This window comes from Rattus norvegicus, chromosome X (assembly GCF_036323735.1).
Source record: "Rattus norvegicus strain BN/NHsdMcwi chromosome X, GRCr8, whole genome shotgun sequence".
Classification (NCBI taxonomy): domain Eukaryota; kingdom Metazoa; phylum Chordata; class Mammalia; order Rodentia; family Muridae; genus Rattus; species Rattus norvegicus.
In genome coordinates this window covers 14,709,793-14,853,971 of record NC_086039.1, presented here as the reverse complement: position 1 = coordinate 14,853,971, position 144,179 = coordinate 14,709,793, and the positions used below count along the sequence as shown (strand labels likewise).

Sequence of the window (144,179 nt, the reverse complement as noted above, 5' to 3'; positions counted from 1 at the left end):
TTCCCACTCTCTCCCTACTTATTCAATATAGTTCTTGAAGTTCTAGCCAGAGCAATCAGACAACAAAAGGAGGTCAAGGGGATACAGATCAGAAAAGAAGAAGTCAAAATATCACTATTTGCAGATGATATGATAGTATATTTAAGTGATCCCAAAAGTTCCACCAGAGAACTACTAAAGCTGATAAACAACTTCAGCAAAGTGGCTGGGTATAAAATTAACTCAAATAAATCAGTAGCCTTCCTCTACACAAAAGAGAAACAAGCCGAGAAAGAAATTAGGGAAACGACACCCTTCATAATAGAGCCAAATAATATAAAGTACCTCGGTGTGACTTTAACCAAGCAAGTAAAAGATCTGTACAGTAAGAACTTCAAGACTCTGAAGAAAGAAATTGAAGAAGATCTCAGAAGATGGAAAGATCTCCCATGCTCATGGATTGGCAGGATTAATATAGTAAAAATGGCCATTTTACCAAAAGCGATCTACAGATTCAATGCAATCCCCATCAAAATACCAATCCAATTCTTCAAAGAGCTAGACAGAACAATTTGCAAATTCATCTGGAATAACAAAAAACCCAGGATATCTAAAACTATCCTCAACAATAAAAGGACTTCAGGGGGAATCACTATCCCTGAACTCAAGCAGTATTACAGAGCAATAGTGATAAAAACTGCGTGGTATTGGTACAGAGACAGACAGATAGACCAATGGAACAGAATTGAAGACCCAGAAATGAACCCACACACCTATGGGCACTTGATTTTTGACAAAGGAGCCAAAACCATCCAGTGGAAAAAAGATAGCATTTTCAGCAAATGGTGCTGGTTCAACTGGAGGTCAACATGTAGAAGAATGCAGATCGATCCATGCTTATCACCCTGTACAAAGCTTAAGTCCAAGTGGATCAAGGACCTCCACATCAAACCAGATACACTCAAACTAATAGAAGAAAAACTTGGGAAGCATCTGGAACACATGGGCACTGGAAAAAATTTCCTAAACAAAACACCAATGGCTTATGCGCTAAGATCAAGAATCGACAAATGGGATCTCATAAAACTGCAAAGCTTCTGTAAGGCAAAGGACACTGTGGTTAGGACAAAACGGCAACCAACAGATTGGGAAAAGATCTTTACCAATCCTACAACAGATAGAGGCCTTATATCCAAAATATACAAAGAACTCAAGAAGTTAGACCGCAGGGAGACAAATAACCCTATTAAAAATGGGGTTCAGAGCTAAACAAAGAACTCACAGCTGAAGAATGCCGAATGGCTGAGAAACACCTAAAGAAATGTTCAACATCTTTAGTCATAAGGGAAATGCAAATCAAAACAACCCTGAGATTTTACCTCACACCAGTGAGAATGGCTAAGATCAAAAACTCAGGTAACAGCAGATGCTGGCGAGGATGCGGAGAAAGAGGAACACTCCTCCATTGTTGGTGGGATTGCAGACTGGTACAACCATTCTGGAAATCAGTCTGGAGGTTCCTCAGAAAACTGGACATTGAACTGCCTGAGGATCCAGCTATACCTCTCTTGGGCATATACCCAAAAGATGCCCCAACATATAAAAAAGACACGTGCTCCACTATGTTCATAGCAGCCTTATTTAGAATAGTCAGAAGCTGGAAAGAACCCAGATGCCCTTCAACAGAGGAATGGATACAGAAAATGTGGTACATCTACACAATGGAATATTACTCAGCTATCAAAAACAACGACTTTATGAAATTCGTAGGCAAATGGTTGGAACTGGAAAATATCATCCTAAGTGAGGTAACCCAATCACAGAAAAACACACATGGTATGCACTCATTGATAAGTGGCTATTAGCCCAAACACTTGAATTACCCTAGATGCCTAGAAGAAATGAAACTCAAGATGGATGATCAAAATGTGAATGCTTCACTCCTTCTTTAGAAGGGGAATAAGAATACCTGTGGCAGGGAATAGAGAGGCAAAGATTAAAACAGACACAGAAGGAACACCCATTCAGAGCCTGCCCCACATGTGGCCCATGCATATACAGCCATCCAATTAGACAAGATGGATGAAGCAAAGAAGTGCAGGCCGACAGGAGCCGGATGTAGATCGCTCCTGAGAGACACAGCCAGAATACAGCAAATACAGAGGCGAATGCCAGCAGCAAACCACTGAACTCAGAATAGGTCCCCTGTTGAAGGAATCAGAGAAAGAACTGGAAGAGCTTGAAGGGGCTCGAGACCCCAAAAGTACAACAATGTCAAGCAACCAGAGCTTCCAGGGACTAAGCCACTACCTAAAGACTATACATGGACTGACCCTGGACTCTGACCTCATAGGTAGCAATGAATATTCTAGTAAGATCACCAGTGGAAGGGGAAGCCCTTGGTCCTGCTAAGACTGAACTCCCAGTGAACTAGATTGTTGGGGGGAGGGCGGCAATGGGGGGAGGATGGGGAGGGGAACACCCATAAAGAAGAGGAGGGGGAGGGATTAGGGGAACGTTTGCCCGGAAACCAGGAAAGGGAATAACACTCGAAATGTATATAAGAAATACTCAAGTTAATAAAAAAAAATGTGGAAAGGTTTAGACGGCTACCTACAAACAGAACCTGTTGTCACACTTTCATAAAAATTAATTACATATTTAATGCAAAGCATAAAACCATAATCACCCTATGGGGAGCCAGGGAGCCTTGAATGAGTCTATAAGGTGTGGATGAAGTTCTGGGTGAGTACGTGTTATTGACAAGGACCAATATACCTTGGATCTATGGAAATTGGGAAAACATCCCTTCCCATGACTCTCAGAGGCAAAGCAAGCCTTCTTCTCATCCAAACACAGGTGTTTACAAATGACTGACTAGTGCATTTCAACCTAAGACTCCTTTCCTATAAAGATCTCTGCAAGACTAGCTAGCCCCTTCTTGTACTGTATATAATAAATGGGTTGTTACACAGTTAGTGCTGATCCATTAGAGCAAGCACAGCACCTTCTGTATGTGGATCTGTCCTTTCTTCATTGCTTCATCTTCCTAGTCAAATTTCCAGGACCAAGCCATGCTGAAGGTGGCAAAATTCTGGAAAATAAAAAGAAACAGGACCACATGTCACACAAGGATTTCTTAGGTACACCAATAAGGAAATGAAAAGACAAGCTATAGGCTGGAATAAAGTCTTTGAAAATCATGTATCTGATAAATGATCTGTGTCTTGAATGTATTTTCTTTTTTTTAAAGATTCATTTATTATATGTACACTGTAGCTGTCAGACACACCAGAAGAAGGTATTAGATCTCATTACAGATGGTTGTGAGCCACCATGAGGTTTTTGGGATTTGAACTCAGGACCTCTGGAAGAGCAGTCAGTGCTCTTAACCACTGAGCCATCTCTCAAGCCCTTGAATGCATTTTCAAAGCTCAAAGAAATCAATCCTAGTAACTGAGGAAATAGTTGAACAGATATTTCTCTAAAGAATATACACACAACCGATGCTAAATAAGTACATACAGCCATGTTTGTTAACATTGGCCATTAGGAAAATGGAAACTCAAATCGTAATTATATAACAGTTAACTCAGTAAATCATAACTACCTTATGTAGTTATGACCATGATGAAAATTAAAATGATTTACCATATAATGCCGATTACCATACCATTTGATATGCTTATATACTGTAGATAGAATTGTCTATCAGCAAGTAAAGTGGTGACCAGAATGAAGAATATTTATACATTGGAAAATACAATGTGATGAAAAACCAATGCACAAAGGAACCTGGGTGACTATCGCAATACCAATTGAAAGACAGCAGCCAAAGGAAAATATATATTGCATGATTCCATTTATATAAAACAATAGGAAGTACGAATGCTTTCATAGCGATGAAAATCAGATTAAATGTTGCCTAGGTGCGGTGTTAGTGACAAAGACTGATAAAAGATAATGAGATTTGGGAGTAGACATTACAGATGTCTACTGTCATGATCATATTTGTGATGGTTTTAGTGCATATACACATCATCACTTCCCAACACTTTAGGTAGGGGTATTTAGTGAATGTCAAACATGTGTATTCTACTCAAGAGAGATGAAACCATCTCTTCTCTAAAAATGTTAAAGGGTTCACAACAGCATTTTTCATCATAGCCAAAAAGTTGAAATAACTTGTGTCCGTCCACTGAAAAGTAAATGAATCAAGGGTGGAATGTCCATAGGATATTTTTCCAGCCATTCAAAGAAGTGAAATACTGCTTCATGCTATTAGGATGAACGAAGCACCAGGCTAAGTAAAAGACACAGGATTCAGAAAGAGTCTACTTGTGTTAAAAAACATTTTTAAACTCAGAAAGTAGTCATGATTGCCCACAGCCTGGAATAGATGGTAGTGAATACTGGAGAGAAATAGAGGCTTCCTGCTGAAGGCTGTGGTGTTTCCTCGTGCGATGATAAACGTGGTCTAAAGTTGGTTGTTGCTCTCAGACTCTGAGAACCTACTAGAATAACGAATTATACTCTTTACATGGTTCAATATACAATGCTATAAAGCAAAGCTGTTGTAAAATTCTGTGCCAACTAGTGTTTGTTAATCATTTTTTTGAAAATAGTTTTGTCACTGAATTCTTTCTTCTGAGTCTTCCCCTGAAGCTGATTGGTTTTTAGAAAGTAAATGAAAAGTCTTGTGCAAAATGAGTAAGAATTCTATCTCCGTTGCACTGTCAAAGTTTCTCCAGTTTAATGCAGCACTGGGGGATGGGTGCAGAATTCTTTACATTTTGCACACACCTGCTGACTCTTTGTGATCATTTAAAATTGTTTCTACAAGCAGCTGCATGCTTTTCCTGGCTGCATGGTTGCCAACTCAAGCCAGTGAAGGAATGGGACACTTTTCTTTCAAATCTTCTCATCAGTATAAAATACACTGTCTGCATAGGGTTTGTATTGCTATAAAGAGACACTATGACCAAGACAACTCTTATCATGGAAAATATTTAATTGGGGCCGGCTTACAGTGCAGAGGTTTCGTCCACTATCATCATGGCGGGAAGAAGCATGATACCATGCAGGCAGACACGGTGCTGGAGAAGGAGCTCAGAGTTCTATATATTGATCCACAGGCAGCAGGAGACTGTGACATACTGTCAAGCTTCTGAGACTTTAAAGCTCACCCCTATGACACGCCTCATCCAACAAAGCCACATCTCATCCAACAAAGCCACAAGTCTTAATAGTGCCACTCCCTTTGAGCCTACGGAGGCCATCTTATTCAAAGCACAGACATATAGGAATTATTGTTTATAAATTATATAAACATGTTTTGACAAAATTTCACAAACAACGCCACTTACAAATTTTGATGAAGGCCAAGAATAGAATAATTACTCATTCCTAGAAACTCAAAACAAAATGCTTTTTTTCTATTGTTGCTAAAACTACTTAATATAGTATTTAGCTCCTTACCCATTAGTGGTGTTCAGTTAACAGGGTTAAGTATATTCATACGGTTGTCAAACAGAATGCTGCAACCTTTTCATCTTGGGGACCTGAAACTTTGTCCCTATTAGCCAAGTCCCTATGTTCCCCTTTCTGGAGTCCCTGTAAAGGATCATTTCACTCGCTCTTTCTAGGAATTTGATTAGAGATCTTATGTAAGTAAAATCATGTGCCTTGTGGACTTATTTCACTAGGTCTAATTCTCTCCAGGAGGTTTATTTGTGTCTGTGTCATCATAGACACCAGGTTTCCTTGTGTTAAATCCCACTGATAATCCGCACTGTGTTTTCACTTTGATACATTTTGTTTGTTCAAGCACATTCTACCTGCTGACTGGCGAAGAAGGCGACTATGAACATAAGCATGCATTCTATCATGAACAAGAGCAGAATTTGTTGGTCCTAATGTCTGCAAGGGTTTTCAAGGTATTTGTAAATATCGCTTAATCTTCACATCAAGGATATGAATTAGGGAGTGTTTTTCTTTCCATTTTACAAATTAATAAGCCAAGAAACAGGCCACTTTCCACAAGGTTGCACCAGTGGAGCTGATCTCACCGAGTCAGTAGGAGCAGCAATGGACTCTTAACCAGCATGCCTGCTGCCTCATTTATATTTGCTAAAAAGGGTCTCCTATGTGGCATTGCTCATGCGTGCACTTAGAAATGCTTAGGCTACCCCATTACAGTTCCCTTTAATTAAAAACATGAATATTTCCTCTTAAAACCCCCAAATCCCACTCAATTTTGACTCATTTACAAACTGCAAAGCCATAAAGCATGTTTATTAAACACTCAAGCTTCGAAATTCCTTCTCTTTTTCTGGATAAGCATTTCAGATACACTGTACCTTGGAAAGAAGAAATCAAAATTAACTTCATGTGCTCCATTCTATAAAAAGTTATTAGCAATTAGTACAGACTTAAGGGGGAGGGGAGTAATTAGCCTTCTTGCTCTGAAAATTAATGGGTCTTTTTCATTATACCCCTAAGGAGTATTTTACCCAATAACATTCCATTTCAGATTAATGGAAAACGAAAAGTACATCATTTGAGAATGCTGCTTACATAAGGATTACAAATCGCAAATCTCGCCAAGATTAACAGAGAAGGAAGATCAAGCCCAATAACACACCATTAATAATTTTAGACAGGATGAAGACAATGAAATCAGCGTGTCAATCATTTCATCAGAATCAAGAAACCATAATGAGTTTTGAAAGCATGGCCAGGCTTGTGTAAAGTGAGAGTTGATGTAGTTCTTTATAGATGAAGTTAAGCTTTTACCAATGAGTTGTGACCAAATAAATGGATCGTATTCCTTAAATTCCTGTTTCAAAATGCCAAAAAAAAAATCCGGACGCAAAAACTTTTTTTTTTATTTTCTAAGGAAAATTAGCTTTATTTTTCCTGAACAAAAGGCAAGAAAACATTCAAAGCACAAGTTACATGGCAACCACTCCAAAGAAACCGCTAGGGGGCAGAAACAAACCTGCCTACCAGGTTACTGGGAAAATCCATTCATAATTAGTGGCTTCAGACTGACTTCTGTGATTGTCGCCACAGAATTCAAATAGACATTGTATCTTATAATTCAAATAGACTTTGTATCTTATTTCCTCCGGAGGGAAAAAAAAAAGGATCCAGCTTTGGGGTAGGGGTGGAGAGAGGTCAGTAAGTAAAATGCGTAGTGGACGAGCATGAATTCAAATCCCCAGACCCGCGTAAACTGGGCATTAAAGAACACACCTACAATTCTACTACTGCTTCAGTGAGCTATGGGGCAGAGACAGGAAAGTCCCCAGAAGTTTGCAGGCCAGCTACCCTGGTGTCTGCAGGGACAAACAACATGTGAGCCTGTCTCAAACAAGATGAATAGTGACTGTTGCTAATGGAGTCCTGTGACCACACATGCACTCTGACACTTGCATATCTATACTCACACATACGAACAAGCATGCACACACACACACACACACACACACACACACACACACACACACACACACACAATGAAAAAACCCAGGAGTCAAGTTATAATTGATCAATTTCTAGTATCTGATAGTATGCTTAAGTAACCATTGGCAGGAGATATTCACCCAAGAGCCTCAGCAGTTGTAATGTGAAGACATGGATAATCCTGGCTTACCTTCCGTTCCTCCCACCTCCAATTTTATACTCTTCATCCTGATTGTAATGCTACCATCTTATCAAAGACAGTCATTGTTGGCTTACTCTTTTAGCTCCCTGTGTCACTGAGAGACTTTGGATCTGATTGCAGAAGTAATATGCAAGTGAACCTTACTTTCTAAGGGAGCCCATTGACACATTCCACCTCTATCATGGTCATTCCTTGACAAGTATAGAGTCCAGCTCTCCTACTCTAGGGCATACTAACATTCAGCTAAGAAAGGTTACAAAAGATCAAGTCTTTGAATTATTTGTCTTAGCTAACTAAGAATGACTACGATTTAAAAAAAAAATGACGATGAATGCTGGTGTAGATGTTGAGAAAGGGGAACACTATTCACTGATAGTGGAAGTATAAGTTGATACAGCCACCGTGAAAATCAGTGTGAAAGTCCCTCAAGGAAATAAAATAGAAACAGTTCGCCATATGATCTATACCACTCCTGGATAGATTTCCAAAGGGCTTCCGTACATCAGCACAGAGATATCTGCTCATATTGCTGCTCTGTTCACTCTAGTCAGCAAACACAAGTAGCTGAGATGTCTACCAGCCGAGGAATAAACAATAAAAATAGGATACATTTACACAACCAGAATATTTTTTCTGCTGGAAAGATAAATGGAATCATGTAATTCACAAGTTAACAGATAAAACTAGGAAATATTATACTGAGTGAGGTTACCCAGGCATAGAAAAGCAGACATTTCAGGCCCTCACTCATATGTAGAGGTTACATTTGAAACTTTAGATATATATGTTTATATAGGAGTACACGTAGGAGTCAGGAAACTAGTAAGGGGACAGGGTAGGGATTTAAATGGAAGGGGGATAGAACACAGGTAGTGTAGGGGGAAAAGGGGGAATAATAAACCCAGAAGGGTTAAATGTGACAGGGGATAGGAAGGCAGAGTAAAGGAGAGAGTAAAAGGAGGGATAACTAATACTACAAACCTTTTAAATGCTGTATGGAAACCTACTGTAGAGACGTGTGTGTGTGTGTGTGTGTGTGTGTGTGTGTGTGTGTGTGTATGTATGTGTGTGCATGTGTGTGTGTATGTATGTGTGTGCATGTGTGTGTACATACATACACATATAAACATTTGCATACATATATTTATATATTTCTACATAGAAATATACATATGTGTACATATACATATTTACATATATGTATATATACTTATAAACATATTTCTAAACGTTTATATGAAAGTATTTCATAATAAGGGAGGGGGACAGTTCCTCTTCTAGACTTTATTGTCTATTAAATAAAAATCCCAGTACTAGGAATAGGTTACCTCTTTTAGCGTTGATGGTTAGTGGGTCTGGGGGACCCAGAGATATCACAGGCTGTTATTTCCAGTGCTCTTGGCTATTCTCCTCCATAACTTGACAGTACAACTCTGTTGCTGAAGATATCACATACTTGAGTCATGGGCATGGAGAAATTAAGCTGGTACAGGTCTGAAAGCGTGCTTCAGTAAGCTAGCTGAGACGGAGCTGGGAGAGTCTATGCACACTACTGGGAAGAAGAGTAACCGACATCTCTGCCATCTGTAAATCCATTGAGTGATGGCAATGACAGACCTGACAAAACTTGCCCATTGGTGCGATAGTTGGACAAATGTTATGAACATGTTGAAGCACCTTCTGATTGGACTTAAGGTCTGTTCCACAGGATGGAAGTCATGTTTAGTAGGGTCAAATTCTGTGGCCTGCTAGACCATAGGCCCTAGAGAAGAACTTACTCCTATTATTCTGCCCAATGAACATAGTGATAAATTGCACCATGAGTTCTTATTTTTACACCCATAGATCAGTGCATCTCTCTTCCCTCAACAGAGATGCTTCTTTTTGCAGAAAATGGTGATTAATAAAGTGACCCACATCTGATCAAGGTGCAAAAGGGACTGCGGTGTACCTAGTTCCAGATGGGATATCCATATCATGTCCTCTCCTGTCAAAGCTCATCATAAAGAAGGTGGGGCAGAGAGAGTAGAAGAGCCAAAGGTTGTGGCCATCTTCTGTGAAACAGTACTTACTGGGCACAACAGAGCCATTGAACACATGGATTCACAGCAGCAGTGACTACAACATGGGCGGGGGAAGGCTCACAAAATTCCATTTCTAGGTAGCTGATTGGCAATTGAAGGCTGCTGGGAAAAAAATTCTACAGGGATGAAGCCCCTGAGAAGCTACCTATGCTCCAGTAGGTGGTCTTATGCCTGTGCCCATAGAAACAACACTAAGTGGATTCTGTGGGGATCTAGAAAAGCACAAGAAGTTGGAAGGGAAAAGTGGTTGAGAGAATAAGAGGGAAATTTCAGGGAAAGCAATGGGTGGTAGATTTGATCAAAACACATCTTACGGATCTATGATATTCACAAATGATAAAAACATAAAAATTTAAAAAGATAAGACTCAATGACAAGAATAAGACATAAATTAGTAGCAATTTCTGAAATTTTATTCTAAATACACCTATGACAATGTACAACAATGTGTTTTTTACAAAGTATTATGAACACAAGCCATATTATGCAATATCCCACCTCTTCTGTATGTCATTATTGTGTGTGTTGTGCATGTGTGTGCACTTGCACATGTACACATGTGTTCTGAGGAACAAAATTAATGGTTTTTCATTCAACAAACTAAATACTTTTTATATATTTAAAAACATGTGTACTCCATTTTTATGGAGCACCCAATCAGTGTCAAGTCAGATTCACCATGGAGAAAGACTATAAAATGTATTAGGATTTTTCTCATGGCTGTGAGAAAATATCTTACAAAAGCAGTTTAAGAAGGGAAAGAGATTATTTTGGCTCTCAGCTTAAGGATTCATTGCATCATGGGATAGAGGTCATGGTGATAGGAGAGTGAGTCAACAGTTGGTCACATGATGGCCACAATCAGGAAGTAGACAAGAGCAGGATTTCTCAATGCTCTTTAGGAAGGTTTGAAAAGGACTTCAGATGGCTGATTAAGAACATTTAGAAGTCCTACTTATGTCACACTGGTGTAAATAGGTTAGTAAATAGCACTGGGAGACTTCCCTTGACCGTAGATGAGATGCCAGTACAGCTAGAACAGGATCCCCTACCTTGAAAGCCGAATAACACAGTGTAGGGACAAAGCATGGTCCTCAAAGATGTTAAGGGAAGCTTTAAGGATCAGCCAAATGGTGAGTAAGGGAAAGGTCCCCTGTACTCTGTTGGAACTGAGGGAACCAAGATTTCAAGGAGAGACAGGACTCACCTGATCTGGCGGGCCAAATGTGTCACAGGTAGAGAACTCAATAGGGAAGGGGACCGGGCACACAGGCTGAGATGTAAGCAACATAGCATCATCTACTATAGTCGCTTCACATTAGAAAATACACACAGAGCTTCTGGGATGATGGCTCGAAGCAGTGCTGCTCACCTCCTGACTTTGGATCCTGTATGAAGGCAAGTGGAAAGTTCTGTGTAGAAAACGGATTGTCTTCATCAAGAAGAGGTGAGCATGTTTTCTTGGAAAAGTACTGAGAAGAAATAGCCCTCAATTTCAAAGAGAAATCAAAGCACTCTTTCAGAGAAATTAAGACAATGGATATATCTGTTATTTTCCCCCTTTGAAACAGTCTTCGTTATTAAGTTTTTATTTCATTTTCAGGAAGTACAAGTTTTCTGACCTTTCTTTCTTGCCAAATCTCCAAGATACTGTTATTTTCAGCCTAACTCTCAGACTTCAAAGAATAAAACACTACCTCAAGTGAGACCTGACTCATGAGAATCTATAAACTTGATATTTTATCGTAGCTTTTCTCCTTCACTGAGGCTCTGAGAAACCTATGTCCAGACTCCTCAGAAATATGAGCACATTAGCCAAGCGGATGATAAACTGTAATATCAATGTGAGGCGATAAAGCAGAAGAAAATGCGATTGAATTCCTCCCTTATTTAAAATCCTTCGGTCTTACAATTCAATAAAAGAAGGGCTAGCAAGTTAATGGAAAAATGGGCAAAAGGGCACAAGAGGCATTTTTAAGTGAAAGAATTGCATATGGGTATCAGCACATGAAAAATGCTCTCTCCCATTCTTATGCCTCACTAACATTTAAGGAAATGCATATAAAGCAGATGAATGGCTGCTTTTCCCATCTGAAAATGTTTGCGATCATCCACTGTTGGTGTAGGCATAGGGATTCTTGTCCAATGTTAATGGGAGTGTAAATTGGTGTGTCCCTCTGGGAAGGACAATTCAGCATTGCCTTTTACACTGCAGATGTCGGAATTATTTGACCTAGCCATTCTACTTCCAGAAATTTCTCCCACAGATAATCTTGCACAAGCATCTTATGTGTGTCTGAGGATATCTGGGACTGTAGTTTCTGGTGTGGATTTTCCCGTTCTCTTATTTGGAAAACGAAAACTGCCCCCTGGGGTTAGAGATGAGTAGCAAGAGTCATTGGGGGAGCTACATACACTTAACACTGCAAAGTCAGGAGCAGAATCATGTAAATGGTCAGGTGCTGCCATGATCTTTTCCACAATGCACAACCTTAGAGAGCCCTATATACCTTTCCTTAGACACGTGGGGCTTCTCTTTGAAAAAAATCTATGCAAAAAGCTGTTTCGTGAAAACCTGAGTAAATTAATTTAACTGGGGAATATTGTATTGCACTGTAACCCAACCCCAAATACCCCCAAACGTTTTGCAAATAGAATAATAAATCAATTGAACTGTGAAAGCAAGTTCATATAAGTAATAAAAATCAATTTGCAAGTGTGTACAAAAAATAAAGCTCATTGTTGTTGCCCCAAGGAGCAGAGAGTTAGTAGCTCCTTAAAAGGTGAATTCTGCTTCTTGAGTATTTCTTCACCTTTATATGGGCTCTTGCCTACCTTGCCCTGAAACAATACTTAAAAACAAATGTTCGGCCTGAAAGAACATTGTGGGGCGGGGGGAGTAAAGTTTAACATGTGTGCGTTGGATTGTATGAAAATAAAGCATGTTATACAGACTACAGATGTTATGCTGCCGTTCCTTGGATCTTGCTTGGCCTGCATATGAGAAGCAAAATGGTTACTTTCATCTAGGCTTAGTGCACACCTCAAATTAGTTCTGCATCCTAACGTTTGAATAGACATCATTATTTGAGTAAATTAGCACATACATCTTGCTCTGAAAGCTCAGTGTCAATGCATATTTAGCATATTTTGCAGAGAAAAAGCCATCAGAGCCAATTTTTAAAGGAGTCCTTCCCCCAAATGGCAAGCCTTTTCAAAAACAGCTATAGCGAAGATTAGTAATTAACTGGAAAACTAATATGGCAAGTTACATTGCAACATAGTACAATCTCCTTTTTTAAGAGAACAGGTACACATAATAAACACATGTTTCTGGGGGAAATTCTGAAAAGGCACACAAGAAGCTATAACGATATCTTTGTGGGGAGAGCGAATCGGGGAAGCGGGAGATACAGATATTACTTAACTTTCCACTAGGTAGAAGCAAAATTTTTTATTGCCACAAAACAAGTCATTAGAGACATGGCTCAGTGGTTAAGATCATTTGATGCTCTTCCAGAGGTCTGGGGTTCAGTTCCCAACACCCACATCTGATGATTCATAACTGCCTGTAACTCCAGCCTAAAGGGACCTAATACTGTCTTGTGTCCCTGGGTACCTGCATGTACATGATGCAGATAAATTCACACAGATGCACACACATACATATAAATGAAAAATAATAAATATTTTTAAATGACACAAACAGGCAAAGTCAAGAATTCTTCAGTGGTTAGTGATATTGTAAAGTTCAGACAGAGAGAGAGGTTAGAAACTATAATTCTTGGCTGGTGTGTGGAGCACCCCAAGGTCTGTTTACCTACGTAGGTCCTATACAGGCCCCTCTGTGCTGAATTACAAATCTTGTCTTTGTTTTGATTCCTGGGATGAAACACCATAACCAAAAAGCAAGTTGTGGAGGAAAGAATTTATTTGGATTACATGTCCATATTATTGTTCATCATCGAAGGAAGTCAGGACAGGAACTCAGTCAGGGCAGGAACTTAGAGGTAGGAGCTGATGTAGAGGCCATGGAGGGGTGCTGCTTACTGGCTTGCTATCTAGATCTTGCTCAGCCCGTTTTTTTTTAGAAGCCAGGACCACCAGGCCAGGGATGTTACTACTTGGGATCAACTGGGCCCTCCTATATCAATCACTAACTAAGAAAGTGCTCTTCATTTTCTCAGTAGATGTTCCTTCCTTTCAGATAGCTCTAGTCTGTGTCAAGTTGGCATAAAACTATCCAGCACGCACTCTAATGCAAACTCGTATTTCCCAAAATGTACTATGCATCACTGAGCCTCTTTGCCTTTGGGCTCTTTCCTCTCTCTGCAATTACCTTTCCAAATTCATCTCTCAAGACTTCCTCTCAACCTTTAATATCAAGCCTGTGTGCACCCTCCTATCATCAACTATCTTTAGTGGCCTCTTCAAATTTCTGGTTCTTCCCCAGAAAGATCTGCCCGGATGTGATTTCTCAGAAATAGACTGCATAGGGCTCAAAAGGCTCCTCGTGAGTCATGCCTGGAGGCTTGGGTTACCAATTTCTTCTCTGAGAATGGAGTACCCTAATGTAGGGTATGGGACTCATGAACACTTGTCCCTATCTAGTTACAAGACTTAGTCACAAACGCCATGGTGCCTTTCTGAGATTTTTCCCTATCAAAGCTAAACAGCTCTTTCTGGACTGGTTCCCTTAAAGATCTTACAACACAATGCTGGAGCTTAGCTCTCATTGGCTTAGACTATGTTAGGACTTGAGAAGACAAAGCTCTGGCTTTTTGAGGATCCTCTATTTTACTTTAATTTACCACAACATGTTTTTTGCTGAGGTCTGGTTCCTACCGCATAATTAGTTTTACATCACAAGAAAACTCTTCCTTGAAATACAAGTACATTCATAATGTTTCGATTTTATTTTTTTTTCGAATGAAGGGAGGAAAGTCATCTATAGAATAAAGTTCCCATAAGATATTTAGAGTTTGTTTCTTCCTTTATATCCTCACACCCAGGGCTAAATGTCCACAATGAGAGCTATAAGGGACATTCATTACAAAAGCAGGCAAGAGCAGCCTATGGTATTCTGAAAAATTCAAACAACACAAGGCCAAAAGGACTACAAAAATTAAAACAAAATATCAATAATTGGAAGCGATAAAGGGAACCAAGGTCACAGAGCAAACATCCAGAAATTGAACCATGTACATGTTCCTACTTGATGAAAATGGCTGTTCATGATAAAATGTCATTCTAATCAGTAGGCTTAGGATTTTAGATTACTAGGGTATGACGTGAACTACTGTGTAGTTCACTCCATACTTCACCCTGCATAGCTATACACTAGTACAAGCCCTAAGTTCAGCAGAGAGTTAAATTTAAAAAATGGCAAAAAATAAAAAAGGAAATTACAAGAACCTTCCAGGAAACATGGGTGCCATGGTATGGATGGTATTTGAGTGTCTCACAAGTCTTCTTCTAGTAAGATTTAATCATCATTGTAAGATATTAAGAGCATGAGAACTTATTCTGATCATGCTAAATAGATATAGGGCATTTAGAATGTGATTATGACTAGATAAGTTCAGTAAGGGGAACTTCCTATGGCTGAATCCTGCTGACTTTACAAGAGGAAGCAAGGCAAGAAAGACATGCATGCACACACTATTGCTATTTGATACTCTGTACTCCTCAAGACCCTGTCAGCAAGAAAACCACCCCCTATACAATCCCTCATGCCTGAGTTATAAGTATAAGCCATGAAAAAAACAGTTTTATTATAACTTACCAAGTCTGTAGGATTTTATTATTTGTTATAGAAAATAAATTAACATACTTGGTCAATTGGTAAGAAGGATAAAAAGATGATTCATAAGAAAACTTTTATAAATAACTTATAAAGCATAGAAGAAATATACCTAATCTCAATTATAATTCTACAGGTACAAATACAAATTATGAGATAGTATGTCTTGCATCTTGAATTTGACCAAAATCCAAACATGCAGGAGCATATGTCTAAGGCTCTCTATTGCTGTGAAGAGACACCATGATCACAGCAACGCTTATGAGGAAAGACATTTAATTGGGATTGGCTTAGAGTTTCAGAGGTTTCAGCCACTATTATTATGGTGGGAAGCAGGGTACCATACAAGCAGACATGCTGCTGGAAAAGGAGCCGAGAGAACAACTTCTGGATTTGAAGACAACAGGAAGAGGATGTGAGACAATGGGCCTTGATTGATCTTCTGAAATCTCAGAGCTCTCCCCTGGTGGCACATTTCCTTCAACAAGGCCATATCTCCTAGTAGTGCCACTCCCTATGAGCCTTTGGGGCCCATTTTTATTCAAACCACCACATTCCACTCTCTGCCGCACCCATAGGCTTGTAGCTATGTCATGGTGCAGAAATGCATTTAGTCCAACTTCAAATGTCCCCATGGGTAGTCTATCACAATCTCCAACATGTTTAAAAGTTCAAGGTCCCAAGTCTCTTTTGAGACTTGTGACAGTCACATAAATATAACCATAATAGAATCAATTTTTAAAAAGAAAAGCAGATCACATACTTCCAATAGGCAATAGCAAAAGGTATATATTATCAGTCCAAAACACAGGGAAGAAAACACAATAAGGAACTACTGGACCAAAAGCAAATCCCAAACCAGCAAGACAAACTCCAAACTCTACATCTCCATGTGTGATGTCAAAGGGCTCTTCAGATCATATTATCTCATCAAAGCAATAAACCTTTCAAACAGAAGTTGGTTTTGCTGTGATAGACTCAACCATGCTTTCCTTTCACTTTGACTTAGGAAAGCAATTGAATGATTTAAGCAGGGCTTAATGGACCATACTGGTAAGAGTATATGGAAGACGATGGGGATTTAAAAGATGGCAGCCTAGCTCGAGAGGTTTCTGAGGAGAAGAATATCAATCTGTAATCTAGAGTCTGTCAGAGGCATGAGGTGCCTGTCGAGGAGAATTGCTAACAGGGAATGGAACCAGACCAAGAGAAAGAAGGGTATTGTAGTCAACACAGCCGATAAAAGTCAGAGAGCTAAAGAGCCCTTTGACATCACACATGGAGATGCAGAGTTTGGAGTTTGCCTTGCATTTCTTGGCTTCATCAATATTATCTAGTTTTGGTGAAGGCCACAATTCTTAATAGTGCTCTCCTTCTGAGCCTATCTGGGCCATTTTCATTCAAACCACCATACACATTCTCCTGGTAAGGCTCGGGCAGCAGCTACTGCCGTATTACAGGTAGAAAGGCAAGTGTCCTATTGAGGGCAAATAGACGTTTCTCAGAACTGAAAATAGAAATTTCCCTTTTGAAAAGGAAATTATTATATAGATGTACCTGCTTCTACCATGTGTGACACATGGTTATATTTTTCCTGTGCCATTATCTAAATATCAAAATCAAGCAAACGAATAGGAGACAAAGTAGAGAAATTGCTCAATGGTTAAGAGCAGGCACCGCTCTTGTCAAGGGTTGAACTTGGCTTCCCCAGCACCCTTACCATGTGGCTCGCAAACACATGCAACTGTAGCTTCAGGAGACCTAACACTTTCCTCAGCTCTCACCTGAACACGTGTGTATATACCCACACACATATACACATAATTTAAAAATAAATATTTTTGGAAAAGGAAGCTAGACACAACCTGATTGTTCAGGAAACAGATTCCATAAACTATGCCATGAACATGCAATAGAAGACAATGAGGCTGCTAAAACTGCATGACGATGCTCTGTTGTAACTGCCATATAGTATATAATTCTTTGGTGTGCGAAGCAAAACACTTATGAATAATTTTATCTGCTTCCATTTGCTCAGGGAAACACTGAAACATAGTAAATTATTATGTGTTTTAGTTAAAAGGAGCAAGAAGCGGGAGGGCTCCATCCAGAGTTTAATACTCTTTTCTTACCACTTTATCCCTTCACAGTTGCGAATATGTGTCTTTTGCTAAAAATATAAATAAGAATTTACATAACAAACTTATTGAAATTTTTTATCAAAGATATATTCGGGGATTAAGCAAAGCTTGTACTTAAAAATAATCTAAGTGTGTCACTGTGTTGTGAATTATGCCTTCTTATTAAGATCTACTGTTAGTCTTCATTTCCTATGACAGCTCTACCATATGTCAAACAGCTATGTCATCCTTAATAGGAAAAGTCTGGAGAGTTCAAGTGTTCCTTTGTTAGAGCCACAAATTAGAAAAAAAACCAAGACAATAGGAACGGCATACATTCTCATCAGTTATCCATTGAATATCCATATGTAGAAAAATGTTTGAGTGTTTTGTAAGTAATGAAAATGGGAATCTTGGGGTCAAGAAAATGGCATTTGATGACGAGTAATTAGACCTATCAGTTCCTACTGGGGGGCTTACAGCCAAGATTTCCTCATTAAGATTAAGTTATTAAATATGATTGTTATGGAAAGCTTACCTTGTAATCATGTTCAGCTGTGTGACCCTGAGACTGATTTTAGCCTACAGTGTACCAACCAACGTTTTTTTCTGTGGCTTTCTAGATTGTAGGCATGTCATAATTCAGCTTTCCTCAACAACCCAATTAACGTGTTTTCTCCATCCCCAGCAACAGGGTTCCTCTCTCTCTCTCTCTCTCTCTCTCTCTCTCTCTCTGTGTGTGTGTGTGTGTGTGTGTGTGTGTGTATGTGTCTGTCTCTCTCTCTCTCTGTGTCTGTCTCTCTCTCTGTGTGTGTCTGTCTCTCTCTGTCTGTCTCTGTCTCTCTCTGTCTCTGTCTCTGTCTGTCTGGCTCTGGTTCTGTCTTTCTCTGGCTCTGGCTCTCTCTCTGTCTCTCTTTCTCTCTCATGTGTTATGCAATCATCTAGAAAGATGTGCAGTGGCATTCGCAGCCCATGATTGGCATCAGATTTTCCTCATTATTCTGCCATACAGTCAGCACTGAAATCGATGGTAAACCATGAGCAATCACGTGAAATTGATTGCCATTTGGGTCCTATTGATTAGCCTGCCAAATCTACAACAAGAACAATATCTCTGCTGGATGGCAAAAAGACAACGACTACACATGCTTCAGCCACCATTTAGGGGTGGCTGAAATGTCATCTGTCTACTAATCTAGACCAGAATATATGAAGGAGATGCCCTTATAGAAGCACATGCCAACAGAGGGAAAACAGTCATTCTTTCTCAGTAATGATGACTTGAAATATAACTTCTATTTAGTCATTCACTAAACCTCTTCTTTTAGCCTCAAAATTTGTTTGAGAACTCAATCTAGGACTGCAAAAGATTGACATATCAATTATTTTCTTGCTACAAACACATGGTATACTGGATGACATATATTAACAATCTGTTCTTTGTATAGCGCTGGGGATAAAACCCATGGCCTTGTTTATGCTAGGTAAATGTTCTGCTATTGAGCTACATTCTCAGTCCTGAAAATTATATTTAAATATGCAGTATAGTTCCAAAGAAAACTGTCCCTTCAAATACAGATCAAAAAAGAAATCAAAATCAAGTCCCCTAAATTAAGGATAGGGTTCAGCATTAACATGTAAGTTTTCATAACCAAGCTTAGGTTTTAATGCCCAGACGATGGCAGAAGATATGACCTAGAGTCCATAAAAGCACCAAACTTGAATTTATTAATATGTTCATAGAGCCTAGGGCTCCAGAGGCTTTAGTTACTCAGCAAAAGTAGTCCAGAAAACCTTCACTCATTTGGTCTAAGTATCTATACAGGCGTTTTATTTGTCCACATCAACAGCTTTTTAAATAGATCTCTCTCTCTCTCTCTCTCTCTCTCTCTCTCTGTGTGTGTGTGTGTGTGTGTGTGTGTGTGTGTGTGTTTTGAATCTGCAAACATTCGTGTTAGTGTTTGTTGGAAGCCAGGAGAGAGTGTTGGATCACCTAGAGATGGAACTGGAGTTACAGGTAATCATGAGTTGCTCAGTAGGGAATACTGAGAACACAACTCAGGGCCTCTGAAAGAATAGTTATGCCCCTGGGTCAATTTTTCTAGGTTTCGTGTAAGAAAATGAAGTTCCTAGTTTTGTGCCACAAATGGATGTGGAGTATGAATTGTCTTACTGTCTTTACCTCTGTGTGTGTGTGTGTGTGTGTGTGTGCTTGCGTGCACACGCTTGCATGCACACGCATGTGTGCACGTGCACACACATGAGAGAGACAGACAGACAGACAGACAGACAGACAGAGGGGCAGGGAGAGGCACCATGTAGAGATCTTTCTATACTGAAGGATACATGGGATGTTGCAGTTGTAGTCTGGAAAGTATGGACCTAAACTCCTGATATTCCACAGGGTGGCACATTTACACCTTCTCTACATAAATCAGAGCAGAGCACAGCAGAATTGATGTCACAAAATCTAAGGTTCAATCTTTACAAGGTCTTGAGCCTACTACCGTGTTTCGCAAAATACACAGGAAGAATCCATAAGTACACAGGGAAAGAAATATCACCATTCTGACAGTACCATGTTAAAGAGCCATGTAGATATGCTCCCACCTACAGTGTCAGGGGAGTAAGTGACAGTCCTGTGAGTGAGCCAACCTGGCCACCTAACATAGCAATGCATTTGGATCACTACAGGACCAGCTGGCTTCTTGACCACGACAATGAGAAGGAACTCTGTCAAGTGTTTTCTGACGTTCTGGCCCACATCAGAAGCAATATGTAATAACCCCGCATTTAGGGTGAGTTCATTTTAAGCAAAAGAAAGCTACAACAAGGAGAATGAAAAGGCTGGTTAAAGGGATACTGACTAACATATATTAGAAACATGAGAAAATGATTCTCAATAAAGTAAGAGTCTGTGGATGATATCTATAGAAAGGGCATGGTCATTGGACAGAAACAGAAAGGCATTGCATGATATATGTTAAAAAGAATAAGGTTGGGCTGGAGAGATGGCTCAGCAGTTAAGAGCACCCGACTGCTCTCCCAGAGGTCCTGAGTTCAAATCCCAACAACTACATGGTGGCTCACAACCATCTGTGAAGAGATCCGATGCCCTCTTCTGGTGTGTCTGAAGACAGCTACAGTGTACTTATATATAATAAATGAATAAATCTTTTTTTTAAAAATAAGGTTTTTATGGGATTGTGGAGAATCAGCTACAGGTCCATGCACTGTTGGTAAGAGCTGTAAAGTGTTCTGCTGTCTACAGAGAGCCAGTGGAATGTAACAATGAAAACTCCAAATGTAAGTGCCCTTGACCTTAATCTCACTCGACAACTCCCCTACAGATAAGCCTGAACATACATGAAATGAGACATATACAAGACATTCACTGCAGTAACATCTAGTGAAAGAAAAAGATGGGACAACCTCTGTCTAGTAATAGATTACTGGTTAAATTAACTGGCATATTGATACAATGGAATAAAATAAGGTCATGAGTTTATGTACAAAATGTAGGACACAAATCCCAATTTTATAACATTTGACATTCTCTGAAGAAGAAAAAAGATGAGGATAAGAAAACATTAAAAATCCTTTTACTAGAAAGGCACACCAGAAACTAATAAATAAAATGACAGGTAGAAGCAGAAATACATTGTTTTTATGTTTATGTTACATAAATATGAATGTTTAAAATGATGTATCCAAACCTAAAAGAAAGCATCAAACCTGTAGTGTAGTCATTCTGAAAAGAGGGAACAATTTGAAAACAGAAAACAAAAGGTTTAGCAATTGAAATTAAAAACTCGGTGGCTAGGTTGCATATAGTTGATAATAAACCTGAAAGGAAAATCACTTATAGTTCAGCAAAGAGAAAAGAACACTGGCAAATGTGGCAGAAATCAAGAAATGTAGAGGTAAAAATGAGTTCTAAGGCACATCTAATCAGTCCCAGAAGGAAAGAGTAGATGAAATGGGGTAAAATAATATTTGAAGAAGTGATGGCGGTTTTTTCATAATTGAAGTAAGATGTTAATTAGCTCCAAAAATCCTAAAGAAGAATCAATTTTCATACAGAGGAAGCAAAATGAGAATGCAAGAAAACTTCGTAATACAACTAGCGGAAAAGAACAAAACAGTGAGAGCAGACTCATCAGCGACAATGACACTAGAAGACAATGGAGCATCTTTATCAACTGTCAACTTTAATTCTAGTCTCAACTAGATTCACATTCAAGACTGAGGCAAAATAAATGCTCTTTGGTGTAATTGGGGAGGGAGAATATTGAGTATTCATAGATATTTGCTGAAAAATTGAAAGGATATGCTTTAAAAAGAAGAGTAAATTCAGAATGCAAAAACCAGAAGCGATATGAGTTAATGCATTGCTCAATATGGAGATACAGTTTGAAAAAGTGATCCACTCCAAGAACAATAAAAAATATAATAATTGGATGTTTAATACAGTGGCTAGGTACTTTACTAAGCAAGAACACAGAAGGTCAGAGGACTGCCAAAGTTTTCAAGAGAAAAGGAGAGATTCTACCTTTCATTATCAAATACATGAGCAGTTTTTAAGGATAACTACCAAAAAGGAAGGGGGAAGCAGTGGGGAAGGATCAATTCAAGAGAACAGAAGCCAAGAAAAGGCATGATACAAAGAAAATGCATAGTGATATCTTACAGATGAGAATATTAATAACACACGGTAATAGAGTAATACATGGGATTTAAATCCAAATGGTCCATCATGATTTTTCACTTTATATTTTAAATCCAGAAATCTTCTTAAATGTAGTGACACAGAAGCACTGAAAGTAAGATGAACAGGAATGACCTGCTAGAGAACGGCAAAAAGAAATCAGATACAGCAGTGTTTATGTCAAGTTAAACACACTTGGAGGCAAAAAAAAGGCATTATTTGAGATTAAGTAGTTAAACCCATTCACAAGAAGAAAAAATAACAAATAATAATATAACAACCCATCTTCAAGACACGTAAAGCAAAACCACAGCACTGCACAGGAAAACTAAAAACTGCCATAGTGGCAACGTCAAACACGTCTTACTTATACACATATAGATGAAGGAGGAGGAATTCGATGAGGCTATTGTGATTCAAACATAATAAGCTTTATGTAAAGGGCGTGCACATGCACTCACTCACAATGTGAGATTTTGGCTAGTGGAAGACTGTATATATGATGGTGAGCCAATGAAATTCCACTGTATGGTAACATCCGAGCCATCTTAGCTTATGAATGATCTTTATGCACTGCTGAAACCAGCTAACGAACATCTCTCAAAATGTACCTTTATTGAGAAGCGTCACACGACTGTAATCTAGTCCGTGAATGGAAACGAACAGATATTTTTCTCAAGAACAGCTAAGAATAAAGAAAGGAAAACATTGACCATGTATTCGATTTAAAATATCTCTAAAATAACTAATAATATCTTAGTACTGAGCAAAATAACTGCAGAAATGATGACATTGATTTCTTTCATCTATCACTGGGCTTAATGCTTGTTAGTGTTTGTGTTCCCATGTCACATATGACTATCTGGGAGGACAAAGAAAAAAGTGATGGTTTTTATAAAGATAAAATAAAATATATTGGATGTTAGAAAAGGTTAATTTACCTATTCACTGGAAATACCATCAGCTACAACTTCACTGTGCATGTATCACTATTTTCAATGTTACTGAGCTGTCCACTGGAAATTACTTAATTACCAAGAATATTTATTTCACAAATGTAGAAATAAAATATTCCAGTTTGACATCTATTTGAGATTTTGGTGGCAAGGATGAATTATAGGGTAGTTGACAAAATGGGATTTCTTTAAACTGTCTTCACATTTTATAACTTATTTAAGCATTCTTATTAGCTTCATTGTTTTATAAGAAAATAGGCAAAATAGAAACTCATTCTTTGCTAAGCATTCCTGTGATCTTCTTCCTGTGAACTTGACAGCATACAACAACATTTGTTGCTAAATGATGTCAAACCAATAGTGACTGAGGTACTCCACTGATTTTGTAGAGAGTTTTTTGTTGTTGCTCTTGTTCTTTCTTTAAAAGACAAAAATCAGTCCCAAATTCTATCTTTTTCAAGAGTATGTTTACTGCCTTGCATATATGATGAATTTAAGAGTTAGGCCTCCTCCTTAAAGAGATGCAGCTGTTCCCTTTCCTAAATAGTATTCTGATAGACACCATGGATGAAAGATCTGATGTATCTAGTAGAGTTAAAGACATAAATATAATGCTTACAGTGCCAAATGACACAAGATGTTAGAATTTGTAAACCTTCTACATTATGCTGGATTGAATTATTATGATGATTAAAGATCCATAATTGTACATGAAATCTTATGTAGGCGACTTGGCCAATCTCATATTTATATATTTCAGCTTACTTATTAAACCATCTCGATACATGGATAAATATGTAAATAGGAAAATAGGCAGGTACACAAATAAACAAATAGCTATACAGGCAGAGGCAGAAAATTAATAAAAATTGTTTGACAATGATTTCAGGGTCCAAGTAGATTACTTGAGTTAATACAATGACTGTGCATTGCAGAATCTCAAGGTGGCTTCTGAATCATCAAAACAAAAGATATGATTGGTGGCCTTCAACATCAATTACATTTTAATTTTATTCTCAGTCTTGGGAAAATATTGGCTCTTGCATAGTATGAAATGAGAAGAAAGAGAATAGTACACATCGTCTGATTACTGTGTGCTTTCTCTGACCCAGTTTTTTTGAAGATGTTGCTTTATCAAGGGCTCTGGATAATCTAGTGCAGTAGCTACAATCATCCTGATTTGTTAGAGATGAGCCTGACTCAACACTACTCACTGATTTCTAGGATCTACTGACTCGTGTGTAGTATGATAGCATTTGGATCTGGTTATCTTTTGTGTTCTACCAAAACACATTATTCTTCTACATGTTCTGCAACTACATACTTTGAAGTAATTATTTAATCCACAGGAAGGTGAATTTCTCAAAAGTACCAGGACCCTCATCTACCTTAAAAACAAAATCCATTTATATTTGCATAGTGTAACATTCAGAAGTAGCATTGCTCTCCACTATTTTTTTCTTACTTTCTTTCTTTCTTTTTTTTTTTTTTTCGGAGCTGGGGACCGAACCCAGGGCCTTGTACTTGCTAGGCAAGAGCTCTACCACTGAGCTAAATCCCCAACCCCTGCTCTCCACTATTTTAATGTATGCATAGCCAGTCCTGCCACACTTCATACAACAAAACATCATAAGAAAACACATCTTATGCTCTAATGTATACCAACTGAATCCTACAACTTCACTTACTCATTTGTTCTCTTCTCTTGTAAGCATTTATGAAATTTTTATTTTGTGCCTCCATCACATTAGAAATCAGAAAAGACAGGAAACAAAGATAAAATGTGTAGCATTGGCAAGGTGGTTCAATGGGTACAAGCGTAGGTCATCAAAGCCAATAATGTGACTTTGATCCCCAGGACCAACATGGTGGACAGAGAACTCATCCAAGTTGTCCTGCCCTCCGTACATACATTATAATACCTGTGCATGCATCCCCCCACACACACATACACACATACAAAAGATATATCCATCAGAGAAAACCTTGTAGTCTAACTGGAGAAAAGCAATATATAAATAAAAAAGCATTATGGGAGAGGATATGGAGAACTAGAGACAGAGTAGATGAAATTGTTATAATGTAGCTCATCTTTTGCACAGTAAACACATACACACACACACACACACACACACACACACACACACACGCATGCACGCACACACGCACGCACACAGTCACACCAAAAATAGAAAGACAAAACAACGGGTTCATTCCACAATAATGATTTTAAAATTATATGTAGACAAGTAAAAAAACAGCATGTGATGAACTTCGAAAATCAAAGAAAAGCTAACATGACAATTAAGTGGCATTAGTGAGACGAGACACAACTGAAGACTGGAACTGCTAAAATTCAAGAAGACTGCATTAGCTCGACTAGCAAGATAGCTCGGCTTTCGAAAACAGCAGAAAGAAACTAGATGGAGTCCTTTTTAATGTTCCATACTAACTCGGGCTTCCCTTTTCTGATCCTTAACTGAATAGCCCTCACCTTTCCTGGAAAACCTATGAAGCCAGCAGTGTGGTTTCCATCATTTAAATATCACTTGTACATGAGCAATTTCACATCTATCAAATAAACACAGGATGGATGGCAGCTGACCCTTGGTTGAAGAAAAAGTTTACTGGGACATCATGGACTTGGGGTCTAAATTTTTTTGATGTGTGCTCTGCTCCTATAACTTGGCTCTACCAAAATAAACAATACCATATTTGTGGAGTGACAATTACATATCACTGCTTCATTTTATTTACAATATAGGTGGGGTTTTTGTAAACAAAACATGTGTCTTTTGTTAATGGTGGTTTAGGCAGTGGTGTCGGTTGTTCCAAAGCACTGATGACTTTAATGTTGAGCAGTTAAGTGAGATTGTACATGTCCTGACACTTAGACTCACCATACATCTTTCTACTTTCTATTTCAGCCTGTTGGGGAATATATGTCTGGGTATGGTTTTTTACAGAGAGCAGTCTGACAACCGGATGTATCTTTCTTCATTGTTGGCCTATTTCAAAATATTCCTTTCTACCTTAGATGCATAGGATTGAAATTGGTCAATTAAAAATATCATTAGTTTTAAAAGGAAAAATTTTCTTTCATACATAGTTAAAGGTTAATGATTCTGTAGTAATTACAGAAAATCCAAAAATTCTTAGCTTATGTTTGGAGCAAGATCACGATGGCAACGCCTTTTTAAAGTATTTTCAAATCCCCATCTAACTCCGCTGTAATGTGGGTGGTGGGTCAACCCTCAGCTGCAGGAGCACTGCGTGGGTCTAGGTGTCATACAGACTTCACAGAGGAAGAGTAAAAGACAACTGATCACCCTACAAACCCGAGGACCCAGAACTTGCCAGTAAATACTAACTTCCAAAAGAAGGATATGCCATATTGAATGAGAACCAACTTCAGACTTTCCTACCTGTAGGCAAGTCCAGAAAGGGTCATGAAGACCCTCTAAGAGACCAGAGGAAGGTTCCGAGACCCAGAAATGGATTAAGCACACAAGGGCCAAAAAACTTCAAATTAATCTCTCCCATTCAGAACTGAGAACCACAAAGTCTGTTTGAAATTGAAATACAGAGAGAGGGAGAGGAGCAGAGGGAGAGAGAGAAGTAGTGATAGATGGAAAGGGAGGGAGAAAGACAGAGACAGGCTGTCCACATGTTGGTCAGAGCTTTCAGAAGGACACTAACATCAAAAATGTGCAAGCAGCTTCATGGAGAGAACAGGGCTTGTGGTGATTTGAATATGCTTCACCCATGGGAATGGCACTATTAGGAGGTGTGGTCTTCTTGGAATAGGCGTGGCCTTGTTAGAGGACATGTGCCACTGTGTAAGTGCATTTTGAGCACTCTTAGTGCTCAAGCTCCACCCAGTGTGGAAGAGATCCTCCTCAGGTCTGCCTTCAGAAGACAGTCTCTAGTCTTTCCTGACTGCCTTTGGATAAAGATATAGAACTCTCGGCTCCTTCTCTAGCACCATGACGGCCTGGATGCTGCCATTCTTCCTGCCATGAGGATAATAGACTAAATCTCTGAAACTGTAAGCCAGTCTCAATTAAATGTTTGCCCTTATAAGAGTTAACATAGCCATGGTGAACAGCAATAAAACCCTGATGGGGTTGTTTTTTGTTTGTTCTTGTTTTGTATTTTTACTTTATTAATAACTTCTGTTATTCTCAATATGATTCAGGATGGTTACTCTTCCCTACACCCTTTCTTAATTCCCTTCTACTGTTGTGGCTTTCTCTTCTTGTGAACGAATTCTTCTCAAATTCAAGTCTCTTTGTCTTGTTTTGTGTGCCAAAAGGTTTATCTAGGGCCGACACTTCATGATTACCATGCCCATGTCATTCTTAAAAGATGGCATTTTGCCAGGTAGTGGTGGCTCACGCCTTTAATCCCAGCACTTGGGAGGCAGAGACAGGTAGGTCTCTGAGGTGGAGGCCAGCCTGGTCTATGTAGTGAGTTCCATGACAGAGAGAGTGACACGAGAAACCCTGTCGTGCAAAACCATAAAACAAACAATACAACCCCTCCCCAAAAGGCATTTCAAATCCTTTCTGCACATTGCAACGTTCTCTGAGCTTTAAAAGGTTGGTATAAATGTTTTGTTTAGGGCTGATCCTTCAGACATTCTTTATTTTCAGTATCTTGTACATCCAGGGATCTCTGCATTCACTTCCATTCACTTCCATTCACTTCAAGAGGCTTCTCTGCAAGACAGAGAATGGGCTTTGTCTATGGTAGAAGCACACATATTTAGAAAGCAGTTTGATGTTATATCACTTCAGCTAAGCAGCAGTATTAGCTCTTCCTTCTTCCCTCAAAAGGCCAGGGTTTTAAATATTCCTTAGTAGAACTAGTTACATAATTTACAGAGCACAGTACAAAATGAAAGTCCAGAGCTCCTTGTTCAAAACTCTATTAAGATTTTCATGACTGCATCAACAGAGCATGAAATGCAAACCAGGGAGGACCCCATATGATTGCACAAGCCCTGTGCCCATGAGGCCAAACCTACTTCCTAGTGAAAGCAGACAGGAGCCTTCAAACAGAGAAGCAGGGAAAGAGCTATGTTACCCAATTTGGGCTGAATTTTATATAGGTGAACTATATACTCTCTATTACACATTAGGTATCAGGTGCTAGGTACTAGGAACTATGTACTACATACTGTAGTTCAGGAAGCCTATAAACCAGAGGCACTTATTGTTCAGAATTTTAAAAGCCAAGAAGTCTAAGATCAAGGTGTTATCACAGTTGGGTTCTAAGGAGAAACTCCTTCTAGGTCACGAATAGGGTTGCACTAGTGGTTTTCTTGTACAGGGACACTAATCCCATTAACTTCCTATAGACCCTTCCTTTTACTGCCATAACATTACATTGAGGAGGATTTCAAGACATAAGCTGGGGGAGGGCAGATCACAAACTTTCTGTCCACAGCAGCCCCTCTTGCTTGCTCCTTATCCAAAAGTCCTTATCCTAAAAGTAGAGGAAGATGTATCTCTTTGAAATGTGAACAATAAAATGTTCATGATCCAAACTCTTGCAGAAACATCTGTGAAAAGAGGAAATGAATCAAACAGTGTATCCACAGATAACAAAGGCACCACAGAAAACTAAGACAAATGAAACCTATTATGTAACAATGCAAAAAAATGAGGTTAAAAAGAAACTAAGAAAACCATACCATTATAAGAGTTCTTCAGACTAGGAATGGCAGAGTTTTCAAGTTCTATGGCTAACAAGGAAGTGTGAATGGGGCTTTCAGATCTCAGAAAAGAATTAGAAAATAAAGGGGAAAAAGTTCCAGAAACAAAGACTCAAACACAATAGCACACAGACCCCACATCAAAGCATGGCGAGGAAAATAAAGGGTGTGGGAACAAAATGAAGCCGACAGAAAGAAAATACTTCTGTAAAAAGCAAATTTCAGAATCTCACTTGACAACAAAACCCACTGTTTATTTCTCTGCTTTATTTGTTGAAGTTTGATTAATCTTATCCAAAGAGGTTACAGTTAATTAATTTTTTTAAAATCAAGTTTCAAATAGATAGTCCTGAAACCAATTTTGTACCCATATTCTTCCCAATTCATTTGATAATTTGAAAACATTAACAAAAACATTTTTAATCTGTTTTTCAAAGGGAACATCTGTGCGTTATTGTTCATGACAGTGGCTTTGTTATAGTAAATGAAACATCTGGAGAGACTTGATTACTTGTTGACAGAAACTCCAATGCAAAACATAGGTGAATGATAATTTATTCTCACTGGGCATAAATGAACAAGCTCAGCGAGTGGGGTCAACCTAAGCTAATATGGGGGGGGGCAGTATTGGGTCTTCATTTTTCTGAACTGCTCCTTGTGATGATCCTATATCTATAGACAATGTCGCATCTCATCCAACGTTAAATTGCAAGGAGAAAGATATTCTAGTTTGTGGGGATTGTATATTCAAGTTTGTGCTTAGCAACAACAAAACAAACACCAATAATCCAGATTATTTGACCCCATGTTAATAGCAGTTTTCATTTGTTCTTTTAATGTTGAGCTCTAGTTCACATGATTATTAGTGTTACAGTGACTCCCTGTACGTATGGTTTGGTCTCTGCAGCTTTGATCACCATGATCCAAAGTATTAAGTGGAAAATTACATTTTGAGAGAGAGAATAGATGCTGATTTTATCACCATATATTATAATACTGTTGTAATATTCTTTTAATATGATATATTATAATTCTATTTTATTACTAATTATTAATTGTTCACCATCCCAAATTATGAAATAAATTTTATCATAGCTCTGTATGAATAGAAAAATTCATAGTATATTAAGGTTTGATATAATTTACAGCTTCAGGCATTCATTGAGATTAAAAATGCAATTCTTATGGATAAGAAAGATATTATTAGACAATATTCTTATTTTCCAAAATAAACATTTCTGACACTATAAAGATACATGGATGAACAAGTAGCTTCCATGAACCTGTTGATCATTGAAACTTTATTCTAGCTTAATTAATGTAATTTCATGTGAAGTTGCCTTCTAGAGGATTAATGTAATGAAAATTTTGGAGTTTTGGTTTCTTACAAATCAAAGAAATGTTATAAGAATATGTTTTCATTGTAATTCCAGGTATAGGATATGGGACAGCTTCAGGTCGTCAACAGCAGCTGACTGTGATTTGCCTCATGCTCTAATAGGGGCATGATTTTGCCATCTGTAGATACTTTCTGTAATTGTGTGAGGTTGGGAATTCTGGTGACTTTTCAGAGGGTATATAAATGCTTCGGCCACTGATAGGTGGGGTGGGTTGGTGCTTGGTGGTTGGTTTCTGATGGTTACAATTTGTTAAGTAGAAAAGACCGCTACAGATAAGACCTTCATTGTAAAAGTTAAATCTAAGTGTGATAGACACTGTTAGAGGGACAAAGCCTTTTTCCTCTTCCACAGTAGATGGGAGAGAACAATCTTAGACAGTTGAAATATCAACCTCCTGCCCCTCCTACAGTCCAAGCATGAGTATCTGACTCAATCTTGGACAATGTGGTCTGACAAATGAGAATTTTGAGAAAGTTTCTTTTTTTAAAAAAAAAAGTTTCCTGGATAGAGAAGGTTCCTTTCTTCTGCTGGACATTGGTTGTATTTACATTCCATTCCTGGAATTCTGGAAGCCATTTTGCAAGCATGGTGGGACAAGCCTACTTACCTAGTGAATACTCAACAGAGCAGACAGAGTAAGAGGACTGAGAAAGCCTAATTCCCTCATGCTAGCATGGAGTCACCAAACCGACCCTGAAACCACTGATCTCAGGATCCTTGCTGTATTACATCAGAAGTATCCCTAATGCTGGAGCTGTTTTAGTTAGGAGTTTAGCTAAATGCATACAAAAAAGACTAAAATTAGTACAGCAAGTGAATACTCTCATTTTCAAATATTTCAACAAAACCCAAACTCAATTTGCTGTTATTGTGCCCCCACAAAATGTGTGATCAGCTGTCACTTGGGGGAAGATGCCAATTTTCAAGCCATTGCTTACCTTGTGATATTCTTCCACATCCATAAAATGGGGGTAATTTCTGGCTTTCAACTCATTAAGTATTTATAATGGCTATAAACCTAACTGATCTGTGGTCCCCAAATTAAAAACACTGCAGAATATTTTGATGTCTGTCTGTCTGTCTGTCTGTCTGTCTGTCTGTCTGTCTGCCTATTTGGTGTGTGCCCAAGTGTATGTATGCAACTATATGTATGCAGAAGTCCAGTGACATCAGAAGAAGGCATTAGGGTTTCTATAACTGGAGTTATAGACTGTTGCAATTCATCACATGGGTGCTGAGAACTTTTCCACATGTGCTTTGCATGTTCATGGGCAAAGGTCTAAGTGATAGATAATTCACTGGCAAAGCCCTTGAGAAACTACATAATGTCCTGTTATCATATCAGTAACAACCACTAGTGACTCCTGTACTTTTGTGCTTGTCCCGTGCATTAGACTAAGTTTGATGGTGACATCTCAATAAGATCAGAGGGCCCAAAGCAGAGGTGAACACTCAGCAAAGTTCCACACAATCCAGTGCAGGAGAGCAGATTAATATTTAATGAAGATGTAAATGATGAGACTCAATACAGAGTTGCTTAGTGAAATCTATTCCAGCAAGAGCAAACTGCAGTGGGCCTTAGAAGGCGGGGTTGGGGGAAGCATTTTTCTTATTAGCCATTGTCTTTAGCTTCTCCTCAGCTCTAGCTGAGGCCTGGGCTCAGATTCCCCAAGCAGCTGACAGTTGCAGCAAGAATGAAATCAATCTTGTAATCCTCCCAGCCATTTGATTCCCAATTTCCTTCTTTGTATGCCCTTCTTCACTATTTAGACGGGCTCTCAGAAACAAACTGCATACAGGGTTTCTGACATCAGGCTCACCTATTGCCAACATTCTGTCTGTCCCTCTGTCAGCTGGGTGTCTGCTGCTAGGAGAAAGGCAAGATAACTCCAAGGCAATCCATCACCTCTGCAACTCAGGGAGAGCTTCTGAGCCCACTTGTGTCCAAGGAAGCTGCCAATGCCTCTGTCAGAGCTGGGGGATGGGAACGAAGATGCTGATCCATGAAATCATGCAGGAAAAGGGGAGAAGCTGCTTGAAGCAAAGGACCACAGGGTGTGAGTGAAGAATGATTGCTGTTGGCAGGGACCACTCAGCCCAAAAGGGACCAAATGATACCAGAGGCCTTCTTAATGGTCTGTTTCCTCTTGGGCCTCCACCCAGCAGAAACAATAATAGTGCTGGGGCTGAAAGCAAAAACAATTTCCAATGAAAGGCACTGGCCCCTCCTACCCACCAGGACAGGGCTAGAAAGATGAGAAGCCAATGCCAAGGGCTTCTTTTCTGCTTTCCAAGACTGGTCCTTTCCTAGAGCAGGTTCATTATCAAGCAGAAGGGACAAGGAGGCACTGGATTTCCTACTATAGCAGTCTACCTCTACAGACCTACTCTATACAAACTGGCAGTGTATCCTAATGGGGCCTTAAATCCGTTTCCAAAGCAGGCAAGCCAGGGTATGTGTAGCATGAATTCCCCAGTGAAGCTACTTGAGCCCCACAGAAGTACGGTTTGGCCTCATATGATCACCTACCCTGCCTTCTCCACACACCAGCATTGCCTGTTTTTGCTGCATCAAAGGGGAATACCAAGGATGGCTGCTGCCATTGGAGAGTACATATTGTTGCGGACATATCTATCTCTGCTCCATAATGCTCTTGGTAGACAAGGATGGCAAGACTGCTCAGCCATTCTGTCATCACCTGTCAGAACTGTTGCTGTGTTATCTGCAAGCTCAGCAGTATGTTTGTTTGTTTGTTTTGTTGTTTTGAGACAGGGCTTCTCGATGTAGCCCAGGCTATCCTGGAACTCACTTTGTAGACCAGGCTGGCCTTGAACTCACAGAGATCTGTTTGGCTCTGTCTCCAGAGCACTGATATCAAAGGCATGAGCTATGATGCCCTGCTAAAGATCCCAAATTTTGAGGCACATTGTCTTTGGTAGGGTGAAGACTCTAATTCTACCCCATGTTGAAGGACAGTGGACCACCAGAGGATCCCAATGGAAGCAGGATCACAAGAGCTTTTCATTGAGGTTACTGGCCACAGGGCTAGTGACACAGAGATGGGGGAAGCTTCTGGATTTAGAGACCTGAAGCTTAGAGGATCTTGGGAATGTTCTTTAGAAAAGACACACATTTATAAGTGCAAAGTCAAACATATGTCTTTCAATTGGTGACTATATTAATAAAATAAATATCTAGTAAATGAAACAGTATTGGGCAATTTTACACTTATGTCCACTCCTACATGGATGAACCTTAAAAAATACTTGGCACAGTGAAGGAAACTAGTTACAAAAGACCACATACTACAATGTCATTGATGTGAATGTTTACAATAAGCAAATCCATAGAGACAGAAAGCAAATTAGTGGTTACTAAAGCCTGGGGTTGGGAGCCAGGAATAACTGAAAACAGACACAGGGGAATTTAGTGGGTGGTGGTGGTGGTGATGGAAATATTTTAAAAATGGATGGTGGCAATGGTTGTACAACTCGATAAATTTAGTAAAAACCATTGAACCATATATGCACAATGGGTGAATTTTATGGCACGTAAATTATATTTCAATAAAGCTGTTCAAAAGTATGCACAAAGGACATTGGCAGAGGCCTATGCAAGTGAGAGGCCCTGGAGCCTCGGCTTCATTAACTTTTCAGGAAATCTGTCTCTGTGGAGCAGCTGCCTGAGGCAGCGAGTGGGGAGAGAGATAGCCAGGCCTCTTCCCTCCACTCTCCTGCCACTCTTTTGGTCCGCCCTTCATTGGTCTAACCTGCCAGAGGCCAGGTAAATGGCGTGTTTTGTGATACACAGTGGAGGACATTAAGGACAAGGAACAGATCTGAGAACCAAGAAGCAAGTAACAGTTTTGCCAAACAACTCCCAGGGGGCACCCCCATAGTCATGCGCAGGCGCAGCTCAGAACAATTCTTCCTTTTGATGCTGCAAAACGTTTCGAGAGGGATTCCGGAGAGCAGCCATGTTTCTGAATGAAGGTCCAAGTTGCTGATTATTTCTCTTAAAATGATGTAAAACATCAAAGTTGCCAGTTAGCAGCCGATCATTCCTCACCTGAAGATTCAAAATCATGTGTTCATAAATACATAGTTATTAGAGGATGGGGGACAAGCTCTGGGTGGGCAGAAGAGGGACTGAGAAGGAGAGAACTCACAGGACAGTATTGAATACAATTACTATAGAAGGAAGAAACAGAACCTGAGATGCTTAGATGTGCCCTTCTATGTGCAAGTCAACCCCAGAACTCTGTAATGTTCCTTTAGTTGGACAATTTCAACTTATATAGGCTATTTCTCTTTAGAAATACATCCATACAAGTAAAAATATTAATCCAATTTCTTCTCCTTTTCATGGTAATAGTTGCTTTTCTTTTGCTTTTGACTGGCATACATGTTCCATAAAACAAAATATTTTCATGATGTGTGTTTCTTTTGGGTCACTACCGTTATTAGTTTCATTTCATGATTATTACTGGATTTTGTTATGTAGCAGGAGAATGTGCTAAAATGATCTTCTCTGTGTGCCCAACAGACTAGGTATTGGATATTTATAAACAAACACATATTGAAATCGAGGCAAAAGGGAGATTAAGAAATGTGCTTTGAAATCCTGCAAATACTGAGCCATGAGTGAAAGAGTCGAGCAATGGTCTTGACTGGCACAGTGGTACATGACTGTTGACCTAGCTATTCAAGAGGCTCCCTTAAGGCCAGGAATTTGTTTTTTTGGGGTTTTTTTTGTTTTTTTTTTTTTTTGTTTTTTGGTTCTTTTTTTCGGAGCTGGGGACCGAACCCAGGGCCTTGCGCTTGCTAGGCAAGCGCTCTACCACTGAGCTAAATCCCCAACCCCTTAAGGCCAGGAATTTGAAGGCAGAGTAGGCAGCATAGGTTAGTGTTATCATCCCAGTTGATGCCAACAATGGAATTGAAGTGCAGAAAGTCTCAAGTTCCTACAGCTAGCAGAGTGAAGATGAAGGTCCTGAACCCTGGTGGGAATGTTCCACTCACTGAGCGTGTAGCCTACAGGCAGGCTGGGTCCTCAGCAGCAGCGGGTCCTCTTCAAAGGCCATACTTAGGCTCCTGACAATTGTAGCTGAGACAAAGATCGTTTCCAGCTGTTCTTTCAGCTCTTCACAGTCTCCTTCATCTTAGAAGGAGTCTCCCAGCAGATGGGAACGAGAGGTGCCTCTCTCCCGTGTGTGTGTGTGTGTGTGTGTGTGTGTGTGTGTGTGTGTGTGTGTGTGTGTGTGTGTTTGCTGTGGTCCTTGCACATTTTAAGCAAGGATGTACCATTGAGCTCCATCCAAGAAGAGGCCCTTGTGGTGCTTTTGTGTAGCAGTGTATCACTGTTTTATGTACTTTGGGCTAGCCTCAAACTCACCATTCTTCAGTCTCTTGAGCATTCGGACGGCAGGCACTTTAATAACACATGGCAGGGTTCCGTTCTAAGGGCACCAACCCAGAAGCAATCTGAATTCAGGAGGACTTGGCTGTTTATTAGACACTGAGAAGAGAAGAATAGGAAGACTGATTATTCTTTCAGATAGGATCTTGGGTACTGGAAGTACAGTTCAGCACTGCAGCGTTGTACTTTGTGAGCATCAGTAGACTCAAAGGAGCGAGACAAGTGCTCATTGCTTCTGCCACAGGTAATACTGACCCACAACACTAGATGGCAAAGTGGCGCTAGCTATTGCTGCTGCAAGTGGAAAAGAGCAAAGTGGAAGTTGGTTTTTTTTTTTTAAGTCTCTATTATTCTGATTTTATGGTTTCTTTTTTCCTTTTTAATTTTAAAGTTTATTTTAGGGAAATTGATGTCCACATAAAGTTAATATTTTAGATTTTAAAATCACTGTTTAGAAATGCCCAGGTTCAGGCTCTGTCGAGTAGGTAAATACAGGGCTCACTGCCTAATGGCTGGCTGCTCAAAATATACCTCCTAATTGATCAGATAAAAATGGGAGGATAACAGAAGATGATGGACAACTACGGAATGTGCTTCCAAAAGCTGCGCGTTAACAGAAACGGGGCCTAAATGTGACAAATGTATATGGCGCAGATGTTATCTGTCATGGCCTTTTCTGTTTAAATAAACTTGGGAGCAAAAAAACATATTGGACACACTGGCACTCATTTCATTCATCCAGAAACAAGCGTGTCTTATTTGCTGGAGGCAGCCCAGAGTTTTTTTTAAAGAGTTCTACTGTGGCATTTAAGAAATGCGTGATGTAGGTAGAGGAAAGACTCATGCATCAACGCTATTAACCATTGGTCCTCCTCTTCAGACGTGTGACTAGAACTGCAGGTTCCTGCCTCTCTGGATTCTCCTTCTCTGGGAGCCTTGAGACCACTCAGGGTCGTCCCCAGTGTGGGCAGCACATCAGCATATTAATACAGGACACACACACACACACACACACACACACACACACACACACACACACTGGTGTCAGGGGTTCAGCACTGAACTTTTTTTTACTGGTCTCTGGATTGTCTTGTCAAATCAAATTTAGTCTAGTGTATGTTTTTTATTGGAGGTGCCCAATAACTGCTAGCAAAGAGACTGAATTTGGGTGTGGAGCCACTGAGGAAAATTGGTCTAGAAGTATTCTAGAACTTCCCTCCAAACATGATGAAATCTTACTAGCAGAGGCACAATCAGGGAGGGGAGAGTTGATACTGAGGACACAGCTGTTAATATAGGCACACTAATGAAACATTTAATACTAATAAACCATAAAGAATTTTGTTTAAAAAACAGTCCTTTAACATATACATGGTTTGACCACTTATTAATGACAAAAGCAAACTTTTATATTAATGAGATAGATATGTTTGTTTTTATGCAAAGAATCAAATATTTCAATATTTGAATACCTGGGACATAGATGTTTCAAAGTTGACCAATATTTTGATTTTATAACCATTAGTGCCAAGGACTATATTTCACATACTTATGTAAAGTAAATTATACATAGAATAAATTAGTACAACTCTGTTTGAGGCCATTTCAGAAATCGTTCAAAATTCTGCCAAAAGTCATCATACAATCTTGTGTGAAACTTTAAGTCATCAAGTCAAATAGCAATTTTTACATTCAAACATTCTAACACAATGCAATTTAAAAATATACTCATTTGCTACTTATGTGTAGAGGAATGACAGTAGAAAATATTAAAAATCTGTTTTCTGTAATTAAACCATTATGTTTCCATAATAGAAGAAATTCTTGTATATACATGACAAACACTACAATTCATAACGTAATAGTCTTGAATGTGAGCCGAGGTGTTTCTGACAGTTTTCATTGGCACTGCCAGGCATGCAGGCATGCACAAGGCAAAGTGTGCTTCTGGTGTGTTTAGAACCAAGGCTGCAGTAAAGGTGCATGAGCCAACAAGAGCAGCATTGCTAGGAATACCCCACACTTGTTACACATTTGACTTTGAATTAATTTTTGGTGATCACATGTTCAGAAGCTTTCTAATGTTGCCTTTTTTTCACGATTCCCATATTCAGTTATATGCTCCCATGTAGGGTCATTACCCCCAATTTAAGAAGCTACTATATTTTCATTGATGGTGGGCCCAGTATTTATCATCAACATCCCCAGAAATTTGTTAGGCATTTAAAATTTTCTGGTCCTACCACAAACTGAGGAAAGGTGAAACTTCTAGGCTGGGGCCCTGCCATCTCTGTGTTAGCCAGGCCTCTGTGCATTTCCCAAGTTCAAGGTCAAGAACCAGTGACTGGCTTAGAGTGATGCTGCCTGCCTGGCAGGTGTGACGAACAAGGAGGTATGACAGTTAGACCTGGCAGAGCCTCGTGCTCAGATTGTTTTCTGTTTTATCCTGCAGGCACTCTTAGAGCAACTGAGAGCTTCTAAACAGCAGGGTGACCAGAATAGACCTTTACTCAAAGCCCTCCTTCTTGTGATGGTGTGGAGCAGGAGCTAGAAGGAAACAATTGGCTTCTCTCAGGACTTTCTTCTCTTTTACCTTCATGTTTACTTTCTGCTCACTAGCTCTAGGTCCCTCCCACCATGGCCTCTTGACTGATCATCTCACTCATCTTCCTACTTTACCAGGCTAGCTGACTCAACTCACTGAGTGTCTGAGCAACCATTTTACACAAAACACAAACAGGGTCATCACTAAAGACCCATCAACCCCCACATTCAATTGCTCATGTCCTATTCATCTTCCCAGGAGTCCATGGCACATGTTTTACTCTGACACTAACACATCAACATATGCATTTGTACCTATGGCTAAATGCTTTAAAGAGAGAAATAGACATTATTTGTATTTTCTTAGCACGGACATCAAGCAAAGCAGGGGTAGCAACAGATGTTTAGGGAATGGACTGAATATAGCCCCTTACTACTATGGGAGAAAAATGGATCAGAGACAAGTAGAAGCATTTGTACAGCCAATTGGTACAGGAATGGCAAACGTGTAGATGGTCCCTGGTAAGGCCTTGAAGCACATACAGCCAGCCAGGCAGTGTGAGAAAAAGACTGATTATGAGAAAGAGGAATTAGATTACAAGAAACTAGCAGACAGAATGGGTATTAGAGGTGGGTAGGGGCAGGTATATATTGAGCTTTCTAGAAACATGAGGAAGTTGGAAAAGGAGATAGACTAGTAGCATTTCAGAAAAACACGGTAAAGAGGACACCGTTATTACTTGTCTCTAAAAGCAGTGAAAATATGAATATGTGATTAAAGACATAGAAGGAAATATTAACAGTTTAAGAAGAGTGAAAATAACAAGGAAGAGTCAAGGAAGGGCCTAAGAGTCACAAACAGAGTAACTAAGATCATGCATGTAGAAGAAAAGGCTCATCGAGGAGTAGACTATTTGGCACAAAGATGTCAGTGCATGTGCTGTGTTGGTACTCGCTGAACATGCCAGCACTAAAATTAGAAAGTGGGAAAAAAAAGCAAGCGGTTAAAGCTGAGGGAAAGGGACATAAGTGGTAATAAAGAAACGCAAATGTACTAGATAGATATGTCATGGGTTAAGACCATGTGTTGCTGTTGCAGAAAACTAGGATTCAATTCCCAGTACCCATTGGTGGCTCAGAACCATTCAGAACTTTAATTCCCAGGAATCCAAAGCCCTCTTCTGACTTCCATAGGTACCAGGCACACACGTGGCACATGAACACATATACAGGCAAAACATTTGCACACATAATAAAATAAAGACAAATGGGGGCAGGAAGGATTTGGGTGGCTTCTGGGAGACTGAGGAATGTTTAGAACAACAGTGCATGGATGGGTAGAGAGTCAGAAAGAGTTCCTTGAACAAGCTTTCATGCTCTACCCTGCTAACTCCATTATCTGGACTGTTTTGCCTTCTCTTCTCATTTGTTGAAAGCCTTTTTGTTTTCTTTTCCTTTTTCTTTTTATTGAAAATTGTTTTTTCCTTACATAATATATCCTCATTAGGGTTGCCCCTCCATTTCTAGTCCTCCTAACTCCTCCATACCTCCTCTCCCATCCAGATCCAACCCAGTTCTATTTCTCATTGGAAAAAAAAGAAACACACTTCTTTGCAATAAAAATAAAATAAAACAAAAACTAACACAGGGATTTGACAAAACAAACAGAGAGGAAAGAGTCCAAGATAAGTCTCAAGAAACAGAGACCCACTCATTTACTCATTTAGGAATCCCATTAAAATACTAAAAAGAAAGTCCTAAGATATACACAATCGACCTGTAGAGTAAAATGAGAAAAAACATATATAAGGAACATAAAAATGAGATAAAATTAAAAAGGGAGGAAACTAGCCCTGACACAAGATTATGAGACAAGGAACCCCCAAAGATGTTGTTAAGTTGAATTTCTGTTGACCGTCTACTGCTGGGCATACAGTCTACCCTTAAAAGTAGTTTGTTTCCCCGGTGAGATTCCCTTGGAGGAAACTAGATTTTCATTTGCAAGTGGTTATAAATTGGAGATAGCTTCTAGGTTTACAGATGTAGCCTGTACCACTTCTACTTTTAGTTTTCGGACCCTAAGTAGTGCAGATCTGTGCAGACCATGTGTAAGTTGTCTCAATCTTCCTGAGTATATGTGATCACCGCTCATATTAATTTAAAGGACCTTCTTTTCTTGATGTCCTCCATCCCCTCTAGCTCTTTCTGCTAGTTCTGAGGAGAAGAGTTTGATGGAGACATCCCATTTAGATCAATGTATTCCAAGGTCTCTGTGTGTAATGTCTGCCTGTGGGTTTCTGTAATGTTCCCATCTGCTGCAGGAGAAATGCTCCCTGATGATGGCTGAGTAAGGCATCCATCTATGAGTCTAGCAGAATATCATTAGGAGTCATCATATCTCCAGTTTTCTTCAGACCAGTAATATTTGGTTTTACCCTAGGTACCTAGGCTACCCAGTCTCAAGCTCTTGGTCACTCATGCAGAGTTGGATATGGGTTCCACCTCGTAGAATAGGCCTTAAGTCAAATTAGATAGTGGTTGGTAATTCCAATATCGTGTCATCATTGTATTAGAGTGTCTTGCAGGTAGAACACCACTGCAGAACAAAGGGGCTGTGGCTGAGTTGTTGTTTACATTTCTCCTTTAGTAGTGTACAGAGTACCCATACCTCTTGGTATACCTAGGACTAAAGGCTCTTTGTAGGTATCAGCTTAGTGTCTCCATGTTTAACTGAGTTGTATAGGTGTTGCCTTCAGCAGTGGGGGCTTGCGATCAGTTTGGGGAGAGAAACCTATAGTCTTGGCAACAGTATGAGTTGTTTGGGGTTCCCCTTAGGCCAATAATGCAATTAAATGTAACACAATCCCAGTAAGGAATCTTTATTTAGTGACAAAAGTTGACTAGTTGGGAAACTGTCCCCTTCCCCCTGATTATTTGTCAATTTCATTTAGATCACTCTCATATATCTACATATTTGCAGAGACTTCTACTGTATTAGGTTTCCATACTACCCCTCAAATAGCTCTATATTTTCACTGTCTCTTCTCTGTATTCCCTCCTTTAACCCTCTCTTCTCTCTGCTTCTCCACTCCACCCTCCTGTTCTAGGTTGCTCCCATCCACACCAATCCACAACTATTCTATTTCCTATTGCTAGGGATATCTATCTGCAGCTCCCATGCTCCAGTCCCTTGCTCTATACCTAACCTCTGTGGTTCTACAGATTCTGTCTTAGTTATTATTGACTTAGTATAATAATAATATATATTATTATATAGGCACATATAAAAAATACATGCCATAATTGGCTTTAGAGTCTAGGTTACCTCACTTGGGATGATTTTTTTTCATCTCTATCCATTTACATGTAAATTCATGATTTCATTTAATGGCTGGACAATATTCCCACATCTTAATGTACCACATTTTCTTTATCCGTTCATCTCTTGAAAGACATCTTGGCTGTTTCTGATTTCTGGCTATTAATAGTAGAACAGCAATGAGCATGGTTAAACAAGTATCTCTGTTGTACAATGAAGTGATCTTTAGGTATATGCAGAAGAGTCACATAGGTAGATCTTGATGTAGCTCAATTCCCATCTTCCTGAGGAAATGCCACACTGATTTCCATATTGACTGTACAAGTTTGCACTCCCACAAGCAATGGATGAGTGTTCCACTTACACCAAATCCTCCCCAACATGTGTTAATTACCTTTGCCATTCTGACAGGTTTAAAATGAAATCTCCAAGTAGTTTTATTTGCATTTCTCTGATGACTGAGGATGTTGAACATTTCTTTAAATGCTTCTCAGTCATTTGAGTTTCCTCTCTTTAGATCTCTGTTTAGATCTGTACTCCATTTTTAATCGGGTTTGTTTTCTTGATATCTAATAATTTTCAGTTCTTTATATATTTTGGATACTAGTCCTGTACCTATTATGTAGTTAACACAAAAAAATTTCCCATTCCTTAAGTTGCAGCTTTGTCTAAATTATGGTGTCCTTTGCCTTACAAAACCTTTTCTTTTTCATGAGATCCCGTTTACTAATTGTTGATCTTAGTGCCTATGCTAATAATGTTCTGTTCAGAAAGTCTTTTCTGGAGCCGATTAGTTTCAGGCTATTCCTTAATTGCTCCTCTAGCAGGTTCACCAAATCTGGTTTTATTTTGAGGTCTTTGATCTGTCTGGAGTTGAATTTTGTCAGGGTTAAGTACAAATCTATTCAAATTCTTCTACATGCAGCCATCCAGTTTGACCAGCACAATGTGTTTTCTCCAGTGTGTATTTGTTTGTTTAGTTATCTGTTTGTCTGTTTCCATATGAAGCTGAAAAATTGTCCTTTCAAGACAAGTGAAGAGCTGTGTTGGAATTTTGATGGTGATTAATTGAATCTGTAGATTGCTTTGGTAGGATGGCTATTTTTACTATATTAATAATACAGATCCATGAGCATAAGAGATCTTTCCATCTTCTGATATCCTCTTCATCTTTCTTCAATTTCTGAAAATTTTTATCATACAAGTCACTTGCTTGGTTAGACTTACCCCCAAGATAGTTTATTTGAGGGTGTTGTTTCCCTGATTTCCTCCTCATTCTGTTTATCATTTGTATATAGGCAGGTAACTTTTGTGAATTAATTGTATATCCAGCTACTTTGCTGAAAGCATTTTATCAGATGTAGGAGTTTCCGGTAGAATGTTTAGGGTCATTTAATACTATCTTATCATCTGCAAATGCAGATTCTTTGACTTCTTACTTTCTGATTGTATCTCCTTGATCTTCTTCAGTTGTTTTATTCCTTTAACTAAGACTTCAAGTACTATATTGAATGGGTATAAAGGAAATGGCCAAACTTAACTTGTTCTTGATTTTAGTAGAACTGCTTTGAGTATTTCTCCATTTTAGATATGTTTACTATAGGCTTGCTGTAAACTGCCTTTATTATGTTGAAGTATGTTCACTGTATCCCTAATTTCTTCAGGGCTTTTATCATGAAAGTGTGTTTGATTTTATCAAAGGTCTTTTCTGCATCTAATTCGATGATGTGAGTTGTGTCTTTTAGTTTTTTTTTTAATATGGTAGATTACATTTAGAAATATATATATATATATATATATATATATATATATATATATATATATATATAACCATCCCAGCATCTCTGGCATGAAGCCTATTAGATAATGGTGGATGACCTTTTTGATATGTTCTTGAATTCAGTTTATAAGTGTTTTATTGAGAATTTTTACATCTTTGTTCCTTAGAGAAATTGGTCTGTAATTCTCTTTTTTGGTTGAGTTTTTTGTGTTTTTTTTTTTTTGGTATAAGGGTAACTGTAGCTTCATAAAATGAATTGGGTAATAATCTTTCTGTTTCTATTTTGTGAAATAGTTTGAAAAGTATTAGTATTAGGTCTTCGTTGAAGGTCTGATAGAATTTTGCACTAAAACTATCTGGTCCTAGGCTTTTCTTGGTAGGAACACTTACAGTAACTGTTTCCATTTCACTAGGGTTTATAGGTCAGTTTGAGTTGCTCATATGATCTTGATATTACTTTGATAAAATGATATATATTGAGAAAATTATACATTTCTTTTAGATTTTTTAATTTGATCGAGCACAGGTTTTTCAAATATATCCTTATGGTACTGTGGATTATGTTGGTGTCTGTTGTTATGCCTCCTTTTTTATTTCTAATTTTATTAATGTTGATCTGCATCTTTTAGTTAATTTGGATAAGAGATTGTCAATCTTATTGATCTTCCTAAAGAATCAACTCATTTCATTGATTCTTTGTATTATTTTTGTTGTTGTTTCTATTTCATTGATTCTAGCTGTGGGTTTGATTATTTCTTGCCATCTACTCATCTTGGATGTGATTTCCTTTTATTCTAGAGCTTTAAGGTGTGCTGTTAAATTATTAGTATGAGATTTCTCCATTTTATTATGTAGGCATGAAATGCTATGAACTTGCTTCTTAGAACTGCTTTCATTATATCCCATTAGTTTAGGTATGTTGTGTATTCATTTTCATTCAATTCTCGAAAGTCTTTCATTTCTTAATTCTGTCCTTCTCATTCAGTAGTGATTTGTTCAGTTAGCATAAGTTGGTAGGCTTTCTGTTGTTTATGTTGTTCTTGATATCCAGCTTTAATCCATGCTGGTCATATAGGATCCATGTTGTTATTTCAACTTACTTATATCTGTTGAGACTAGTTTTGTTTCTTAGTGTTTGATCAGTTTTTGACAAAGTTCCATTAGGTGCTGAGAAGAGGCTATATATTCTTTAGTTTGAGTGAAATGTTCTGGAAATATATGTTAGGTCCATTTGGTTTTTAACTTGACTTAGCTCCAGCATGTCTCTGTTTAGTTTGGTTTTTGTTTTCTTTTTTCTTTTTTGTTTTGTTTTCTATATGACCTGTCTATTGTCAAGAATGGGGTATTGAAGTCTCCCACTATCAGAGTCTGAGGGTACATATGCGATTTAAGCTGTAGTAGTGTTTGCTTTATGAACTTGTGTGCCCTTGTGTTTGGGGACCAGATGTTAAGAGGCAAAGTGCTCTTGGGGGATTTTTCTTTTGAGTATGTAGTGTCCTTCCCTATCTCTTCTGATTAGTTTTGGTTTTAAGTCTATTTTGTCTGATAGTAAAATGGATATACCAGTTTGCTTCTTAGAGCAATTTGCTTGAGATATCTTTTTTCCTGAAACTGATATTTATTCTTGTTGTTAGAGTATACTCCTAACATATCTCAGAAGGATGAATCCAGTTTTAGCATCCATTCTGTTAGTCTGTGTCTTTTTATTGGGTAATTGTGACTATTGATTATGTTAAGAGATACCAATGAGCAGTCATTGTTGATCCCTTTTATTTTGTTCGTATTTTTTGTGGAGAGCTCTGGTTGCAGGTATTTGGCACTGGGCTAGGACATGGTAGTAGGTTCAAGATGAATACAGTGGAAGAATGTGTTCTTTGAATCTTGATGGGTCTGTTAAGACCCTGAATACAGTAACCATGGAACCATTGTTTATGCTTTGTTTGTTCCTTAACTACTCTGTTTATGCCTTGTTTGTTCCATGACTACTTTGTCTATGCCTTAGGACTGATCATATTTTTTGTATGTACTTAGAATGATATAAAAGCAGACTGGGAAAGAAATTCTCTTCAGCTTCAGCTTCAGAACTGGATGGAGTCTTGTTATAGTGTTGTCTAACTGTCTTTTCTTTCTTTAATCCTCACTCCCTCCCTTGAGACCCTGTTGACTAACTGAACTGGCTTAGTTGTTGTTGTGTGTTTACCCCTTTGTGGTTCATTGTTTTGAGAATAATGTTTCCTTCCATTTCCTTGTGTATGGTTTACATTGTTAGGTTGGAGTTTTCCTTCTAGTACCTTCTATAGGGCCGGAGTTGCAGATAGATAGTACTTAAATTCAGTTTTTTCATGGAATGTCATTTTCTCCATCTGTTGTGATTGAAAGTTTTGCTGTGTATGGTAGTCTGGACTAGCATTTGTAGTTTCTTGGAGTCTGTAGCACATCTGTCTAGGCTCTTTTGGCTTTTAGAGTGTCCACCGAGAAGTCTGGTGTAAGTCTAATAGACCTACATATGTTACTCAGTCTTTCTCCCTTGCAGCTTTTGATGTTCTTTCCTTGTTCTCTATGTTTAGTGTTTTGATTATTATGTGATACAGACACTCTCTTTTCTCGTCCAATCTATTTGGTGCTCTGTATACTTTTTTTACCTTTATAGAGACATTTCTTTCTTTAAGTTAGGATATTTTTCTTTTATAATTTTGTTGAAAATAGGTTCTGGGCCTTTGACCTGGGTTTCTTCTCCTTCCTTCATTCCTATTATTCTTAGATTTGGTCTTTACTTAGTGTCCCAGATTTCCTGGATGTTTGGGCCAAGATATTTCTTTTTAGATTTAACAGTTTCTTTGACTGAGATATCTATTTCTTTGATGGTGTCGTCAATGCCTGAGACTCTCTTCCATCTCATGTATTCTGATGGTAAAGCTTGCCTTTGAGGTTCCTGTTTGAGTTCCTACGTTTTTCATTTCAAGATTATTTTTCAGATTGGCTTTTATTCATTGACTCTTATTTCCACTTTCAGGTCTTGAACTGTTTTATTCATTTCCTTTCATCGTTTGTGTTTTCATAAATTTCTTTCATGGATTTATTAATTTCTTCCTGAAAGACCCCTATATCTATAAAAGCCATTGTAAGGGATTGTCCTTATGATTTACCTAAGTTGAAATACTCAGGTAGGGTTGCTGGGCTTTGGTGGAGACATTTATCCTGGTTGTTTTTTTGTTTTGTTTTGTTTTGTTTTGTTTTGTTTTGTTTTGTTTTATACTGGTGTCTAGGTATCTGAGTTGATTATATTTGTTGATACTGAGATCTGGTACTATTTTTGTTGGGCAGGTGCCTTGTTTCTAGTTTTCAGATTCTCTTCACTTCTCACAAAGTGGGTTTCTTGTCCTCTAGTTCTTTGGATAGAGTGGGAACTGCATGTTGCCTGGTAGGGAATTTTCCTGGAATCCTGATAAGTGTGCCAGTGGGATTTCTGAGAAAAAAAAATGAGTCCTAGTTATTAGGAGCTAATAGTTAGGAAAGGGGATGGGCTAGGATAGGGAATGAGGACATCCACAGGAGGGAGGAAAGCAAGATTTTCCACCAGAATCTACTTAGTCTTCTGGGAATAATCTCAGAATAAGGAGAGGCTCTTGCTGGTAGTCTGCTATTGAGCTGCAGATGAGATTTAGGGATTGGTTATGAAGGAGAGAAGGAAGAGTGAAGATCTGAAGCTTGCCTAACTGCTAGTTGGCCTACTTGCTTCTCTGTCAGGCCAGCAGAGAAGGTTCTCTGAGAAATCCTGCTGAAGTCGGTGAAGGGAGCAGGAGGGGGGTTGGATAGCTGAATAAACAGGGAGTGGTGGGGGCGTAAGGCTGGAGAAGGTTGGGAAGTTCACAACACTTAGCTGCTATAGAGCTGGCACTGAGACTAGCAGAGTACATTTGGAGGAATATAGGGAGGGGTAAGGATCTGCCTGCTTCCTACCTGCTTCCCCACCATGCTGGAGCACATCCTACTAATAGTTTTCAAGACTCTTGTTAAATGCCACTCTTTCTCCATAATTTTTGACCATATCCCTCACCTCTCTCTACCCACTGACAGCATGTTCTTTTAAAAATGACATTTATATAATGGCTCTTTTTTTAGCTTTAAATGCACGGAAACATCTTTTTTCACCCATATTATGCTAATCGTCCACTCCCTGATCATTACAGACACCTACTGCTTTATCATTCCTATTCCAAAACCACTGGTTGTTTATTTTGTATATCAGAAAGTTTCTTAAAAGCCAGGAGGGCATTCCACTCACCTTTCTAACTCCAGTGCTCAGAACAGCACTTTTCCCATAGTGGAAACTCAAAGGCAAGAGTTGAAACAGATAAATGATTGAATTGTACTTACATCAAGCTTTGTTCTTTCTGACCTGGTTCTGTGACAATTTGTTCTGATTCTGTATCAACAGTACCTTCTTAATTACATAAAAGAAGCCCCTTGTCCTTGCTTTTTTTCCAGAAAATGTATTTTCACTGTTTAGGTTTCAAGGTGATTTTTATTCTGACATCTCAAAATTATCTTTACACGTTAGTTATGGATTCCAACATGATCACCATAAATTCTAAACCATTAATGCTTTGCTATTCCTGGTTTCATACAGATTTGGGGTTCCCTTTCCATGCATTTTCCTTTCAGTTACCAAGATTTTAATAGGTATAGTTTTCATTCTTGTTCTCATTTTGAGATAAAATCTCTGTGTAGTCCAATCATTTTATAATAAAATACTTGTCCCTTAATTATTCCTGCTCCTTGTCCTCCTCCTCCTCTTAGTGTTTATGCTGTGAGATATTCTGTCTTGAAAAGCACAATGGAAGGATAACTTTTCCCCCTTTGGGATCAACCAGAATATATTGTAAATATGCACTTCCGTTTTAAAGCACATTCCAATGATTTCCATCTGTAGCCACCTCAAAATCCTCTGCTTAACCTGTGCTTCTCAACCTGTGGGTGGCAACCTTTTTGGGGGTGATATATCAGATATCCTTCATATCAATACATAACAGAATTACAATACGTAACAGTAGCAAAATTACAGTTATGAGATAGCAACAAAATAATTTTATAGTTGGGGATCACCACAACATAGCATTAAAGTGTGGCAACATTGGAAAGGTTGTCTGGATGGCAAATTAGCAAATGCAATGACCTCATGAAGGTCTAAAATCATAAGGACAGCTTGCTCTCCTCCAACCTTTATAATTTTCTGGAGTTTGTGGGAATCTCAGCAGTAAGAATATGCTGGAAGACACCCATGAGCACTGCTTCACTGATGAAAGCTTCATCTTGAAAGTCATTACCACAGCCTTTCTCACTACTGGGATCTGCTGTAAAAGAGATGTGGGAGAAAGACAGTTTGTGGGGGCTGGAGAGATGGCTCAGTCGTTAAGAACCCCGACTGCTCTTCCAAAGGTCCTGAGTTCAATTCCCAGCAACCACATGGTGGCTCACAACCATCTGTAATGAGATCCGATGCCCTCTTCTGGTGTGTCTGAAGACAGCTACAGTGCACTCACATACAATAAATGAATAAATCTTTAAAAAAAAAAGTTAGTTTGCCCCTAACTGAGGTCTGGATGCAAACAATTAAAAGCACTGAGGGTATTCATATTCTAGGCTTCTCTCCCTTTATATACTCATTTACTCAGTCTGAGGTTAGACCAAAGAACATATTTTTTAAAACATAAAATTGATTTCTCCCAGAAGCAAACCCAGAGACAAGAATGAGAAGGCAAGGAGTACTGGGGAGGTAATGTCAAGAAAACTAATAAGAAGAAAAAGAAAATCACTGTGGTGGGTGGCAAGAAGCAAGGTGGCATTCTAAGGAACTTGATCAATCTCATTGGAAACCATTGGGTCAGGAAAGAATGTACAAAACTGTACATCTCGCAAGTATACTCAGATATTTGATAACTTCCATCATTGAATCTTTGGGACTATTGACAGAATGATGTGCAGTTGAACCAGAGAAAGTCCAGACTTTCACAGATAGTGCAGATGTGATTAATGGAAGGTTAACTGGCTAGCTGGCAGTCAATTCTGGCAGAGCAAAACAGGGTCTGCAAAAACAACATCCCTATTGCTTTGGATATAACCGAGGCTCAGAGGACACCAGACTCAGCTATTCTAATGAGGACTTTGTGCAAAAATCTCAATAGTTGTATGTACTCTTTTCTTTGTGGTCTTAGTAATTGTGGGGTGGGGGGTGAGAATGGGTGAGAGACCACTGGGTCATGTGATGAATCCTGGGGACTCAGACTCCAGAGGCAGGCCAGCATCAGGATGCAGATCTGAGTTTATTGTGTGTGACAAAAGCTTATATACAGTGTTTGAGCCACTCCCAAGTTCCTAAATCCTCGACCAATCATATCTCACGACACCATCACAGTGCTCCAACGAAAGCCCTGCCTGATAAAGAAGGCTTCATTACTTAGAAGAAGCCACAAGGGCAGGGGAGCATCATCACAGCGAAGAGAGGGAAGTAGCCTCAGCCCTGGCCTCGATTCCTTTCTGATGTTTCTCACCACTGTTCCTGGTGCCATCTTCAATCTAATGTCATGTATCGGGACTCTTCCAGGAGTCTCAGAAGCCTGTGGCATCTCAATCTCCATCTCACTTTTTCCTTCACAAGGCTCCTCCACTTCCCCCACAAGTAATCACACTTCTTTTGACAACAACAATCATTGAGGATAGCAACTCCAGTCCTTTACACTGAAATGGACTTCTGTCCATTATTCAATTTTAGCGGTAAAATGTATTGTGAAACAACTCATGAGGATAATATGTAACAGGCTCAGAGTATGGTGAGGGGAAAAAGAACAACTCATCCCTACAACTGAAGAGGAAGGAGAGAAGGGTCATCGTCCACATGAAAGTATTCCATTGTCTCAGCTGCTATGAAATCAAGGATATTGGCGTTGTCTATGTATCTAGACTGCTTGGAATGCCTTCCAGCTGCAGCACTGGGACCTTAATAAACGAGCCATATTATGTTTATACTTTACTGTTTAAGTAATGCTATTTCACTCTGCGTAAAGCCACTTAAAACACCAGTGGAAACACATGCATGGACCATGAAACAACTTTAAATGGATAATCAATTTTTATCACATATTGAGTCTTAGACTGGTATATCTGAGTGAATTATGAAAGACTGTATGTGTTCTGGCTGGGAATGGTTGCATACCAAGTCGCTGTCTTTGTTACAAAACTAGCATAGTGAGAGAATTGGGAGATTCCAAAACCTAACACTTTGCACTTTAAAAACACAGTATACTTTATTTGGACATAAATGTAAAGAACTTTATTAGCATAACATTAATTCATCTATTCAACGATTCTCTCTTAAAATGGAGAATGTGTGATTGAAACACTTCAAAGGCACTGAAAAGTTGTGAGCAGTATGATTGTGAGCTAGACTATATGGTGCATACTAAAACATATGAGGAATAGTTTTAGAAAATAAACAAACAGAACACCAACACCAACAACAACAACAAAAACCCTACATGACCCGGGTATATGTGCACACACCTTTAATCCCAGCACTTAGGAGGCAGAGGCAGGTAGATCTCTGTAAGTTCAAGGTAGCAGGTTCTACATAGTGAGTTGCTGGACAGCCAGGGCTACATAGTGAGGCCCTGTCTCAAAGGGGATAAAAGGGAAAGAGGGAACACGAAGAACCTGTCTGTGCAGTAACTAGTAAATACATGAAACTTATTATACCTGAGTAGCTGAGTAGGATGAGAAGGTGAATGTTGTCAAGGCAAATGTGGATTAATTAATAGAAAATAAAACCATAACATTTCACTAAGGAGAAATTAGGCAGGTTCCAGTTACCTCCCTTAATTACAGAAGAGTAGTTCATGGATGTGAATTGTGCCATTCTTACAAAACATTGGCATCACCTTCAAAGATGGCAGAGGCTTGGTGGGCCACTGACATTATGCAACAAGATTTCTAACATTAACCAGGGAATATTAGAAATGCCAGATAGACTTAATGCCCTAAATCACCACAAAACTACCGGTTCTTTGAAGCATTTACCATACCTCCTTTTCCAGTCCCCAAAGTGAGTGTGTTTAGGAGCCTTGACACTGTTACCCTTCCTGAGCTGCACAATATCTCTCTCTCTCTCTCTCTCTCTCTCTCTCTCTCTCTCTCTCTCTCTCTCTCTCTCCCTCTCCCTCCCTCTCCCTCTCCCTCTCCCTCTCCCTCTCCCTCTCTCTCCATATAATATATATATATATTTCAATTTCTCTTTCAAACAAACATACACACAAATCGTGAACTAACATTGCATGAAATACTTTCACAAATCAACATTATGAGTTTATGAGGACCCAAAAAATTGTTGAGCTCTAGACGAAACTCAATTATTTAATAAAATGCCATACCCAAACACTAACTCATTGACTCAGCTCTTTTTCCCTGGCTCGAAGACAAACACTAGGTACAGAATTATCAATCCAACCAACAAATTCTAATTATCAGTTGATTTTGCCATTTAAAATCCAGAAGCAAGTGAATTTTTCTTGAGTATAGAAGTCAATCAAATTCCTCCCTCTCTGTTTAATGTTAGACCACCTGACATTTTCACAGAGGTATAACTGTAGATGTGGCACATTGCTTAAACTTGAACCTTCACATATTGACCTATTTAAATCAAGAGTCCAATGCACTAAACTATAACTTTGTGAGTGTGGTTATTTTATATATTCACTGATGTGGTTAAATGATGGATTTTTAAAGGCCTGTATCAAATGGTTAACTATATCACATATATTAATATTAAATCACTCATGAGAAAGAACTTCATTGTAGAGCTTCATTCAAACAGAATGGTCTAGTCCATGGTATTTTTCCAAATGTTCATAATGCCTCGAGATCTTATTTCTAGCACTCTTATTTCTATGCCCTCTTCTTTGTAGTTTGCAGAGAAAGATGAGAGAGTTAGAAGAAACTTAGAGACTTAATTTATCACTGAAAAAGCAACTTATGCAAAATGCATCAAGAAACAGTTCCAGTCAACCCTCCATTCTCAGTCTTAAACATTTTAAGCTCATTTAAAGAGTATTCTTATAACTCATAGTAAATGCACTACAAATACATTGTATTTTGGGTGGTAAAAAGAAAAATAACTAGCTACTTTTCACGCTCAAAAAGTTCCTATTAGATGTTAGACTTTGGGATACTATATGGAATCTAGATAAGTCAGGAAATACTTTGAGCATAGAAATAATGGAAGAGAAGTATTTCAGAAATTCAAATTCGAGTACTGCCTTCTTGCTTGTTAAATATAGATAATGAGAAATTTTTACATTCTCCTACTCACAAAGAAGCTCCATCTACCTTTTTTATAAAGTTGGTGTAAAATTAGAAACACTAAAAAAATGAGGAAATATGAAAAAAATCACTCTAATTGAAACCGGCAGACAATAGCATTGTAAATTTTTTTACATGCTTACATCAATTCCTTACAGTACCCCCGTGAGCCACCAAGATGGCTCAGTAGTAAACAATAACACATGAATGAATTCATTCCTTTGTTTGAAATCACTAATTACCTAAATGTCTCATGTCACAGAAATAGTGCAAGAAAGGTTACAAACATTTTAAAGCTATAATTAGACTGGGAAACAAAACACATAGCACGATCATAAAATTGTAAAATACAATGTTAATAAGAAAAATAGCATAATTTGTACACAAGTGCAGTAAGGGCACAGATGAAAATTTCTGTTTCAAGTAAGAAAAATAATTTACATATTAGAGTAATTAGTCAAATAAAAATATATCTAAATATGTAGAAGTATGTGCATATAAGTATTTAGACAGACCTATTTCAGACTATATTAGTAATCAGGTTCTTTCTAATTATGGTATCTACAGTAATTTTATTTTTGAATTAACTTAGTTAGAATTTAATAGTAATATTCCATAGTATTAAACAAAGTATAAATTATAAAGAAATTTAAAAAATCTTCCCAATGGGAAATACTCATGTACTCCTGAAATGATCTTTGTCTCTGATTTATATTTATTAGTATATGTATATGTTAATATTATATATTAATATATTATTTATTAGGAATATATATATAATACAAACCTCATACATTTGTTTCTAATAATGTCACAGTAGATCAAAAATTGGAGCATCGCAGTGTTCTGCCTTAATGTTCTTCTACCCCATGTATCCAAATCTTGAAACACCTATAACATTCATTTGATGAATAATAACATTTTAGTATACCAGGTAATGCACATTTTTTATTTACCACAAAAGAGCTGTATTTCTTCAATTGATTTCTATACCAGCTAGACAAAAATTATTTTTATTACAGTTTATTTCATTTTCAAAGCATCCACAACTTAAAAATACTTGTGAACTGCTAACGGCAAGGTGACAACAATAAACAAAGAACAACCTTGTTCAAAATCCAAATCCCATGCTTCTTAAGAGACTCACCCCATCCCTAGTGATCAATGCTTTTAAACTAGGAAATTCAGGGTCAAAATCAGGCAGCAGCTTATCTTACACTGCATGGTATAAAAAAAAAATCCACAGATTGTTTCCAAGTGTAGGGTTTGTACAAGGAACTTACAAAGGAACCATCCAAACAATTAAAAATGATCATTACAAAGATTGAGGGATGTTAGAGATATTTTCTAATCACATGACTTCATTTCCTGAACTATATACATCATTTACATCCTGGACCAAAAGATGAAGTGAACATTCTAGTCCTTCTGATTTCAAAACTGCTCCTTTATAGATTAAAATGGTACTCTTCATAGATCCTTCTGTCGTATATTGTTTTGATGACTTTAATGGTATATTCTCACTAATATTTTTAGACATAAAATTGCAACAAATCAAAATTAGCAATTCTCGGAATATTTGGGAAACATTAAATATATTGGAAGCCATTTGAGTAATGAATATAACATGGACTCTTTTCATTTCTCCATTATTGGAATTGCTTTGATTTTTAAATATTTGTTAGCCATTACATCTAATACTGTATATGTGTAGATGTATTTAAATTCCAGTGTAAAATAAAATTCTTTGGATTGTGATCCTATGCCTTTACTTATTGTCCTGCGTGGTACCCATTAATGGTAACTTCCTCAGGACGGAACAGTTAGTTCTTACTTAAGCAATGCAGATTAAGGGAACTTTGTATTACAAGATACCCTTGGTGGCTTTCCAAATCTCTTAAGCAAAATTCTTGAGAATTTCCTCTAAATAAGCCATTCCTTCTCCCCTGGTTAGCTACAAGTCTCATCAAGGCTAATATTTCCATTGTTATAATCCCTTCTTCAAAATCTAGTAGTATTACACCTATTTTTTAGACAGTTGTGTAATGTCAACCAAAATAGGGGTGCTAATGAAAAGTTTCCCAAATATAGATCGTTATATGCCTGCACAAACATAAATGTGCAAGTATGCATGTATGCTTGTGTCCACGCACACGTGCGCGCGCGCGCACACACACACACACACACACACACACACACACACACACACACACAGAGGTATTTCTTGACTCAGGAATAGCCAACCTGTGAATTTCCTTAAGCATGCGAATAACTAACCAGTTATAGCCCTAGCTATCAGGGAATATCTTGAGAGGCTTCCAGTCATAAGTCTTTCCAGCAATGCCTTAAGAGTACCATTAAACTCACGGTATTCATTTCTCCTCAGATTGATTCACAGTCTTGGAAGAGAGAAGGACAAGTCAGGTGTTCTAAAATCCACAAAGTGAAATTTCTATTTATGAGGTGTAGATTAACAGGGAAGCTCACAAAGTAACTACATGTATATCGCCCATACAAGTACATTAGTATACATGTTCACAGTCATGGCTTTAAATGTACTTTCTATAAGTGTTCAGCCAGGAAAAGTTGCAGTATTTTTAATTGCATTATAAATTATTCAGTAAATTATAAAGCCTTCTACATATGCATAACAAAACTGATTTGGGTGTTAATCCCAGAACCAGCAATAAATTACCTATATAGTACGTAGTATGTATAGTAAACATAGCAGTGCTTATCTATATCACTTAATTGTTAGCTACAAGTCTACTCTCAGAATTATACAAGTAACTGTACCATGAAATTGTACTTTATGGTTGTGGCATTTCTCAACATTCTTATAGCCAACAGTGACCCATTTTCTGTGGGAAAGCCTTGGCAAATACGCTTTAGATTTCAAATAGCCAAACAGATCGTTCTCACTGTTCCATGGAAGATTGAATTTTCCCTACACTTACACAGCATCGACTATGCACGACACTGTGTAGCTTATGAGGAAGGGGAACAATACACAGCAACTGTTACAAGACCAAGGGGAAAAATATCAGAAAAGCCCAAATGAAAACAAGAATTCAGAAGTAACATATGCATTATGTTTGGACAAAGAACTCATGGGTGCCTCGAAGGGGAATTTGGGAACTAAAATTTGAAAGCAAGTATAAAATTATTGAAGCATGTAGTGTGGTTGGAACACAGTATAGATGATGGAGCCCAATAGGATCAATAGCTAAGAGCAGATATAGAGAGCTCAGGTCGATAGGTTGGAGGAGTAGAGGAACAATGAAGACATGTAAGAAGGCTTTTATGATTTGTTTATAATCTATTTTTATAATGGTGAAATATAACAGAAATTCATAAGGTTGAATCAACCATGATGTCTGGCTAAGAGAATTATCACAAACACATTTAGACATGAGACTATTGCCAGCACCCGAGAAGCTCCCTCCTCAAATGTCCTCCGTTTTCCTGTATCAGACTCTCAAAGGTCACTACACACCTGACCTTTATGATAAAAAAGCATGGATTTATCAAACATCACTTAAGTTTATTGGTTTAGAAAGGTTGTGGAAGTGTCGGGTTTGTGTGTTCGATTATTTTGTCTAGCTTCTCACAATGTTTTGTGAATTTCATCCATGTTGTTGTGGAAGCTGCATTTCACCCACTTTCATTGCTACAGGAATAAACAATATTGATCTCTGCTGGTGTAGAGTGTTTCTAATTTGAGGCTACCATGAAGTGACATTTCTTTTATCAGGATCTTGATGGGAGGAGGGCTATGATTTTGTGCCATCAGCACGGCAGTTGCACATAAAAATAGAATAGCTTACAGACTCGGGACAGAAAAAGTTCTTTGGTGTCATTGTTCATTTTCATCATCAGCTTAACTAGATTGAAAATCACCTGGGGTGGGCAGCTGGAGAAAAGGCTCTAGCAGTTAAGCATGCTTGCTGCTCTTGCAGAAGACTGGAGTTTAGGTCTGTATGTGCAGTTGTGGGCACATACAGACACACACACGCGCGCGCACACACACACACACACACACACACACACACACGCACACGCACATGCACATACACACATGCGTGACAATAAATCTGAGAAAATGAAAGAAAGGAAAGAAATCACCTAGAGGTGGATTCCAGAGGTAAGGTGCAAAGGGAAAATGAACCTGGTGGTAGAATCACATGGGCTGAGGTGGTATATTGAAAAAAAGAGGAGGAGGAGGATGGACGGGGAGGAGGAGGAAGAGAAGAAGGAGCAGGAGGAGAAGGAAGAGGAGGAAAGGGTGAACTGACCACCAGCATTCATTCCTCTCTGCTTCCTGACTGTCAATCATGTGATGATGGACGGTGCCTTCAACCTGAGATTCAAAATCAATCTTCTTCTTCCTTGAAGTCGATTCTTTTGAGATATTGTGACACAATGCTGGGAAAAATAATATATTTGGTGACCAAAAAAACTAGATAAGCAGTCTCTAACTAGTCATGAAGCTATCATTTTTGTGGCTTCATTTGGTAAATGCTCCCTAGATGAAAATCTTTCAATTTGCAGTACTTAAACCAACATAGTATTTTCTTTTCTTCTTTGGCTTTTAGCATTAGACTACAGGAGCGAGGAACTGGTTCATGATGAACTCTACCATTGGTGCACTGGTGACCTACTATAAATTCTCGTTCTGTTTATTTTGCCTAGTTGGAGTAACATAGTAAGCACCTTCAAAGAAGGTGGCCACAAAGAAAAGTCAGGACCTTAGCAATGGCTCCAATGGTCACATGTTTCATTGTTCCATCTTTTGGCTTCTTACTTAGACTAAAGGTACGTTTGAACATTCCATGGAACTCTCAAAAAGCTCTCCTGAGCCCAGGGAAGAATCTATCTGTGCTAGGCAAGTAGAAAAAATATTGATTTTATTCCCTTTATGTCCTAACAGTTCTGGAGGCAGATTCATGATAAAACGTTTAGTTGTGAGACTCAGGAACACACATTCTTGCTGGACCAAGCAATTGTGAAGGTTTCATGTGGTTTTCCCTATGTGGTTCCTCGTTCCTTCTAGAATGGCTTCTGGAGGGAGCCCAGCTTATGCAGCAGCAGACTTCAAGATGAGCCCAGTGATCTTAGGAACTGCCTGTTCACAAAATTGATCAGTGCTATGAAGCTCGAACTCTGCCCTTATATTCTACCACCATGATTGCTTCCTTTTCCTCAGTTTAGCCAGGAACAAAACCATTACACACCTTTGGTGGATTGAATCAGGCCAGGACACAAAGCAAGAGTCAAACCATCGAATCAGGGTTTAGAGGAATAGACAATAAATTCAATAATGCAAAGTTACAGTAGATGGTGCTATGTGGGTGCAAAAGATTCAACTACCGAAGAGGTAGTTCTAATATAGCCAAGATTCCTCCTGAGTTTACCAGTTTAGATTATCAATCCAGGAGAGGCCCTCAGATAAGACAGTTGTATTAATGAGATCAATGAATGCAGAACCCTATAATTAGACAATGTTAAGGTTTTTCTGGGAATTAACAATGAGGACAACTTTAAAGCTAGGGTCAAACCAACTATCTTTCTAGCATATTGGCGCTGACATTAAATTATTGGAAAAATGATTTTCATTCCCTTAAAATCATGTCATCTTTAAAGTTGATTTTTAAACTAATGTGCTCCCAGTATTGGTTATTTATCATTTCTAAAGTCCTAGTTTCATTTTCTCAGTTGGTGCTGAGATTTCAATATCCTATGCAGTTATGATACTTATGAAGTATTTCTGAAATTAAAATATTCTATATGTATAAAGTATTATTGTTTTGTCGTTGCCCAAATATCCCTTTCTAAATGATTTCAGCCCTTTTGTACCAGGTATTTTTTAACTATTTTTTTAAGGCGAATGGCTGAGATATGAGATTATGAAGTGAATCATTTTGACCATGTTTGTTTTTCCCTTGTATCCCAGTACACAATGCATGTCAAATCAATGAGTGAAGGGTCAGGCAAGGAAGACTGAGTGCTTGATGAATGGTGAATCTTGGGCTGAGAGGAGAGGCTCCAAACTGTTTCCCTGGCACATCCCTCCCATGATCTGCTGAGTGCTCCGTAGAAGCATTGCTCCTTGGCTTCCCTTGAGAATGGGCAAAAGGACAGTACTAACCATCTGCGAGATGGGACTTATCTCAGAATCTGTTCATGACTGCAGGAAAATATTGAATCTAGTGCAAAGTCACCCTTTTCTCTCCCCAGAGCCATGTTCATTTGAGGTTCATTTGTCTAGCAGGGAGTGGAAGTAATCCTTGTTTGGAAAGGTAACCCATATTCTTAAGCATTCAGTGATAGGTCCATCTTAAATTATTCTCTCAAATGCACATTAGTGACTCTGTGAAACTGCAAAAATATTTTTCTGGGGCTGGAAGGTCAGGCTTTTAAGTGAACTCTCTGTATTTATGAATCATTATGGTCTATTGATTGCATGTGTGAGAGGTAGTTCTAATATATCTGTCTGCCTTATCTAAACGGAATGCAAAATGTCCTGTGGCTACTATCCACACAGACAAGATTTTAGTGATGCTTGGCTTTTCCCAGATTCTAACATCTAAATGCTTAAATAAATGCAATTAATAACAATATTAGTATTATATAATGTTAATATATTTCTTTTATTTATTCTCTCAGATATATTTCACAGACTATACTCAGCAGAATATGCTCATCTTTAATGTGATCAATAATTACAACACTGACAGTGGAGATGGCTTCTCCAGTCACACTGCCCCATGTATATCCAGAGAGGAATATGCAATACGTCTGTCCAATAAATAGCAGGAGAAAAAAATCCATATTTTTTAAATGTCATAGAAACTATTCCTGAATTTGCCTAGCAGCTGATTTTCCAATGTTAATAATTAGGCTGCAGGCCAGGCCTGTTCATGCTACCACATGGGAAATCTTAGTGTGACACTCAGTGGAAACTCTCCTATCTTGCAGTTGCAACAGAGAGCACCATAGAGGTGACACCGAGAGCCTGAGAGGACAGAGCTGTGTGATGTATTACCACTCAGCAGCCCTCGCTGGAGACCTGGTTAAAGTGAGATTCCAGTCTCAGCAGAGCCTCTCGTTTCTCCAGGTCACAGGGTTACAAAGCACTTTACTGCTTGTGCTGCAGGATGGCAGGGAGGGATTTAAATGCAAGACTGGAAGAGGTTCTCCATAAAACTCAGCCCACAGCAGCACTGATTCACAAGAAGTTTCTGCTCTGACCACCTTAGAGGCAGCCAGATCAATGTTACCAGAAAATGTAAACTTTAAACAGAGAATGAATTTTGCATTGACCATATTTCATCTGATCACAAATGTAACAGATGACTTGGAAGCCTCTGCAATCCTGGTGTTCAAATGGTTCTTAGAAGGGAGGTATCTTTACAACTGATCTCTGTACAGCATCTTCTACCTCTAATGGAAGAACAGCTCTAATAAGGTCAACAAAAATGTTCCTGCGCTAGTGTTCATTAGCAGTGCTGCTCCCCGTTAGAAATTGTCCATGCTGTAGTTTCTGCTATGGGTGGAACTGTTTGCTTCATTTTTTTTAACCATTGCTTAGAATTCAGATCCCCAAATCTTCATCTATATTCCTCACTCATAACACATTTAACAATTTTAATACGTGGTTTATGGAGACTGCCTTGGTAGTTTCAAAGACTGATAGGCAACCCACAAAAGAGACAATGTTTCTTCCTTAAAGTTGCTATGAGTCTTGTAGTTAGCCAGGACCACTAGCTGCCTGGGTTCCCAATGTTGTCACATGCTGTTTTCTCCCCTCTCAGTTGTCTCCTGGACATTCAAAGCATAAAATTCAGTAGCCTTTGTTCCAGCATAATATCCCTAGTACCTACTTGGGAATTCAACAAATACTTTTCAAGAGATAAAAACAATGCTAAGAATGGGAGTTCTATGAAAGAACAAAACCACATGATCATTTCATTAGATGCTGAGAAAGCATTTGACAAAATTCAACACCCCTTCATGATAAAAGTCCTGGAAAGAATAGGAATTCAAGGCCCATACCTAAACATAGTAAAAGCCATATACAGTAAACCAGTTGCTAACATTAAACTAAATGGAGAGGAACTTGAAGCAATCCCACTAAAATCAGCGACTAGACAAGGCTGCCCACTCTCCCCCTACTTATTCAATATAGTTCTTGAAGTTCTAGCCAGAGCAATCAGAAAGGAGGTCAAGGGGATACAGATCAGAAAAGAAGTCAAAATATCACTATTTGCAGATGATATGATAGTATATTTAAGTGATCCCAAAAGTTCCACCAGAGAACTACTAAAGCTGATAAACAACTTCAGCAAAGCAGCTGGGTATAAAATTAACTCGAATAAATCAGTAGCCTTCCTCTACACAAAGAGAAACAAGCCGAGAAAGAAATTAGGGAAACGACACCCTTCATAATAGAGCCAAATAATATAAAGTACCTCGGTGTGACTTTAACCAAGCAAGTAAAAGATCTGTAAAATAAGAACTTCAAGACCCTGAAGAAAGAAATTGAAGAAGACCTCAGAAGATGGAAAGATCTCCCATGCTCATGGATTGGCAGGATTAATATAGTAAAAATGGCCATTTTACCAAAAGCGATCTACAGATTCAATGCAATCCCATCAAAATACCAATCCATTTCTTCAAAGAGTTAGACAGAACAATTTGCAAATTCATCTGGAATAACAAAAAACCAAGGATAGCTAAAACTATCCTCAACAATAAAAGGACTTCAGGGGGAATCACTATCCCTGAACTCAAGCAGGATTACAAAGCAATAGTGATAAAAAACTGTATGTTATTGGTACAGAGACAGAAAGATAGAGCAATGTAACAGAATTGAAGACCCAGAAATGAACCCACACACCTATGGGCACTTGATTTTTGACAAAGGAGCCAAAACCATCCAATGGAAAAAAGATAGCATTTTCAGCAAATGGTGCTGGTTCAACTGGAGGTCAACATGTAGAAGAATGCAGATCGATCCATGCTTATCACCCTGTACAAAGCTTAAGTCCAAGTGGATCAAGGACCTCCACATCAAACCAGATACACTCAAACTAATAGAAGAAAAACTAGGGCAGCATCTCGAACACATGGGCACTGGAAAAAATTTCCTGAACAAAACACCAATGGCTTATGCTCTAAGATCAAGAATTGACAAATGGGATCTCATAAAACTGCAAAGCTTCTGTAAGGCAAAGGACACTGTAGTTAGGACAAAATGGCAACCCACAGATTGGAAAAAGAACTTTACCAATCCTACAACATATAGAGGCCTTATATCCAAAATACAAAGAACTCAAGAAGTTAGACCGCAGGGAGACAAATAACCCTATTAAAAATGGGGTTCAGAGCTAAACAAAGAATTCACAGCTGAGGAATGCCGAATGGCTGAGAAACACCTAAAGAAATGTTCAACATCTTTAGTCATAAGGGAAATGCAAATCAAAACAACCCTGAGATTTCACCTCACAACAGTGAGAATGGCTAAGATCAAAAACTCAGGTGACAGCAAATGCCTGCGAGGATGTGGAGAAAGAGGAACACTCCTCCATTGTTGGTGGGATTGCAGACTGCTACAACCATTCTGGAAATCAGTCTGGAGGTTCCTCAGAAAATTGGACATGGACTGACCCTGACCCTGGCTCCAACCTCATAGGTAGCAATGAATAGCCTAGTAAGAGCACCAGTGGAAGGGGAAGCCCTTGGTCTTGCCAAGACTGAACACCTAGTGAATGTGATTGTTGGGGGGAGGGTGGTAATGGGGGTTGGATGGGGAGGGGAAGCCCATATACAAGGAGAGGGGGAGGGGTTAAGGGGATGTTGGCCCGGAAACCGGGAAGGGGAATAACAATCGAAATGTAAATAAGAAATACTCAAGTTAATCAAGATTTAAAAAAAGAAAAGAAAAGAAAAGAAAATGCTGTCTGTTTTCCATTGGATACTTTTAGCTCCTCTGTCAAAGATCAAGTGACCATAGGTGCTTGGATAAATTTCTGAGTGTTCAAGTCTATTCCATTGATCTACTTGCTTGTCTCTGTACAGATTTTACCACTATTGCTCTGTAATACAGCTTGAGGTCAGGGATGGTGATTCCTCCCACAAGTTTCTTGAGTATAGTTTTCGATATCCTGGGTTCTTTGTTATTCCGAATGAATTTGCAAATTTCTCTAACTCTATGAAGAATTGAGTTGGAGTTTTGATAGGGATTGCATTGAATCTGTAAATGACCTTTTTTGCAATATTAATCCTGCCAATCCATGAGCATGGGATATCTTTCCATCATCTGAGATCTTCCTCAATTTCTTTCTTCAGAGACTTGAAGTTCTTATCATATACGGATCTTTCACTTGCTTGGTCACACCAAGGTATTTATATTATTTTTGACTATTATAAATGGTGTCGTTTCCATATTTTTTCTCAGTCTGTTTATCCTTTGAGTAAAGGAAGCTATTGATTTGTTTGCATTAATTTTATATCCAGCCATTTGACTGAAGTTGTTTATCAGACTTGGGAATTCTCTGGTGGAACTTTTGGGGTCACCTAAATATAGTATCATATCATCTGAAAATAGTGATATTTTGAATTCTCCCTTTCCAATTTATATCTCTTTGACTTCCTTTTCTTGTCTGATAACTTTGCCTAGGATTTAGAATACTATATTGAATAGGTAGGGAGAGAGTGGGCAGCCTTGTCTAGTCCCTGATTTTAGTGGGATTGCTTCAAGTTTCTCTCCATTTAGTTTGATGTTGGCTACTTGTTTGCTGTATATTGTTTTTACTATGTTTAGGTATGGGCCTTGAATTCCTGATCTTTTCAGGACTTTTATCATGAAGGGGTGTTGAATTTTGTCAAATGCTTTCTCAGCATCTAATGAAATGATCATGCTGTTTTTTCTTTCAGTTTGTTTATATAATGGATTATTTTGATGGATTTCCACATATTGAACTATCCCTGCATCCCTGGGATGAAGCCTACTGGATCATGATGGATGATCGTTTTGAAATGCTCTTGGATTAGGTTTGTAAGAATTTTGTTGAGTATCTTTGGGTCAATATTCATAAGCGAAATTGGTCTGAGTTTCTCTTTCTTTGTTGGGTCTTTGTGTGGTTTAGGTATAAGCATAATTGAGGCTTCATAGAAGGAATTGGGTAGTGTTCCTTCTGTTTCTATTTTGTGGAATAGTTTGGACAGTATTGATATTAGGTCTTTTATGAAGGTCTGATAGAATTCTGCACTAAACCCATCTGGTGCTGGGGTTTTTTTGGTTGCGAGACTTTTTAATACCTGCTTCAATTTCCTTAGTGGTTATAGGACTGGTCAGATGAATTTTCTGATCTTGATTTAAGTTTTGTACCTAGTATCTGTCTAGAAATTTGTTCATTTCATCCAGCTTTTCTAGTTTTATTGAGTATAGTTTTTTGTAGTAGGATCTGATCATTTTTTGAATTTCCTCAGTTTCTGTTGTTAATGTCTCCCTTTTAATTTCTGATTTTGTTATTTTGGATACTCTCTCTGTGACCTCTGGTTAGTTTGGCTAAGGGTCTTTATATCTTGTTGATTTTTTTTCAAAGAACCAGCTCCTGGTTTTGTTGATCCTTTGTATAGTTCTTTTTGTTTCTACTTGGATGATTTCAGCCCTGAGTTTGATTATTTCCTGTTGTCTACTACTTTTGGGTGTATTTCCTTCTTTTTGTTCTAGATCTTTTAGTTGTGCTGTCAGGCTGTTAGTGTATGTTCTCTCTGGGTTCTTTTTGGAGGCACTCAGAGCTATGAGTTTTCCTCTTAGCACTGCTTTCATTGGGTATCTTGTGCCTTCATTTTCATTAAATTCTAAAAAGCCTTTAATTTCTTTCTTTATTTCTCCCTTGACCAAGTTATCCTTGAGTAGAGCATTGTTCAGCTTCCTGGATGGTTTTGTTAATTCTTTCACCTGTTTGGTTGTGTTTTCTTGTAATTCTTTAAGTATTTTTTGTGTTTCCTCTTTAAGGGCATCTACTTGTTTATCTGTGTTGTCCTGTATTTCTTTAAGGGAGTTATTTATGTCTTTCTTAAAGTCCTTTATCATCATAATGTGATGTGATTTCAAATCCAAATCTTGCTTTTCCAGTATGTTGGGATATACAGTATTTGTTTTGGTGGGAGAACTGTTTTCTGATGATGCCAAGTAGTCTGGTTTCTGTTGCTTAGGTTCCTGCACTTGCCTCTAACCATCTGGTTATTTCTTGTGTTGGCTGGTCTTGCTGTCTCTGACAATGGCTTGATCCTCCTGTAAGCCTGTGTGTCAGCACTCCTGGAGACTGGCGTTCTCACAGCAGAATCTGGATACGGAGAGCTGTATCACAGAGTCAGGTGTGGTGGCAGGCAGAAAACAAAGGATCCTGTCCCAGATTGTTTCTGGGTTCCTGTGTCCTAAGGGCTCCATGCTTGTCCCTTGGAGCAGAAATGGTAGTCTTGCCTCTGCTCTCAGGTGTGTCAGCACTCCTAGAGACTGGCTTTCATCTCTGGGTGCAGGCAGAAAGCGAGGAATCCTGTCCCTGACTGCTCCTAGGTTCATCTGCCCAGAGGGCTCCTTGTGGGTTCCTCGTGGGCCAGGAATGTGAGCAGACATGGTGGTCTCCCCTGTGCTCTCTGGGTCATCTGTACTTCTGAGAATCCCAGTCTCTCCCATGACCATCTATCTTAGTTAGGGTTTTACTCCTGTGAACAGACACCATGACCAAGGGAACTCTTACAAGGACAACATTTAATTGGGGCTGGCTTACAAGTTCAGAGGTTCAGTCCATTATCATCAAGGTGGGAGCACGGCAGTGTCCAGGCAGGCAAGATGTGGGAAGAGCTGAGAGTTCTACACCCTCATCTGAAGGCTGCTAGCAAAATACTGACTTCCAGGCAGCTCAGAATAGGGTTTTAAGCGAAGCCCACTGTGACATACCTACTCCAACAGAGCTACACTTTCTAATAGTGCCACTCCCTGGGCCAAGCGTAAACAAATATCACACCATCCCTACACATACCTTTCTCTAAGTCAAATTAATTCCTTTTACCCCAGTACTTCTACAGTGCATTAGTATTTTCACAAGTCATTTTTCCAATTTATACCATGAAGTATTTTTTGGTTATACAAACAGCCCTAGCATAGATTATGGAAAAGCAATACCAGTTCATGGCTTTTACACAATTAAATAACCAATGCATACTGTAACTTTAATTTTTTTCAATGCTGGCTAATGCTGGCTTTTAAACCCTTTTTAGCCTCCTTTTTAGCCCACCACCCACCAGAGTTAGTAGAAAAGAAAGGATAAAGGGGAAGTGGATCTGTTTAGAAAGGTTCCCTGGAGCAACTCCTGTCTGTGTTGTCTGGAAATAGGCAGTCCAGTTCACAGGTTAGCAGTGGCAGCTCAAACCACTGGCAAACACTTCATGAATGCACCAGCACTACAATTCATTAGAGTCTGCTTAGCAACAGAGGTGACAGGACCTAGCAGAGAGCCTGGCCTCCGCCTCAGCTTAAGTCAGCAGGAAGGACCGAGGAGGGACAGACACCACAAGAAATATTAGGCTGTGCCACTCTCAGAGAAAAGAAGATGAGTGAAGATGCAAAACCCACAAGTGTTGCACAGCTAGCTGTACCATCAAGCCAAGCCCTATCTCCGTCACTCTGTGGGGTCCTATTTATACTCTCCAAAGATCACATGTCTTCCATGTGCCTTGCCTAGCACAGGTCTTGGCTCAGCATGTGCATCCAAACAGCCTGAGTCCTTGGAATCAGCAAGAAACTTCAATATACCACCACAACTATTTTGGTGCTTTTCTCTCTATAGAATCCTTACAAATAGAGCTCAGCTACCCAATGTAAGGTGGACCAATACTTGCATGTTTTTATGAAAGACTCCTTCATCACATGTCCTTTCACGTGCTTGCTTTAGCAGAGCATCCTCGCTCCTGTGTCTGCTTCAGTGAAATGTCCCTTAAGGAGTCTGCCTTAACCTTTCACACCTGTGTCCACTTTAACGAAATGTTCCTCCACATGTTTGCCCCAGCGTCCAACGAACTTTCCGAAGAACCCTTAAGTTTCCACTTCAGCATATCCCTTCAATTGTTTGTTTATATTAAATGGCTGTAAAAATAGAAAGCACAAAATCACCAGGGCCACCATGCATCCTGACTTTGGAATAACAAATGCATGCCATGCATCCCTTTACTTCCTTTGTTTTGCTCGACTTGATGGGAGAGGGAGGGCCCAAAGCAATCCTGAAGAAATCAGAATTCTCTGAACTACTGAAGGTTGTTTCTAAAGGCACGTGTGTGTAGTTTTTAAATTACCATGCTTTGACACACTAACCTTTCTCTTAAGAGCTTTCTGCCAACTAAACAAAACTTCAAATTAAATTAGTTAAGATCTATCCAGAACTGTGGCCATATACTTGTAGAGTTCAAATAGCTTCTTGATTTCGAACTAATATTTTATAATTAATTAATTAATTTAGTGCATGCATACTCACATGTGCCGTAGCATACATGTAGAGGTCAGAGGATAATTTGTAGGAATCAGTTCTAGGGATCAATCTGAAATAGCCTGTCCTAGGAACGAGCACCCTCATCGGCAAGGTCATCTCACTGGCCCAAGACCAACATTTAAACTCAAGTCATGGTGCAATTCGCCAAGATGTATATATTAAATAGGTACATATTTTGTCTAACACTTACACCTTACACAATAAATCAAAGGGCATGGTTATTATTGCCCAATGAAAGTGATCTGGAAGTCATTTGGGGGTTTCCTTAACAGATATACAAATAAGTTCCATTAAAATGAAGGCTAGTCGTGGTGACATACAACTTTAATACAAACACTTAGGAGGCACAGGCAGATGGTTTTCTACATGTTCCAACTGGACTACATAGTCAGACTATGTCTTTAAACAGGAGAAAATCTTTAGAAAAGTTTCTGTATAAGAAAGTAACTTCTACTAGTTACCTAAGGAAAAGTTTAATAAACTCTTTTAAGGGAATTGTGTTATAAATTAGATATTTCCATAGAATATTTCTGATTTTTGGGTCAGTGTAACAGGTAAAAGGTAAAAGGTACTTGCTATGAAGTCTGTGACCTGAATTTAGTCCCCGGAACCTACATAGAATAAGGAGAGAATTGACTCCCACATATGACATTGTATACTCCTTATACAAATACATACTAAATAAGTGTAATAAAATATATCTGTCTTTTAAATAAAGTTTCTGATTCTCATGACTTCTTTCCAGACATTTTGGGGAAATCTCTGAGGTTACAACAACACTGAAGTGATTCTGACAAATTCTAATTGACGTGACTTATTTGGCTGGGCCAGCAACTATTAATCATGGTGGGTCATACGTATATCAGACTCATGTACCGGGCATGAGGTCTAGTCTTTCAAATTACATTTTAAAAAACATTAAAAACATAATACTTCTCAGTGGAAGAACTGTCCATTTATTTGTGGTCATTTCAACCTTAATTCAAGATGATGAGAACGTAATAAAGAGAGGCCAGGCTAGCCTAGATATAGAACTCCCATTCTTTTTTTTTTTTAACTTGAGTATTTTTTATTTACATTTCGAGTGTTATTCCCTTTCCGGGTTTCTGGGCCAACATCCCCCTAACCCCTCCCCCTCACCTTCTTTATGGGTGTTCCCCTCCCCATCCTCCCCCCATTGCTGCCCTCCCCCCAACAGTCTAGTTCACTGGGGGTTCAGTCTTAGCAGGACCTAGGGCTTCCCCTTCCACTGGTGCTCTTACTAGGATATTCATTGCTACCTATGAGGTCAGAGTCCAGGGTCAGTCCATGTATAGTCTTTAGGTAGTGGCTTAGTCCCTGGAAGCTCTGGTTGCTTGGCATTGTTGTACATATGGGGTCTCGAGCCCATTCAAGATCTTCCAGTCCTTTCTCTGATTCCTTCAACGGGGGTCCTAGTCTCAGTTCAGTGGTTTGCTGCTGGCATTCGCCTCTGTATTTGCTGTATTCTGGCTGTGTCTCTCAGGAGAGATCTACATCCGGCTCCTGTTGGTCTGCACTTCTTTGCTTCATCCATCTTGTCTAATTGGGTGGCTGTATATATATGGGCCACATGTGGGGCAGGCTCTGAATGGGTGTTCCTTCTGCCTCTGTTCTAAACTTTGCCTCCCTATTCCCTGCCAAGGGTATTCTTGTTCCCCTTTTAAAGAAGGAGTGAAACATTCGCATTTTGGTCATCCTTCTTGAGTTTCATGTGTTCTGTGCATCTAGGGTAATTCAAGCATTTGGGCTAATAGCCACTTATCAATGAGGGCATACCATGTGTGTTTTTCTGTGATTGGGTTACCTCACTGAGGATGATATTTTCCAGTTCCATCCATTTGCCTATGAATTTCATAAAGGCATTGTTTTTGATAGCTGAGTAATATTCCACTGTGTAGATGTACCACATTTTCTGTATCCATTCCTCTGTTGAAGGGCATCTGGGTTCTTTCCAGCTTCTGGTTATTATAAATAAGGCTACTATGAACATAGTGGAGCATGTGTCTTTTTTATATGTTAGGGCATCTTTTGGGTATATGCCCAAGAGAGGTATAGCTGGGTCCTCAGGTAGTTCAATGTCCAATTTTCTGAGGAACCTCCAGACTGATTTCCAGAATGGTTGTACCAGTCTGCAATCCCACCAACAATGGAGGAGTGTTCCTCTTTCTCCACATCCTCGACAGCATTTGTTGAACAGACAACATTTTCAACAAATGGTGCTGGTTCAACTGGAGATCAGCATGTAGAAGAATGCAACTCGATCCATTCTTATCACCCTGTACAAAGCTCGAATCCATGTGGATCATGGACCTCCACATCAAACCAGATACACTCATACTAGTAGAAGAAAAAGTGGGAAAGAGCCTCGAACACATGTGCAGTGGGGAAATTTTCTGAACAGAACACCAATGGCTTATGCTCTAAGATCAAGAATCAACAAATGGGACTCCATACTTTTGCAAAGCTTCCGTAAGGCAAAGGACACTGTTGTTAGGACCAAACAGCAACCAACAGATTGGGAAAAGATCTTAACCACTCTACATCAAATAGAGGGCTAATATCCAATATATGCAAAGAACTCAAGAAGTTAGACTCCAGAGAATCCAATAACCCTACTAAAATGGGGTATAGAGCTAAACAAAGAATTTTCAGCTGAGAAATATCAGAAGGCTAAGAAGCACCTAAAGAAATGTTCAACATCTTAATCATTAGGGAAATGCAGATCAAAATAACCCTGAGATTTCACCTTACAACAGTCAGAATGGCTAAGATCAAAAACTCAGGTGACAACAGCTCTTGGCAAGGATGTGGAGAAAGAGGAGCACTCCTCTATTTTTGGTGAGATTTCAAGCTGGTACAACCATTCTGGAAATAAGTCTGGGGTTTCCTCAGAAAATCAGACATAGTACTACTTGATAGCCTAGCTATAGAACTCCTAAGCATATACCCAAAAGATGCTCCAACATATAACAAGGACACATGCTCCACTGTGTTCATAGTAGCCTTTTTATAATAACCAGAAGCTAGAAAGAACCCATATGTCCTTCAACAGAGGAATGGATACAGAAAATGTGGTACATCTACACAATGGAGTACTATTCAGCTATCAAAAACAATGACTTCATGAAATTCGTATGCAAAGGAATGGAACTAGAAAATATCATTCTGAGTGAGGTAACCCAGTCTCTCTCTCTCTCTCTCTCTCTCTCTCTCTCTCTCTCTCTCTCTTCTCTCGCTCTCTCTCTTCTCTCTCTTCTCTCTCTCTCACAGACACACACACACACACACACACACACACACACACACAAAGCACATGGTATGCACGCATTGATAAGTGGATATTAGCCCAAAAGCTCAAATTACCCAAGATACAATCCACAGACCACATAAAACTCAAGAAGGATGACCTAAGTGCAGATGCTTCAGTCCTTCTTAAAAGGGGGAATAAAAATATTCATAGAAGGAGATATGGAGACAAGGGTTGGATCAGAGACTGAAGGAATGACCATTCAGAGTCTGCCCCACCTGGGAATCCAGCCCATTTATATACAGCCACCAAACCTAGACAATATTGATGAATCCAAGAAGTGCTTGCTGACAGAAGCCTGATATAGCTGACTCCTGAGAGACTCAGTCAGAGCATGACAAATACAGAGGTGAATGCTAGCAGCAAACAATTGAAATGAGAATGAGGTTCCCATTGGAGGAGTTAGAGAAAGGATTGAAGGAGCTGAAGGGGTTTGCAACCCCATAACAACAACAGTACCAACCAACCATCATCCAAAGTATACACATGGACAGATCCATGGCTCCAGTTGCATATGTAGCACAGGATGGCCTTGGTGGGCACCAATGGGAGGAGAAGCCCTTGGTCCTGCCAAGGCTGGACCCTCCAGTGTAGGGGAATGTCAGGGTGGGTAGGCGGGAAAGGGTAGGTGGATGGGTGGGCAAACACACTCATAGAAGTAGGGGTGGAGATGGGATAGGGGGTTTATGGACAGGAAACTGGGAAAGGGGATATCATTTGAAATATAAATAAAAAATATCTAATTAAATAAAAAAAGACAGGTGGTCAGGAGCATAAAACATCCTGGAAGAGTTTGGCTTTTTCCTAATGATCCAGGAACTATTTTAACTAACCGAGAGGTCAGGGGTTACAGGGGAAAGAACTGGTGGGAAGATTATGGTATGAGTGATTGCATGAAGAATGTACTGGACAAGTTCGAGTAAAGGAAAGGGTGGGGCTTGTGAGATGGGTCAGTAGGTCAAAGCACTTGCCACCACGCCCAGAACCTGAGCTTAATCCCAGGGACCTAGAACATGGGAAAAGAGAACCTACCTACTTTTGAAAATTGTCCTTTGACATCCACAAAACATACTGTGCCACATGTGTGCCCACACACAAATCCATAACCACAGCCCGTACTCAAGTAATAAAATTGCATAACTTTTTAAAATGGCAAGTTTTTTGTCATTCCCAGAGTGTCCCATGACTGTAGCAGGGAACGAGTGTAAAATGGTATATTTGATGGGCTTTCAAAATTTCTTGATGCACTTAGGTTTTTCCATAGAGATTTTTGGAGCCGGAGGTTAACCTGGATATAAGAGTTATATTTTTAAATAATATTAGGATTCAATAAAACAGTTTAAGGGCTGGGGAGATGGCTCAGTGGTTAAGAGCACTGACTGCTCTTCCAGAGGTTCTGAGTTCAATTCCCAGAAACCACATAGTAGCACACAACCATCTATAATAGGATCTGATGCCCTCTTCTGGTGTGTCTGAAGATAGCTACAGTGTGCTCACATATATAAAATAATAAAATCTTTAAAAATAAAAAACAGTGTAAACAACTAATATATCTAATACAGAAGATTGCTTGGACAAGAAATATGTTCCCATAGTGGTACAATTAGTCATCATGAAAAGAAACAAGGATCCTTTCTATTCATAAATACATTTTGAAGAGATGTCACTGAGAACCAAAAATACAAAGCTGTGTATTTAGTGGGGTATCTTACACATTTAAAAGGAATTTATGAACTCTTTACAGAGCTTGTGCAAATAACCACTGCTCTTATGAGTCCATGTGTGCAGAAACCATGCCATGTCCAGAAAACATTTCACCACACTCCTCCCCATCTTTTGTCTCTTACATTCTCTCCAACTGTCTTCTGCAATGTTCCCTATGCAGGACAGGGGCTGGGGGTGTATCTAGATGTCTCACTTGGGACTGAGCACTCAACAGGCACATGCACTTTGATCAGTTCTGAGTGTCTGCACTCACTCTCATCTGCTGCAAAACAAAGTTTAACTCCTTTGTAAGGAACAGCAGTTATTGGCTCCTGGAGGCATGGGGGGCGGGGGGAGTTGCAAGGTGTAGTTCCTAGTTCTTGTGCAAGCAAATGCTGCTCCCTACCATTCTTATGTACAAAACTATAATTAAAGTTAGCATGTCACTGCCAAAGACACATAAAAGTGAGAGGGAGACTTATTGAAAAGAAGGGTTTTGACTAGAATGGAAAAAAGGATAAGAGAGAATAATGAAAGGGGATTGTGTATGAAACAATAAATAGGACAACCATTTTTAAGTAAATCAAGTACCAAGAAAAATGTTACAAAAATGGGTGCTTGTGTTTATTAAAACTAAATTGAAGAAGAGTGAAAAAATGAAAACTTGATTTGCAACCAAATCTGCTGGAGTTGGAGAGATGGCTTAACTGTTAGGAGCACTAGCACAGGCTACTCTTCCAGAAGATCTGGGTTCAGTTTCCAGCAACCACATGGCAACTCACAACTCTCTGTAGCTCCAGTTCCAGAGGATCTAACAGCCTCACACAGACACGCATGCAGGCAAAACACCTATCCACATAAAATAAAATAAAAGCAAGATCTACCTAGAGAGAAGAGAAATTAAGTTGGTTGAAGGAAACAGGAATTGAAGTGAAAGAACATGACTCATTATATTATTTAACTTTGGAAATAATATAATAACTTATAATATATATATGTATATATGTCACCATGTGGGTACCAGGAAATTCAGCCTGGTTCCTCTACAAGAGGAACTATATATAACTATTATAAATTATATAAGCTTTTAAATATAACTATTTAAACTAAGAACATTTTTTAAATGGTGACAAATATAGCAGAAAGACTGAAAGCAAGAGACCAAAGGGATCTGTTATAAACTAGGGGTCCCAAAGTGGTTTTCTGTGTTTATTTGCAAGTGCCTGTCTGGCTAAGGGCAGTCTTTATTCCTGGGGATATTCCAAAGTACAGTTGAGGGGCTGAAGAGAGAGCTTTATGGGTCAGAGCACTTGTTGCTCTTGCAGACAAACCAGGTTTGATTACTTGGTACCCACATGGTGACACACGACCAACTTACAACTCCAGTTCCAGAGAATGTGATCCCTTCTTCTGACCATCTCTGGAATACGCTTAAATGTAGACATAACACTCATATACAATAGATAGATAGATAGATAGATAGATAGATAGATAGATAGATAGATAGATAGATAGATAGATCATACATGTACATATACACACTATTAGTTGAATCTCTATGGTGGTGTTATTTAGTCTAGGATGTAAATGTTGCAATTTTTTCACTATTAGTTATTCCTACCTTGCTAACCCTCCCTCGCCTGGAGCATGGCCAATGAAAAGTGTGTCTAAATAGCACTGTGGTCACACAGGCTCCTTTGATGCTCAGCCTTCAAACCACACAGGATTCCTGAAGCCTTCAGGTCCCTTCATTCCCCACAAAATGACTAAAAGCTGATCAATTCTAATAAGCTCTTCATCTTCCTACTACCACCATGAGCACGGTTAGGAAAATGTCATGGTCTTTACTGTGTTGGTGAGTAGAACTCAGAACGAGCTGAACTGGCAACAAGGCCTGATCCCTATTTCTTCTTCAGTCACTATCCCTTGTGATGATACTGCTCCTGAAGCTGCTTTGGCTCCTTCCTTAAAGTGACTTAGTTCTGCTTTCAACAGACTCTTTCAACGCTGCAGTGTCCTGAGTCTGGGAAAGAGTTCACCCAAAAAGCACACGAACACTCATACACACACACACACACACACACACACACAGAGAGAGAGAGAGAGAGAGAGAGAGAGACTCTGCTTAGAGCTCTCAGCTTATGCAAGCTCTCCAGCGCCCATGTCTACTGCCATGCATTTTAGAAGAGTCTTTGCTTTTTTTACATTGGATGGATAATTGTAAGCTTTTGGCAATGTCTATAGGGTCCATTTTGAGGATCTGTCACAGACAAGTGTGTGTGTGTGTGTGTGTGTGTGTGTGTGTGTGTGTGTGTGTATGTGTGTGTGTTGGTGGGGATGTCTTTAACATGTATGCTGGAGAAAAAATTTCCTGAACAAAACACCAATGGCTTATGCTCTAAGATCAAGAATCGACAAATGGGATCTCATAAAACTGCAAAGCTTCTGTAAGGCAAAGGACATTGTGGTTAGGACAAAACGGCAACCCACAGATTGGGAAAAGATCTTTACCAATCCTACAACAGATAGAGGCCTTATATCCAAAATATACAAAGAACTCAAGAAGTTAGACCGCAAGGAGACAAATAACCCTATTAAAAAATGGGGTTCAGAGCTAAACAAAGAATTCACAGCTGAGGAATGCGAATGGCTGAGAAACACCTGAAGAAATGTTCAACATCTTTAGTCATAAGGGAAATGCAAATCAAAACAACCCTGAGATTTCACCTCACAACAGTGAGAATGGCTAAGATCAAAAACTCAGGTGACAGCAAATCCTGGCGAAGATGTGGAGAAAGAGGAACACTCCTCCATTGTTGGTGGGATTGCAGACTGCTACAACCACTCTGGAAATCAGTCTGGAGGTTCCTCAGAAAATTGAACATTGCACTACACTACCTGAGGATCCAGCTATATCTCTCTTGGGCATATACCCAAAAGATGCCCCAACATATAAAAAAGACACATGCTCCACTATGTTCATAGCAGCCTTATTTATAATAGCCAGAAGCTGGAAAGAACAAGATGCCCTTCAACAGAGGAATGGATACAGAAAATGTGGTACATCTACACAATGGAATATTATTCAGCTATCAAAAACAATGACTTTATGAAATTCATAGGCAAATGGTTGGAACTGGAAAGTATCATCCTGAGTGAGGTAACTCAATCACAGAAAAACACACATGGTATGCCCTCATTGATAAGTGGCTATTAGCCCAAATGCTTGAATTACCCTAGATGCCTAGAACAAATGAAACTCAAGAAGGATGATCAAAATATGAATGCTTCACTCCTTCTTTAAAAGGGGAACAAGAATACCCTTGGCAGGGAAGAGAGAGGCAAAGATTAAAACAGACACAGAAGGAACACACATTCAGAGCCTGCCCCACATGTGGCCCATACATATACAGCCATCCAATTAGACAAGATGGATGAAGCAAATTTAGTGCAGGCCGACAGGAGCCGGATGTAGATCGCTCCTGAGAGACACAGCCAGAATACAGCAAATACAGAGGCGAATGCCAGCAGCAAACCACTGAACTGAGAATAGGACCCCTGTTGAAGGAATCAGAGAAAGGACTGGAAGAGCTTGAAGGGGCTCGAGACCCCATATGAACAACAATGCCAAGCAACCAGAGCTTCCAGGGACTAAGCCACTACCTAAAGACTATACATGGACTGACCCTGGACTCTGACCTCATAGGTAGCAATGAATACCCTAGTAAGGGCACCAGTGGAAGGGGAAGCCCTTGGTCCTGCTAAGACTGAACCCCCAGTGAGTGATTGTTGGGGGCAAGGCGGTAATGGGGGGAGGATGGGGAGGGGAACACCCATAAAGAAGGGGAGGGGGAGGGATTAGGGGGATGTTGGCCTGGAAACCGGGAAAGGGAATAACATTTGAAATGTAAATAAGAAATACTCAAGTTAATAAAAAAATTTTGATTAAAAAAAAGGAAGGAAGAAGCAATAAAGATGGTGAGGAGAAATAAAAAAAACATGTATGCTGGATATTTTAATTGACTAAATCATGGTTTTTCTGAATCTCAAGTAAATCACACTTACAATCTCTAGTCATTAGTTGGTAAGTCTTTAACAATACTGTAGTAACATGAGCACAAGAATGAGCTGGATTCAGGTCCCAAGTTGAGAATAAGTTATTTAGGCTTTCTTTTCCTTAACTTCCTTATTTTTTTAAAAAAGAAAGGTTTTTTTTTTGAATTAACATGCATTGGTGTTTTGCTTGCATGCATACCTGTGTGAGGGTGTTGGGTTCCTTGGAGCTGGAGTTACAGACAGTTGTGAACTGCCATATGGGTGCTAGGAATTGAACCTGGGACAGCTAGAAGAGCAGCCAGTGTGCTTAACCACTGAGCCATCTCTCCAGCCCAAACGTCCTTATTTTTGAGATGAGAACATTGAAATGCCTACATGATGGGTGGCTGTAAAGATTAAATGAGAAAAATGCATACAAAAGGCTTAGCTCAATAGCATTGGGTTTAGAGTTAGTAAGTGCTTATTAATCTTCATTCATAACAAAATAAGATCTGGGAAAACAGCAACATGAGACAACATGCATACTTTGATAAGCAAATGCAAATGTTGTGCTTACTACTTGAAATGAGCATGGCTACCAGCATCCATGCTGTATGTTAGCTCCCCTCTACTTGGTCATGCTATAAACTTCAAAAGCATATCCTTTGCCCAACATCTCCCCCTTTTCTCCATCTTCCTGCTACTAGAACCACTGTTCTGCCATCTATTTCTAAAACTTTGACAGTGTTTAGATTATGTGTATAAACAAATCTATGTAATATTTCTTGTCTAATTTTGGATTATTCCACTTAGCATAATGTCTTCTGATTTATTCCATTTCATCATTACCAGGATTTCTTTCTTTTTAACTACTATATAATATTCAATCACATATAACACATTTTCCCATGTAAAGTATCAGAAGACCCTTTGGTCATTTTCCAAGTCTTGGCTACACTGAATAACGATGCAAGGGCATGTGAATAGAGATCTCTCTTAGTGATATTTGTTTGAATATATAGCAGAGCTAGAATTCCCAGATTGTATATGTCCAACTGAGTTTTTCAGTTGCTATGATAATACATTGACAACAACTAACTTCAGAAGGAAAAAGGTTCCTTAGCTTACACATCCCTACCACAGTCCACCACTGACTGAAATCAGGGTGAGAAGTCAAGGCAGGAAAAGAATGAAGCAGACACTATAGAGGATTATTTGGTTGTTGCTTACTTCCCATAGCTTGCTCAGCCTGCTTTCTTAGACTACCTAGGATCATGTCATGATATGAATGCTAATGGCCCCATAAACTCATATATTAGAATGCTTGGTCTCTAGTTGATGGAACATTTTGGGACTGGTTAGAAGGTGTGGCTTTGTTGGAAGAAGTGTGTCACTAGGGGTGGGCTTTGACATTTCAAAAGCCCAAGCTATTACCAGTTAGCTCCCTCTGCCTCATTCTTATGGATCAAGACGTAAGCTCTCAGCTGCAGGCTCAGCACCATCCATACCTGCTTTCTGCTCCTATCTCCTCCCATGATGGTTATGGACAGTAACCCTCTGGACCTGTGAATTTCATCTTATACACTTTCTTTTATAAGTTGCTTTGGCCATGGTGTCTCTTCAGAGCAACAGAAAAGTAACCAAGATAGGTGGAAACACCCACAGAAGGCTAGGCCCTCCTACATCAACCATTAATCAAGAAAATACCCCCATATGTGTTTACAGGCAATCTGGTGGAGTAGGTGCCTCAATAAAGATTTCTCTTCCTAGATGACTTCAGTGTGTGTCAAATTGGCAAACAAAAGAACAAGTGGTAATTCTAACATAATATTTGAAGAATTCCTATACCATTTTTCATAAATACCCATTTACAGCCCTGTGAACAGCATATGAGTTATGCTTTCTCTACATCCTTACCACTACTATCTCTTAACTTTTTGATAATAGCCATTCTAACACATATCAGATATCTCGTGATTTTGATTTGTATACTCCTGATGTTAACTCCTTTTTCATATACCTGCTGGTCACTTGCATATCTTTTGGGGTGAGGGCAGGGAGACAAGTATTTAGATGCCTGTTAATATTTTAATAATCATATTTTTGCCTTTTCAGTAGAGAATTGCCTTTCAGTGGTGAAAAAAATCTCAGAAATACACATACAGAAGTTAGGAGCTTCAATGTAATAAAAGCCATGGATGACCAATCCACAACTAACATCGTACTTAATGGGAAGAAGTTAAAAGCCTTTCTTCTAAGATAAGAACACAAAAGCACTCACTCTTGCCACTTCTATTTCCATTTCTCATAGTACAGCAAGTCCTTATAAGAGCAATGAGCAAAGGCCATACAAAGTGGAAAAGAGGAAGTAAAACCTTCTATTTGATGGTGACATGATGTTACAGAAAACCCTAGAGAAACCACCAAATACTGTTAGAACCAGCAAGCAAAGTTGTACTTGTATTCACAAAACCAGCATAGAAAAACCAGTTGTGTTTCTGTGGTGGGGAAGAAACTGGATGATCATATGTAAAGGAAATTTGAGCCTCATCTGACACCAGATACAGAAATAAGCCTGGAATGAATGAAAGATTCCAATATAAGATCTGAAAGTGTCAAACCTAAGAAAACATAGGATAAGCTCCTTGACATTGTTCTGGACCAATTTCTTGACTATGACCTCAAACATGCAGCAAGAAAGGAAGCAATAAACAAATGGGACTATGACAAAGTCAGAGTCAGCTACCCATCAAAGAATAAACTGACAGAAAGAACAATAGCCTACGGTATAGGAGAAAATATTCACAAACCATGTGCCTGGTAAGAGGTAATGAGTATACAGGTACAGGAAGGATTGCTCAGTGGTTAAGAGTGCCTTGTGTCCTCGCAGAGAACCAGAGTTTGATTCCCAGCACCCATGTCAGGCATATCACAAATGTTTGTAACTCCAGACCCAAGGGATCCAATGCCTTCCTCTGGCCTCCGTGTACACCCACAATCGTGTGCACCTAACCACTCACATACACATAATTTTAAAACTACCACAGTGTTTTTTTTTTAAAAAAAACTGTTAACTGAATATCAAGGAAACAAATTATCAGATTATTTTAATTTTTTTTATTTCTATGTGATGTTTATATACATCTTAGTTACTTTTCTACTGTTATGATGAAAGAAACACCATGCCCCAAAGAAACTTAAGGAGGAAAAGGCTAATTTGGCTGACATATCGTCAGCCCATTGAAGTAAGGCAAAGCAGAAATGTAAGAACATGGGGGCACAAGCTGCTGCAGAGGCCGTGGAGGGATGCTGCTTACTGGCTTGTTCCCCATGGCTTGCTCAGCTTGCTTTCTTATAGAACCCAGGACCACCAGCCCAAGAATGACATCAACCACAATGGGCTTCCCCCCACCCCCTTTCATCACTAATTAAGAAAATACCCTACAAGCTTGCCTACAACCATATCTTATGAAGTCATTTTCGCAATTGAGGTTCCCTTTGCTCAGATGATCCTAGCTTATTTCAAGGTGACATTAGTCAGCACAATGTATAATCACTTCATTTGTTTTTTATTCCACTTTGTAAATATGCTGCAACATATTTATTCAATCTTTCCTATATTCTAGAACATTTTATACATGGATGCAATGAAATATGATCATATCTGTCCCCATGCCTTCCCCCTAAGATGCCCTCCCCAATGTGTTCCCTTCCAACTTTGTGTTGTTGATTTCTTTTGATAGTCCTGTAAGAACAGTGAGTGCTGCCCATGTGTACAAGGGTGTGGTGCCAAACCAGTAGCTTCACAGTAATGCGTGGGACCTGGAGATAATCTACCGCAGCTGTGCCAGAACCTTGGCTTCCTTGATCTTGGGCAGGGTCTCTGCAAACCATAGCTGCCCCGAGGTCATGAATGCAAAGCTGTCTACGTCATGTTCAGAAGACAGCATCTCACAGCACTCCTCCCGATCCTCTGATTCCTATATTCTTTCTGCCTCCTTTTCATCGATGTTTCCTAGGGACGGTCACCCAATCATCTGTTAATAGATATTTGGTTGTTTTCATTTGAGATTATTATGAATACAGTGCTTTTAACCATTCTTGACAAGTCTGTTTGTGAAATAAATTGGAGTGGAATCAGTGGTTATATCATAGTTATTAAGTCTCACTTTATGAGAAAATGACATTTTTCCAAAATACTTATACAATTCTACACTAGGGCAAGAAAGTTGGAACTTTAGTCCAACTATATCCTCACGAACATGTAATACTATTGGACTTAATTTAATCTATTTTAGTGATGATTATGGAGTGGCATGATATTGTAGTTTTAAATTGCATTTGGTATTGGACACATTTTCACGTGCTTATTAGTCTTCATATATTTTTCTTTCATGGGGGTCTTTTCGTATACTTTATTAACTTATGTGTTCACTTTAATTTTTAACTAAGTTGTATGTATTTACTATGTACACATACTGCTTTGAAGTATATACACATTGTAGAATGACTGGTCTAGCTAATTAACATATTCATTACCTCTCGAAGCTATCATTCTGTAGTGAGAACAGTTTATATGTAATTTTAGATTTTTCCAAGGGTATAATATATTGTTAGCTATCTTCATCATGCTGTACAATAAATCTCTTGAACTTATTCTTCCTAACTAAAATTTTATATCTCTTTGATGAATTTTCCCCAGTCCCCAACCCCCAGCTAACAACCATTCTTTTCAATTTTTTATGCAGATTTAAATTGGACTGTTTTTCATTTTATTATTGAAAGCATCGTTTATGAATTCTGGGTGTAAGTCCCCTGTGAGGCAAGTATATTGTGAATATCTTCTTCTCCCAGACTGCTTTGTCTTCCTATTTTCTTAATTGATAGTGAATGAGCAGTTTTCAATTTGATAAAGCTCAATATATACTTTTGATCTTAGAAAACCTAGTGGTCCCTGACTCCTGGAAGGTTACCATATTGATTCCAAACTTAGTGACAACACGTAGTAGATCTGCATAGCACACTGCAGTCCAGAACTCCTGGACTCAAGTCCTTCTCCTACCTCAGCCTCCAGCCCAGCTGGCACAGCAGGGCTGCACCAGTGTGCCAAGTTCAGTTTATACTTGGTGTTGATTAGTTTCCACTGTGCCATCCCAAAGTAGTAACGATAGTTCCTTCCCTACATTTCATTCCCAAAATGTACATCTTGATCTTGTTTGCTTAGACCTACAATTGAGCTAAAGCAATTCTTATATATGGTATGAGGTAAGTTTAGTTTTAGCATATGGATGACCACTTGCTCAAGCAGGGCGTTTTGAAGCTTTCTCTTTCTTCCACTACATTCTCATGGCCTCTTTATTGAAAATTGATTGACATCCCTAGCTTTGTTTGTATATTCAGCAACTTATTTGTCTTTTTCACTGTGTCTTATTATATGTTTTGATATTTATAACTTTAAAGTAACCTTTGAAATCAGGCAGTGTGTCTTCTGCCTTTGTTGTTGTCTGTGTCGCAAGACAATATCAGTTGCAGGGCAGTGGTTTTCAACCTTCCAAATAACGACACTTTTAATACAGTTCCTCATGTTATGGTGATCACCCCCTAACCATAAGACTGTTTTTGTTTCTACTTAATAACTAAAATTTTGTTACTTTTATAGATTGTAATGTAAATATCTGATGTGCATTATATCTAATATGCAACCCCTGTGAGAGGTTCATTTGACCTCCAAAAGCATCAGGACTCACAGGTTGAAAACTGCTGCTGTAGATCCCGTTTGATTGAGTATCAGCTCACCAAAACTGATCTCTTCTACTCAGTGAGCCTGGTATAGTCAGTTGAATGTCCACATTCCAGCACCTTGTTCAAAAAGGTGATGTGAATGCAAGTCTCTATGTGTGTGTTTCCTACCTCTCAAGGAGCATCCATTCCTTTTGCTTTAATGTCTAAAACAGTTGTCTCATGGATTTTGTCCATTTTATGAGGGGAAGGTAAGTCCACAATTATATATATATATATATATATATATATATATATATATGTTACAACATGGCTCTAAGTATTCATGTTAAGCTGTGAACTTTCCAAACTTCCACCATTTAAAGACAGGAAAAGGAAGGAAGACCTCTGAATGACTTAGAAATAGGCATTAGCAACCCCACCTTTCTCTTACCTATTACAGGAAGAAAAAATGAAAATAAACATCTAACACTAATTAAAGGAAAAATATACATCAGAAGAACCATACTTCTGCCCTTTGTAAGTGTCAAGCAGTCAAGATGTTACTTCTGTGACTAAAGAATTAAATTCTAAATTTTATCCCATTTTAGTCTAAGCTGCTAACTGCTAAGTGGAGACCACATAGACTTTGGGGAAATAAAAACAGTAAGGTACTAGAGGGAGAGCTCAGTAATTTAAAACGCTGGTTGCTCATGCATAGAACCAGGATTCAGTTCCTAGCATGCACACAATGGTTTACAATGTTCTGTATCTGCAGTCCCAGGAAATCTGACATCCTCTCTTCTGGCCTCTGAAGACACTGTACACACATGTTGCAAAGACACATATATGCAATCAAAATACCCACACACATAAGAAAAAAGTTTAAAACATTTTCAAAATTAGACATTCAGAATAATAAACCAAGAAATGGATTTTGAGATTAGCTTACTTTTAAAGTGAGTTTAAATGGTGGTACCATGCATGGGTAGAAAATATTACCCCTAGAAGACAAGGATTATTAAATAAAAGTAATAGCTCTAGGCATGGGATACAGTCCTATGAATTATTAATCAAGGCATACTCGGAGATCTCCCAAACAACACAGGCTAATACCATTGCTTTTGGTTACTGTGAAGGTCTGTATAAGAATGGCCCTTATAGATCCATTTGAATGCTTAGGAAGTGGTATTATGAGGTGTAGCCTTGTTGGGGTAGGTTTTGGTCTTGTTGGAGAAAGTGTGTCACTGGGAGAGGGCTTTGAGGTTTCAGATGCTCAAACCGGGCCCAGACTGACTCTCTTTCTCTGTCTCTGTCTCTGTTTCTGTCTCTGTGTCTCTGTCTCTCTGTCTCTCTCTGTGTGTGTCTCTGTCACTCTCGTCTCTCTCTCTCTGTGTCTCTGTCTCTCTCTGTCTCTCTCCTCCCCTCTCCCTCTCCCCCTCCATCTCCTTCTCCCTTTCCCTCCCTCTCTCCCTTTCTCTCTCTCATCTGTTGAACCAAATGCTGGAGTTACCTCTCCAGCACCATGTCTGTGTGTGTACTGCCATGTTTCCCCCTACGTCTATAATGGAATAAACCTAGAAAAGTGTAAGTAGGCATCAATGAAATGTTTTCCTTTATAAGAGTTGCATGGTTATACTGTCTCTTCAGAGCAACAGAACATTGACTAAGAGAGTTTTACCTGCCATAACTGGATCATAAGATCCTGTTGCTGAGCATACACACACTTTGAGTACACTACATAGAGAAATTAATATGAAATTGACAAGGAAACTTCCTCCCTACTGGCTAGCTTCCATAGTTCTATACTGTGCTATGTAGGCTGTTGAGAGAGAAAAGAAATCAATGGTCATATCTAGCATTTGTTCCTGAATTGTAGAATATCAACCTTAAAGGGAAGATGTACCTTCTAGTGCAACAGTCACATGACTGTTCTTAGGATAACTAATCTCTTTCTGTTTTGATTTGAGACCTATAACATTGGAGGGAATTTATGCCTGAAACTCTACTTGTGTTCAAAACTTCACGGCCTTCTTCCGACCTCCATGTGCACCTGACATGCATGTGGTGCCTGTATATAAAACAATGCATTCATGCACATAAATCTTTTAAAAATGTTTTAAGACTCCACAACTGGGGAGGTTATAGGCCTAAGTGTGGAACCTATTATTGCCATTTTGCTAAATAGTTATGTTGTGACATGAGCAGCTCCCTAACTTGGTCATAGAAATTTCCTCGTGCAATGAGCAGCAGCTAACACAGAGATTCATAAGTAGTCAAGACACTGAGAATAAGTGACTGTGTGCTCATTCCTTAATGAGATCGTTATTAATCCCTCAATCCTCCCTTGTCCTAGCCCAAGGTGCAAGAAACATCACTCAAGGAAGAGGAAGCAGGAAGTATGTAAGAGCGGGAGGATGCCTCCACATCAAACCGGATGCACTCAAACTAATAGAAGAAAAAGTGGGGCAGCATCTTGAACACATGGACACTGGGGAAAATTTCCTGAACAAAACACCAATGGCTTATGCTCTAAGATCAAGAATCGACAAATGGGATCTCATAAAACTGCAAAGCTTCTGTAAGGCAAAGGACACTGTGGTTAGGACAAAACGGCAACCAACAGATTGGAAAAAGATCTTTACCAATCCTGCAACTGATAGAGGGCTTATATCCAAAATATACAAAGAACTCAAGAAGTTAGACCGCAGGGAGACAAATAACCCTATTAAAAATGGGGTTCAGAGCTAAACAAAGAATTCACAGCTGAGGAATGGCGAATGGCTGAGAAACACCTAAAGAAATGTTCAACATCTTTAGTCATAAGGGAAATGCAAATCAAAACAACCCTGAGATTTCACCTCACACCAGTGAGAATGGCTAAGATCAAAAACTCAGGTGACAGCAGATGCTGGCGAGGATGCGGAGAAAGAGGAACACTCCTCCATTGTTGGTGGGATTGCAGACTGGTAAAACCATTCTAGAAATCAGTCTGGAGGTTCCTCAGAAAATTGGACATTGAACTGCCTGAGGACCCAGCTATACCTCTCTTGGGCATATACCCAAAAGATGCCCTAACATATAAAAAAGACACGTGCTCCACTATGTTCATAGCAGCCTTATTTATAATAGCCAGAAGCTGGAAAGAACCCAGATGCCCTTCAACAGAGGAATGGATACAGAAAATGTGGTATATCTACACAATGGAATATTACTCAGCTATCAAAAACAATGACTTTATGAAATTCGTAGGCAAATGGTTGGAACTGGAAAATATCATCCTGAGTGAGCTAACCCAATCACAGAAAGACATACATGGTATGCACTCATTGATAAGTGGCTATTAGCCTAAATGCTTGAATTACCCTAGATGCCTAGAACACATGAAACTCAAGATGGATGATCAAAATGTGAATGTTTCACTCCTTCTTTAAAAGGGGAACAAGAATACCCTTTGCAGGGAATAGAGAGGCAAAGATTAAAACAGACACAGAAGGAACACCCATTCAGAGCCTGCCCCACATGTGGCCCATACGTATACAGCCACCCAATTAGACAAGATGGATGAAGCAAAGAAGTGCAGGCCGACAGGAACCGGATGTAGCTCTCTCCTGAGAGACACAGCCAGAATACAGCAAATACAGAGGCGAATGCCAGCAGCAAACCACTGAACTGAGAATAGGACCCCCGTTGAAGGAATCAGAGAAAGAACTGGAAGAGCTTGAAGGGGCTCGAGACCCCATATGTACAACAATGCCAAGCAACCAGAGCTTCCAGGGACTAAGCCACTACCTAAAGACTATACATGGACTGACCCTGGACTCTGACCTCATAGGTAGCAATGAATATCCTAGTAAGAGCACCAGTGGAAGGGGAATCCCTGGGTCCTGCTAAGACTGAACCCCCAATGAATGTGATTGTTGCGGGGAGGGCGGTAATGGGGGGAGGATGGGGAGGGGAGCACCCATATAGAAGGGGAGGGGGAGGAGCTAGGGATATGTTGGCCCGGAAACTGGGAAGGGGAATAACATTTGAAATGTAGATAAGAAATACTCAAGTTGATAAAGATGGAAGAAAATAAGAGAGCCAGAGGATGGGGAGGAGTGTTGTGAAATCCTCTCTTCTGATAATGACATAGCTGTTGTACTAATGAACTCACAGCAGCCGTAGATGCCTGCATAAGACCTAAATAAGGCAAGCCACCAAAATTTCATCGTGGATGGGGAAGTAGCTCCCAAGGCCCCACGTCTAAGAACTGTGAAACTGTTGGCATGTGTAAGGTACTGATGAAGGGAAGAAGAATGATTCTTCTTCAGATGTGTAGCCACTGGTTGATTGCCCATGCTCTATAGGACAGCCCCCACCCCCATGCAGCACTAAAGACTTTTTTTAAAGAAGAGTAAGAAGAGGGGGTGAAACTGGGACAGGAACACAACAATGATATGGGGAGAGTTGGAGGAAGAAAATCAGGGCTGTATATAGTCATATTTCACTGTATGCATATGTGAAATTCTCCAATAGTTGAGATATTGGATTCAGTGTTGGAATGGGTGAAGACAGTGCGTGCTGTATTTTGATTGAGGCATGGATGTGAACTTGGGGAAAGGGGCAAGCATAATTCATCCTTCTGAATAATGTTATGCTTGAATAGTCATGTGGCAAAGTTCATGTCCACCGAGGCCCCAGAGTGTGAACCTACTTGAAAGTCAAATTTGAGAATTTGAGAATTTGATTACTTAAGATGTGATCATAATGGGTTCATGTTGCACCTTAAATAGAATGAACACCATCGGAGAACAAACAAGAAAGGAGAGTATGGAGTGATGGAAGTGGAGATCAGAGTAATATTTGAGGCTAGGCAACACATGAAGCTGAGAAAGAAGCACGGAACAAATCACCGTCAGGAAGCCATGTTAGCACTCCTCCAGTAGCTGACTTTGGACCTCTGGCTTCTAGAACTGAGATAGAAAATTTCTTTTGTTACAAATAACTGAGTCTATAACATTTTATTATCACAACCCTAGGAAATATATGTACTGCTTGGACACAGCTCTACCAGGCCTGATTAACCCAAGAGCTGACCCTGTGATACTCTCTACCCCCTTCTCTCTTTTCAGTTTTGTTGAGACTGAAATGCTCTATTACATAAACTACATGTATTCTCCTTTACATGAATGAGGAGTTTGGAGGTAAGTCCAGGAAAAGTCAAAGGTCTCCCTCCTGGACTCAACATCCTGATTACTTGGGGTTCGTTGCAGTAGTAATGTTTCTAGAATCATTTAATTCAATAAAAATTTTGATTTCATTTTTTGTTTTGTTTTGTAAGACGAGGTTTCTCTGTTTAAAAGTCCTGGCTGCCCTGGCACTTGCTTTATAGACCAGGCTGGCCTTGAACTCACAGAGATCCACCTGCCTCTGCCTCCTGAATTGGGGAATTACAGGAATGTGTTACGATATCTAATTCAATAAATATTTAAAGAAGTAAGATTATCATTAATTTTTGGTACAACTGAAACTTGATGACCTTATTTCAAAATCATCCTGGTTATTTCTGTTAACAATATACGGTATGTACCTTTTACCTAGAAAATTTGTTTGTAAGATTATTTAAAAGAATTAATATTCCTATATTTAAAGACATTTATTTCTGTATTGTCCAAAATAAAAACAATGGGAAAGGCATAGAATGGAGACAGGGACAGACAGAAAGGCAGAAAAACAGAAACATAAAGAATTAAACATACATCAAGAGGGTAGGTAGACAGGTGGCTAAATAATGACAGAAAATTTCCAACATATAATAACATTCAGCCAGTCAAAAAATTTATGAAGAGATGCATAAGATGACTTAGGAATATGTCTGTAAATTGTTATAAGAAGGAAGATATAAGCAAGTTACATTTTTATAAAGCAGATACTAATCAAGTGAAATAACACATTTGTTTATCTTACTTATGAGATATAGCACATTAACGGTTTCAATTTTATACCCTTTACTATTTCTATTACTTTGCCATGGAACCTCACAAGAGCTTCTATCAAAAGACTGACTATACTTTCGCACCAATCGATTATGTATTTAGACAATAGGATGTGAGCGAAGTGACATGAGCAGAGAAAGTGCTTGCATGATTTAACTTGCATTCTGCTTAGCTTAGTGACTTTAGGATCAAGAAACAATGTAAAGCTGAGCCTCTGCAAGTACATAGATGAAACCTAGAAAAAGTCCAGAACTATCCTGAAAGTGACCATCTGAGAGTGACCAAATTGTGTGATTTATGAATTTTAGTAGTAAGCAATTTCCATATTAACCCACTCAGTTTGAGAGTAGTGTGTTATGCAAATTTTAGTTGATTCTTTTGTTCTCTCACTCTGTGTGTGTGTGTGAGAGAGAGAGAGAGAGAGAGTGTGTGTGTGTGTGTGTGTATGTGTGCATGCAGTCATCTGTATATGTGCATTCTGTCTTTGTAGGTGTAGACAGAAATGAACAAAAGGAAAGCTTACATAGTGAGTCAGCCTGGATTATGGGGATGCTATGAAGGTTGGAAAGATGAAAGTAGAGCCTTGCTTGGCCCTAGTGAAAGCTGGATAAATCAGTTCACAAGGAGGACGTCTCAGAAATAAAGCTATGTGTGAGTAAAACCCCATCTCTATATACTGAAAAGCACATACTGTGTAATGGATTGAATAACATCCTCCAAAAGGACACACCCTCATATGTATCCACTCACTTGATATGAGCTCATGTGGAATAAAGATCTTTACAGACCTAATTAAGACAATGATCTTCATATAAGGTTATCCCAGATTAGCATGGACCCCGAATCTGATTGCTAGCTCCCTACAAGACACAAAAGCAAGGACACAGAGACAGAGGGCAAGGCCATGTAACAACAGAAATAGTGTAAGGGTAATGCATACATAAGCCACCAGAACCCAGAAAGGGGAAGACAAAATAAATTCTCCTTTAGATCCTCCCAGGGGAAAAATGTGAAAACTTGAATTTGAACAACATAAGGGAAGAAGTCTCTGTTGTTTTAAACCAGCAATCTTCTGTGCTTTGTTATGACAACCCTAAGGAACTCATGTATATACGTTTATGTATATGTATGTATATACATATATGTACATATATATGTATATATATATGATATTCATCAGTCAGTATGTTGTTCTGCTGTATGTCTCAGAAAATTAAGCATAGGAGTTTAAATAAATAGAGATAAAATTCTCTAATATAAGATGACAGATACATGTAGACAGTTCTTGGCTGACATGGTAACACATAGATGTCATTTACACGCAGATTTCTGGGACATTCATGCTTTATTTTCCATATGTGTGGCTGTTTTGCTTTTGATAATAAATGGGCTTGCACCTGAACTATGCAGCTGATTTATTGACAGTACAATGAAACAACAGCAAAAGATATATTTCACAAGTTTTCCCCTAGAAAGCCACAGAGAACTTTCTTTTTTTTTTCATCTCATTGGTCAGACATGATATCCACATGCAGCAAAGTAACATAAAATGTGTTGCATTGTGTTTAAATTGGTGTTACATTTTTATTTGTTTTGTATTGTATATGTGTGCCACATGTGTCTGGGCATGTGTACACACACATACCATGGTATGCATGTAGACAGAGGTCAGTGAACAGCATCTTGGAGTCAGTTCTCTCTTTCCACCATGTGGGTCCTAGCGATTGAACTCAGGTCATTTGGCTTGGTGGCAGGTAGATTTACTCACTGAGCCATGTCTGTGACTTAAGAGTTTGAGATTTGGGGCATAGGGACCCCGGAGGAGGCGGCACAGGCCCTTCTGGTTGCTGCGCTCATGGAGAGCTGAAACGCAGCCCAAAGAACAACTTATCTGCTCCAAGTGACCTGCCTGGTGGACTCAGGACACACTCCCACAGGAAGAGCTGAAGACCAGTAGACAGGAGTGACTACTCAGCTAAAAGCAGAACACTCTGTCCCCATAACTGGCTGAAAGAAAACAGGAAAAGAGTTCTACAGCACTCCTGACACACAGGCCTATAGGACAGTCTAGCCACTGTCAGAAATAGCAGAACAAGGTAACACCAGAGACAACCTGATGGCGGGAGGCAAGCACAAGAAACCAAGCAACAGAGACCAAGACAGCATGGCATCATCGGAGCCCAATTGTCCCATCAAACCAAACACTGAATATCCAAACACACCAGAGAAGGAAGACCTAGATTTAAAATCACAATTGATCATGATGATGGAGGACATCAAGAAAGACATAAAGAAATCCCTTAGAGAAATGCACGAAAATACAAATAAATGAACAGAAGCCTATAGAGAGGAAACACAAAAATCCCTGAAAGAATTACAAGAAAACACAAACAGGTGTACAAATTAAAAATGGAAATAGAAGCAGTAAAGAACGCACAAAGGGAGACAACCCTGGATATCAAAAACCAAAGGGAGAGACAAGGAGCCGTAGATACAAGCATCACCAACAGAATACAAGAGATGGAAGAGAGAATCTCAGGAACAGAAGATTCCATAGAAATCATCGACTCAACTGTCAAAGATAATGTAAAGCAGAAAAAGCTACTGGTCCAAAACATACAGGAAATCCAGGACTCAATGAGAAGATCAAACCTAAGGATAAATAGGTATAGAAGAGAGTGAAGACTCCCAGCTCAAAGGACCAGTAAATATCTTCAACAAAATCATAGAAGAAAACTTCCCTAACCTAAAGAAAGAGATACCCATAAGCATATAAGAAGCCTACAGAACTCCAAATAGATTGGACCAGAAAAGAAGCTCCTCCTGTCACATAATAGTCAAAACACCAAATGCACAAAACAAAGAAAGAATATTAAAAGCAGTAAGGGAAAAAGGTCAAGTAACATATAAAGGCAGACCTATCAGAATTACACCAGACTTCTCACCAGAGAATATGAAAGCCAGAAGATCCTGGACAGAAGTCATACAGACCCCAAGAGAACACAAATTCCAGCACAGGTTACTGTATCCAGCAAAACTCTCAATTAAGATCGAGGGAGAAACCAAAATATTCCATAACAAAACCAAATTTACACAATATCTTTTTACAAATCCATCCCTGCAAAGGATAATAAATGGTAAAGCCCAACACAAGGAGGCAAGCTATACCCTAGACAAAGCAAGAAACTAATCGTTTTGCAACAAAACAAAGAGAAGACAAGCACACAAACATAATCTCACCTCCAAATATGAAAATAACAGGAAACAACAATCACTGTTCCTTAATATCTCTCAACATCAATGGATTCAATTCCCCAATAAAAAGACACAGATTAACAAGCTGGATACACAATGAGGATCCAGCATTTTGCTGCCTACAGGTAACACACCTCAGAGATAAAGACCGAAACTATCTCAGAATTAAAGGCTGGAAAACAACTTTCCAAGCAAATGGTCTGAAGAAGCAAGCTGGAGTAGCCATTCTAATATTGAATAAAATAGATTTTTAACCAAAAGTCATCAAAAAAATATAAGGAAGGACACTTCATATTCATCAAAGGAAAAATCCACCAAGATGAACTCTTAATCCTAAATATCTATGCTCCAAATACAAGGGCACCTACATACATAAAAGAAACCTTACTAAAGCTCAAAGCACACATTGCACCTCACACAATAATAGTAGGAGATTTCAATACCACACACTCATCAATGGACAGATCATGGAAACAGAAATTAAACAGAGACATAGACAGACTAAAAGAAGTTATGAACCAAATGGACTTAACAGCTATTTATAGAATATTCTATCCTAAAACCTTCTTCTCACCACCTCATGGTACATTCTCCAAAATTGACCATAGAATCAGTCATAAAACAGGACTCAAGAGATACAGGAAGAGAGAAATAATCCCATGCATCCTATCATACCACCACGGGCTAAAGCTGGTCTTCAATAGAAATAAGGAAAGAACGCCCACATATCCATGGAAGTTGAACAATGCTCTACTCAATGATAAGTTGGTTAAGGAAGAAATGAAGAAAGAAATTAAAGACTTCTTAGAACTTAATGAAAATAGGGTTGGGGATTTAGCTCAGTGGTAGAGAGCTTGCCTAGCAAGCGCAAGTCCCTGGCTTCGGTCCCCAGCTCCAAAAAAAGAAAAAAAATAATTTAATGAAAATAAAGGTACAATATACCCAAACTTATGGGACACAATGAAAGCTGTGGTAAGAGGAAAATCCATAGCTCTGAGTGCCTGCAGAAAGAAATAGGAGAGAGCATATATCAGCAGCTTGACAGCACATCTAAAAGCTCTGGAACAAAAAGAAGCAAATATACCCAGGAGGAGTAGAAGGCAGGAAAAAATCAAACTCAGAGCTGAAATCAACCAAGTAGAAACAAAAAGAACTATACAAAGAATCAACAGAAACAAAAGCTGGTTCTTTGAGAAAATCAACAAGATAGATAAACCCTTAGCCAGACTAACCAGAGGACACAGAGAGTGTGTCCAAATTAACAAAATCAGAAATGAAAAGGGAGACATAACAACAGAATCAGAGGAAATTCAAAAATCATCAGATCCTACTACAAAAGCCTATATTCAACAAAAATTGAAAATCTGGAGGAAATGGACAATTTCCTAGACAGATACCAGGTACCAAAGTTAAATCAGGAAGAGATAAACCATTTAAACAACCCCATAACTCCTAAAGAAATAGAAGCAGTCATTAAAAGTCTCCCAACCAAAAAGAGCTCAGGTCCAGACAGGTTCAGTGCAGAATTCTATCAGACCTTCATAGAAGACCTCATACCAATACTGTCCAAACTAGTCCACAAAATTGAAACAGAGGGAGCACTACTGAATTCCTTCCATGAAGCCACAATTACTCTTATACCTAAACCACACAAAGACCCAACAAAGAAAGAGAACTTCATATCAATTTCCCTTATGAATATCGACACAACAATACTCAATAAAATTCTGGCAAACCGAATCCAAGAGCACATCAAAATAATCATCCATCATTATCAAGTAGGCTTCATCCCAGGGATGCAGGGATGGTTTAATGTACAGAAAACCATCAACGTGATCCACTATATAAACAAACTGAATGATAAAAACCACATGATTATTTCATTAGATGCTGAGAAAGCATTGGACAAAATTCAACACCCCTTCATGATAAAAGTCCTGGAAAGTACAGGAATTCAAGGCCCATACCTAAACATAGTAAAAGCCATATACAGCAAACCAGTAGCTAATATCAAACTAAATGGAGAGAAACTTGAAGCAATCCCACTAAAATCAGCGATTAGACAAGGCTGCCCACTCTCTCCTTACTTATTCAATATAGTTCTCAAAGTCCTAGCCAGAGCAATCAGACAACAAAAGGAGATCAAAGATATACAGATTGGAAAGGAAAAAGTCAAAATATCACTATTTGCAGATGATATGATAGTATTTTTAAGTGATCCCAAAAGTTCTACCAGAGAACTATTAAACCTGATAAACACCCTCAGAGAAGTGGCTGGGTATAAAATTAACTAAAATAAATCAGTAGCCTTCCTCTACACAAAAGAGAAACAGGCCGAGAAAGAAAGTAGGGAAATGACACCCTTCATAATAGTCCCAAATAATATATAATACGTTGGTGTGACTTTAACCAAGCAAGTGAAAGATCTGTATAAGAACTTTAAGCCTCTGAAGAAAGAAATTGAAGAAGATCTCAGAAGATGGGAAAACCTCCCATGCTCATAGATTGGCAGGATTAATATAGTAAAAATGGCCATCTTACCAAAAGCGATCTACAGATTCAATGCAATACGTATCAAAATTCCAATCCAATTCTTCATAGAGTTAGACAGAAAAATTTCCAAATTCATCTGGAATAACAAAAAACCCAGGATAACTAAAAATATCCTCAACAATAAAAGGACTTCCGGGGGAATCACTACCCCTGAACTCAAGCAGTATTACAGAGCAATAGTGATAAAAACTGTATGATATTGGTACAGAGACAGGCAGATAGACCAGTGGAATAGAATTGAAGACCCAGAAATGAACCCACACACCTATGGTCACTTGATTTTTGACAAAGGAGCCAAAACCATCCAATGGAAAAAAGATAGCATTTTCAATAAATGGTGCTGGTTCAACTGGAGGTCAGCATGTAGAAGAATGCAGATAGATCCATTCTTATCACCGTGTGCAAACCTTAAGTCCAAAAGTATCAAGGACCTCCACATCAAACCAGATACACTCAAACTAATAGAAGAAAAAGTGGGGAAGAATCTCGAACACATGTACACTGGAGAAAATTTCCTGAACAAAACACCAATGGCTTATGCTCTAAGATCAAGAATTCACAAATGGGATCTCATAAAACTGCAAAGCTTCTGTAAGGCAAAGGACACTGTTGTTGGGACAAAACGGCAACCAACAGATTGGGAAGAGATCTTTACCAATCCTACAACTGGTAGAAGGCTCATATCCAAAATATACAAAGAACCCACAAAGTTTGACTGCAGGGAGGCAAATAACCCTATTAAAAATGGGGTACAGAGTTGAACAAAGAATTCACAGCTTAGGAATTCGTAATGGCTGAGAAGCACCTAAAGAAATGTTCAACATCTGTTGTCATAAAGGAAATGCAAATCAAAACAACCCTGAGATTCCACCTAACAACAGTCAGAATGGCTAAGATCAAAAACTCAGGTGACAGCAGATGCTGGCGAGGATGTAGAGAAAGAGGAACACTCCTCCATTGTTGGTGGGATTGCAGACTGGTACAACCATTCTGGAAATTGGTCTCCCGGTTCCGCAGAAAATTGGATATTGAAATACCTGAGACCCCAGCTATCCCTCTCTTGAGCATATACCCAAAAGATGCCCCAACATATAACAAAGACACATGCTCCACTATGTTCATAGCAGACTTATTTATAATAGCCAGAAGCTGGAAAGATGCCCTTCAACAGAGGAATGGATACAGAAAATGTGGTACATCTACACAATGGAATATTACTCAGTTATCAAAAACAATGACTTTATGAAATTCATAGGCAAATGGATGGAACTGGAAAGTATCATCCTGAGTGAGGTAACCCAATCACAGAAAAACACACATGGTATATACTCACTAGTAAGTGGATATTAGCCCAAATGCTCGAATTACCTTAAATGTACAGAAGACATGAAACTCAAGAAGGATGACCAAAATGCAAATGTTTCACTCCTTCTTTAAAAGGGGAACAAGAATACCCTTGGGAGGGGATAGGGAGGCAAAGTTTAGAATGGAGACTGAAGGAACACCCATTCAGAGCCTGCCCCACATGTGGTCCATACATATACAGCCACCCAATTAGACAAGATGGATGAAACAAAGAAGTGCAGAATGAAAGGAACCGGATGTAGATCTCTCCTGAGAGATACAACCAGAATACAGGAAATACAGAGGCGAATGCCAGCAGCAAACCACTGAACTGTGAACGGGACCCCCATTGAAGGAATCAGAGAAAGGACTGGAAGAGCTTGAAGGGGCTCGAGACCCTATATGAACAACAATGCCAACCAACCAGAGCTTCCAGGGACTAAGCCACTACCCAAAGACTATACATGGACTGACCCTGACCCTGGCTCCAACCTCATAGGTAGCAATGAATAGCCTAGTGAGAGCACCAGTGGAAGGGGAAGCCCTTGGTCCTGCCAAGACTGAACTCCCAGTGAACAGGATTGTTGGGGGAGGGTGGTAATGGGGGGGCAGGATGGGGAGGGGAACACCCATATAGAAGGGGAGGGAGAGGGGTTAGGGGGATGTTGTTCTGGAAACCGGGAAAGGAAATAATAATTGTAATGTAAATAAGAAATATCCGATTTAATAAAGATGGAGGGAAAAAAAAGAGTTTGAGATTTGAGCCAGTGAAGTTTCACAATGAGTTAGATGAAAAATTAGGGCAGATAGGCGCCATTAATGAACAAATGGAAAATGCAGCTGGCCTCAATTAAAAAGAAATACACAATATAAATAAATCACATGGAAAGATTGCAAAATGGAATCAAAAAGGACTTCAAGAAAGATAGTGCCGATAAGATGCAAGAAAGAGATGAAGGTGTTCTTGCAGAATTCAGGAAATATGGCTAATAACAAAAACAAACAGAGAAATCCAAACCATACTTGCAATGTTCACAGTAGACTGGGTTGTAATGATTGTCACTGTAAATCCAGTGATTGTAACAGATGTGCCACAACAATCAGAAATGTTTCTAGCAAGAGAAAAGGTGCAGAGTATGGGGACACAGTTTTGTCTGGAAACTGTACTTCTTACCCAGTAGTGCTAAGACTCTGACATTGCTTGGAAAAATGAAGTCTACTTTAAAGCACACAGAACTTCACCTTGTGGTGGTGATGCAAACCTTTAATCCCAGCACTGGAGACAGAGAGGCACCCACGTCTCTGAGTTCGAGGCCAGCCTGATCTACATAGTGAGTTCCAGGACAGCCAGGGATACACAGTGAGACCCTGCCTTGAAAAAGAAAGCAGAAGGAAACAAAGAAAAGAAACACAAAAGGAACCACCAACAAATGAAACAAAACAAAATGATGATAAAACTACCTAAGTACCCACATATACATTTTGTTTCATCTTTATTAACTTGAGTATTTCTTATTTACATTTCGATTGTTATTCCCCTTCCCGGTTTCCGGGCCAACATCCACCTAACCCCTCCCACTCCCCTTCTGTATGGGCTTCCCCTCCCCATCCTCCCCCCATTACCACCCTCCCCCCAACAATCCTGTTCACTGGGGGTTCAGTCTTGGCAGGACCAAGGGCTTCCCCTTCCACTGGTGTCCTTACTAGGCTATTCATTGCTACCTATGGGGTCAGAGTCCAGGGTCAGTCCATGTATAGTCTTTAGGTAGTGACTTAGTCCCTGGAAGCTCTGGTTGGTTGGCATTGTTGTTCATATGGGGTCTCGAACCCCTTCAAGCTCTTTCAGTTCTTTCTCTGATTCCTTCAACGGGGGTCCCGTTCTCAGTTCAGTGGTTTGCTGCTGGCATTCGCCTATGTATTTGCGATATTCTGGCTGTGTCTCAGGCGAGATCTACATCCGGTTCCTGTCAGCCTGCACTTCTTTGCTTCATCCATCTTATCTAGTTTGGTGGCTGTATATGTCCACATATACATTTTAGCAAATGTTGACATCTTTTCCATGATTTAAAAAAAAACTTTTTAAAAAAAGTATTTTGGAGTGTTAAAAACTGAAGCTGAGTTCGAAGGCACCCTGGTCTAGTGAATTTCAGGCCAGCCAGGGATGTTTCAGGAAAAAAAAAGTGTTAATTATTCTTGTGAGCTGGAGAAATGGCTCAGCAGTTAGAAGGACTTGTTATTCTCCAGTTCTGGGAGGATCTGAAGCCCTCTTTAGACGTCCTCGGGCAATATGATAGTTACACATGAAGACAGAACACACACACACACACACACACACAGACACACAGAGAGAGAGAGAGAGAGAGAGAGAGACAGACAGACAGACAGACAGACAGACAGAGACAGACAGAGACAGACAGAGACAATGACAGTCAGAGAGAGCAACAGTGAGAGACACAGAAAGACAGAGAAGTCGAGAAGAATTTAAAACACTGCTGAGTTGAAAAACAAAAACTACAATAGATATTCCTACATTAAACGCAAGAACTCGGTGACAGCAGATGCTGGAAAGGATGTGGAGAAAAAGAAATACTCTTCCATTGTTGGTGGGATTGCAAGCTGGTACAACCATTCTGGAAATCAGTCTGGAGGTTCCTCAGAAAATTGGACATTGCACGACCTGAGGACCCAGCTATACCTCTCCTGGGCATATACCCAAAAGATGCTCCAACATGTAATAAGGACACATGCTCCACTATGTTCATAGCAACCTTATTTATTTCCAGCCAGAAGCTAGAAAGAACCCAGATGCCCTTCAACAGAGGAATGGATACAGAAAATGTGGTACATCTACACAATGGAGTACTACTAGCTATCAAAAACGATGACTTCATGAAATTCGCAGGCAAATGGATGAGTCTAGAAAATATGATCCTGAGTGAGGTAACCTAGTCACAAAGGAACACACATGGTATGCACTCACTGATAAGTGGATATTAGGCATAGAGCTTGGAGTACCCAAGATACAACTCATGGATCACATGAAGCTCAAGAGGAAGGAAGATCAAAGAGTGGATGGTTCAATCCTACTTAGAAGGAGGAACAAAATAATCAAAGGAAGTAGAGGGTGAAAGGGACTTGAGAGGAAGCGGGTAGGGGTAGGGAAGAATAGGGGTAGAATCAGGTATGAGAGGAGATGGAGAAGATTACAGAGGGTCAGGAAGTTGAATAAATGTGTGTAGCATTGGGGGATGGAGAACTGGGGGGACCAACCAAAAAGTCCCAGATGCCAGGAAAGCAAGAGACTCCCAGGACCCCACGGGGATGACATTAGCTGAAATACCCCACAAAGGGGAGGAAGAACCTGTAGAGACCATATCCAGAGGTTAGGTGTGCACTCCCCTCCACTGAGGGGTGGGGCCACCCACCCATCTCCAAAATTTTAACCAGAATTGCTCCTGATCACAGGGTCCCAATGGAGGAGTTAGGGGAAGGACTGAAGGAGCTAAAGAGACCTTATCTGGCATCAATGGGAAGAGAGGCCCTTGGTCCTGTGAAGGCTTGACCCTCCAGTGTAGGGAAATGCCAGGGTGGTGAGATGGGAGTGGGTGGGTGGGTGGGGGAGCGTCCTCATAAAAGCAGGGTAAAGGGGGATGGATAGGGGCTTTGCAGAGGAGAAACTGGGAAAGGGGTTAACATTTGAAATGTAAATTTAAAAAAGAAGCAAGAACTCTGGAAATGATTTGGGAAGTGTGTACTATTGATTGAGCAAACAAAGAACATAAAAAGGAAAGAGAAGAGAGATAGAGGAATGTTAGTGAACTGAGGAGAAAAAAATGCCTAAAGTAGAAAACATTCAGTGACTCAGTTAAAGGAAACTCTTTGGAATAGAGGAGCACATGAATCTGTGGCTTTCAAAGGTATGCCAGTTCAAGGGGAAAGCTGAGGAAACTTGGGAAACATAACCTACCACTGAAGTTACTCACCTTAGTGACTTCATTCAACCTTAGAGACAGCCACGAAACAAACCTGGAGCAATTCTGGGAGCCTCTGGGCTGCACTGCAGAACACATGACCAGTGTACATGCTATACTTTCAGACTTCGCAAGGAAAGTGGGACCTGCTATGTTACAGCCAGCTGAGATGTTGTCTGTATTTCCTTTAAAAAGTGTTTTTTGTTTGTTTGTTTTTCTCCATCCTTATTAAATTGGATGTTTCTTATTTACATTTCAATTGTTATTCCCTTTCCCGGTTTCCAGACCAACATCCCCCTAACCCTTCCCACTCCCCTTCTATATGGGTGTTCCCCTCCCCATCCTGCCCCCCATTACCACCCTCCCCCCAACAATCACATTCACTGGGGGTTCAGTCTTGGCAGGACCAAGGGCTTCCCCTTCCACTGGTGCTTTTACTAGGCTATTCATTGCTACCTATGCAGTTGGAGCTCAGGGTCACCCGCGTATAGTCTTTGGGTAGTGGCTTAGTCCCTGGAAGCTCTGGTTGGTTGGCATTGTTGTTCATATGGGGTCTCAAGCCCCTTCAAGCTCTTTCAGTACCTTCTCTGATTCCTTCAACGGGGGTCCCGTTCTCAGTTCAAATATAAAAGAACAATGGGATGTGTTGGGGCACACCATTAATCCCAGCACTTGGGAAGCAGAGACAGGTGAGTTTTTACTTCTACATATACACATACACATACATACACTTATTTATACATACATATGTATATGTATATACACACATATATTTGAACTAGGAAAACTCATCTGATGAAAGGATTCAGCTGAATAGGAAGACCAGGTGATAGCATAAAGTAACAGACTCCGGGAATGTGGGATCTGACAAAAGCCAATTGCCAAAAAATAAAGTGTAAATTTAAATTAATGATCCAAAGCATTACAGAGGAATGGAAATAAAGTGGCAAAAGGTCATCAAGATTAAAATCTGCTAATCCTAGGTTAAAACAAAACAAAACACAAAACCATTAAGATGGTAAAGAGTCTCTTACCCCCCTCTTACTCTTTGTTCTTCTCTGTTCTTGCCCCCTGCCCACGTGCCCATGGCTGGCCGCCTTTCCTCTCCTCTCCTCTCCTTCTCTCATTAAACCTCTCCACATGGAAAAAAAAAGATGGTAAAGAGTGTTTTAAATGATAAAACATGAATCTCCAGGCTGGAGAGATGGCTCAGCGGTTAAGAGCACCTGACTGCTCTTCCAGAGGTCCTGAGTTCAAATCCCAGCAACCACATGGTGGCTCACAACCATCTGTAATGAGATCTGATGCCCTCTTCTGGTGTGTCTGAAGACAGCTACAGTGTACTTATATATAATAAATGAATAAATCTTTAAAAAATATGAATCTCCATTGATATGAGCTGAGTCATTGTGTTCTCTCCCATCAAATTGCCTGTGCTGAAATCATAATAGCTAAAGTGATAGTTTTGGCAATGGTACCTTTGGTATTTAATTAAATCATGAGCTCACAGGATGAGCCTGGTGGCCTTATGAGAAAAAGTCTTAAAGAAGTTTTTTGGAAGTGTGTCTTCAAGGCCAGCATATCGTCTACACTTCAATGTATAGTATTAATAATCCAGTGGGAGACGTACAGCAATGCCAGCACTCTCTCCCATTATTTCAATAGAAACAGTGAGGTACATTGTGTGCTTGGAATATTTACATACAACACACTTACCAATTCAGCTGCCATCAGATTGTAGGATCTAAATAAACTTACGTTGCAATACGAAAGTGAAAGTGTTGCCAATTTTAACTGTGAGATGTCACTAATTATTCATATTATGGCCCATTCCAGAGACATTACAATATGTCTTAGGTTCAGTCAAATGAATATGGAATTAGAAATGAGGGATAAAACATAAGCAAAGAAAATGTTAATAAATGAAAAAAACATGAAGTATATATTTTATGACTGCAATATGATAAAAAACCTGTTAATAACAAACAAATTGAGTCTACTTTTATTACAACCACACCTTTCATCTGGGAAAAGTGTTCTAAGACCCACAGTGGATGCCTAAAACCTCAATATACTTCATTTTTCTGAACTCTCTATATACTGCATTTTTCTATGCATATGCAACTAGGATAAACTTTAATTTATAAATTAGTGCAATAAGATTAACTGCAACAAGAAATAATAAAATAGAACAGCATACTGCAATCAAGTTGCCGCAAGCATGAGTACTCACTAACTTGCAGACTGGCTCATTGCTAAATACAGGAACTGAAACACCCTTTCATCTGATAACTAAGATAGCTGATTAATTAGTGAATAAAAGAGAGGTTAGTCACAGTATGGATAACGGATGCATCCCAGCCCAGGAGGAATGGACAGGAAGGCATAAGGTTTCATGAAGCTGATCAGAATGGCATACATTAATATGGTGGAAATGTTTTCAATTAGCATGTTTTCCATCCATAGCTGACTAAAGCAGTTGACTGAACGTTTGGAGAACAAAACTGTGGCCAACAGAAGACTATAAGACTTCTAAAACACCAAAGGAACTGTTAACCCAAAGAATATATAAAAAGTAATGAATACAATCTGTGTAGTGAAGAATTATTAAAACAGCTAAAGCAATCATCAGAGAAAATGGTATATCTTTAAACATCCTTCTTGGCTAAATATGAAGATGGGAACAAATAGATAACTTGCCCATGGAGTCAAAAATCAGCAAAGAAAACAGAAAGGAAGAATCAATTTATTATATAGATAAAATCATAGTAATACAGAATTCATGGAAATCAATTTAGTTTCTTCCTTAGAAAAACAGACCAAAGTACAGTGTAGAAAGCAAGAAAAGGGGTTAACAAGAACCAATATCTATATGAGATTAAGAATGCTCAACATACAGAGAACTTTAAAGAATTAGAAGTAAATATTAGAACATTTTAAAAAATGACCTAGCTCTATGGACAAAATGAATTTTCTCTTTTGGAAGAAAACGTTTTTTAAAACCAATTATTAGCGTAATAACGAAGATTAGTGTATCACTAAGCGTCCGTCTCAGAGAGAAAAACTTCTCACAGAAAAATTTAATGTCTAGAACTGAGGTGCTGAATTAATAAAGAGGGGGCTGTTGGGAATAATGTGGGCATAATAGGTATATGAAGCAGACAGCACTCCCCATCAGGGAAGCAAAAAGGAAGAGGTTGGTGTTAGCAAAACCTAAGAGCCTACACCAGAGGCCTCACAAACCTAATGCTCACATTTTAGTCACAGGCATGCCTTTTCCAACTCTCAGACTTCCGCAGAAAGTCACTACTGTAGCTGCTACATCTTTTTTTTTAAAAAGATTTATTTATTTATTATATATGAGTACACTGTAGCTGTCTTCAGACACACCAGAAGAGGGCATCAGATCCCATTACAGATGGTTGTGAGCCACCATGTGGTTGCTGGGATTTGAACTCAGGACCTCTGGAAGAGCAGTCGGTGCTCTTAACCGCTGAGTCATCTCTCCAGTCCTAGCTGCTACATCTTAGTAGACACCATGACGCTGGTTCTGAGAGTAAGAAAAAAAAAGTGTAGACTGGTCTCACAGTCTGCTGCTAGAGTGACCTGTTGCTGCTATAGAAATAGGACAGGAACAGAAGAAAATGTAAAAGATGCCTATCTTGCCTGAACTCTCAGGTCAATTTTCCTCCAGTTTCTCTTACTATTAACAACATGTGGTTAGAAGCCCACCCTAAAATGAGGCTGCAAACCAAAATTTGCAAATTCCCAGAATTCCTATGTTGTTGGTTTTTTTTTTATGGTCAAAGAGTTGAAGTTTTAATGTGTTGGTGGAAATATATATATGATGTTCAAATCAATATTCATCAGTGTGCAGTGTGTCTTAGAGCCTTTCTATGAGGCTTTTGCATCCATATCACATGTTCGAAAAAGAGAGTCTGCCAATGTATTAAAGGCACAATCCCTAACAAACAATTTTTCCTCTACATATTAGGAGTAGTTGAATACTACAAAGCCTATTAATATAATTTTCCATTCCAACTGATTACAAGAGAAAAAACTACAAAATCATCTCATAGTTGCTATGGAGACATCGGAGTGAAATAATTCTTGATATATGATATATTTGTTTATCAGCATCAAGCTATACTTGATACAGAAATAGCTCATGCATCTAGTTCAGGGATCATATATCTCATATTCTATATATCAGACATTTACATTGAAATTCATAACAGTAGCAAAATTACAGTTATGAAGTAGCAACAAAAATAAATTTTATGCTTGGGGGTCACTACAACGTGAGGAGCTTATTAAAGGATCTCAGCATTAGCAAGGTTGGCAACTACTGATCTAGTTGATATTTATTAAGTCCCTCATGTATTAGACCATATAGAAGGTATTGGGTAGGGAATAATTAATAGAAAAGACAAGGTGCCTGTTTTTCAACATTCTACTTGAGGAAGGACAACCAACAATTTCACAGACTGGTGAAGATAATACACACTGTGATTAATACTGCAAGGACTATCAAGAGGATAATGGGATCCTCAATATGTTAATGGAGATTTGGTTTAGATAGGATGGTTTAAAAAGTCCTCTGCATGGTGGTAGTATAAGCATTGAATCCCAGCACCAGGGAGGCAGAGGCAGGTGAGCATCCACGACAGCCAAGGTTACAGAGAAACCCTGCCAAGAGCAAACAAACAAACAAACAAACAAACAAAACCAGGAAGAAAGAAAGAAAGAAAGAAACAAACAAACAAAGAAAGAAAGAGGAGACAAAGAAAGAAATAATAAAAAAGACTGTAATCTAAAGATAAGGAATGAAGCAGCCTTACATATAACATTAACAGAATACCAGACAATGACACAGGAGTTGAAGGTGATAGATTGAGACAAGTCCTAGATATGAAGCATGAAGAAGAAAGTCATGTCAGATGATTTCTATGTCTCTGCCTTCCTTCCTTCCTTCCCTCCTTCCCTCCTTCCCTCCTTCCTTCCTTCCTTCCTTCCTTCCTCCCTCCCTCCCTTCCTTCCTCCCTCCCTTCCTTCCTCCCTTCCTTCCTTCCTCCCTTCCTTCCTTCCTTCCCTTCTTCTGGCCTGCCTGCCTGCCTGCTGCCTTCCTTATTTATTTTATATTAGTTTAGTTTCAGTTTTAGTTTTGAGACAGTCTCACTCCATAGCCCTGGCTGTCTCAGAACTCTCTGTGTAGAGGAAGCTGGCTTTGAACTCAGAGAATTCCATCAGCCTCTTCCTCTTGAGTACTGGAAATAAAACTGAGCCCTGTCTCTTTCAGTTGTATTTTTTTTAAATGTAGTCCAGGCTAGCTTTGGACTTGTGATTCTTTTGCCTCAGTTTCCCGAGTGATGGGATTGCAGGTATCCACTGTGAAGTTTAGCAAGACACATATTTTTGCATCAAGCACAAATAAGAAATAGAAAAATGGGGAAACGAAAACTAAGGAAGGAGTCCATTTCTGGTTAAACAGTGTTAAATGCTAACCACGTGAATCATTATGAGAACTGAAAAGTGGATTTGCAACAGAAAGTGGCCAATAACGTTAGGAAGACCAGTTTTTGCAGGTGACGGTGTTAAGCCTGATGTAGACAACTGAGAGATGATCAGAAAGTAGAAAAAACTGTGGGACTTCAAAGGAACAGACAGAGATTTGGTACCTGGGGAGGTAACCAAGGCAATTTATTGTTAATGATGCAGTACACTTTTTATACTCAAGACCCTTTTAATTAATTCTATCTTACAAAAACTAGAGTTTGGGGCAATTCTTTAAAACAACGATTTTCCTACAAACTTTACTATTTTACTGTGGTTCAGACTGCCATATCTTATTACCTCCATAGTGTCCCTTCTTGATGTGTAATAAAAATCTCAAAATAAACTTGGTCCAAAGAAAATCCTCACCTCTCTAAAACACCTGAGCGTTAACTCTGTCTTCTTTTGAAAATTTGACTTTATGCATTCTTGCATCGAAATAAAATGCCATCAATTATATTGTCCCCACTTTCAGAACATACACAGAACAAGGCTAGTGGCCGCCACTTGCAACTTTAAGCCACTTGATTCGTTCTTTTTGCAATTGCATCCTAACTGTTGGCCTAACTTTTCCCTTCACTCTGCCTTTCCTCCATACATGCTACTTCCTTTCCCCAGTGAGATGACAATCTTTTAAGACAGCTTAAAAATTCCAATGGGAATTATCGAGCGGCCTATCTGAACTCATCTCCTAAACGCTACCTCCAGTCTCTGTTCCAGCCGTTTGAGTTGCTTTGCTCCCCCAAGCTTACTTTTGCTTCAGGGGCCTTGCACTGGCCACTTCCTGTGCCTTTCCTGTCCCCTGCCCTATTCCGCTATGTCTGCATAACATACTTCCCCTACTTCCTTTTCTAAGTCCTAAATTACTTGTTCTGCAAATTCCACTTTCCTGCAGCCAACATAGTTTGAGGGATTTAAAATTTACTGCTATAGACATTTATATTATGTATACTTAGGATTTATGAATTAAGAATATTGAGAGTTTTCTCTAATGAAGTGGCACTGGGCATATCAACCACTCCAGGGTAGGCCTCATGTTCAAGAGTAGTTGGCCAACATATGGATCCCACACTCATCGTTTTTATTTGGTTACAGTTTGATGTTTTGGGTTTGTTTTGGGGGGGGGGGAGAATCATAATATATTTTCTTGATTACAGGAAATTTTGTTGTTGTATTGGGATTTTAATTTGTTTATTCAGAAGAAAGTTAAAGGTGGTTTGGGAAGGAGAGAGGAGGACTTGGGGAAAGGGAAGAATACAATCAAATATATTTAAATTTAAAAATTGTTTAAAATAATAAAAATATAACAACAACAATAATAAAAAATATGGGTTTGCATTGAAGGCCCAGTAAAAAGACTTAATGAGAGTAAGAAAGATAGAAAGTAAGAAAGGAAGGAAGGAATGAAAGGGGAAAGAGGCTCTGCCAGAGCATGACAAATACAGAGGTGAATGCTAGCAGCAAACCACTGAACTGAGAATGGGGTCCCCCATTGGAGGAGTTAGAGAAAGGATTGAAATTGCTGAAGGGGCTTGCAACCCCACAAAGAACAACAATACCAACCAACCAGAGCTCCCAGGCACTAAACCATCACCCAAAGAGTATACATGGACAGACCTATGGCTCCAGCTGCATATGTAGCAGAGGATGGCCTTGCTGTCACTAATGGGAGGAAAAGCCCTTGGTCCTGCCAAGTCTTGATCCCCCAATGTAGGAGAATATCATGGCAGGGAAGCCAGAAGGGGTGGGTGGTTGGGTGGGTAAACACCCTCACTGAAGAATGGGAAAGCCATTCATAGTGGGGTTATGGATGGGAAACCAGGAAAGGGAACAACATTTGAAATATAAATAAAAAATATCCAATAAACAAAAAAATCAAAAAAGAAGAAAAAACAATAAAAAAGAAAGTGAAAGAAAAGGAAAGAAGGAGTATAGTGTTAACACTCACTGATCTAATTTGAACTCTTGTCCCAGCTGGTAGAACTGTTTTTGGAGGTTCTGTAGAAGGCAGAGCCTGGATAGAAAAAGGTGGTTTATCAGAAAAAGATTAGGAAAGTTAAGTAATTTAATTTAGACACACACACACACCCAAAAGTTCCAAGTTAGAAAAAATGCAAAGTCCCAAGGAATGTCTTACACTACAAAACATAAATAAGCTACAAAAATAAAAGTATTTCTTTTCTGTTACAGTTCCTATATACAGTATATCATAGTATATATTAGCACAACACACAATCACAGCCAGCAACCCCCTTATATTTACTACCTACCATTATCTTTGTATTCTATAGGAAATATGTCTCACTGTCTTAGTCAGGGTTCTAATGCAGTGAAGGGACACAACCATGGCAACTCTTTTTTTTTTTTTTTCTTTTCTCTTTTTCGGAGCTGGGGACCGAACCCAGGGCCTTGTGCTTCCTAGGCAAGCGCTCTACCACTGAGCTAAATCCCCAACCCCGGCAACTCTTATATAAAAGAAAGCATTTAATTGGGACTTGCTTACAGTTTCAGAAGTTTAGTCCATTATCACCATGGCAGTGGGTTTGGGACATGACAGTGTGCAGACTGACACGGTACTAGAGAAGTAGCTGAGAGTTCTGCCATCTGGCATCCAAGGCCACAGAGCCACTGGGCCTGCTTTGAGCTTCTGAAACCCCAGGGCCCACACACTTCTTCCAGTAAGGCCATACCTCCTAATCCTTCTATGTAGTCCCAGTCCCTGAGAACTAAGCATTCACATACATGAGCCTATGGGGCCATTCTTACTCAAACCAGCACACTTTCATTAACCCTATCAGGTGAGGGAATTAACACTTACAAATGGTACATCTGGCTTCTGAGAACACAAGCAAAATCAAACAAACAAAAAAGATAGTTTACAGAGGTCTAGGGCAGGATGACAGTTATGACTCCAGACTTGTTACCCTTTTTTATTACATTGGGTGTGAAACTTCCATCCCCTCAAGCAAATAGAAAATTCATTAGAGAAGTGGATTTCTACTTAACTTTGATACATAAAATTACTCAGATGTTTCTATGGTCTTTTTTGTGGGAGTATCATAACGAAACTTTATTAAAATGATTTTGAAACCAATAAATGGATAAGCACAATAAATACAACAGTGGTCTTTAAAAGAATGCATGATTGGGGCTGGAGAGGTTGCTTGGTGGCTACTCTCCCAGAAGTCCTTACTTCAATTCCCAGCACCTATGTGGCAGTTCACAACCATCTACAATGGGATCTAATAACCTCTCTGTCATGCAGGCATACATGCAAATAGAGCACTCATATAGATAAATAAAATCTTTTTTTAAAAAAGAATGTAGAATTGATCTTTTGTATAGTGGCTCCTTTTTTAGTTCTCTTAATTTATTATATCATAGGTGAACATGACTTCCTTGTACTTCTTGGGTTTTTTTTTTTAGTCTATTGAGGAGCATTCCAAAATAACTAGAAACTCAAAAGTACATTATATTTCTACTAGGTATTACTCCATTGGGCTGGAGAGGTGGCTCAGTGGTTAAGAGCACTGACTGCTCTTCCAGAGGTCCTGAGTTCAATTACCAGCAACCACATGGTGGCTCACAACCATCTGTAATGGTATCTGACGCCCTCTTCTGGTGTGTCTGAAGGCTGTGACAGTGTACTTATATATAAAACAAATAAATAATTTTTTTTAAAAAGAGAGAACACTTTTAAAATAAGGATTTGCTCCATTTTAATTTCTGGCCCCACAAGGAAAGAAAATAGATAATAAGAAAAGGGAAGTAAAGAAAAGGGAGAAGAGGGGGTTGGGGATTTAGCTCAGTGGTAGAGGGTTTGCCTAGCAAGTGCAAGGCCCTGGGTTCAGTTCTCAGCTCCGAAAAAAAAATCATTTTAAAAAAGAAAAGGGAGAAGAGAAGATAGAAAGGGAGCAATGGAGGATGGGAGAGAGAAGGGGAGGGGAAATGCACTGTTCATGGTCTGGAAGATACAACTCATAGAGGTGTTTTAGAAGAGAGTCAAGTAAATGCCCTATACTTAAACAAACAAAAAATAAAATTTTGACTAAACATGGCTTTAAGCAGTAATGATTCAAACACTCTATTTTCTAGCCAGGGAATCATTGCACAAATGGTCCAAAGAAATGTGAAACACTTGAACCAATTGGTTGAATGTATGGAAGTTATGGTCCCAGCAGTAGGTCAAGAACAACATTATAAAAGCAGCTGAACTGGCTGTTAGAACGGCAGCAAATTTGCTTCAACTTTGATATAATGAAGCAGAATGCGTTGCCTGGAATTAAATGAAAAAAAAAAAAAAAACCCTGAGAATGGAATGAACGAACACTAAACCTTGGCTTCGAATTTCTTAATTTAAAACATAACACAGAGTCCCAAGAATCTTCAATTTGGAATATTCTAGATTCCTCGTCCTAAATGCTATGATTCAGATAACCTTCTTCTGGTAAAAGAGGAGACTAAATAAGAGTGATGTGCTTTAATATGTGGCCACAGTATTCTATTTTTTCCCCTCTTAGTTAACAGTTATTTTTGCTAAGCTAATCAAGGTTGCTCTTTCTAAAACTTAGATCCAATTACTACATAAATCATTTCGGCAATCCGCTTAGATTTGCACCTAGTTTAAATCAGAATTGGGAAGACATTTGAGTCCATTCAGGAGAAATCAAGGGGTCATTTCTATGGGTACCATGTATTACTAGATAAATATTTACAACAAATAATGGTGAACAAATTATGCCACACATAAGCGTTTTTATAATTCTGGCCAAGATAATCGCTCACTTTGCACCAAATTAAATTACACAAGGCACTCAGAGTTTTTAAAATGGAAAATGTGTCTCCTTGTTTAATATTTTCCAGGAACAAAATGATAATTAGAGCAAAGTAAAGGTACCCATTAATGGCATACTCATACATTTCCAAATTTCTAGTAATTGTGGAATCATTTAGGTGACAAAGAAATTGATCGTGTGTTCCAGCTGGATTGTGGACTGCTCAAGACTAATGCTAACATAAAGTGCAATGTTTGTAAGCTAAATTGGCTAAGAAAATCTGGGCAGTGCAACCTAACTAAAAACTTACATAGACAACATAGGCCTCTGATCAGACTTAAGGGAGATATGAAGGCACAGGAAGAGTCACAACTCCACCAATATACTCTTTTTTAGTTTTTGGTTCAGAAGGGGAGAAATCACAGGAAGGATACCCAATATCAGATATTTATAAGTATTTCCAATCACAAGCAATCAACAGAATGACAAAGGTGAATGAAGGTCCGTACATAAATGTGCTATCCAAATGAATACTTAGAATAGCTTTCAGGGAGTTATAGAAAAGCATTCCTTTAAGAGGATCACCTCCAAGGATATCATCTCTTTAACAGTAAGGTCCAAAAGCCAATAAAAAATCAGCATTTTCTCTCTATGGTAATGAAGATTGAACATACAATCTTATACAAATCAGTTAGGTGCTCTACCACTGAACTTCATGCTAGCACAGTGGCCCAGCCTTTACTCCCAACACTGGGAAGTCAGAGGCAGATAGATCTCTGAGTTCTAGGCCAGTCTAGTCTTCAGAGTGAGTTCCGGGACAGCCAGGGATACACAGAGAAACCCTGTCTTGAACCTCCGCCCCAAAAGGAAGGATGGCTCACCCTAAGGTTCCACAGTTCAAAAAGCTTAGTATTTTTTTACTTCTACATATCTAGGGGTTTATCAGGATGACCAAGATAAAAGGAATATCATACATTCCTTGGCTTTATTTAATTGTGCCTACTTTCTTCTCCCCAGCCAATGTCAAATTCTTGCCAAATTCCTTGAAGTGGCATGAAGGGCTTTCCACCATCGTGCATAACATATATGCAGAAAATAATCAATCAAATGTGTCAGCTTGACACATTTTCACAAATTGAACATATTCATTTGACAAGCACCTAACACCCTGCTGAAGAAACACCATTGTGTTTTTGTTGTTGTTGTTTTGTTATTGTTGCTTTCATTGTGAGATAAGATCCCACCATGTAAATGGAGTGGCCTGAAGCTCTCAATGTGAACAAGGATGGGCTTGAACTCAGAGACATCCACCTGCCTCTCCTGCCTCCTGCCTCTGCTTCTTGAGTTCTGGGGTTAAAGAAATGTATCACCAAGCTTGGCTCATTCATACTATTTTTTAAAATGTTAAAAGCAATTTAGTTGATTTTTTTGGTAGTAAGTGAAGTGGTACTAAAAGGAATCATGAACTCAAGAAATTCTTCCCTATAGAAAACATCAAGCCCCATAGGTCCTTGTAAGCTGAGAAAAAAAAATTCAAAATTTTGAGATCTTAGTATCTTCCTTGTGAAACTGGCTCAATTGGGTTTTAGACATGGCTGACGACAGTAAAATTCGATTAGTTCTGCTGCTATTCCTCCATCTTCCAACTCTGTTGTTTGTATTACTCGATTTTGTTAAGGTTTATAACATTTCCTTTTGGTCTGTAACCGCAGTAGCCATAATGATGAATCTTATTCTTATATCAAGTGGTTGCTATCTACAATGATCGTGTTCATGAGAACTCTTCTCTATTCCTTCAGCTGTTGGTGTTGCTGTGCTAGCAAGAGTTTATCAGTAAAGAGTTCTGAGTTCATTTGGACTATATCAATTGTACTGGAGTGACATGTAGTCTCAAATCATATTCTTTCTTACAGCTCTATTGTGTGTCTTGTGCACAGAATGAGTCTCCCCACCCTACCACCTTTCTGTTGACTTAGTTTACTGCCTGGATATTTGTACATCTCTGAAATCAAATTCATAGCTTAAAAGTATGTAACATGAACTTAACATAGGAAGAAAAAAAAGAAATTATCCGCATGTTATGTTCAAACTCTAGCATATATATTTTTTGCATTTTATTGAGATTATATTGTCATAAATGTATTGCCCAATGGACACATTCAAATGTCCTGTCAGTAAGTATCTTATAAATAATTTATTTTTCTGACTCAAACAACAACAACAAAGTTTTTATTTTCTTTTAAAGTTGAAAAAGACAACTCATTTTTCAACTGTTCTGAATGCTTTTATTTAATACTCAATATGTCTATTAAACATGCACATGAATGGCATTTTCCAAGGTAAGAATTGTTACATTCACTTTTTTCTTTTTAGATTTATTCTCTCTCTGTCTCTCTGTCTCTGTCTCTGTCTCTCTCCCCCTCTCTCTCTCTCTCTCTCTCTCTCTCTCTCTCTCTCTCTCTCTCTCTCTCTCTCTCTCTGTGTGTGTGTGTGTGTGTGTGTGTGTGTGATTGGTTGTGAATACAGACACCTGCAGAGTCCAGAAAAGGGCAGTGGACGGCCTGAAGCTAGAGTTACAGACAATTGTGAGTCCCTCAATGTGGGTGCTGGGACTCTGCAAGAATAGTACTTACTCATAACTGCTAAGTCATCTCCCAACCCCCCCATTTATATTTTCTACTTCACTTGCTGAGGCCCTTCTCCAGGGACACCCCTTCTCTTTAAATTATGCTCTTTGCCTTCCATCTTCCCTTACTGTTTTCTTTGCCTCTTCTTGTTTACTCACCCATGCATTTCCATGAACTCCTCTGTCTTCTATGGTGTCTATACCCTTCACGCTACCATAACAAATGGCCTGCCATACCTGCTTTGTTCTTTGTTGATTCTACTTAGTTTTAGCTTTCTAGGAATATTTTGATTCAAGTTTGCTTCTTTAACTTGACAATTTCATTTTATTAGTCTTCCTAAGGATTTCTTATTTTCCTATTCTTATAAAAATCTTCTATAGTTATTTCGTCCTTTGAGTCACACTTCTGTAAGAATTACATAATTTACTCACTATCAGTTTCAGCCTCTTAATTTTGTATACTACTTCTGCTTCTTACACATGATTATGAGATTAGCTTATACATTTTATCTGGACAGTCTAATAAAATATGGGTGAAGTCTCTAGACTACAGTATCTAGGTTTGGTTTCTTTCATTATTTGAGTCAGAAAAATAAATTATTTATAAGATACTTACTGACAGGACATTTGAATGTGTCCATTGGGCAATACATTTATGACAATATAATCTCAATAAAATGCAAAAAATATATATGCTAGAGTTTGAACATAACATGCGGATAATTTCTTTTTTTTTCTTCCTATGTTAAGTTCATGTTACATACTTTTAAGCCATGAATTTGATTTCAGAGATGTACATTCTCATTTTATTTATTTATTTAAACCCCAAATGCTGCCCCATTCTGGTCCATCCTTTGTCCTGTTTTTTGTTTTGTTTTGTTTTGTTTTGTTTTTGTTTTTTTTAGTGGATTTTGGCATTTGAAGAAACCCAATAATTAATTTTATTTTGTTTTATAATTTTTATTTCTTTTATTTTTGAGAGGTATAATATTTCTTTATTTCTGTCCTTCCTTCCTCTCTCAAAGCCCACTCATATCTTTGTTCCCTTTTGAATTCATGGGCTCTTTTTTCATAAGTTATTGCTAGTGTGTGCATATGTGTGTGTGTGTGTGTGTGTGTGTGTGTGTGTGTGTGTGTGTACAAGTTCCTATTTGGTATTTTCAAAAAACTTACAACGGGTTTTGCCCTTCTTTTCACTTGTTATATTCAAATTGAATGCATCATTTTCTAAGAAGAATTCTCCCTAAACTCAGAATTTCAACCATGATACTATTTCTGCTTTATTTTATGTCCACCTAGGACAGACGAGTGTATTGGATCCCTCTTGAGCAGAAGTCACAGGTAATTGTGAATCACCTGATATGGATGCTAGGATCAGAACTTGGGTGTTTTGGAAAAGTAGTAAATGTTCTTAATCACAGAGCCATCTCTCCAGCCCCTATTTCTACTTCATATATTGTGGAACAGTCATTGACTGGCTCATCATCCCCCCTGTACCCCTCCCCCACTCAAGTCACAAATTACCCTTCCTGTTGTGTCTCTTTGGTCGCTTAAGAGAACAAGGCATTTTGTAGTATAGAACACTACAAAAACATTCTCTTACTCTATAGGAAGGAAGATGGTCATCACCTTGAGTGCTCAGTAAAACACTTAACAAGTTCACTCATTTTATTCTGTCTTCTGGATGTTGATACAACTAATATGATTCGTAGCTTGCTAAAAAAAATCATATGCCAAAAGTACCAATTAATGAATTGATATCGCTTGAGCTCTCCAGATGTTTAATACCACTTTGCCATTTGTGCAGTACTCACTGGTCCCCATTACCAGTGGCTTAGATGAATCCAGTGAATAGTTATCAAAGGTGTAGAAAATATCCAAGTGCATTAGAGCACAAACTCAGGGTCCAAACTACTGAAACATGCTGAAGTAATGATCCAAAATCTACTTAGGTAAAAGTAATAGAAAGTTTTAGATTTTGGTCCACAAAGATATCTTCTGCTTAGTAATAGGATACATAAGTTTTGTTGCATATATAGCAACATATGAATGTAACCATTAAAATAAGCCTGTTAAATGTCCAGCAGCATTCTAAGAAGTTTATATTTGTTGGGTAGTAAGAGAGCATTGGATCTGGCCTGGAGAATTAGATCTGGAAAGATTACCATTCACAATAAAATAGGTGGCTTCACCACCCCTTTTTGTCCCAGGAAAAGTGGTGCTTGGAATGAAGTCCAGGTGTGAAACTTGTAGACACACCCAAACAATTTCCAAAGACAGTGACCGGTATGAGTGAGCAACTCAAGCAAAAGCATGAATGGCTACAAGAACTGAAGATAACTGACTTGTGATATAGTGGACTCGGGAGACCACTGCGATACTCAAACTGCCAGCCTCTGTGTGCTTCAAGGCTTTCTGAAGGGCTCTAAAACCATTGGCCTGATACTGGAGGATGGAAAGCACAAAACGTAGGCAAGGGTGACCACTTGGTGGAGATGTTGTGAGCAATTTCAGTACAATCACAAGGTTGGACTACATGGCCTTTAAAGGGAGAGTGCAATTGTCATATTTCCAGAACGGTTTACATGAAGCTATTGCTTCTAAGTTCTGTATCAGTGTTATCAAGACTCTCCTTTGTCTTGGCTTGGGAGTGATTTCTAGCCTTAAATTCTCACTTTCCGTCCAGCCCCAAGCCAGACCTTTTTATTTCTCCATTCCTCTTTCTTCCACCAGTTCACTTTTGCTCACAACTTTGCTTAGCAATTTCTGTTCGCCTTTAAGATGCCTTGTTCTCCTAAGCCGCCAAGATACGCAACGGGAAGGGTAATTTGTGAATTGACTGGGGGAGGGCTACAGGAGGATGACGAGCCAGCCAAGCATCATTTCCTGGTTACTGATTAAAGAAGGAATTCTAACATTCAGCATTTAAGAGCTTCTCAGTTAGAGCTTAGAAAAAAGTAGAGGGGGTGCAGAATCTCAGATCAGGCTTCTTACAGGAATCTAGCACACTGGTTAGAAAAATAGAGACCAAGGCGCCTTGCCTTAAGCCAGTACTCAAGCCATTTACTCAACTGATGATTACTAGGGTTCTCATTAGGCAAAATGAGTCCTGGACAAGGTTGCTGGGAGCTTTCGGTCATTTCCAGATAGAGATAGGGAAGGTGCAAGGTGCCTGAAGCAACCAGAGAAGTTGCTGGTTTTTTACTGGGCCTGGCCCAACCCGTTTAGTACCCATGTGACCCCCCGGGAATCTTTTTTTTTTTTTTACAGCCTTGCATTAAGAGAAAACTGGCTGCAGGCCGGTTGCCAGGGACGCCTGCCATTAGCTCTTCGGGGCTGGGGTGAAAGAGGACACTTGGGGGGAGGGTTTTGTGGCTTCTGACTGGCTAGGGCCAAAAGTTCATTTGCATAACTCTCTCAGAAGCTTTCCGATTGGCTGGGACAAGAGGGGTGGCGGTGGGGTGATTCCAAGGGCCCGGAGCTCTGGCCTGAGGACCTTTTCGTTCTGGAGTTACCCGATGGGTGTGAGTTATTGTGTGGGCAAGGGGGAGCTGGGAGGCCCGGTTTGGGAAGTTTCGCCGGCAGGTGCATTAGTTTTAAGAAATGTGTAAGACAGAGTTTAAGAAATGTGTAAGAACAGCAAGTGAGAGTCAAGACACTAGAAGATCCAAACAGAAGGAAGGAAACTGATCCAGATGAAGGATGAAGGCCAAAAGGAAGGAGCTAGGGGCTTTCTCCCAGGCTGGGCTAATTTTCAAAGTGGGATGCCTTTGCTAGGCAGTTAGGAGTTTCGTTTTCTGTGAGCCGTTATAGAAAAGAAGGCAGGATTCCAGCATTAATAGCGCAAAGCAATTCCAAGTTTTCATTAGGGTGCATACTTGAAATATTCAGAGGGTCTGGGTCTGAGAAGGGATCAAACTACATTTAAGTTATGAGAAACATCAACTACTGGAAACCAGGTAATAGGTTTTTCCAAAGCTCTCCTCCTTGGATCTCATCTGGCATAAGAATTAAAACAAGTCTGGACTGTTTTATACTTCCCTGTGCAGAAGAAGTGGTAAAGGTGGGGGTGGGGTCCTCTTGGTTCATCTTAGCCTATTTCCCTATTTTTACCCCCTCCCCTCCTTTTTGTTTTCTGTAGCTGAGGACCAAACCCAAGGGCCTTGGCTTGCTAAACAAGCTCTCTACCACTGAGATAAATCCCCAACCCTCTATTTCCCAACTCTTCACATAAAATGCCTCTAGACTATGAGAAAGCCCTAAGTACTTTACAATGTACATGGTGAAGAGTTTTACCGCTGTTATCTCATTGAACCCTAATAGAACCCTGTGTCATGGCCCAAGAAGAAGCTCCTTTTTATTGCTAAAGAAACACTGGAAAGTTTTCTCCCATGGGAGACACTCCATTTGGTTGACAAAGGGTGGGAAAGTTTTCAAGCCTGTGCACAAGAAGAGAAAGGGTGAGATTCTCGTTGTGTTAGGTTTACACAATGCATCTTTCCCATCTGCATTCTTCCCACTGGTCTCCTTAACTCCGCTGGGCATAGAACATTATTTCATGTCTAAAAGAACATGGGACACTGAATCAGAAGGACGAGTAGCTGCCGTTCCAAATCAGGCTGGCTGGAGGGGACCATGTCTCAAAACAAAAATAAATCAATTAAAAAGAAAGCATGGGTTATGATCTAGAACTAGTAAACCAGAAGGGGATTTGCCAGACTAGGTTCTAGGGTTACCAATGGCTTTTCTGTCTGTTATTAGACCTTTTTACCCAGATTCAGCCGTTTCTTCAATATTGGCAATAGACATGGTTTTTGGTAGAGACCTGTCCTTCAAGTAACACATGCATAAGTGTTTCTCCTTGTTTGGGGCACATTTTGTCTTGCAAGGGAATGCCATACTCAAACTTCCCCCAAACACTTTAGTGGAAAGACACTTAAAATTAGAAGCCTGAGTCATTATCTGGAGGAATGTAAGAGTTGACTGGAGGTTGAGGGATGAGGCAAAGGAAATGAGATGGGGGAAAAAAAGAGTCTGGGCTCAGGGGTGGGAATTCTAAAGAGAAGTGTAAAGTGTAAAACTTGAAAGGTACATCCAGGGCTATGGTGCACAGCTTAGGCCTTATTAAGTAACCCTTGCTTAAGAACTATCTTTTGAAAGGAGCACCCAACACACGCTCCAGAAAGTTATTGGGTACACTCCCAATTTTTTTCTTTGAATGATAAGATATACCCAGCACCAGTCCCAACTTCTGGCACCTTCTCCTAGTCTTTGATAGTCAAAAAGCCACAAGGCCCAAGTTCACACTCCAACGCCATGCTCTGATCTCTGGGTGGGGGAACAAATCTGTAGATCAGATGACCAGGGTGCTCTTCATACCTGGCAGCAGTAGTAGGAAAGACTGGGAAAGACCCTGCCAGGAGGGGAGCAAATGCCTCAGTGTTCCCATCCCCCAGCAGCTGACCACGACCTGGACCGTGGAGGGAGCACCGCGTGTCCACGTGCATCCGGCATGTCCGGCTAACTCTTCTTACATAAGATTCCCAGTATGGAGTCAGGGCAGCTGTGAATCCCTCTTACCCGACGTCTAATAATAAATCGAGGCTAAATTTCCGGACGGCAGCCACTCTAGGTTCGGGATTGAGGGGCTCTTTTGCAACCCGGACACACATGCATTCCGGTCATCCCACCCGGGGAGTGCGCGCCAAGCCAGCCCAGCCCGCGCGCGCCAGTCCGCCCTCCGGTTTGGACGGCGGCTCCTTGGGCTCAGTGCCTCACCCTCCCTCCCCCAGCCAGTTTGCTCTGGGTTTGGTGCTGGGGCGCGGCCGCTCCATCCTCCCAGCCCTACCCTGCCTTGCCCGGTTGGGCCGCCCAGCCTTGGCCCGGGTATCAGGCGAGAGGCGGAGCCACCCGGCGTGCCCCGCCCCCGCGGTAGAAAGGGCTGGGCGAGTGTTACTCGCGGTCAGGGCTGGGACCTTTTATCTGTGCTGCTGGAGGAGGTAGGAGGAGGAGACATCAGGGGTGGTCCTGGGGCGCCTGGGACACCTATCCTGGACTATAAATTGAGCACCTGGGATGGGCAGGGGGCCGAAGCAGCCACCATCACCCATACTCACAGTCCGATCAGTGACCGCAGCAGCGCCCTTGGGCAGCCACCGTCAGCAACTCGAGCACTGAGAACCAGGGGATTTCGCAGTGCAAGAGGTGGGTGTCCCCGCCCTTTGGCAGCCCGGGCTAATATGGTTGCTTTCGCTTAGGTTTTAGAAGGGAGAAACCAGAGTCTGGGCTAGGGGGGATTCTTTCTCCTTTTCTCTCAAAGGTCTTCTGCTAGCATTGGAGGAGGTGATACCGGCTGGTCCCGGGGAGCCACCCTGGTGTCCTCTCCGACCAGCAGTGGTCAGGGTGGGAGCATCGCGAGGAAAGGGGTGCTGGACACACGAACCGGGTGGGTAATTTGTTCTTTTCGTCTCTGTCTCCCGAGCAGATCAAGGCTAGACCCAACCACCTACCATCCTCGTGAGCCAAAGCTTAGAGCAGCCGCGCATCAGGAAGGGCTGAACTGAGACAGAAGGAAGAGTTAGAGAGGGCGGAGAAGGATCTGGGAATCCAGTCACACCGGCTTCAAGCAGGCTCCCGGCATTAGCGTTTGAAGGCGGGCATCGCCAGAGGTCTATCTCGGTGTACCAGTGTCCCTGTGTTTCCGCGCCCGCTCGGCCACCATGATGCAAATCTGCGACACATACAACCAGAAGCACTCGCTCTTTAACGCCATGAATCGCTTCATTGGCGCGGTGAACAACATGGACCAGACGGTGATGGTGCCCAGTCTGCTGCGCGATGTACCCCTGTCCGAGCCGGATCTAGACAACGAGGTCAGCGTGGAGGTAGGCGGCAGTGGCAGCTGCCTGGAGGAGCGCACGACCCCGGCCCCAAGCCCGGGCAGCGCCAATGGAAGCTTTTTCGCGCCCTCCCGGGACATGTACAGCCACTACGTGCTGCTCAAGTCCATCCGCAACGATATTGAGTGGGGAGTCCTGCACCAGCCTTCGTCCCCGCCGGCTGGGAGTGAGGAGGGCACCTGGAAGCCCAAGGACATCCTGGTGGGCCTGAGCCACTTGGAGAGCACGGATGCGGGCGAGGAAGATCTGGAGCAGCAGTTCCACTACCACCTGCGCGGGCTGCACACCGTGCTCTCCAAACTCACCCGCAAAGCCAACATCCTTACCAACAGATACAAGCAGGAGATCGGCTTCAGTAATTGGGGCCACTGAGGCGGGGTTGTCCCCGCTGCCCAGCACCCTCTCGGGTCGGCTCTACCACCCCCCTCTCTTTCCTCCAAACTATTTTCTTCCTGGTTGTGGGGCGCGAAGGGCACGCTGTAAAGTTGGGCTGTGTACTTGGTGGGGTTTGTGTGGAGAAAACAGAGCAGAGAGCAGAGGAAAGTAGTCGCCAGAGAGGGGGGTTCAAAGACCCCCGGAGGGGGCCTACTCTGTTGGTGGGAATGGAACTGGGCCGATGTCCTTCATTCAGCCTGTGCCTTTCTTGGGGTTTCTTTTCTCTTTTTCTTTCCGGAAGAGAAGGGCCTGAGAAAGGGCCATGCCAGGGCACAGCGCTGGGTTGCCACACTTGGGAGGGCAGCTTCTAGCTGGGTGCTCGGGGGAGGCGGGGCACAGCCTCCTGCCCGCCCTGCTTTGAGCTGCAAGAGGAGGCCTTGGCGTTGCTAGGATTGCGTCAGTTTTCCTGTTTGCACTATTTCTTTTTGTAACAGTGACCCTGTCTTAAGTATTTCAGATCTTTTTGCTTTGAAACTTCGTCGATTCCATTGTGATAAGCGCACAAGCAGCACTGTTGGTAACCGGTACTACTTTATTAATGATTTTCTGTTACACTGTACAGTAGTCCTATGGCACCCCATCCCTTTCACGCCACCCCTCCCCCACCCCGTGTGTGTAAACTGGTGACGTGCCAGCTAGGATGAAGCTTGCCACTCGGCCAGCGAAAATAATAACATTATTGTGAGAAAGTGGATTTATCTAAAGTGGAACCAACTGACATTCTATCTGTGTTGTACGTAGAATGATGAAGGGCTCCACTGTTGTTATATGTCTTGTTTATTTAAAACTTTTTTTTAATCCAGATGTAGACTATATTCTAAAAAATAAAAGCTCAGATGTGTTAACCAAACCGGACAAGTGTGTGTCGCTCTTTAATCCACCAATGAGTGGCAAATCATTAAAAAGAAACTTCCTTTATTTCCCTGACATTAAGTATTATTTTCTCTGATATTTCCAGGTGGTGTCTAGTCATCTCTACAACGATTTAGTTTTGACAAGTAGCTCCTGGAGAAGCTTTGCTCCAAGTCAGTTCCAAGATGGGACCAAATATCCCGAGAAGTTCATAAATATTCAAAGTATCTGTGAAATTACGTATAGTGTCTTTCAGCCAATTTGGCTAGATTATCGCAGTACTTAGTGAAAGTGTTCTGAAGCCAAAAGACTTTAAATTTTACTTGAAGTGAAAAATTAGCAACATCAAAAAAAAAAAAAAAATCCCAGCTAATAGCAATGCACTCATCTTGCAGGTCTTTATTTAAAAATGTATGAAAATCGTGGGTGACATTTTAAAAGATTATAGCGGAAGCAGTGCCCTTAGTCAGTAGTCCCCAAGCACTGTCCAGCCTTTCAGTGACCCATTCAGCACTTCTGGATAGCAAATCTGATCAAGGCTTCCTTAAGTCTCTTAGGAATGCTTTTTAAGATAGCATCCCCCCCTCCCCCGAGATGGTGGAACAGGGGAAACAACAGTTTTCATTTTCTTTATTTCATTGGGTTGGATCCATGCCAGGTCAACCTCAGTTTTCACCACAAGTCATGGGGGCATTCACTAAGCTCATAGGACCTGCTTTTAAAATACACATAACTTTGCAGTTTTTAAAAAAACTAATAATTGTGTATGCATGCACTCATGTGCATACACATTACAGGCCAGGTCAGTTCAAGCCCATTATCAGTATTTCGCAGCAGAGGGGAAAAAAAATGTGGCGCGGGGGTGGGGGTGGGGAGGTCTCCAGACTGGGATGCCTGCCTGTTGCCAGCAAAAGTTAATCGTTAATATATGAAGATAAGCTAGCCAGCACCAAATGCCAGCTATACCCACACTTGTTTTCTCTTCCCTTTGAAATATCAAAGTGCAAACAAATTTAAAGGCAACTCCAGAAGCAATGAGGGTAGAAAACAGACTGTGACGCTAGAAAACTGTGTGTATAAATTTCCTGTCTCTCCGTATTGTAGATAAATTTAATTCCGGTACCACACTTGAAGTCCAGCATAAGACTTAAAATGCTTGCGGTGGGGATTGGACGAGACGATAGCTAGAATGCTTGTTACTTGGAAGATTCCTTAGGCACTTTTAAAAATCGCTTTTAGGTTTCTCTCTTACTCTATAAACATTTTGTGCCTCCATTTCCTTTCCTGCTCTGTATTCTTCGTGAAAATACAAGGCTTTGGACAGATGTCTACTGCTGGAAGGAAAGTATTATTTTAAGTAACGTACAAAACTGATTCATCCATTTTCCCCAAACTCATAAGGGAGAGTCTGATTACAATCAAGTGAGAAAGCGAAGGCAAGACCTTTATGAGATGCTAACTGAAATGTGTGTTCAGAAAAGTCTGGCATAATAGTAGAGCACAGTAAAGTGCGTGCAACTAGCAAAAAGTACTAACTTTTTTTTAAATTTTTAAATATTTTCATAGATGTGTGTGTGCATATGCTAATGAGTTTAAAAACATTTGAAAACAATTTTCTACATAAGATGTCACACTACATCTTTTGAGAAAGTCCCTTTGCCCCCCAGTTTCCAGCGTTGCTCCTGTGGACTTTCCCATTTTACATGTATCTCTTCCTTCACAATCTACCTAACGTGTTCCTATTCCTAGTGTCAGAGAACATGTCACAGCAATTGGAATCAGCCTTCTCTGACCAATCTGGAAACATCTGCAGTTGGCAGGTTTTAAAAAAGTGAAAGTTTGGCCAATTCGCATATGTCTCATTGTTTTCCTTTTAGTTTTGAACAAAAATCACTCTTAACTAGTGAGCTTTTTGTTTTGTCCTTTCTCCCTTTCACATCTCCGTCTCTCCCTGTTTTATTTTAATATCCCCAACATTTTCTTAAATGCTTATACACAGCTCCAGTTCATTGAGGGCTCAAATCTTGTACCATAAGCCTTTATAAACAATTTTTATGGGTTATTTAGTAAATTTTACCCACCGGAATACCCTTGAATGATTTGTTTTGAAAACATTTTAAATAAAATAATGAAAAGAGCACTTTAAAATTTTGGAGGTGAAGATTTTTGCTCTCAACTAGTCAATGCATAGCCTGATGGGTTGGTCTTTTCAAATAAAATGCAAGGGGTTTCTTTCTGTTGTAAAGTTTAGTTTTCAATCAAGAATAAAATGCTGTATTTACTGAGATTATTTGTGCTAAAATTTATTTTTTAAAGATCATGTCCACTGTAAAAATAGCTCAAAGGTTGTTCTTTATTAGTCCAAATGAATGACCTGGGCCTCTAGGTCATGTGGAGTTATGTAGGACACACTGAGAGAGGCAGATAGTCTATTGCCAACTACTGTTCCTCTTATCCTGGGTTTCATGATAATTTTTTTGAGACTGTAATTTAATTTTAATATTTCTCCCTTTTCTCCCTCCAAACCCTCCCATATACCCCTGCTTTCTTTAAAATTCATGGCCTCTTTTTAAATTAACTATTATTGGATATATATATATATATATATGTATTTTTATATCCATATATATCCCTAAATATAACCTGTTGAGTCCATATAATAGTACTTGTATTATGATTTCAGAGCTGACTAGTACTGGACAACCAATTGATGTGCACTTTAGGGAAGAGTGTCACCTCTCCTGCCCCAACTTCCTGTTTTCTCAAGTTCTATATGCTGGCTTGAGGCCTCCTGGGCTCTTTCCTGACCACTTTGGCATGTTTGTTGTTGTTATCTTTGCTCAGTTCACCAACAACTGCTTCTTTAACTGGAAGCCAAGACCTCCCCTTGCCTCATACAATCATTTCTCCTGCCCTTGAGCCACCACTGTAGAGGGACTTGACACTATCTCTTGCCACTCTCTGTGGAGCATGGAGTCCTTAGGATCAATGGAATGCTCAGAATTTATGACCTTACTTCTGGACCACAATCTGGATGCTTAGACTACCAGCATTCTCTGTGGATATGACCCTAAGCTCATTGCAGGGTCTTCCTAAACACCAAACTTGGGTTTTCCTTCCCAGTGTGCTTGGGCTGTATGTATTTGCACCCAGGGCTGAGACTTGGCAGGGCTATGTAGAAAGGACTTGGATGCATATACAGGGCTTTCCATAGCTTTCTATCTAAGGTTCCCTTCATTTCAAGGCAGTTCTTGAATAGGAAGATAAAGAGATAGAAAATTAGAGGTCCCATCTGGTCCCTTGATCTGCCTTCCTCCTGACCTTCAGGAAAAGGAGTGAAAGCACCAGAAAGGAAAGGAGACGGAAGCAGAGTGAGCTTCCAGGCTTCTGCAGTTTCAACAAATGAAGAGTTCACGACTTTTCTCCCTATTTCCCCCATTACTTAGTAATCTCCTTGCTCCATTGAAGAAAGATGCTAAGTTTAGAGAAAAACAGATAAGGCAAAGAAAACTCACCTGTGTACACAGAATACACAGCTCCGATGCTGGTCAATACAGCAAAGCAATTTTCTTATGACTCAGACATTTCTTCCATGAAACTGAAGATTTCACTTCTCTAGGTCTTCTATCCTTTTATATTGAACTAGATGTTTTCATTTCGATGTCAAAGATCTCCCTCCTGTTAAAGCAGAAAAGTTGTACATAGGTCTAAATGAGGTTCACTAAAGTCACAACTATCTCTTCAGCCTCTCCTGGCTTGGTATTCTCTATTTTTAAAGAGCATTCATTCATTCTTTTGTATGTTTTCGTGCTTTGTTTTGGTTTTAACATTTTATTGCTTCCTTTTTTCTTTTGCATGCCTTGCCTAGCAATTTCAACATATCTATCACAGTGTCTAACTTGAAACTGGTGAAAAAAATAATATTAGAAAATCATCCTACCACTTATGAACATCTTTTTGTTTGTCTGTTTTGTTTTTCGAGACAAGGTTTCTCTGTTTAACAGCGCTGGCTGCTCCAGAACTCACTCTGTAATCCAGGCTGGCCTTAGTGCTGGGACTAAAGGCTTGCACCACCACTATTGCCTTATAAACATCTTTTGTTGTTGTTATAAACATCTTAGTACATGGTAACTTTCTGGTCTTGAATTGTCAAGGAAAAGTGTTTTTTTTTTCTAACACTGTAGATAGGAAAAGCTGAGAAAATACTAGCAAAACGAAAAGGCCAGTTTTGTTTGTTTGTTTAGTATTGAAGGTTGAACCCAAGGCCTTTTTGTACATTTTGCTTTGAAGTAGGGTCTCACTTAGTCCAGGTTGACCTTAAACTAGGTCTGTAGCCGAGGCAGACTGTAAGCATGCGATTGCTCTACCTCCAGTCACTAGAATAGCTAGAACTGTAGGCTTGAATCATAAGGCCCAGCTCGCTTCTTCATTCTCACAAGCTAAACAATGTTGAGGGTGGGACATTTTCTGTATTGTAGCTTACTTTTCAATATTCATTTTTCTAGTGTCGGTATGAGCACATCTATCAAGGAGCCCTCGGCTAGCAGTATGAACTGGATGTGGTTCATTTGAAATTTTCAAAAGCAAAAATAACTTCGTAGTCCCTCCCCCACCCCTTTGAATACCACAGTGCTGAGGTAAAGAATGTGGTAGTTTGTGGGCGAGCTCAATAGGGCCAATTAAACCCTGACTACACTTCCACCATGTTGAAATCCTCACAGAACTTGCTATGTCCTTGGATAATGGCCTTTTTTCTTTTCCTTAGCAGACATCTAATTGAGGAGATTTCCTGGTTGGTAGTTAAGGAAAGGAGCAAATGAAAGAGCTACAGTACTGGTTCTAACCAAGATATTTAAGTGCTTTCCAAGTGTTCACATGAATTACTAGTTTAACTCTTGTTTTTTAAAAATCAGAAATACATTGTGAAAGAACACGTGTGTTTTTCAGAGGAGTCAAAGTATGAATAGAATGTAAGAAGTGAAGTTAGTATAGATTAATCATTCAAAAGAAGGTGTAGTTCTTCATGGTATCTAATTAGAATTGCAAACTGCAATTTATAGATGCTTTGGGAGTGTGTGTGTGTGTGTGTGTGTGTGTGTGTGTGTGTGTGTTAAGTAGTTGATAATTTCTTCATGTCTTAAATGGCTGAAAGACAAGTGCCAAACATTTAAATGGTTTACTCCAGTGCTGAGGTCTAGGAGGAATTCTTAGACCCAGCAGCTCTTTTGCTAGTGAATTTAAGAGCACAAGAAATGTCTGCTCTCAAGTTGGTCCCATGTGGAATATAGGAGGCATCAAGAAAAGAATACCTAATTTCTTTTTGTTGTTGTTGTCTTACTCATTTGTTGATAGTGTGTGTATGAATGTGTAGATGAGAGTATAGGGGGACAAGCTTGTGGGTGTACAGGTGCGCGCGCGCGCACACACACACACACACATACACACACACACACACGCATACACACACACACACGCACACACACACACACACACACACGCACACACACACACACACACCCGGAGGCCTGAACTCAATATTCAGTATCTTCCTTTATCACTCTGCACTTTTCCGTTTGTTTGTTTGTTTTGTTTTTTGTGTTTTTTTTTGTGTGTGTGCTTTGTTTTGTTTTGAGACAAGGTCTCTCGCTGAACCCAGAGCTCAGCAATTTGGCCAGAGCAGCTAGCCAGAGAGTTCCAGGGATTCTCCAACATTCGCACCCCGAGCACTAGTATTACAGGTGTGGCACTACAAATGCCTATGAAATTCTTTCTGGTCATATATCCTGTGCTACAATCTTTCCATCTCCTATCAAGAGGGAGGATCTCTGGCTCCTCCCCTTGAATGCAGGCAGGGCATTGTTACGACATTAAGTGCACGGTACTTTTACTCTCAAGACCAGGACATAGAAAGAAGATCTTTTAGCATGACATACACGGCCATTTCCGCAGATGTTTGCAATGCAACTGCCATGCTCATAGGAAGCCCAAGCCACACAGAGAGCCGCCCAATAGGTCCCAGCCCTTAGTACTTCTGACATTCCATCCAGCAGGATCAATCACCAGACACATAAGCGAGGCATCATCAAGATGATTCCAACCATCTTCCACCCAGTCTTTACATCTGCCAACTGATGCCAAGTAGGGTGCAGACAAGCTGTCCTCATTGAGCCTTGCCCACATTTCAGAATTGTGCGCAAAATATTTTATGTTTTTTTCATGACATTAAGTGGTTTGTTATACAATAATGGATAAATGGAACAGAGGCCTCTTTTTTTTTTTTTCAAATTTAAACTAATGAAAACAATTGAGAATTAGAATAGAATTCTTGGGACAGAATTGGTTTTTACCACATATACCTGAGAAACAGCTTAGAATAGACCAGAAACATTTGAAATATCTGCCTCACATTGACTGTAGTTCTATGAACTCTTAGGTGGGCACACGTACTAATATCCTTGCCCCACAGATTCCTCTGCCAAATTTACTAAACCCCATAAAATATATATTTGTATAGTGAGGGATGGGGAGATTTGGGGAAGCAAGGCTAATAAGGCTGGAGATGAATTAAGAATCACCTGATATTCAGATTGGTTAGTCGACTTGGATTATACAGGTGGACTTAACGCCATCACAAAGCTATAAAGATGAAGGGGGGTACTGGGGGCTGTCTAGAAGTTAGACGTATCTTTAACTGGCATAGAAAATGAACCCCACCAAGACTCCTGAGACTGTTACATTTTACCAGACAAAAAAGTCAGGGCTCTTTTCTAATCTGGGGAAAGCATGGAAACAGAATGCTCCAAGAGCTTTCAGAAAGCTCTGATAATACCTTGGCCTTAGCCCACCAAGACCAATTTTGGACCTCTGATCGCTACAACTTTAAGAGGATAGTTCGGTGGTTTGTTTGTTTGTTTGTTTGTTTTTAATTTGATATGCATTCATGTTTTGTCAGCATGTATATCTGTGTGACGGTGTCAGATCCCCTGGAACAGGAGTTACAGGCAGTTATGAGCTGCTGTGTGGGTGCTGGGAATTGAACCCATGATCTCTGAAAGAGCTCTTAATTACTGAGCCATCTCTTTAGCCCCTCTGTATTATTTAAAACCACTGAATTTGTGGGGATTTTGTCTGGAAGCACTAGGAACTGAAAATATTGGACTTCTAGCATTTGGTCAGAAAGCTGTGAATGGACTTGCTTGGAACATCCCTTGTTTACCACAACGCCTTTGCATTACTTACACGAGGCTTGCATTAAATGTAGCAGCATTATTTGTTTGCATTTGTGGTTAAAAACTTAAATTCAACCTGTCTTTTCTTTTGCTCCATTTCCAAGTTTTCCTTTTCCAAAACATCTTGTGATATTTTGGGAGAGGGGTTCCACTTAGTTTCACTACTTTCACTGCCGTATAATTTCATGTAATGAAATGCACAGACATTAAGCATTCAGCTAAAAAGTTTTAATAAGCACAACATCTCCAGCAAGTTACAGAGCATAACCATCACCTTAGAAAGTCATCACACCTTACCTCTCTCAGTCTCTGACTTTCTCTGAGACCTCTCCCGCAGGCATCCAAATTTTAATCTCTATCCCTAACCAATTAGTTTTACCCATTCTTGACCTTTGTAGAAAACGAATCATAGAAAATGTGCTTCTCTCTCTCTCTCTCTCTCTCTCTCTCTCTCTCTCTCTCTCTCTGTACGTACGTATGTATGTATGTATGTATGTATGTATGTATGTATGTATGTATCTGTGAAACTTTCCAAAGTTAGTTCTTCCCATTACCCCGTGGGTCCTAGGAATGGAACTCAGGCTCGCCAAACAGTTTTACCCACTGAGTAGTCTTGTGGGCCCCATTGTTCCTTTTAGTCGATCACTGGTAAGCCACTGTATAAATGTCCATGATTTGTCTATCTAGTCTCTTTCTGATGAGCACTGAAGTTACTTGATGATTTCTTGATTTTAAATTATATATGAATAAAAAGACAATCTAGTTCAAATCTTTTTAAAAATAATAAATACAGGGGAATGGAATTGCCAGTACATGGAGTGGATACTTATTCACCAAAAGTTGCCAAAGTGTTTTCCACAGTGGTTATACGGTTAACCCTCTCACCAGCAGGGAATGAGAGATCCCCATTCTCTAGCCCTCTTTTGATTTGCTCTCACTGAATGGCAATGGTTGTTTGGTTTTGGACCCCAGGACAAGGGACTGAGGTGCATATTTTACATACCAAAGCAGACCTGGCCTCCAGGTTCTCCCAACATTCCTCAGTCCCTACAAGGCTACCCTGCTCCCAACCCCAAATTTTCCAGACCAGAGACTGGCCTGCCCTTCCCCCACCCCTCCCTCCCCCACCTCTCTCCCAAGTGTGCTCGCCCTTTTTCTCACTCTCCTCGATTCCCTTGGCAACTTCCTTGGTCTCCTTCTTTGGGGCCAGTGAACTCTCCTGCTGGAGGGCAATTTCTCAATTAACCTACCTTTAATATAATCTAATCTGGCTTGAATTGGCTCATTTCACCGGTGGAGAAATAACCTATCAATGCTTAGTACTTGCATGCAGCACAAATAAAAGCTTTCCATGGAGCATAACTAAAAGCTCATGATGAGGTTATCAGGAATACAAAGGTCACAATAAAGGAGGTGGCTGTGGCACAAGGAAGTAGAAGGAAAGGTGGCACTCAGCAGTGAGAGAATCCAGGCGTTCCCAGACAGAGGAATGGAGGCCAGACAGATTCCCCTCTTCTTTTTGCTTCCTGAGAGAGTTAATCACATTCTTAGCACCGCTTTTCTCTTTTGCAAAGTAAAGACTTCTAAAGGGCTGAAACTCCAATTCCTACAGGCCTGCAGAGAGCAGGAAGGCTCCAGAAAGAACTGACTGGATTATTTCCCGTCCCCTCCACCTCTCCCTATTGTGGTTTTGGAAGCAGAATAAACAGGAAATGGAGTATGAGGGGGAGGAGTACACATTCCAAATCAGTCTCTCACCTGCTGAACACAGACTCCCAAGTCACTAAGTTCTAACACTAAGGCCTAGTCACCTCCTGGCTTCTCTTTTCCTTCCCTCCCTTCCTCCTTCCCTCCCTGCAATTGTGTTAACATTGGTATCATATATGAACCTAGCAACATTCCGAACCCAGCAGAGCCCAAGTGTAGACAAAGCATCTGAAAAGACTATGTAGTCAGACAGACGTGGCCCAAGGGGCAAGCAGAAAATGTATAGAGGTCAACTGGGAATGGTTTCGTCCAACAAGTATTTATTGGCACCTACAGTACAGCAAGCACTGTGCTCTGTGATAATGCTAAATGTGACTGTGGAATAATTCCTATCCCCAAAAGTCCAGAGAAAGGAGTGAGAAAAGGCTACTGCTCTAATACCAAGAAGCACAATGATGGCTGAGGAGACCTAAATCCGGCCTAGCAATTAAAGAATTCTCTAGTAGACTAGATGACCACCGTGACATTTTAGGGAGTTGAATTAGCCAGGTAACTGTGGGCTGGGATGACTGTTCTGGGACCATGTCTGAAAGTTTTTGGACAAGAATGCGCGGAGGAATAAGAGGGACAGGGCATGGTGGCACACACCTTTAATCCCAGCACTCAAGAGGCAGGAACAGGTGGATTTTAAGGCCATTGTTGTCTACTCAGGGAGTTGTAGGGCATCCAGAATTGGACAGACAGACAGACAGAGAGAAAGAGAGAGAGAGAGAGACACAGAGAGAGAGAGACACAGAGAGAGACACAGAGAGAGAGAGACACAGAGAGAGACACAGAGAGAGAGAGACATTGAGAGACCCTATCTCAAAACAAAAGAAAACCAAACTTACAATAAAGGCATAGAGGGGGAGAAATAAGGGCAAGCTAAGATAGCAGCAATGATGCAGGCAGGAGTGAATCTGTTCTGAAGAGAGGAACTCGTACTCCCCCCCCCCCCCATCAGACTCTTGAGACAACAGACTCCCTAGAAACTGGAATTTTTAGAGGACTCTCATTCTGGGAAAAGGAAAATGCTGAATGCTGGCCCCCACAGGAGGATGAGCTAGTCTCCCAAGAAAAGCTTTCACACAGCTGTAACAATTTGCCAGAATACTTGCAGGAGAGACTGGAGATGGGAGGCAGACAACGAGTCAGTGATGGACAGGCTACCTTGACAAGAACTACACCTCAAGTTAGATGCTGAATGTGGATTTGGATGGGGATGGGGATGGGGATGGGGAGATCACTAAAACTCTATTTGTTCCTCTTTCTAATACAGCCACACTGAATAAGTCCTGTTTCTCAACTTCTCATTTTCTTGTCACATTTATTGACATATTGAGAACGGGAAGGTCAAACCTAGTTCTCTAGGGCTACTAAGGTCGGGGTTCAGCCTCAACAAGTAACAACACTATGAAGGGCACGTTGACATTGATGTGTTTATAAAAAGATAAAGAGGTGTGAATGTGTTTTATGGAGGTGTAGTCAGGTATGGGGGAAGGGGGTGCCTCGGTGGGCTCATGCTGAGGCATCCCTTCCCCCTGAGGGACAGCCACAAGGTATAGTATAGAATGGATTTTGTTCAGAGCGTGGCGAGGGGAGTTGCATGTGGAGAGAGAGGGGGAAGGGAAGGGGAGGGGGGGCAGGGGCAGGAAGGCAAGAGCAAAAGCAAGAGAGTAAGCGAGAGAGAGGAGGGGCAAGCAGCCTCTTTTACAGTGTCAGGCACACCTGGCTCTGGCCAGATAACTGTGCGGCAGAGCTCAGAGAAAATGCTAACATCTGCCAAGAGTACACAGGGAGGGATCTATGGCTTCAGTCCCATATGTAGCAGAGGATGGCCTTGGCCTTGTCAGGCATCAATGGGAGGGGAAGTCCTTGGTCCTCTCAAGGATAAATGTCCAAGTGTAGGGGAATGTCAGGGCAGGGAGTGGGTATGTGGGTGGGGGAATCACCCTCATAGACGCAAGGGGATGAGATAGTGGGTTTCTGGAGGGGAAATGAAAGGAGATAACATTTAAAATGTAAATTAAAAAATATCCAATAAAAGGGAAAAAAAGAAAAAAATAGGAAGAGGTGATGGTGAAGCAGGTGAACATTGTGAAGTATGTGTAGGAGGTGTTGAGGATACACCACTTCTGTGATATTCCTGTCCCGGCGTAAAACCCAGATTTAATTGTGAGGAAAAACAGATACAAATTGTAGGAAATTCTACCCACTGCTTGGTCTGTGCTTTACCAAGGTTAGTTAAGGTCATGAATGATAATGACAAGTGAACTGCTTTAAGCACAGACTTAGAAACAAAAAACGGAATACAAAGTGAGATCCTAGAACAGAAATTATTCTGTCTGTCTGTCTGTATTGCAAGGTATATTGCTCTTGTTCCTGTTTTGCTCTCATATTATGCATACATATGTATATATCTCTTCTGCTATAAAACACATTATTATTATTATTATCATTATTATTGAGACATGGTTTCTCTATGTAACCTTGGCTGTCCTGGAACTGTAGACTAGGCTGGCCTCAAACTCACAGAGATCCTCTTGCCTCTGCCTCTCGAGTACTGGTATTAAAGGACTCTGTTGAAGTCCCACCTTAGCAAAAAGCTTAAACAAAATAGAATCATTACTTCCTTTTGGAAAAAGGAAGTGTGAAAGATGTCCAAAAAATACTATGGTCCCATCATGCCCTGGACTTAGATAGTTTGCGGTCATAGCCTCACCATAGCTCCTTATGAATACCTTATCCATGGTATAAGCTGAATGCCAGAATTTCAGATATCAAGTTTATGTTTACATTTCCAGCATGTAGCGTCTGGACAGATGGTTCAGAGGTTAAGAGCACTGACTGCTCTTCCGCAGGGCCAATTCTTCAATGGTTCAATTCCCAGCACTCACATAGCAGCTCATATCTGTAACTCCACTTCCCCAGATCACCACTGCATCGCCAGTTCCAGCGGTCTGACAACCTCACACATGACATACAAGCAGGCAAAACACAAATTAACATAAAATAGAAATAAAGAAATCACCTTTTTAAAGTTTCCAATATGCAGGTGAATAGAAAGGAACCCAGGAGTATTAAATACTTGCCTTCAACGGAGTCATTTTTATTGTGCTCAGTAATCACATCCCTTCTAGAAACAAGTCTGTGTGTATGATTCAGTTACAAATTATTCACAACCTACAACTTGAAGGCCCTTGGAAAGACTTTACCTTTGACATTAGCAGACCACATTTAGTAGGTAGAAAGGTTGGAAAATGCAGCTGTTTCTTTCCAGTGGCAACACGCTTGGCTACAATTGAGTTCTGTTACTAAGGGAAACAGAGGCATGGATACCAGCCATCTATAGCTCTCTGACTTTGCTGACATCCTCTTGTTTCTAATGCTTCTGATCTAAGCATTCCCCTTATTCTCTGCCAGCAAAATCAGAGGCTGGTCTGGTCCCACATGGCTCGCATTTGTGTGGGAGATGGATAGTGCAGCACTTAGATATTTTTTCTTGAGCAGCACTGATAAGGCAGAAGAAAGGAAGGGCCAGCTAGGACAGATGGTGTGGCACTCTCGGAATTGTAGGATAGGGAAAGAAAATTCATACAGGGGTCAAAGCTCTGTCTTTGATGACTGCAAAAGTAATGAGAATTTTGATGAGCTGTTGATATTTCCATTTCTTCCTGGGGATCGTAAACACCTAGGGTGGTCTCTGTGTGAATTGGCAGGACAAGACTTAGTGGCCCTGTAGAGCCTGGGTGTGAGCTATATCCTTGTTAGTACTTTCTCCTATTTCACATTCTTGCTTCATTTTCAGAGGACGACGTTGGGAATCATTTCTGGCCTTTGGCACTGTGACACATGTGTTGGAGGTGCAGACTTTCTGCTTAGGCCAACTCCTGAGTTACCAAGAAACTCTTCTGACTTGGCATAATCCAAAATTCCTTTGGGGGAGGAGGAGTGTAGTTGAATACTTTCCCATTCTGCTGCAGGGATAATGACTTAGCAGGAGGCCATTGTGTTTGCTCCTTTAAGAACCCCAGGGTACAAGAGTCAGTCCTCAGCCAACACAAACGATTTATTCTACCATTTCTGACTCTTATCAAGATTTGTCTTGCGGGTTCCCATTTGGAGGAAGACTGGGGGGGGGGAAGATAGGGATCTTTTAATTGTGGATTTCTAGGAGATGAAGTCTGTTCTAAATGTTTAAGCCCAGAGTTATGTGGACACTTTCCTAAATCTGTAAATTATGTCAAGTAGTTAGCAAAGGAGAAAAGCAGAGGATGGGTAGCTGATAATGAAGTCAGATTCAAAGTCTTTGAGAAGTGAGGAGAGGAGTGGAGAAGAGAGGAGAGGGGATGGGAGGGGACGGGAAGGGAGGGGAGGGGAGAGCAAAGGAGGGCAGGGGAGGAGAGGAGAGTTAGCTTACATATCTCTCAGGAAGAGACTACTTTCAAAAGAAGGCATAAGGCTGTTCTGGTTTTTTTAGATCATGCACATCCTTACCTCAGCAAACAGTTTTTTTTTAATTTTTGGTAAATATATGCTTCCAATTTTCTAGTCACAGCCTAATCCTATGACCTGATGCTTGGTAGGAGTTGTAGCTTTCTCTTGATAAACGTCAATTTTATAACAATACCTTTCTGCTGGAGATAGGGCTCTGGTGATTATTTCAAGGAAAAAGAACTTTCACAGTTGTTAAGTCAAAGCATCTTGTCTAAGGAATGCATTTATTCTTGTTATAGAGAAAAAATTTTTTTTGGTCTAAAGTTTATAAATTTGTATTTCTTTCCGAGAAGGGTCTCACTATTTATATGAGGCTTGTCTTGAAGTTCTGATTATCTTTCCTCAACCTCCTGAACTCTGGGGCTCAGAGGCATGTGCCACCAGATCCGGTTAAATTCTTATTTATTCTTGAAGTGTCTTTTTCCAAATGAGCCTATGATAGCATGCATTTTATGAATGAGTTGTGACACCATAAAGAAATGGGCCATAGCATAGATATTTGTCATATCATAAAGAAGCCCTTTGATCTGAGTCAATGTAGTAATGCTAAGTAAGATCTTTATGTCAGTAACAAGGCAATTCATTTATTTTGGTTATTTTATTAACATAATTGTTTCTTTATTCTGGAAACCATGGTTATATAACTCATGCCCATGTATTTGTAGCTATTACATCTACATTCTACTTCATAGGAAAGAACAGTGTCTTCCATTTTGAGGTCATGGACGTTAAAATGGAGAAAAAATAAGCCACTGGGTTCTACAAAGTGAAAACTTCAACTACGTAAATCAAGCAAGTCAAGCTTCCGGTTTTTTAGGCACATTGATTTTTTAGATGGCCTTGTTTATTTCCATCTGTTCCTTGGGTGAATGAGAGCTTGAATAAAGTTCTTCCAACTAAAGGAGATGCTGAGACCTGTACTACTAGGTTCACATCAGCCATGTTATTTCCAGTGGTGGGTTTTCTCCAACTACAAAGCAGATGAGTTTATGACTTTAAAATTGTTATTTGGATAATGGATATTGTGTGGGAAGAGATGTTCCAAATACTGAAGACCCAGATGCAAAAAGAGAAACGTGATATGAGATGAGGCAAAAATAGGGACTCTTGACTATGAAACAGAGTGACCCAAGAGACGTCCTTATTTAGCCTTAGAAAAAGAATCAAGGTGACCTGCTGGAAGCTGACAATAGTTGTACCTTTCTTTAGTTTCTCCAAGGGCTTCAGATTAAGGTGGAAATTATTTCTTACAAAGCTAACTCCATTTGTACACAATTTTCCCCAAAGCAATTTCTAGCCATTTAAATAACCTAGGCTGACTTTTAAAAGTCTCCTGTGAGACATAGCTTGCATATGATGCTTCAACACTCAGTAAACGTGGAAGTGTCATATGAGTGTCTAACCTTACAATAGTGCAAGATAAATCTGCCTGGAAAGAAAATGTTAGGAGTCTGCTAAGTCCTCACCAGGCTGTAGCTTAAGTAGTAGTAGTAGTAGTAGTCGTAGCAGCAGCAGCAGGAGCAGCAACAAACTAGTATTAAAATTCTTATAAGTTGAGGCATGAACTGTACAGAAAAATGTAATTGAATATTTCTGTCTAATCTAATGCTTTTCCTTTCCAGAATCACTTTAAAGCTAATTAAAAATAATTCTGATAAAGTGGCTGCTTCTATGAATGTAGTGTATTATTATTTGTGCTTATGCTTGAAAAAGCAGATAATTTGAAAAAAGGTTTGAGCTGAAATGGACTCAAAGGATTCAATGGTGTATGTGTGGGGGGGTACATATACTTTTTGTTGATGCTATAATGTATTTTGTTTATTATTTTGGTTTGGGGACAGGGTCTAAGTATGTAACTTAGACTAGGCCAGAACTCTGTTGACCAGGTTGGCTTCAACCTGACCTGATAGGCCCACCTCTGGTCCTGGGTGCTAGGAGGAAGGGTGGGAGCCTCCATGCTTGGACAGAATAGCTTTTTTTTAAATTTTTTTTTTGTTTTTTTTGGTTCTTTTTTTCTTTTTTTCGGAGCTGGGGACCGAACCCAGGGCCTTGCGCTTCCTAGGCAAGCGCTCTACCACTGAGCTAAATCCCCAACCCTAGCTTTTTTTTATCAACTTGTTTGTGACAGAAACAAGACTAGAGTTTAGGGCTTATTTATTTATTTGTCTATTCATCTATTTATTTTTTCAGCTTCTGGATCTTTGTTCCTTTCATTGCTCTCAGTTCCTTGATCTCCCTATTTAGATGGTTTAATGTTACCTTCCCATGAGCACTATCCCCCATGCTTCTCGCAGGCTTTTATCCTTGGCAACGAATCCGTAGACATTTGCAACATTACTACTTTGTACGGTAAAGGATAATTTGACAATACAAATAAATAATTGTTAAGTTTTCTCTCAGAATAGACTGATTCTCTTTATCTTAAAAGAAGAGTTTAGTTTTTCTCTTAGGAGGATTTATCTTTTTCTACCTTGATGGCCATTGTGGGCCTTTATCTAATGCAAGCTTATACTACCAAGCTCATTGTAAGAATGTCAACATTCAAAGTCTGAGTAAGACAACTTTAAAGAAAATGCAAAGTCCTTGGTTTGTTGTTGTCTCATTCAGATCATAATAAATATTTCATTCCCCATCTAATGGATTTGGCTTGGAGGTACCTTACATAGCCATATTGTGATGCTAGGGTTTGGTTTGTTTTAAAAATTTATAGCAGTTTCAAGCAGAAGTTAGATCTGTTCTCACAACTGCCAATACTGCAGGCCATTTTCTAGAAACATCTTCTCAAAAAAAAAAAAATCAAACACACATTACCCAAAGAACCCAAAGATTCAGCAGTTTCTGATTCTGATCTTCAGAGACATCAACTTTTTCTTGGCAAAGTGTAAGTCAGGGAGGAATTGATGAAGTCTGATCACCGACTGCAAGGAGTTCTGCCTGGGGATGGAAAGAATGGAAGGAGATGTCTCCAACATCGCTTTCTCATTTAATTCAAAACTCATCTCCCAGCTGAGAAGTAGAAATAGTAAGAGAATCAACATAACCTCGAAATAAAATGAATTACCATTATTTTGTCTTTCTCATTTTAAAATTATAAATGCATTGAATTAGATGTTTATTTACTGTTTGACTCAGCAATTCCATTTCTAAATAGTCATTGGAGAAAATTAAAAACCCATACCTACCTAAACACTTCTACATGGTTTTTATTTTATATCTAAATGTCTGAAGCTGGAACCAACCTAAACCGGTCAGGAATAAAGAATAGACTAGGAGTTAGCAAAAGGAAACACACATTATTGTTAAGTAGGATAACATGAATGAATCTCAGCACTTTGCTGACTAAAACGAACCAGCGAAAGACTCAAGTATTACTCCATTTTTTATAACATTTAAGAAGTGGAAAAACGACCCTCTAGTTAAAAAACAAGACAAAACAAAATTTCAGAATAGTGTTGCTTAGGGGATAAATGCTGATAAAATGGATTTCAGGAAATAGATGTTTGAGATGCCGTTGGCATGTTGGAGTTGTTCAAACTTGGCTCAGTTAGCGTGATAGCTTAGATAGCTCTTCCTGGTCCTAAGTATTGCATACGGGATTTAATTACTATATTTACTTACATGCTATATATTTATCTACTATATTTACTTATTAGATAGATGAGACTTGTATATTCCCTCTTCTTTCTACCCAAAAAAGAGTCAAATGTCCTTGGAATGCTTGGTGAGAATCAGCTCTAGTTAAGAACTGCTGGGCATTGACCCTTGCCAAAGTGTACACTTAAATTGGGAACCCTCATTTTACTGTATGCAAATGATATTTAAATGAATCAAATAAAAAAAAACCCTGAGTCCTATAAGGTAAACAAAAGACTAACTTTACAAAGGAAAAAATGAACAAGTCCTACATCTGCCAGGTTACCAAGGCCTATATCAACAAGAGTCCTATTAAAGTACTGTATATGCTCTTGAAGTGATGCGGTGATACCTTACCTCTGGGATCTTCCTCCCCAAAGCACACAGTCTGAGTCTCATCTTGAATAAAGCAGATAGCATGCAATAGAGAGTTGGTTTGCAAAATGCAGGACCAATGTTCTTCCAGATGGTCAAGGTCATTGAAGACAGGGCCAATATGAGAGAAACTGTCAAAGTCAAGAAGAGCTTAAGCAGACGTGATGACTATTTATAATGAGGTATCCTGGATGGGATCGATCCTCGAGCAGAAAAGGAACATTAGGTTAAAAGCCAAAGAAATAGAAAATATTAATAAAGCACTTCTGTTCATAAACTGTGACACACATGCCACATAGGCAAAAGCAGTTAGTAAGGTGACAGAATCTGTACGTTGGATATGACAATGCACTGTCGTTTCTCCACCATCTTTTCAATTTAGCTGCAAATCTAAGATCGTTCCTTTTAATGACTCGGAGTCAATTCATTCAGATCTGATCTTAAGGTCGTTTATGAGCTCAAAATAATAGGGGTGAATGACAATGACAATAAATGTCTTTGCCATGTTTGCAGTCAGCAGAATTAAAAACAAGCAAAAGCAAAACAGCAAGAGGTGGTGGACCACTTGAAAAGTGTTGCTCTGTGCTTGTGGGGAGACAGGAAAGAAAAGACTTTGATGATGCAAAGCATAACCTCATAGATATAAAGACTTCTTAGTCTGCTCAGTCCAGAGAGCCCAAGGATGGCTTTCTGAACATTGAGTGTGTCACAATTTCAGAAGAATATGGAGAGGTGTATTTATAATGGTCTCCTCTGAAGGAATTTTGTTTCTTGTCCTATAGGTAAAAAATTGAACTGCGTAATTCCTGATGGACTTCATCCAACTGTCTCTCCTGTTTTTATGAGAACATGAGGGTTTTAGTCACTGCCATCTTGTTTTTGCTGACTCCTTTGGATTATAATATTACAGTAATAGAAGCCCATTCTGGTTTCCTTCTCTCTTCGTACAATTTCACAAAGCTGATCCAACTTGAATATCTCATAAATATGTAAAAAATGTAGTTAACTCCATTTGCATCAAATAAGTACAATAAGGCTGAGAGGGGGTAGCAATAGAGATTAAAAGTAACCCCAATTCATGTGTTAGGGAAGGGATGAGAAGTGATACCATTGTAGCCAACTGGCAGCTGGAAGGGTAGTGAATTGTTAAGGCCACAGTCACAGACCTTTAATTGATGGCTTTAACATCTGTAGAGAAATCCTGTGTAAATCTGAATGAATGGTTTAGGTACAGTGCTCAGTGTGTCTGTGTGATCAAGTCACGGAAGAGATGGCAAAAGAATAAATAAATACATTCAATCCTCTGTTTGTGTTGCCCAGTCTCCAACTGGTGGAGACTGTTTTCTCTGTCATGGCTTAATTAAAGCCTTATCTTTATGACTCAACTGGAGAAGCTTCTATAACAATGCGGGTAACAACCAAGCCACACACCTCTACCTAACAATTATCCTTCACTGGCTCGATCAGGTCAAGCCTCTGAAGCAACCAAGAAAATACCGATCACAAAAAAATGATCTGTATGTATTAGTGTGAACTTGGCTTTGACACTCGGCCACATTTCTTTAGCTTAGGATGTATCAGGGAGCAGGTCACAGTACTTCCCACGTGACACGCCTGCTGTGATTCAGGCTGAGCTTGATTTGACCCTCTTGTCAAGGTCAGCATCACGGATCTCTAACGTGAGACAATAGAAGACCAAGCAGCACTTTATAAGCTATGTGTACCGGAAGGTGTGTAACACTTATTAGAACGAACGAAGGAGGCTTTCAGCTTCCCCTTGTGATTTGTGCAGCAGAGGTAGGGTTATTTATACATTAAACAACAACGAAACAACAAAACCACCCTGATTCATCTGGGTGATGCTGGGCTTGTAGATGTTGCTACAGAAATGAAAACAAACATACTTGGCTTTGGAATTTAGCAAATGAAGTCCCGTGGCACTCTGAGGGTGGGTCCAACAGCAAGCAAAGCCCAATTCCAAATGTCTCCATGCATGGCTGTCTCTTTAGGAACAGGTCCTAAAGGACCTCTCAAAGGTCCTTTCCTTTAGTCCTTTTATATTATCTATTTTATACTATCTATTTCTAGAGCAAAGGAACCCTAATTATCTTTTCTCTATTATCTTTTCTCCCTCTCAAAATTTCTGGCTTTCTCTTTAGTAAAAATGTCTAATTTATAAAGTAGGAGATAATGGTTTCCATAAGCAATGGCTCCAAAACAAACACTTTTAGTATTTGGTATATTTCATGGAAACTCTTTTCCCCCTAATATGTGGGCATTACACAATTTTGATCAATTATGTACAATTTTCTAAGCTATCTTGATTCATTAAAATTTTACACTGTTGTTGAAAGTTAATTTTGAAGTGAAATGTTCTCTAGAATAGAGGTACTGCGTGGGCTAAGTACCTTGGAGTCAAAATGATTGCAATGCTGACCTTATTCCTCCAGTTTCCATGTCTGTGAAAGGGCAAGAGATGTCAATTTCATTTTCTACAAAATGGCTGTATTATTGGCTGTATCCTATAGTGTGTGGAAGAATTAAATGAGATCTAAAGTTCTCTTGTGTAGTTTCTGTAGGTGGCAGATGTGAAAGAACATAGGTTAGCTGATCCATCATCATCGACCAACTCTTGGAAGTGGAGTTTGTTCCTAAGATTCCCATTGCAATGTAGGTTTACATATATTTAGAATTGTTTTCTTAGGAGAAATTCCTCACAGTGAAACATAAGGCATGACCAATTTTTAAGGCTTGGCTCAAACGTCTTTCTGGACTTTTGAATCTTTTTTTTTCTTTTTTTCAGAGCTGGGGACCGAACCCAGGGCCTTGTGCTTGCTAGGCAAGCGCTCTACCACTGAGCTACATCCCCAACCCCTGGACTTTTGAATCTTAACAGGCATCAATGGTTTGTGACTGTGGTCAACTAGCTCTACGTTTGAAAGCCAATTTTTTTCATTTTCATTTTAATTATTTTGAATCATGTGTATATACCTGTGTACAATAGTAGAGGTTCTCCTGGACACCAGAGGAGTCCGATCCCCAAAAGCTAGATTTACAGGTGCTTGTCAACCGCCTCATTTAGGTAATGGGAATTGAACTCAGATCTTCTCAAGAACAGCATGTGCTGTAAAGCTCTGAGCCGTCTCTTCAGCCCCTGGACACATTGTCTTAATTTCAGTACTTTGGCTAATGTTATAAGTAAATATTGATGTCCTATTGAAATATGAATTTATGCGATTATCTAGTAACTTTTGGTGTTTTTCATATGCTTGTCTACTTTTGTGAACTGTCTGCCCATCAGCCAACATACACCATCAGTAGATGTTACATCTGTACTAAGATATTTTGGGAACACATACAGGTGATGATAAATATGACTCAAGATCCGTTAACACATCAGTTTATTGACAGTGCTTCTCTTACTAGGCACCAAGGAGTTATCTTGGCATAATATTAATCATTTTGAATATTCTGCTCATGAAAGTGGCTAATCTGAAGGCCCCTTTGGCAACATCTTCATTTAGGATATATGCTTCAGTGTTGGGGATGATATGTAACACATCCTGGGTCAATGAACCACCATAGTATAAATGGTTCTGTTTTGTATTTTGGAGACAGATTCTCTCTGTGTAGCCCTGACTGTTTTGGAACTTTGTTGATCAGGCTGACCTAGACCTCAGAGATCTATCTGCAGCTATCTCCCAAATTATGGCTTTACAGGGATGTGCCACCACACCCGACTTCATGGGATGAATTTAAATGTCATATTCATAACTGAAACAAAGATGAGTGGATGGAATTGCTGCAAAAGGAACAAAGCAGAGATGAAAACTGACTAATAATATTGGAGTACCCAGGTGTCTCTGAAGAAAATAAAGCACACTAAATTGTTTTAGTAACTGTAAGGCGATAGGGTTGATGTAAACCTAGAGTTCTTCTTTGAATTCTTAGATGGATAACTCTGCCCTAAATTTGGCAACCTAACTGTAGGCATCTTGTGGTAGCCACCTGTCTCCACACCCACTCTACAGATGAAGCCCAGATTACAAATCACCTTAATTTAGCACGAGGATGTGGTAGCTGTGGCATCTGTGGAGTTGAGTGACATGGAAGAGTGCAGTGGGTGGTGTAGGTGACAAGTGTCTTCTTAGGTTTAATGGTATGTGTAGGATGGCCCAACAGCTTACAGTAATTTCATTGAGTTGTTTAATATAATGGTGGCTTTGGACCAAATTTCTCTTTAGGGTTCTTTTGCTCTGGAGCTATTTTACCTTCATAAGATAAACTGAAAGAAGAGGTGATGGGTAGAAATGGGGATTAAGAAGGCAAAAAAAGGCCCTACAAATGGTCTGTCAGGTAAAAGCTGCCATTTGCTTCCAAGCCTACCAAGATCACTCCGATTCCTAGATATAAGGAGAGAACCAACTTTAGCAAGTCTTCCTTTGCCTTGCCTTCCCCACTCATGTGCCTCACCTGCACTCCACCCTACCCTCACACAGGAAAGAAATGCAAATTAAATAAAATAGGGCAGACAAGCCAGGTGGGTGCAAATGAACTAACAAAACTCAGTTCTTCAGTATACAAGAGGAAAGAAGAGAGGTTGGGGATTTAGCTCAGTGGTAGAGCGCTTGCCGAGGAAGCACAAGGCCCTGGGTTTGGTCCCCAGCTCTGGAAAAAAAAATTAAAAAAATACACCAAAAACAAGAGGAAAGAAGAGGGGGAGGAGAGGAGAGAGGAAGAAAGGGAGGGAAGATAATACAAACAGCAGGCTATTAATTGATACTCTTTACAAAGATGTCTTACAGGAGGAAGCAGTGGCTGGCTCATAATTATTCGATCCTTTCACATGTATATTTTGTACTGCATAGGTTTGAATCCAAAGTCCAGTGTGTTCTAAGTATGTTCTGCCCACAGAGCTACATTTGCAGCCATTTGATATGTCATTGACAACCATGGTGTTTCACACTTTTTTCCCCCACACATCATTACCATGATTCTGGGATTTATAAAACCTGGTACTCAAAATATGCCCTGATGAGAAAAAGCTGAGCTTCTTACTTTGATCATATCTTAAAGAGGAGAAGGAAAGATAAAGAATTATTGAGAATCAGAAATTTGGTGAAGATTGCCCTGACAGAGTGGAGTTTATTAGGAATCAACTGGGATAGGTTGAAAAAAGCAAGAAGATTTTGACATGGGTGGTATTTCCACTGGAGTGAGCTTTTTCATCTCTAGTCCATAATAAACAATCAAACCATTTGTTTGGATGTGATGGCTCTGGAAAGGTGGAGGCTCTAGCCTCAGTAGCCAGTCTACCACAGGGTAGAGAAATTTGGCTCCCAAATCCAGTTCTGAAATGAGAAGATCAGGAAGGCTTCCTGGCTTTCACAGGTCAAGTCTGTGATTAAGGATCAGTGCTGGGGTTTTTACTATCTTGACCCTCCTCCCCTGAGAGCTCTTTTTTCTATGCTATTAATCACGCTTTTGTCTTAGCTTCTTGCTGGCGAGGAGGAACAAGAGGAAGTTTGGGAAAAATAGTTGAAGCCTAATTGCTGCGGATGGGTGTGCAGTGAGCCTAAACGCCTTCCACATTATTTGAAGAATGGCTTGAAGATGAAGAAAAGGGAATTGTGACCTTCCTAGAAGTTTGATGTGACAAATAATTTCTTTAAATTTGACTCTATTTACTCATTCATTCATTCATTCATTTATTCATTCATCCACTCATTTATATTGGGGTGGAGGAGGCTTGTACCATGATCAGTATATGGAGGTCAGAGGAAAACTTGGTTGGGCGCTCTCCTTGCGCCATGTGTGTCCTAGGACGCTAAATCAGTTGCCAGGCTTGGCAGCGAGCGCTTTTGCCCACTCAGCCGTTTTCATCAGATTAAATTAGCATCCTTATGACACTTACTTTTTATTAATGGCACGTGGAAGACGGAAATCTTTCATTTTTCCCTACATTTTTCATAAGGATGTCTTGAGCAAGCCGAAGTAAAAGCCAAGGTTGAAGGAGTAGATAGTAGGAACAACTGAGAACACTTCTCTTCCCGTTTTCTTCTTCTTTTCTCTCCCCATTCCTCCTCCCCCTCTTCTTCGTTTCTTGTGCAGTGAACAACTGAATTTTCTTGGTTCATTTTTCACCCACCTGCTTTGTCTGCCCCATCTATGTAATCATTTTTTACACGACCTTTTATGTGCAGGCAGGATGGGATGCAGGCAAAGTGCATGAAGAGGGCACAGGAAGACTTTGCTGGAGTCAGC

At 39.7% G+C, this 144,179-nt stretch overlaps 1 protein-coding gene and 1 long non-coding RNA gene across 4 annotated transcripts; one reads left to right on the top strand and one right to left on the bottom strand.

The window, feature by feature from the left end:
* Positions 1-31,914: 31,914 nt before the first annotated feature.
* Positions 31,915-124,113, bottom strand: LOC120099251 (uncharacterized). 2 transcript variants are annotated; one of them, XR_010061651.1, is made up of 5 exons: positions 123,951-124,113; positions 106,797-106,862; positions 53,639-53,742; positions 35,834-35,956; positions 31,915-34,507 (listed from the first exon to the last, which is right to left on the bottom strand). It is a non-coding gene; the product is annotated as an uncharacterized LOC120099251 (long non-coding RNA). The 2 variants fall into 2 exon arrangements; XR_005498321.2 differs by lacking the exon at positions 123,951-124,113 and having other exon boundaries at positions 106,797-113,779.
* On the top strand, positions 118,113-120,433 carry Mid1ip1 (MID1 interacting protein 1). 2 transcript variants are annotated; one of them, XM_006256672.5, is made up of 2 exons: positions 118,113-118,248; positions 118,734-120,433. In XM_006256672.5, the coding sequence occupies exon 2, from the start codon at positions 118,969-118,971 to the stop codon at positions 119,518-119,520; it is 552 nt and encodes a 183-aa protein (XP_006256734.1). In that variant the 5' UTR covers positions 118,113-118,248; positions 118,734-118,968; the 3' UTR covers positions 119,521-120,433.
* Positions 124,114-144,179: the final 20,066 nt, after the last annotated feature.

Bases quoted from the DNA above. Each gene is read 5' to 3' on its own strand.
- Mid1ip1 (XM_006256672.5), top strand. From the start codon at position 118,969: ATGATGCAAATCTGCGACACATACAACCAGAAGCACTCGCTCTTTAAC.